General features: G+C 55.7%; 6 protein-coding genes across 13 annotated transcripts in view; 2 read left to right on the plus strand and 4 right to left on the minus strand.

The window, feature by feature from the left end:
- Positions 1-2,457, minus strand: part of GNG7 (G protein subunit gamma 7) — a 191,896-nt gene extending 189,439 nt beyond the window's left edge. Inside the window, exon 1 of the mRNA XM_024238139.3 lies at positions 2,329-2,457. The gene's annotated coding sequence lies outside the window, so the exon portion shown is untranslated. The remainder of the gene's footprint in view (positions 1-2,328) is intronic.
- Positions 2,458-14,738: 12,281 nt separating this feature from the next.
- On the minus strand, positions 14,739-21,550 carry DIRAS1 (DIRAS family GTPase 1). 2 transcript variants are annotated; one of them, XM_002834506.6, is made up of 2 exons: positions 21,465-21,550; positions 14,739-18,047 (listed from the first exon to the last, which is right to left on the minus strand). In XM_002834506.6, exon 2 carries the CDS (start codon positions 17,976-17,978, stop codon positions 17,382-17,384), a length of 597 nt encoding a protein of 198 aa, XP_002834552.1. In that variant the 5' UTR covers positions 17,979-18,047; positions 21,465-21,550; the 3' UTR covers positions 14,739-17,381. The 2 variants fall into 2 exon arrangements, with proteins under 2 accessions (XP_002834552.1, XP_054395263.1); XM_054539288.2 differs by lacking the exon at positions 21,465-21,550 and adding an exon at positions 19,318-20,098.
- Positions 21,551-32,667: 11,117 nt separating this feature from the next.
- SLC39A3 (solute carrier family 39 member 3) lies at positions 32,668-40,580 on the minus strand. The gene is made up of 3 exons (XM_009252573.4): positions 40,442-40,580; positions 37,606-37,937; positions 32,668-33,629 (listed from the first exon to the last, which is right to left on the minus strand). Exons 2-3 carry the CDS (start codon positions 37,813-37,815, stop codon positions 32,895-32,897), a joined length of 945 nt encoding a protein of 314 aa, XP_009250848.2. The 5' UTR covers positions 37,816-37,937; positions 40,442-40,580; the 3' UTR covers positions 32,668-32,894.
- A 14,946-nt stretch (positions 40,581-55,526) lies between these two features.
- SGTA (small glutamine rich tetratricopeptide repeat co-chaperone alpha) lies at positions 55,527-85,069 on the minus strand. 2 transcript variants are annotated; one of them, XM_024237341.3, is made up of 12 exons: positions 83,758-85,069; positions 70,110-70,232; positions 68,722-68,828; positions 68,287-68,371; positions 66,210-66,309; positions 64,678-64,782; positions 63,534-63,672; positions 62,376-62,438; positions 60,154-60,191; positions 58,644-58,733; positions 58,291-58,411; positions 55,527-56,743 (listed from the first exon to the last, which is right to left on the minus strand). In XM_024237341.3, exons 2-11 carry the CDS (start codon positions 70,207-70,209, stop codon positions 58,297-58,299), a joined length of 942 nt encoding a protein of 313 aa, XP_024093109.1. In that variant the 5' UTR covers positions 70,210-70,232; positions 83,758-85,069; the 3' UTR covers positions 55,527-56,743; positions 58,291-58,296. The 2 variants fall into 2 exon arrangements, with proteins under 2 accessions (XP_024093109.1, XP_054395264.1); XM_054539289.2 differs by lacking the exon at positions 83,758-85,069 and adding an exon at positions 83,098-83,409.
- A 965-nt stretch (positions 85,070-86,034) lies between these two features.
- Positions 86,035-115,083, plus strand: THOP1 (thimet oligopeptidase 1). 3 transcript variants are annotated; one of them, XM_054539292.2, is made up of 14 exons: positions 86,042-86,229; positions 86,709-86,792; positions 91,735-91,947; positions 96,074-96,222; positions 97,390-97,497; positions 101,021-101,123; positions 106,553-106,713; positions 108,433-108,568; positions 108,958-109,324; positions 109,759-109,960; positions 111,847-112,033; positions 112,185-112,313; positions 113,141-113,277; positions 114,599-115,083. In XM_054539292.2, the coding sequence occupies exons 1-14, from the start codon at positions 86,214-86,216 to the stop codon at positions 114,758-114,760; spliced, it is 2,154 nt and encodes a 717-aa protein (XP_054395267.2). In that variant the 5' UTR covers positions 86,042-86,213; the 3' UTR covers positions 114,761-115,083. The 3 variants fall into 3 exon arrangements, with proteins under 3 accessions (XP_002828470.3, XP_054395267.2, XP_054395268.2); XM_054539293.2 differs by having other exon boundaries at positions 86,712-86,792; XM_002828424.6 differs by lacking the exon at positions 86,709-86,792 and having other exon boundaries at positions 86,035-86,229.
- A 5,316-nt stretch (positions 115,084-120,399) lies between these two features.
- ZNF554 (zinc finger protein 554) lies at positions 120,400-136,134 on the plus strand. 4 transcript variants are annotated; one of them, XM_024237233.3, is made up of 5 exons: positions 120,400-120,667; positions 123,561-123,633; positions 127,999-128,125; positions 132,662-132,853; positions 134,044-136,134. In XM_024237233.3, exons 1-5 carry the CDS (start codon positions 120,615-120,617, stop codon positions 135,210-135,212), a joined length of 1,614 nt encoding a protein of 537 aa, XP_024093001.3. In that variant the 5' UTR covers positions 120,400-120,614; the 3' UTR covers positions 135,213-136,134. The 4 variants fall into 4 exon arrangements, with proteins under 4 accessions (XP_024093001.3, XP_054395275.1, XP_063575336.1 ...); XM_054539300.2 differs by lacking the exon at positions 120,400-120,667 and having other exon boundaries at positions 127,583-128,125; XM_063719266.1 differs by lacking the exons at positions 120,400-120,667; positions 123,561-123,633 and adding an exon at positions 126,623-126,738 and having other exon boundaries at positions 127,583-128,125.
- Positions 136,135-139,135: the final 3,001 nt, after the last annotated feature.

Below are 139,135 nucleotides of genomic sequence, written 5' to 3' on the forward strand. Positions count from 1 at the left end.
CCTCTGTGACAACCCAGTCATCCCACTCCTCCATCTCCAAACCCACCAAAGAAAAAAACTGGATTGAGTCCATTATTCTCCATGCTTCAGGTACCCTCACTATGTGCTAGGAAACAGTCCATGCATACATCCCGTAATTCGACCCTGAGAGGCACATGCTACTGTTTTTATTATTCCCGCTTTGCAGCGGAGTAAACAACACCTCCAAAAGATGATACAGCCAACCCTGCAGCGAGAGGCAGGGTCGGAACACACACAGGCGCACCTCCCAGAGGCCCCCGACACTCCATCAAGGCAAGATCGCAGCATCCCACGACGGGAACAAGTTTGTGAACTTGGCATTTGCCTCGCTGACACCTAGCAACCGTGTGAAGACGCTTAGCTGGGGATCCGCTGCCTCTGTTCATCAAGCCTGTCTTCCACCGCCCACCTCCCAACCCCTAGCAACCCCCGCTCCCCAGGAAAAATAAAGTGCCACCCACGTCGCTCAATAGCACCGTCCCAAAAACTCCCACTTTAGTTCCTGAAAAATTCAGTCACCGACAAGAGCCTTTCTCCTTCCTGAAGCGTTCTCCTTGGCACCCTATATCCTAGAAATAAACCTCAAAAAGTATTCCGAACTCCCGTCTCCTTCAACTCACTGTTCCCGGGGGGGTTCTGCCCCGTGCCCAGTTCTAGAGCAAACAATTAACATCTCCCCCAAAAGTAGAGGGGTGAGTCCTCTCCAAATTCCTTTTAACTGGATCCTACCTGAGACAACTCCCCACACCCCGTTTTCCTCCTGATTAGTCAATGTTTAGCAAAACACCTGCCCCCAGGTGTCTCCAGCCTGGGACCTTACCCCCACCTCCCTTCTCACTACCTCACCCTAACTTCCTTCTCCCTGAACCCCCCTCCACCCCACACACTCACAAGCTCCCCATTTCCCCTGATAGCCCCCAGACCCTTTCTGGAACAAGCCTAACCCCCACCTGTATGCTCCAGCCACTCCCTGGCTCACCCCAACTTTGTCCTTCTGCCCCTTTTCAGCTAATCCTAACCCCTGGGCCGTCAATCACACCCCCCCATCTTCACCAACCCCATTCCTCAGTCCTCTCCCCAGACAACCTCAACATCTAATTCCCTCTGCAGCCCCCTCTCCAATGAACCCCACTTCAAACTCCATCCCCAGCCCCCTCTCCAGCTCCCTGCGAACCTCAACCCCACTCCCAACTCCCTCTTCAAATAAGCTGCACCCTTGACTCAACCCCTGTTCCCCTCTCCAATTAATCTCAACCCCCAACACCATCTCCAGCGCCCTCCCCAGCTAACTCAGATTTCCAATTCCACCTCCAGCCCCTCCCCAGCTAACCTCCACCTACAATTCCAGCCCCCTCCCCAGGTAGCTTGGACCTCCAATCCCACTCCAAGCCCCCTCGGCCGCTAACCTCGACCTGCGACTCTAGCCCCCTCCCCAGCAAATTCAAGACCTCCAATTCCACCACCAGCCCCTTCCTAGCTAACCTGGACCTGCAATTCCAGATCCCTCCCCAGCTAACTCAGACCTCCAATGCCACTCCAAGCCCCCTCCCCAGCTAACCTCGACCTGCAACTCCAGCCCCCTCCCCAGATAATTCAGACCTCCAGTCCCACTCCAAGCCCCCTCCCCAGGTAACCTCGACCTGCAACTCCAGCCCCCTCCCCAGATAATTCAGACCTCCAGTCCCACTCCAAGCCCCCTCCCGAGCTTACCTCGACCTGCCACTCCAGCAGCCCCCTCCCTAGCTAACCTCGACCTACAATTCCAGCCCCCTCCCCAGGTAACCTCGACCTGCAACTCCAGCCCCCTCCCCAGATAACTCAGACCTCCAATTCCACCTACAGCCCCCCCCACCCAGCTAACCTGGACCTGCAACTACAGCCTCCTCCCCAGCTAGCCCTGATTTCTAAGTGGAGTCCCAATGCCCAGACCCAACCCTTCCCCAGCGAACCTCGATCTGCACCTCCTGCCCCGTCCCCAGCTAACCTCGATCTGCACCTCCTGCCCCGTCCCCAGCTAACCTCGACCTGCAACTCCCGCCCCCTCCCCAGCTAGCCCTGAGCCCCAAGTGCAGTCCCAATCGCCAGCCCCAGCCCCTCCCCAGCTAACTTCGACCCCCCAAGTGCAGCCCCGTCCCCAATTCCAACCCCAGCCTCCAGTTGCAGCCCGGGTCCCCAGCCCCAGCCCCCCTCCTCAGCCGACTCCGACCCCCAACTCGGTCCGCAGCCGAATCCGAGCTGTCCCAGTCCCCTCTCTGGGACGCCGGCCGCGCCCTCACTTCCCCTGGCCCGGTTCGCGGGCGCCCTTACCTGCGCTCGGGCCCCGCGGCCGCCTCAGCCCCGCCGCGCAGCCGAACCCTCCGCCCCGGCCCGCGAGCGCTCGCTCCCCTCTGCGGGGGCGGGGCCGACACTCGGGGGGCGGGCCCTGGCGTCCCGGCACGACCAATCGCGAGCCCCGGCGGCGGGAGGCCGGAGCGGGGGCGGGGCGCGGGGCAGGCAGCGGGGTAGGCTGCGCCCAGGAGAGCGGGGCGGGGCTCCGGGCGCGGGCGGGGCCGGGGGCGGAGCGAAGAGCGGCTTTCCAGGGTGACTTCGTGACGTCAGGAAGGCGCGAGTCGCTTCCCGAGTTCGAATCCCGCGCTAGGTGAGCGGGTTCGAATGCTGCATACCAGCTCCGCGGGCTCATTTGCTGGAGAAGAATGTCAGTGATCATAACTGCTGCGCCGCTTTCTTGAAGACTTTATAGGCTCCCTCTCGCGGGACCCTCTGCCTAAGGCCAGAAGGCGAGATTACTATCCTCATTTTACAGAGGTGGAAACTGGGTCTCAGAAAGGTGAAACCTAAGGTCATTTGCCCAAGCCTGTCTCATCATTTCCAAGATTTCTCAGTTTCCTAACTCATGGCCCTGGATCCACAAATTCCTGGGCCCCAACACAGATGGAATGAACCAGAATCCTATAGGGAACTGGACCCTGAAATCTGTGTTTTGTTTTGTTTTCGTTTTGTTTTTGAGACAGGGTCTCACTCAATTGCCGTGGCTGGAGTGCAGTGGTGCAATCATAGCTCACTGCAGCTTTGAAGTCCCGGGCTCAAGCAGTCCTTCCACCTCAGCCTTCCGGGTAGCTGGGGCCACAGGCACGCACCACCACCTCCGGCTAATTTTTGTATTATTAGTAGAGACGGGGTTTCACCATTTTGGCCAGGCTGGTCTCGAACTCCTGACCTCAGGTGATCCACCTGCCTTGGTCTCCCAAAGTGCTGGGATTACAGGCGTGAGCCACTGTGCCTGGCCCTGGCTAATTTTTTTTGTTAGAGATGGGGTCTTGCTATGTTGCCCAAGCTGGTCTTAAACTCCTGGGCTCAAGTGATTCTCCTGCCTCCACCTCCCAAAATGCTTGGATTACAGGCCTGGAATCTTCATTTTCCACAAGCTCCCTTGGGGATGTTGGAAAACACTTTGTATGTCTCCAAAAGCAGCACACAGCCCTGGAAGGGCTGTGACCTCAGGGACTTCATCCAGCGCTGACACTGTGTGTCCTTGCCGCCCCACCTGAGCCCTGTGATTGGAGCTGCTGGCCAAAATCCAAGATAAACTTCCCCAGGGTTCCTGTCATCCCTGCAAGAACCTCCCTGCTCATCCTCTGGGCTCCAGTGGCCTGCCCTGCAGGGCACAGAGAAACCTCCATCTCCCTGCTTGCCCTCCTCCAAGCTCTCCCCAGCCGGCATCCCCCAAGAGGAATGACTGTCTAGATAGAGCTTGGGCAGGGCACGGTGGCTCACGACTGTATTCCCAGCACTTTGGGAGACTGAAGCGCGAGGATCGCTTGAGCCCAGGAGTTCAAGACCAGCCTGGCAACATAGTGAGACCGCAACTCTACAAAAAAATTAAAATATTAGCCAGGCCTGGCGGCGCACACCAGTAGTCCCAGCTACTTCGGAGGCGAAAGCAGGAGGATCGCTTGAGCCTGGGAGGTTGAGGCTGCAGCGAGCTTTGATCACACCACTGCACTCCAGCCTGGGCGACAGAGTGAAACTCTGCCTCAAAAAAAAAAAAAAAAATTGTTAAATACACAATGCAATATGATTCGGCCATAACAAAGAATAAAACCCTGTCATTTGCAGCAAAATGGATGGGACTGGAGGTCATTATATTAAGTGAAAAAGTGAAATAAGCCAGACACAGGAAGACAAATAGGGCATGTTGTCACTGATATGTGGGAGCCAGAGAGTTGATCTCATGGAGGTAGAGAGTAGAATGATCAATACCAGAGGCTGGAAAGTTGTGTAGGTTGAGTGGGGGGGAAATGAAAAGAGGTGAGTTAATGAGTACAAGCATTCAGTTAGACAGAAGGAATACATTCTAATGTTTGATAGCAGAATAGGATGTATTCTGCTATCAAATATAGTATTAGAATAAATTCTAATGTTTGATAGCAGAATAGGGTGACTGTAGTTAGCAACGATGTATTGTATATTTCAAAATAGTTAGAATAATGGTGGCTCACGCCTCTAATCCCAACACTTTGGGAAGCCAAGGTGGGAGAATCCCTTGAGGGCAGGAGTTTGAGACCAGCTTGGGCAACATAGCGAGGCTTCATCTCTATTTAATTAAAATTTTCTTTTTTTTTTTTTTTTTTTTTTTGTGAGATAGAGTTTCGCTCTTGTTGCCCAGGCTGGAGTGCAATGGCATGACCTCAGCTCACCACAACCTCCGCCTCCTGGGTTCAAGCGATTCTGCTGCCTCAGCCTCCTGAGTAGCTGGGACTACAGGAACATCCCACCACACCAAGCTTATTTTTTAGTACAGACAGGGTTTCACCGTGTTAGCCAGAATGGTCTTGATCTCCAGACCTCGTGATCTGCCCATCTCGGCCTCCCAAAGTGCTGGGATTACAGGCACCCACCCGGACGCAGTGGCTCACGCCTGTAATCCCAGCACTTTGGGAGGCCGAGGCGGGTGGATCACCTGAGGTCAGGAGTTCGAGACCAGCCTGACCAACATGGAGAAACCCCGTCTCTACTAAAAATACAAAATTAGCCAGATGTGGTGGCACATGCCTGTAATCCCAGCTACTCGGGAGGCTAAGGCAGGAGAATGGCTTGAACCCAGGAGGCAGAGGTTGTGGTGAGCTGAGGTCATGCCATTGCACTCCAGCCTGGGCAACAAGAGCGAAATTCCGTCTCAAAACAAACAAACAAAAAAACCAGCTAGAAGAGAGTCCTTGAATTGTTCCCAACATATAGAAATGATAAATAGTCTAAGTTATGAACACCCCAAATACCCAAACATGTTCATTATATATTCTATGCATATAACAAACACCACATGTACCCCATACATAGATACAAGTATTTGTAACAATTTTGAAAAAGTGTCATGTGAAACCATGTTGGAGCCTAAGATAAATGGAAAAGGTGGCATATCCCAATAGACATATTTTCACATATATTTTCCCATCAATTTCCCTTTGGTTTTTTGTTTGTTTGTTTGTTGTTTATTTGTTTTTTGTTTGTTTGTTTTGAGATGGAGTCTCACTCTTGTCATCAAGGCTAAAGTATGGTGACGTGATCTCGGCTCACTGCAAACTCCACCTCCCAGGTTCAAGCTATTCTCCTGCCTCAGCCTCCCGAGTAGCTGGGCTTACAGGTGCCCACCACCATGTCCAGCTAACTTTTGTATTTTTAATAGAGACGGAGTTTCACCATGTTGGCCAGCCTGGTCTCAAACTCCTGACCTCAGGTGATCCACCCACCTTGGCCTCCCAAAGTGCTGGGATTACAGGCATGAACCATTATGCCCGGCCCCTTTCTTTTGTTTTTTGGGTTTTTGTTGTTGTTGTTGTTGTTGTTGTTGTTGTTTAGACACAGGGTCTTGCTCTGTCGCCCAGGCTGGAGTGCAGTGGTTCTATCACAGCTCACTGCAGCCTTGATCTCCCAGGCTCAAGCGATCCTCCCATCTCAGCCTCCTGAGAAGCTGGGACCACAGATGCATGCCACCATGCCTACCTAATTTTTACATTTTTTTTTAGAGATGGGGTCTTGCTATGTTGCCCAAGCTGGTCTCGAACTCCTGGACTCAAGCAATCCTCCCGCCTCTGCCTTATTTATTTTCTCTCTCTCTTTCTTTCCTTCCTTCCTTCCTTTCTTTCTTTCTTTCTTTCTTTCTTTCTTTCTTTCTTTCTTTCTTTCTTTCTTTCTTTCTTTCTTTCTTTCTTTCTTTCTTTCTTTCTTTCTTCTTTCTTTCTTTCTTTCTTTCTTTCCTTTTATTTGAGACAGGGTCTCACTCTCTCATCCAGGGTTGAGGGCAGTGGCTCCATCATTGCTCACTGCAGCCTCCAACTCCTGGGCTCCAGCAATCCTCCTGTCTCAGCCTCCTGAGTAGCTGGGACTACAGGCACCCATTGGGATTACAGGCTTGAGCCACCTCACGTGGCCCAATTTCCCTTTTTCAAATTTAGCAGCATCCCTGGTCAAAAAAAGAAACATTAAAAATTAAATTAAATTAAAATTGTAAATCTTGAGATCACTGTAGATTCATATGCAGTTGTAAGACATAGCGTAGAAGGAGGGCCAGTACCCTCTGCCCAGCTTCACCCAATGGCAAACTCTTGCAAAACTGCAGTGAAATGTCATGAACGGGATATTGACATTGTTAAGGTTAAGATAGAGGATGTTGGCCGGGCGTGGTGGCTCACGCCTGTAATCCCAGCACTTTGGGAGGCAGACGTGGGCAGATCACGAGGTCAGGAGATCGAGACCACCCTGACCAACATGGAGAAACCCCGTCTCTACTAAAAATACAAAATTAGCCGGGCGTGGTGGCGCATGCCTGTAATCCCAGCTACTCAGGAGGCTGAGGCAGGAGAATCACCTGAACCTGGGAGGTGGAGATTGCAGTGAGCCAAGATCGCATCATTGCACTGCAGCCTGGGCGACAAGAGCGAAACTCCGTCTCAAAAGAAAGAAACAAACAAACAAACAAAGGCAGAGGATGTTTCCATCCCTGCAAGGATCCCTCCTGGTGCCTTTTAAGAGCCACACCCACCTTCCTCACATCCCCAAACCCCATCCCTAACCTCTGGCCATCACCAATCTCTTCACCATTTCACTTATTTTTATCTTTTTTTTTTTTTTTTTTTTAAGTTGGAGTCTCACCCTATCACCCAGGCTGAAGTGCAATGGCGTGATCTAGGCTCACTGCAACCTCCGCCTCCCAGGTTCAAGCTATTCTCCAGCCTCAGCCTCCTGAGTAGCTGGGATTACAGGCACCCACCACCTGGCTAATTTTTGTATTGTTAATAGAGACGGAGTTTGATCATGTTGGCCAGCCTGATCTCAAACTCCTGACCTCAGGTGCACCACCCGCCTCAGCCTCAGCCTCCCAAAGTGCTGGGATTACAGGAGTGAGCCGCCATGCTCGGCCCTTTTTGTTTTTTTGTTTGTTTGTTTGTTTTGAGACAAGGTCTTGCTCTGTCTCCCAGGCTGGAGTGCAGTGACACATTCATAGCTCACTTGCAGCCTTAAACTCCTGGGCTCAAGCGATCCTCCTGCCTCAGCCTCCCAAGTAGCTGGGACTATAGGTGTGCACCACCATGTCTGGCTAGTTATTTTCTATTTTTATTTTATTTTAAGTTCTGGGATACATGTGCAGGACGTGCAGGTTTGTTACATAGGTAAACGTGTGCCATGGTGGTTTGCCACACCTATCTACCCATCATCTATGTTGTTTTGTTTTAATTTGATTTGTTTGAGACAGAGTCTCACTCTGTTGCCCAGGCTGGAGTACAGTGGCGTGATCTCGGCTCACTGCAGTGCCTCAAGGGTTCCAGCAATTTTCCTGCCTCAGCCTCCCAAGTAGCTGGGATTACAGGTGCCTGCCACCATGCCTGACTAATTTTTGTATTTTTAATAGAGGCAAGGTTTCGCCATGTTGGCCAGGCTGGTCTCGAACTCCTGACCTCAAGTGATTTGCCGGCCTTGGCCTCCCAAAGTGCTGGGATGACAGGCGTGAGCCACCTTACCTGGCCAACTTTTTTCACTTTTTATAATTATCTGATTCATCTAGGTGGTGGCTCGTCTTAGTATTTTGTTCCTTTTGACTGCTAAGTAATATTCCACAACGAGGATGGGGCACAATTTGTTCAACCATCCACCCACTGAAGACCAGTGTTTGGCTCTTACTAATAAAGCTGCCACTAACATTCCTGTAAGGGTTTGCGTATGAACATAAATCATTTCTCTGAAATAAATGTCCAGGACCACAATTGCTATGTCATATGGTAGCTGCATGATTTGTTCTTGAAGAAACTGCCAAATATTCTTCCAGAGAGTTATATATTTTTTAATGTTTTCTTTTGAGATGGGGTCTTACCGGGTTGCCCAGGCTGGTTTTGAACTCCTGGGCTCAAGTGATCCTCCTGCCTCAGCCTCCCAACGTGCTGGGATTACAGGCATGAGCCTGTATTTTTTAATGGTTAATTTTTTCCAGAACACTAAAGCAGTTGAAAGTATTCAAGGATTGAAAAGATGTTGTATTCAAACTCACAATGTCATGTATCTTTTTACAATGTTATTAAGTTTCTTTATGTCCAAATAGACTTTATTATAATTTTACTCTCCTAGTTTTAGTAGAAGCAAATCCTACTAAATCATCAGTCATATTTTCAAAATTGACTTCTGGAAAAAATCAACCACTAAAAATGCATAAAGATATATAAAGGTGCTGGGCCAGGCGCGGTGGCTCATGCCTGTAATCCCAGCACTTTGAAAGGCCGAGGCAGGTGGATCACGAGGTCAGGAGATTGAGACTATCCTGGCCAACATGGTGAAACCCCGTCTCTACTAAAAGTACAAAAATTAGCTGGGCGTGGTAGCACGCACCTGTAGTCCCAGCTACTCAGGAGGCCGAGGCAGGAGAATCGCTTGAACCCAGGAGGCGGAGGTTGCAGTGAGCCAAGACGTGCCACTGCACTCCAGCCTGGCAACACAGCAAGACTCCATCTCAAAAAAAAACAAAAAGAAAAGAAAAAAGAAAATTAGATGGGCACAGTGGCACACACCTGTAGTCCCAGCTACTCTGGAGGCTGAGGCAGGAGAATCGCTTGAACTGGAAAGAGGAGGTTGCAGTGAGCCAAGATTGCACCACTGCACTCCAGCCTGGGCAACAAATTGAGACAGTCTCAAAAAAATAGAAAGATATATAAAGATGCTTAAATATTTGGTATATGTACACAGGCACACATTTTTCCTTGTGCCTGAGGCTCTCAGGGGAATGTTGGATGCTGTCTTTATTTGGGATTTTAAAATTTTGTTCAATGCAGATTTTTTGTATTCATATCAATTTTTTTAAAAATATTGCATTAGGACCAGGTGCAGTGGCTCATGCCTGTAATCCCAGCACTTTGAAGGGCCAAGATGGGAGGATTGCTTGAGGCTAGGAGTTCAAGACCAGACTGGCCAACATAGTGAGACCCCCATCTCTACTAATAATACAAAAAATAAAAATTAGCTGGGCCGTGGTGGTGCATGCCTATAATCCCGTCTACTCGGGAGGCTGAGGTAGGAGAATCACTTAAACCTGGGAGGTAGAGGTTGCAGTGAGCAGAGATCATGCCACTGCACTCCAGCTTGGGCAACAGAGCAAGACTCTCAAATACATACATATTGCATTAGTGAGGGTGGCTAGTGCGGCTAGGAGGGATATCAGGAGAGAGTCTTTGGTGTCGCTTAAGCATCTTGTTTGTGCAGTGGCTCACACCTGTCACCCCAGCACTTTGGGAGGCCGAAGCAGGAAGATCCATTGAGTCCAGGAGTTCGAGCCCATTCTGGGCAACATAGCAAGACCCCCCCCATATCTACAAATATATATATAAGAAAATTAGCTGGGCGTGCTGGCTCACGCCTGCAATCCCAGCACTTTGGGAGGCCGAGGCGGGAGGATCACGAGGTCAGGAGATCGAGACCATCCTGGCTAACACGGTGAAACCCCGTCTCTACTAAAAATACAAAAAATTAGCCGGGCATGGTGGCACCTGTAGTCCCAGCTACTCGGGAGGCTGAGGCGGGAGAATGGCGTGAACCTGGGAGGCGGAGCTTGCAGTGAGCCGAGATCGCGCCACTGCACTCCAGCCTGGGTGACAGAGCCAGACTCTGTCTCAAAAAAAAAAAAAAAAAAGAAAATTAGCCACACGTGGTGACATGCATGTGTCTGTAGTCCCAGCTACTCAGTTACTTGGGGGACGCTGAGGTGGTAAGATCACTTGAGCCCAAGAGATTGAGGCTGCAGTAAGCTGTGTTCACACCACTGCACCATCCCAGCCTGGGCGACGGAGCAAGACCCTGACCAAAAAAAAAAAAAAAAAGTAGTATCTTGTGACAGTGTTTAGAGGAAGTTATGCGTGTGATAAAACTGCATAAACCACACACACACACACACACACACACACGCTCAGATGAGTGCATGCAAAACCAGTGAAGCCTGCATCCTTCCACTGTGCTGCTTTTGACGTTATTATACTGCAGTTATGCAAGATGTAAACATAGCTGGGGGGCTGGGAGAAGGGTGCATCAGACCTCTTTGTACCTTCCTGTGAATCAATAATTATTAATAAATAAAACGTTTTAAAAATTGCAATGAAGTCCGGGCACGGTGGCTCATGCCTGTAATCTCAGCGCTTTGGGAGGCCAAGGCAGGTGGATCACCTGAGGTCAGAAGTTTAAGACCAGCCTGGCCAACATGGTGAAACCCCATCTCTATTAAAACTACAAAAATTAGCCGGGCATGGTTGTGGGCGTCTGTAATCCCAGCTACTCGGGAGGCTGGGGCAGGAGAATTGTTTGAAGCCGAGATCACACCACTGCACTCCAGCCTAGGCGACAGAGCTAGACTCCGTCTCAAAAAAAATAATTTTTAAAAGAGGGTGTCTCATAACCCATGGTCACTTGGATAAATAGAGGAAGGGGTCCCAGGCAGGTGCTATGCTCCCTGCAGCTGCAGCTGGGATTCCACCAACTTCGCATCTGACCAGGAGGACATATCACTAACCACGGCCTTCTCCCGCCTCCTGGGATCCTGGCAAGCCAGACTCCAACCATACAATCACGTTACACAGATAGGGAAGCTGAGGTCCTGTGGGTTCCTCCCTTTGTAAAATAGGGCTCTTAGTGCCTGTCCAACCTCCTCAGCCAGCCGCAGTAAGTACACGGTGCAGCGGGGCCCTCAAGGTCTCTTGACAGAAGTGCTGAAATGTTCCCGTAACCCCCTGGCATCCTTCTCGTGAAAGTCCAAACTCTTCCCACAGCCCACCAGACACTGTTTGACCCCTGGCGACCTTCAACTTCACTGGCCACCCTCCCTCTCCTCCCTCCACTCCTGCCAGCCAGGCCTCACCTGTTCCTGCTTCGACGCCTTCGCTGGTCCCCCTGCCCAGTGCTCCATCCCAGGTCCCCTTGGAGCTGGCCTCTCCCCCCGCTTCCCACATCAGCAAACACGTCGGCTTCTGAGTCAGACCTCAGAAGGCCTGGGACTCCCAGCCACGTCACTTTTGTGATGCAGGTTTATCTTCTGCGTAGGGAGCATGTGTCTGCAATGATTTGATCCATTTCTTCATAGGAAATCATTGTCCCCAGTCGGTTATGATCTCTGAGCAGGCAGGGGGCTCTGGGGCTTGTGTCTGTCACTGCTGTGTCCCCAGCATCAGGGCAGGACCAGGCATAGAGTGGTGCCTCTTACATACTGGATGAATGAATGAATGAACCAACGAATACATGAATGAATGGTGTCTCAGCTCTTCCTTCCTTCCAGTCTGTTCCTGAACAAGGCCTTACCTCTTTAGCTCAGATCCCTGCCCCAGCCTGCTCTGGGTTAGGGGTGGGGGGTGGGGGCTGGGGTGGCAGATGGGACAAGCAGGGAAGGTCCCCTGACATGGTTTGGCTGTGTGTCGCCACCCAAATCTCATGTTGAATTGTAGTCCCGTGTTGGAGGTAGTGCCTGGTGGGAGACGACTGGATCGTGACGGTGGATCCTCATGAATGGTTTAGCACCACCCCCTCAGTCCTGTCTCGTAATAGAGTTCTCACAAGATCTGGTTGTTTAAAAATGTGTGGCACCTCCTCCCCTGTGCTCCTGCTCCGGCCAAGTGACCGGCCTGCTCCCCTCTACCTTCCCCCATGACTGTAAGTTTCCTGAGGCCTCCCAGAAGCAGCTGCTGCCGTGCTTCCTGTACAGGCTGTGGAACCATGAGCCATTGAAACCTCTTTTCTCTATCATTTACCTGTATCAGGTATTTCTTTTCTTTTTTGGGGGCGGCAGGGGTGTGGACAGAGTTTCATTCTTGTCACCCAGGCTGGAGTGCAGTGGCGTGATCTCAGCTCACTGCAACCTCCGCCTCCCGGGTTCAAGTGATCCTCCTGCCTCAGCCTCCCGAGTAGTTGGGATTACAGACTCCCGCCACCACGCCCAGATAATTTTTTTTTTCTTTTGAGACAGAGTCTCGCTCTGTCACGCAGGCTGGAGTGCAGTGGCGCCATCTCGTCTCACTGCAAGCTCCGCCTCCGGGGTTCACGGCATTCTCCTGCCTCAGCCTCCCGAGTAGCTGGGACTACAGGCCCCCGCCACCATGCCCAGCTAATTTTTTGTATTTTTAGTAGAGATGGGGTAATTTTTGTATTTTTTAGTAGAGACAGGGTTTTGCCATGTGAGCCAGGCTGGTCTCAAACTTCTGGCCTCAGGTAATCTGCCCTTCTCGGCCTCCCAAAATGCTGGGATTACAGGCATGAGCCACCGTGCCCGGCCTGGGTATTTCTTTATAGCGTTGCAAGAATGGACTAATGCAGTCTCCTCTGCCCCAACACCACTGGGCCTGCAAGGAAATTGCCCACGTTCACAGAAAAGGTCCAGCTGGGAGGATGTCCCCAGCTAATGTGCACAGAGTGAATCCGGAAACCAACGCCCTAGAAAAAAGCCACATAGAGACATCTCCAAGCAGAGTCCCAGACGGGTCCTGCCTTGCCTCCCCTGCTGCATATCCTCACCCTGCTCCCTCCACCTCCCCACCACCATCCCATCCTTCACTTCCTACACAGGTCCCCTCCTCCACCCTTCATCCCATCCCTCACTTTCTACACCCACCACCTCCTCCACCCTTCATCCCATCCGTCACTGTCTACACCTATCACCTCCTCCACCCTTCATCCCATCCCTCACTTCCTCCACCCACCACCTCCTCCACCCTTCATCCCATCCCTCACTTCCTACACCCATCACCTCTTCCACCCTTCATCCCATCCCTCACTTCCTACACCCTTCACCTCCTCCACATTTCATCCCATCCCTCACTTCCTCCACCCACCACCTCCTCCATCCTTCATCCCATACTTCACTTCCTCCACCCACCACCTCCTCCATCCTTCATCCCATACCTCACTTCCTACACCCACCACCTCCTCCACCCTTCATCCCATCCCTCACTTCCTACACCCACCATCTCCTCCACCCTTCATGCCATCTCTCACTTCCTACACCCTTCACCTCCTCCACACTTCATCCCATCCCTCACTTCCTCCACCCACCACCTCCTCCACCCTTCATCCCATCTCTCACTTCCTACACCCATCACCTCCTCCATCCTTCATCCCATCCCTCACTTCCTACACCCTTCACCTCCTCCTCCCTTCATCCCATCCCTCACTTCCTACACCCACCACCTTCATCCTTCATGCCATCTCTCACTTCCTACACCCACCACCTCCTCCACCCTTCATCCCATCTCTCACTTCCTACACCCACCACCTCCTCTACCCTTCATCCCATCCCTCACTTCCTACACCCACCACCTTCATCCTTCATGCCATCTCTCACTTCCTCCACCCATCACCTCCTCCATCCTTCATCCCATCCCTCGCTTCCTACACCCATCACCTCCTCTACCCTTCATCCCATCCCTCACTTCCTACACCCATCACCTCCTCCACCCTTCACCCCATCCCTCACTTCCTACACCCATCACCTCCCCTACCCTTCATCCCATCCCTCACTTCCTACACCCATCACCTCCTCCACCCTTCATCCCATCCCTCACTTCCTCCACCCATCACCTCCTCCACCCTTCATCCCATCCCTCACTACCTACACCCATCACCTCCTCCACCCTTCACCCCATCCCTCACTTCCTACACCCATCACCTTCTCCATCCTTCATCTCATCCCTCACTTCCTACACCCATCACCTCCTCCACCCTATACCCCATCCCTCACTTCCTACACCCATCACCTCCTCCATCCTTCATCCCATCCCTCACTTCCTACACCCATCACCTCCTCCACCCTTCATCCCATCCCTCACTTCCTACACCCATCACCTCCTCCACCCTTCATCCCATCCCTCACTACCTACACCCATCACCTCCTCCACCCTTCATCCCATCCCTCACTTCCTACACCCATCACCTCCTCCACCCTTCATCCCATCCCTCACTTCCTACACCCATCACCTCCTCCACCCTTCATCCCATCCCTCACTTCCTACACCCATCACCTCCCCTAACCTTCATCCCATCCCTCACTTCCTACACCCATCACCTCCTCCATCCTTCATCCCATCCCTCACTTCCTACACCCACCACCTCCTCCACCCTTCACCCCATCCTGCACCTCCCCACCCTTCTTGATCCTTTACAGGTGGTGAGCTGACACCCACGCCCACCACAGAGACAGGGCGCCATGCTGGTGGGGAATGCAGGATCCACTTTTTTATTGCAGGAAGACTATGTCTAGAGCGAAGGCTACACAGACCCCACGATGGGGGAGTGGGGGCACCCACATGCGGGGGGAGGGGGGTGGGGGTGGAGTCACGGCAAGCATGGCCTGGCACAGTCCCCAGCACCAGGGATGCCCAGGCAGGATGGGCCAGCAGCCAGGGCAGGCTCGGGCCCCCTCCTATTGCTGATCCCCTCTCTCCCCAGGGTCGGGCAGGGCCTGGGGTGGGAGAGGCCTGGAGGTGGGCAGGGCCCCAAGGAGATTGTGCTATCAGGGTGTGTCCCTGAGAAAGGGCCGCAGACCCCTGCCCAGCCTCACTCTCTCCGGCACCTTCAGAACCCAGAAGCTACTGCCAGGACAGGAGAAGAGGCAATGTCAGCTGCTGGAGGGCCCTGGGCCAGCCCAAGTTTTGGGGGGACCCAGCTCTGCTCAGACACAATGCCAGCTCTTCTGGGAGCCCGGTCCACGTGCTGGATAGCAACACACACGCACGTATGCACACTCCCTCTCTCTGAGTGTGTCCAGTAAACATTTGTTGAGTAAACACTCACATGAACACAGAGGAAAACAAACATGCTTGTACCAAATCAGACACGAACAATCTGTTATCTACATGGTCCCACCTGGCCACATGACTACAGAGACACATGCGTGCAATCTCTCTCTCTCACTGCACAAAAGTGCGCACACACACACACACACGTTGCTTCCTCACACCCAATAAGACCAACACCTCCATCTCACCTTCCCTCACTAACTTAGCTGCCATGCTCCGAGCCCCACTGTGGAGAGACCCACATGGTACAGAACAAAGGGCAGCTTCCAGCCAATAGCCAGCGAGACACTGAGGCCTTCAGTCTTGCAACAGCAAGGAACTGAATGCTGCAACAACCACATGAGCTTCTAAAAAACAAATCCTTCCCGGATCAGGCCTTCAGATGAGACCTCTGCCTGGCCAATGCTTTGATTGCAGCCTCCTGAGATCCCAAGTAGAGGACCCAGCCAACCTGCACCCAGGCTTTTGATGCACAGAATCTATGAGATAATCAACGTGTGTTGTTTCTGGTTGCTACATTTGTGGTCATTTGTTACACAGCAATAGCCGACTGACACAGATTTGGGACCAAAAGTCACATTGCTAGAGTCATGTTGCTACAGAGTGGAACACAGATCGTGTCCCTCAATCAGGACAAACATATTTACAGATAAATGCTCTCAGATAAACCATATCACCCACTCCCCAAAATATAGTCATGCTCATACAGGCACAAAGATTCACACAGACACATCACAAATATCCAGTCTTGTTGACAACCACACACAGATACCTACAACTACCCACCTCTCTGTATACCCTACACCACTATTACACACACAGACTGCCACAAAAACATATCATCCCAGACAGACACACACAGGTATACACGCAGATGCACTTAGATGCAAGTCACCCATCCGCGCACCCCAGGTTGCACAAATACACTGTTCCATAGTCACTTCCGTGTATGTTGGACACAACCCTGTGGGGTCACACAAGTGTGGTGTCACTCAGACTCTCTCACAAAAACACCCAGAACCTCATGGCTGCAGATACACTCGACTCCAGGACGCCACCATCCCCGGCAGGCCCTGCTCTCTGGGGCACAGGTGGTGGGGAGGAAGTGGGTGGGGCACACCTCTGTCCCGAGCGCCCTCGGATCCTGCGGGTGCTGGCTCCCATCGGCTGTCCCCCCACGGGGGTGTAATTGATGTATGTCTGGCCAGGGCCCTGGGCACCCCCTCCTGAGCACCCCAGGTCCCCACCCACCATGCATTGCTAACGTCTCTGTCTTGGTGGAAGAGGCAGGTCCCCAGGCGGGCGGTGTCCGGGAAGCCCCTCCATACCCATGGTGCCTCTCCGGCGGGGCAGTTGTGCTGCGGATGTGGCCGGTCCCGGGGGTGGGATTCGGGGCTGGCAGGGGCACTGCTGCAGGCCCTGTGGTTATTGCCTGGTGGCCTGAGGCCCATCCCACGGGCCCCACACCCCGCTGTGAAGACAGAGGAGAGAGGGGCATTCTGGGACCGGAGGAGGGGGCACAGATCAGAGGTCACGAGGGGCCGGGTGGGCTTGGGTGTATGTTAACACCAAATAGGAGAAAAAAAAAAAAATATCTGAGGCTGATGTGCATTTTCAACTCCCCCCTCCCCCGGAAGGTCACAGTGATCAAATGTGAGGGACAGGACACGCAGGTCTGGCTGGGGACACCCCAGGGAAAGAGATGGAGATGGGGAAACGCAGCCTCCTCTGGTCCCAGCGGGAACGAGCAGCTCCTCTTGCCAGCTCCCTGTCCTGTTTTCCCATCTGCAGGACAAGGGGGCCACCTCCGGCTCTTGGTTTTGGAGGGTACAGACACAACAAGAGGGTGGAGAGAGAGCGGGAGAGGAAGAAGAGCCCCAGCCCTGCCTCGGGGTAGGCAGGGGCAGCGGGGGGGGGTGGCCTCGGTTTCCCCAGCCGAGGTGTCGGAGGAAGGATGAGAGAAGAGGAGGAGGCCGAGGAGGGCGTCACTGTTGGGGGAGGCGGCGGGGGCTGGGGCCAGTGGGGGTGGGCAGCGGGCAGGCGGGCGTTCCGGGCTCACATGAGGGTGCATTTGCCCTTGACGCGGTCTGTCCTCTTCTGCTTCCCGGAGCGCTTGCCGTCGATGTTGAGGCTCATGTTCCGGCGCGTCTCCAGCGTCAGCAGCTCCTGGAAGAGCTCCTTGACATTGTAGTTCATCTTGGCCGAGGTCTCCATGAAGGCACACTTCCACTCCTGGGCCACCGCCTGCGCCTCGCGCGTGTCCACCTCCCGCTGCGTCTCGTCGCACTTGTTGCCCACGAGCATCACGGGGATGTCCTCCACGCTGCCCTTGATCTGCACGATGAGCTTGTAGATGGGCCCCAGCTCCTCCAGCGACTGCTTGCTGGTGACGGAGAACACCAGGATGAAGGCGTGGCCCTTGGAGATGGACAGGCGCTGCATGGCCGGGAACTGGTGGCTGCCGGTGGTGTCTGTGATCTGCAGCGTGCACACGCTCTTGTCGCAGCTGATCACCTGCCGGTAGGTGTCCTCGATGGTGGGGATGTAGGTGTCGCGGAACGTGCCCTTCACGAAGCGCAGCACCAGCGAGCTCTTGCCCACGCCGCCCGCCCCGAACACCACCACGCGGTAATCGTTACTCTGTTCCGGCATCTTCCCCGCGGCGGGTGGGCGGCCGGGGCCAGGAGGGCTGGTGCCGGCTGCAAGAACCCCAGACCGAGCCTGTGCAGAGAGGAGGGTCAGATGTCAAAGGCCACCCAGCCTTGAGGGGACAGCCCCACGCTCCGGGGAGGGAGGACAGGGCGGCTTCTCAGAGGAGGTGGCTGCTGTGCCTCCTGCCTCCTGAAAAGGCCCATCTGCTTGTGGCTGACTTTGCAGTTCTGTACCGCAGGCGGGCGCACAGCCAACACCCTTTGCTTACTTCTCCCTAACAAAATCTGGGGCCTGAGCTTCCCCGGGGGACGCTGAGCTAGGAGAGGCGTGGGAGATGCCGGGATGCCCACGAAACTCCTTCCCCGGGTGTGGGTGTCCCTTCCGGGCTGTGCTGGCTTCCCCCTCTCTTCCCAGCGTGGCAGGGGCCCCTGGAAGCTAGCAGGCCTGGCTTCCACCTCTCGCTCCACATCTGCCTGGCTCTGAGACCTTGCTGAGCCATCGTGCCACCCTGAGCCTGTTTGGTGGATCAAACGGTGCCCGTCTCCAACAACCATGGGTCCCCTGCTCTTCCCCCAACCCAGAGATGGCTAATCCTTGTGGAAGCCGCACATGGTCGGGTGTTTAAGATGCATACGTCAGGGCCGCAGCCCTAGGTATGCTGAATCGGTCGGCCAGGGCAATAGCCCTGGGAACTCGTATTTTATTTTATTACTCTTATTTATGTATTTATTTTTAGACAAAGTTTCGCTCTTGCTGCCCAGGCTGGAGTGCAATGGCATAACCTTGGCTCGCCGCAACCTCCACCTTCCAGGTTCAAGCTATTCTCCTGCCTCAGCCTCCCAAGTAGCTAGGATTACAGGCATGCATCACAAAGCCCGGCTAATTTTATATTTTTAGTAGAGATAGGGTTTCTCCATGTTGGTCAGGCAGGTCTCGAACTCCTGACCTCAGGTGATCCACCCACCTTGGCCTCCCAAAGTGCTGGGGTTATAGGTGTGAGCCACTGCACCTGGCCTTCTTATTTTTTTTAAGACCAAGCCTCGCTCTGTTGCCCAGGCTGGAGTTCAGTGGTGCAATCTCGGCTCACTGCAAACTCTGCCTCCTCGGTTCAAGCAATTCTCCTGCCTCAGCCTCCAGAGTAGCTGGGACTACAGGCATGCACCACCACACCTGGCTAATTTTTGTATTTTCAGTAGAGACGGGGTTTTGCCACGTTGGCCAGGGTCTTGAACTCCTGACCTCAGCTGATCCTCTCGCCTCGGGCTCCCAAAGTGCTGGGATTCCAGGCGTGAGACACCGCATCCAGCTGGAACTTGTATTACAAGGCTGCTCTCCTCACCTGCCGTAAATGGGATCCTGAGGCTGGGAGTCTGAGAACCACAATTTGCAAATCAGGGCACTGATTCCCAATAGCCGCCCCAGGGAGGCAGGGTCTTGCAGCCTGGGTGGGACACAAAAATACAAAATCCAAAAGCTGAATGGGAAAATCCCCGCTCCCTAAACTCTAAAATCAAACTATGGCCTGGTGTGCCCTAGGCCCTCCTGTTCAGGTCTGACGGATCCTTAGGAATAGCGCTTCCTGGGAGGGGCACCTCTTAGCCCCTCTCTTCTCTCTTGGGCTCAGAGAGGTCCAGCAGCCTGAGGAGGTCACACAGCACAGCAGATCCTGAAATGATGGAGGTGAGGGAAGAACGCTGAGGGGAGGGCAGGTGGCTTATCTCCAGAATTGATGTCCTCCCCTCCCCTTCCTCCTTCCAGTCTCTGGGGAAGCGGTGGAGTGGGGGGTGTCCCCCAGCAAGGTGGTCTACAGTGGGAGAGAAGGAGGCACCAGTTTCTACCTGCTGCACTGGGGGTGGGGGTGTGTTTATGGGGAGGGTCCAGAGGTTCCCCAGGAGTCAGTGGTTTGAACCTAAACAGGCAAATTCAAGTCCCTAAGCCTCCGTTTTCTCTTCTGTGAAATGCGAGGCACTGTTGGGACAAGTAAGGTGACAAGGTGGAGAAAGGCCCTAGGCAGTGCCCCGTACAGCGGAGACCCCGATCACAATTGTGATCACAGTCACAAGGGCTCGGGGCCGGTGGGCAGGGCACTTGGCTGTGCCTGTTGGTTGCAAAGGCACCTTCTGGATTATCAAGGGTAACAGATTTGCCAGAAAAAGAAAACAGGATGATGAAAGCGCCAGCTGACACAGTCCCCAGTTGTGATGAGCCAGGCAAACTTCTGGGCGCCTGGGCAATGCCAACTCATGTGATTGGCTGCCGGGTTTGTGGACTACATGCATAGTAATTCTCGGCATTCGGAGGTGGCTGGGGGTGCTGGTGGTTGGGGGGGAGGCGGCCTGCGCTGCAGACCCTGCCCTTTCCTGGGTGGGCGCCCTGAGAGGCGGGCACGCTGCTGTGCAGAAAGACGCCACCAAAACCGGCCTGGGGTCCTAATGGCCGTGGGTTCTGTGGACCCAGATCCAGCCTTTGCCTTGCTGTGGGCACTGAAGCTCCAGCGCCCATGAGCAGTACTGTCCTCCCCGCCGGGTCTGATATCCCTGACCAGGAAGGCGCTTGCACTCAACAGCCCCGAAGCCCACGCCACTTCCCACCTCCACCACCTGGGGGGTGCGGGTGGAGGGAGGGGGTCGTGAGCACCGAGGCAGGAGCAGGAGGGGCTGGCTCAAGGTCACAGAGCAGGGGGGTGGAGGCGCACAGCGGGGCTGGAAGCCCACCCTGCTTGGCTAGACTCCTGGGGTTTCCCGCCTGTGAGGGGCAGCCCACCCCCAGACGTCCACGCAGGGCCAATCTACCCCAGCCCTGGGTCCCTGAAGCCCGGCTCCCTGCGGGGCACGGAGTGGTTGGTGGGGGCGGGGGTGTCAAAGCAAAGCTCAGGGTCAGGAAAGCAGAGAGAGCCGCGACCCAGGGGTCTAGCAGGGGTCACACCTGACCAAGCGTGGGGCGAGGGTCTGACCCAGGGCCGCCTGGCCGGTGAGGGGTTTGATGGAGAAAGGGCCTGCTCTAGGGGGCCCGAGGGCGCAGAGGCACAGTACGGGGCCAGCCCAGGGGCGACCCTTGACTCAGGAGGACCTCAGTGGTGGAGAGGAGGAGCCCACCCGGGGGAGGGGGCGCGGAGGGAGGGGCTTGGCTGGGCAGTGGGGCGGAGGGCGAAGTAGGCAGCTGCAGGAGGGAGGAGGCCCTGCCCGAGGGGACCAATGCGGAGAGGGGCGGCGGGGTGGGCCTCGGTGGGGTGGGATCTGCAGGGGGGCGCCCTCCGGGTGGGGGAGGGAGGCGGCCGGGAGCTGTCCAAGGTGAGCCGCGGAGGGGCCGGCCGGGCCCGGCGGGAAGGGACGGGGGACGCCCGGCGAGGGGCCCTGGAGCCAGGCGGGGAAGGGCCCGGCCCCGAGGCCCGGGAGGGTGGGGCCGGGACAAAGGAGGGACGCGCGGCGGGGAGGACGGCCGGCTGGGGGCTGCGCAGGGACCCCCGCCCCGCTCCGGGCCGCCTACCTGGGCCCGCTGGTCCCTGCGGCGCCGAGGCCGCTGCTCCTGCCCGCTCCGGTGTCCGCTGGCGCCGCCGCCCCCCGCCCGCCCGAGCCGCCGCAGTCGCGCCCGCGCCGTCCCCGCCCGCCGGGCCCCGCGCTCCGCCCCGCCCCGCCCCGCCCCGGGGACCCGCGCCCACGGGGCCCGCGCGCCGCCCTGCCAAGGTCACCGCCGCCCCACGCGGGACCCCGGACCGCACCCCCCACGGGACCCCTGCCCGCGCCCGGGGTGGGAGAGGTCGCCAGGATCCGGGACCCCCGCCCTGCCACGTGGCCACCTGCGCGCTCCCTCCCTCGGGGTGGGAGCTGGGGCCGCTTCCCGGGAAACCCCGAGTGGGGACCAGGAGCCCGGCTTGGGAGGAGCAGAGTCCAGCCGGGGGTGGGGGGCTTTGGCAGAAATGCGGATAAAGGGGGTGCAGAATGGGACCCCTGAGGCCGGCTGGGGCCCGGTCACACGCAGGGTGGGGAATCAGAGGGGTGCGTTGTGAAATGAGTAAGTCGATAATCAACAATGAATGAACAGGTTTAGAAGCGGGCAGAGGCGGGAGGGTTCAGGTCAATGGGGTGCACCTGGAGGCCCACCCGTCCCAGGGGCCTGGGCAGGGGCGGGTTGGGGGCAGAAGCGGACTCTGCGCTCTGTAGGGCTGGTTTTGTGGAGGGGGAGGCAGCCCATGGCAGTCAGGCCTAAGGAGGTGGGGGGTGAGCAAAGGGGGCTGGTGCTGCTCTGCAGAGGATGGGTTTGCCGTTTTCGGTTAGGAAAATGTTTGTGTTCCCCCAACAGGAGGCGTCTTAGGGGAGCACTGGCTTTTCTGACGCGTCTGTGTGTCCATAAGAGACCATGGCTCCTCCTCCATTTTGGAGACCCAGAGGCCGAGTTTCCTTTTGGCCTCATCGGGCAGATCCCAGAGGAGACTGGACTTTGGGGTCTAGTGACCAGGCCAGAAGGTGCTCTCAGGGGTGGGTGCGGGACAGTCCCAGGCCGCAAGGCTGTTAGAGGAAGGCGCCCCTTGGTGAAGAGGCCAACTCTGAGACCCACAGGGTTCTTTCCAGAGTCAGAGCCATCAGTGGGCGAGAGGCTGGTCTGGAAGGTGGTGAGCTCCCCGTCACCAGGCCTGTGAGCAGGTGCTGCAGCCCCGGGAACCCCTTGGGCCCTCAGCTCCTGGGTTCTCCATGACCCACCATTTCCATGGCCCTGGATGAGGTGGGCCCATCTGCCTCTGCGGAGACTTGGCACTGCCCCCAAGACCACTCAGTCCCCTCTCCTGTTGCCACTGAGGTTGGGGCACTGAGGTTCATGTGGCTTTGGGGCTCAAAGAGCTCTATTTCTCCCTGATTTGACCCCACTCCCCCTCCTGGCCTCCAGACCCCTTCCTCCAGCCCTCCTTCCACTCTGCCACTCAATGCTCCAACTGGAACATGGGCCTCCCCTGCTCTAACGCCACCCATGGCTCCCTTCTCTCAGGTCAAGGTCCAGCTTCTCAGCCTGGCATCCAAGGCCTGGCCTGAGTGCTCCTAGCGTGCACCTCCCTCCTGCCCTGACCCCAGCCCCGCGGGAGCACCTCAGAGCATGGCCCGGCCCCTGACCCTCATCTGGGGGTGCCCTCAGCAGGAGATGGAGACAGCCCTGAGGGCAGACAAATCCCACCTTCTGCTCTACGTGGCTGCCTGCAGGGAAGTGCCTTCTCAAGCATCGGTTCCCCCATCTGTGAGTGACGTCACTGTTGCCCGCTGGTAGGGTTGCTGGGAACACATGGGCAGGGTGCCCACCTACACGGGGCTGCTGGGCACCCAAGCACTCAGACGGCAGCCCTGCCCCTTCCCAGTCCGCCTGCCTGCCTTCGTCTCCTGAGTGACCCACCAGCGTGGGGCAGGGCGTCGGGCCGGCTCCCTGTCTCCTCCGGGCACCAGCTCAGACCGGGGCAGGCTGACTCATGCGTAGAAGAGTGGGCAGGGCGGTAACTCCACGCTGCGGCTGCTATTTATAGCTCCCAGGCCAGGCTGTGGGCCTCATGAGCTGGCGAGGCCAGGCCCTGTTCCCCTCCTCGCTGTCCCTGAGGAACGGGGGCTCTACACATGGCCCGCAGCACCCAGGCCGCAGCTGGCAGTGAGCTCTTGCGAGCACCCAAACTAGGACAGCAGGAGCTTCTCCCCCATGGTGGGCCGGGGAGCAGAGGGCTCCGCCTGGCCTTTGTGAGTGGCGGTGGGTGGGCGCCCCAGCTCTGCCTCTCCATGGAAAGGTCCGTGATCCAAATCTCAGGGGCCAGGGCACTTGCACACTGGGGCACTGAGCAAGCCGGGGCTGGCACTGGAGTTTCCTGGGTTCCCTGCTGCCTTTCACACCCGAGTCCCTCTTTGGAGAGTCCTTCGGTGTCCTGAGAGGCACACAGGTGGGCGAGGAGGACTGAGGCCGGCTGCATCTTTGCCAAAGAGAAGAGGACCCGTCAACCTCTCCAGCTCCCGAGCTGGGCAGGATCCACAGGTGTCCACATTGAGTCCGCAGGGTGAAACCCACCGGGGCAGTCTGCATGGATCCTGCAAACACAAAGTGCCAGTGTAGTGGGTGCTGGGCCCTCAGCGGTCTGTAAAAGGCCACTGTCCCTGCTCCCATCTGGAAACTGCTGCTCAGAGAAGGGAAGCGGCTCGCCCACGGTGGCCTAGTGGGGAAGAGGTCGGTCCGGATCCATCAGGCTCTGAAGCCATAGCCCAGCCTGCTGGGGATGGACGACCAACCTGGTGTGATCCTCTTGCCCTGTCCCTGGCTATCTGGAGTCCTGTCCTGGGGACCCTCGGCCTGTCCTGCCTTACGGATCTCCTTTCAGCAGAACGGCTCTCCTGCCCTGTCCCTGGCTATCTGGAGTCCTGTCCTGGGGACACTCGGCCTGTCCTGCCTTACAGATCTCCTTTCAGCAGAATGGCTCTCCTGCCCTGTCCTTGGCTATCTGGAGTCCTGTCCCGGGGACACTCGGCCTGTCCTGCCTTACAGATCTCCTTTTAGCAGAACAGCAAGGGACGGCGTTCATCTGCAACATCCGGCTCCTTACCCGGCCCTGCAGCTGCACGGCCGCTCTCCTCACCCTGCTGCCCTGACCGGGGCCACGCGGGCCTCACTGAGCCCCGGCTAGCCTTTGGAGAGGAGGGCAGTGGGGTCCGGCCTCAGCTCTCTTCAGTGGTCTCTGGACCATGTGGGCAAAGCCAAGGTTGCACATCCTGGCCTCAGGGGGCAGTCACCACGGGGGCTCAGCCACACAGTTGCTTTTCAAGTTTAGCATCTGTCAATCAATCAATCACCTATCTATCATCTGTCAATCATCTATCTGTCATCTATCAATTAATCTATCAATCATCTGTCATCTATTAATCATCTATCATCTAGCAATAATCTATCAATCATCTATCACCTATCAATAATCTATCAATCATCTATCATCTATTAATCATTTACCTATTATCTATCAATCATCTGTCATCTATTGGTCATCTATTATCTATCAAACATCTATCAATCATCTACTTATCTATCTATCTATCTATCTATCTATCTATCGAGACAGGGGCTCACTCCGCCACCTAAGCTGGAGTGCAGTGGTGAGGTCACAGCTCACTGCAGCCTTGAACTTCTGGGCTCGAGCAATCCTTCCTCCTCAGCCTCCTGAGTAGCTGGGACTACAGGCGCACACCACCAAGCCCGGCTAATTTTTAAAAATTTTTCTGGGCCGAGCATGATGGCTCATGCCTGTAATCCCTGCACTTTGGGAGGCTGAGGTGGGCAGATCACATGAGGTCAGGAGTTCAAGACCAGCCTGGCCAACATGGCAAAACCCCGTCTCTACTAAAAATATAAAAAATTAGCCCAATGTGGTGGTGGGCACCTGTAATCCCAGCTACCTGGGAGGCTGAGGCAGGAGAATCACTTGAACCTGGGAGGCGGAGGTTGCAGTGAGCTGAGATCACACCACTGTACTCCAGCCTGGGCAACAGAGCAAGACTCTGTCTTAAAAAAAAAAAAAAAAAAAAAAATTCTGGGCTGGGTGCAGTGGCTCACGCCTGTAATCCCAGCACTTTGGGAGGCTGAGGCGGGCAGATCATGAGGTCAGGTGTTCGAGACCAGCCTGACCAATATGGTGAAACCCCGTCTCTACTAAAAATACGAAAATTAGCCGGGCCTGGTGGCATGCTCGTGTAATCCCAGCTACTCAGGAGGCCGAGACAGGAGAATCGCTTGAACCCGGGAGGCACAGGTTGCAGTGAGACGAGATCGTGCCATTGCACTCCAGCCTGGGCGACACAGCAAGACTCTGTCTCAAAAAATATATATATATATTCTGTAGAGATAAAGTCTTACTATACTGCCCAGGCTGGTGGCACCAATATTTTAAAATACAGAGACCCATTTGTCAAAAACCAGTTTTCCTTCAAAGATGAACAGGATGGCATCCCCAAGCCCGTTTTTTTTTCCCCCCCCTTCAGCATCTGCAGAGCTGTTCACCGCTGCTCTCCCAGCCCCCAGGCCACCTTGGAAGACCCACGCCTCACCCTGCCTGGCCCCTAGAGTCAGCACTGGGTTCCTCTCTAACATCAGGGTGCTATGATTTTTTGTTTTTGTTTTTAGACAGAGTCTCCCTCTGTCACCCAGACTGGAGTGCAGTGGTGTGATCTTGGCTCACTGCAACCTCAACCTCCCGGGTTCAAGCAACTCCCCTGCCTCAGCCTCGCAAGTAGCTGGGATTACAGGCGCCCACTGCCACACCCGGCTGATTTTTATACTTTCAGTGGAGATGGAGTTTCACTGTGTTGCCCAGGCTGGTCTGGAACTCCTGACCTCAGGTGATCTGTCCGCCTTGGCCTCCCAAAGAGCTGGGATGACAGGCGTGAGCCACCGTGCCTGGCCAGGGTGCTGTTTCATCACCACCTCTGAGGAGTGTGGTTACTGAGTCTTTAGCATTGGCAGGATAAACCCCGGTAACACCTGGGTCTTCTTAGAGAGAAGAAGCCACTCTGGTCATCAGAGAAAAAAGGCTGAGAACTACAGAGAGGCCCCAGGGCCTTTGCACATGCTGCTCTCTCAGCCAGACGAGCTCTCTCTCCCCCATCTCCTTCTCACTCACTTTCTCCTGTCCCCCTCACGTCATCCCAGAGACCACTCCTGAGGAGACCACAGAGCTAAAATCATCTCCTTTTGCCGTCTCTCACCGTGTCCTGATTCTTTTCAGGGCATTTATTGCTACCTGGTACTGCATAACATGCTGGCGTCGGCTCCCTCTCCAGAACGTGAGCCGCCTTAGTTCTGGGGCAGCGGTTCCCACGGGGGGGTGATTCTGTCCCAAGGGGAGGCTGGGCACTAGATGGGAACATCTGTGGTTCTCACAACTGTGGGTGCTCCTGGCATGGAGTGGGTGGAGGCCAGGGATACTGCTCAGCACCCTGCAGTGCCCAGCACAGCCCCACCCCAGAGAACTACCTGGCCCCAGTGTCCCCAGTGCCTGGGGGAGAGACCCTGGAGGGGTCCATGGGTCTCAAACTTTGCCCACCCCAGCATGGCCAGCGTTGCCTGGGAACTCGGCGGAACACAAAGTTCTCAGGCCCCACCCCAGAGCCAGGGCTGCAGCTCACCTTCCCACAAGGCACAGGATGGCCCCAGATGTCCACAAAGCCGAGGCACAGAAGCCTGTTCTGGGGGCCAGCTCGTCTAGCCTGAGTCTGGCTGGACCTCCACTAGCTGAGACGGAAGCCCAGCCAGCCCCTGGAGGAGCCCAGCCAGCCCGCTCACCTCCTCACGGAGAAGCCCGACGCAGCGCTGGCCACTCCCTCCCCTCCGTGTGCAGCTCCCTGGCTCTGAAGCACTCACCTGTCTAACCCGATTCTCACCCTACAAGATTGCAACCCGCCATCACTTCCGCCCTCCGCCAGGACACCGAGGCCAGCTGTGTCACTGCCCCGAGGGGCTGCAGGTGCGGAGCCGCAGACGCCTGAGGGATGGCAGGGACAGAGGTGGAGGCATCTTCCCACTCCAGCCCCGTCTGGCCTCAGCACCCGACAGCCAGAAGAGTTCTGGGGTCTTCCAGACAAGCCCCCACGTCCTGCAGCAGCCCGTGCTCCCTCGAAAGGGAGATGACTCCTCTACCTTCGGGAGCCTCCGCCTTCTTCCCACCTGCAGGGGGACTCTGGAAAGGCTGGGGCAGCCTCCGAGCATCGAAGTGAAAGCCAAGGATCCTTTATTGGTGACAGGCTGCTCACCGGCTCTGTCCCAAAAGCAGACACAGCTCAGGGCACAAGCTGGGTGCAGGCTGGTGGTTGGAACACATGGAATGCAGCCCCGTCTTCCCGGTGGGGCAGAGGGTCCAGAGCTGCTGGCTAGGAGAGTCTGATGGTGCCAAGGGTTGGGAGACACCGTCCCATGCACCGCCGACCTCCCCGTCCCGCCCCGAGCTAATAACTTGTGCAACAGAAATGCAAACAACAGACACGTAGGGCCGACAGGCTGTTATTACGGCTGACTCAACCCCGCAGGCCTGGGCACCGCCTCGTCATTTTCTCCCTTTTTGTCTCCGGATCCAGGTGGGGGAATCCGGCGACGCCATCCAGCTGTCTGTGCTGAGAACCCCACGAAAGGCTTCCTTCCCGCTGGAGCCCACGCCTGCGCCCAGCGGGGACCCCAAGCTCAAGTCCCGAGTTAATTCTCCAGCTTGCAGAGCTGAGAGACGCCCCCATCCCGGCCCACCGTCTCTGTCCCAATAGAAAAACCTGGACCCACCTGGGGTCTAGGCAAGGCTGCTGGGTCTGTTTCCGGTGGGGCAGCAGCTGGGCCTGACCTGGGTCCCTCCCGCCTGTCACCTGCCTGGTCATAGACAAGAGAAGCCCCTGGCCAGGCATGGGCCTAGGGGTGGCTGTGACCCAGCCAGGAGCGCTGCATTCAGACGAAGGTGGCACTGGGTACTCTGCACTTGGAGTTTTGGTTTTGTGTGTGTGTGTTTTTGAGACCAAGTCTTGCTCTGTCGCTCAGGCTGGAGTGCAGTAGTGCGATCTCGGCTCACTACAACCTCTGCCTCCCGGGTTCAAGCGATTCTCCTGCCTCAGCCTCCCAAGTTGCTGGGATTACAGGCACCTGCCACCATACCCAGCTAATTTTTGTATTTTTAGTAGAGATGGGGTTTCGCCATGTTGGTCAGGCTGGTCTCCAACTTGTGGGCTCAAGTGATCTGCCTGCCTCAGCCTCCCAAAGTGCTGGGATTATAGGCGTGAGCCACTGCTCCCGGCCGGAGTTTTGTTTTTTAAACAGGAAGCTGTCTTCTGTTATCCAGGAACGATCTGTCCAAGCTATTCCTGGTCTCTGCCAGCACACGAAACGGCTGGCAGGTGCCCCCTCGCCTCCCCGTGTCTCTCTCATGAACAGGTGGTCGACACAGCCCACCATCACCTGTCCTGGATCTTCCTATGAGTTGGGCTGGGTCTCTCCCCCTGGGCCCTGTGGACATTGGGACTGAACCGTTCTCTGGGGTGGGGCCGTCCTGGGCACTGTAGGGTGCTGAGCCGCATCCCTGGCCTCCACCCACTCCATGCCAGGAGCACCCCTAGTCAAGACAACCACAGATGTCCCCAGACATGGCCCAGTGTCCCCTGGGGGCAGAAGATCCCCGACTGGGAGTCAGAGTCAGTAAAAGAGACCCCCAAGGAGGAGGACCTTTGGCTTCTGCGGGTCATGTGACATTTCTGTGACTCAAAGTTGTGTAGAGATGGAGGCGGCCGTGTGCAGCCAGAGCTGGCCTGCTCTGCAGTGTTGTGACGTTGTTTTGAGGCAGGAGTAGTCTGTTGCTGCAGGCAGTGACAAACCCAGGCTTCCTCAAGCAGTGGCTCCTAGCACTGGATGACAGTGTGTCTGTGGGCAGAGCCAGAGGAGACAGAGTCGCTGGGCTGCCTCACAGGAGCCTGGTCTAGGCTGGACCTGGCTGCCGTCGGCCAAGGGACCTTGGGAATGAGCCCTGCGCCTCTGGACTCTATATTGGACGGGCGAGATGACCACTCCACGTCTTTACCCCAACATGGACATATGCTGGGTTCCTCCTCAAAAGCGGGTAAAGCCCCCAGGCGCGGTGGCTCACGCCTGTAATCCCAGCACTTGTGGGAGGCCGAGGTAGGTAGATCACCTGAGCTCAAGAGTTTGAGACCAGCCTGACCAACATGGTGAAACCCCGTCTCTACTAAAAATACAAAATTAGCCAAGCGTGGTGCCGGGCATCTATGGTCCCTGCTACTCAGAAGGCCGAGGCAGGAGAATCACTTGAACCCGGGAGCAGAGGTTGCAGTGAGCCGAGATCATGCCACTGCACTCCAGCCTGAGAGACAGACTGAAACTCCATCTCAAAAAAAAAAAAAAGTGGGCCAGGCACGGTGGCTCACACGTGTAATTCCAGCACTTTGGGAGGCCAAGGCCAGCGGATCACGTGGTCAGGAGTTCAAGACCAACCTGGCCACCATGGTGAAACCCCGTCTCTACTAAAAATACAAAAATTAGCTGGCCGTGGTGGCGCATGCTTGTAATCCCAGCTACTTGGGAGGCTGAGGCAGGAGAATTGTTTGAAGCCGGGAGGTGGAGGTTGCAGTGAGCCGAGATTGCGCCATTGCACTCCAGCCTAGGCGACAGGGCAAGGCTCTATCTCAAAAAAAAAAAAAAAAAAAGAGTGGTGACAGCCGACCAAAAGTGGCTCAAGAGACATCCTCCTGCCTTAGGGTCCCGCTGGCCCCAGGAAAGCTCATTTCGTGCCTCCTGAGGACTCTGGGACGGAGAGGTCTGGAGGCCACAGCCTGCTCACCCCTGCCCCCGCCTGCGTCCTGCTTTCTGGCCACCGCCTCTGGTCTGCTGTGATCAGAGGAGCAGGGCCAGCCCTGAGCTCCCACCCTTGGGAGGACAGACATGGCTGATGGCACAGCGCCGGTGGGGGACAACGTGGTGTCAGAGGCTCCTCTGGAGGGAAGGGGAAGAAGCCGCTTGGGATCCTTGGGGTGGGGTGGCTGGGCCTGCAGGGGTCGACAGCTTGGGTCCCTTGGGCCACCCTGGGGAGCTGATGGCTGGTGGAGGGCAGGGCCCCACTTTGTGCTTCCTGCTGTGATGGGCGAAGGTGGATGGGGATCCCTGGAGTAGGCGGTGCTCCGCCCCACGTGGGCTCCTGCTGGATTCAGGGGACGGGGACCCTGAACCTTCCCCTGTGGGGGGCCTGGATGTCTCTATCCCCTGGCAGTCACGAAACTCAAGCCACATCCCCCACTAGTACAGGGACCCAGTGGCTTCACAACCCACCCGCCTGGGGTAAAGGACAAACAGCCCAAGCAGGGTGAAGTCGGGGGAGGGACGGGCAGAACCACGTCAGGTTCAGGACACTGTGAAGCTCCTTCCTATACCCCTGGGGCCAGGGCCAGGCTGCACGGGATTCAGAGATGGATCCCCGGTAAGAGGTTCAGACGCAGGCTCCCAGAACAGGCCCCAAGCTTCCAACAGCAATGGGGTAGGGACCTCCTGGAGTGGAAGTTGGTAGGGGAGTCTCAGGAGCAGAGGCTGAACCCCGGGTTACTTACAGACCCCCTGAAGTGGAAGTTGGGGGGATCTCAGGAGCAGAAGCTGAACCCCAGGTTACTTACAGACCCCCTGGAGTGGAAGTTGGGGGGGGTCTCAGGAGCAGAGGCTGAACCCTGGGTTACGTACAGACCCCCTGGAGTGGAAGTTGTGGGGGGTCTCAGGAGCAGAGACGGAACCCCGGGTTACATACAGATCCCCTGGAGTGGAAGTTGGGGGGGGGGGTCTCAGGAGCAGAGGCGGAACCCCGGGTTACATACAGATCCCCTGGAGTGGAAGTTACTTACAGGGGCTGTGTGACTATTCTGGCTTCCTGGGACCCCCATGGCAATGCTCCAGGCAGCCACCGCCCTCTCGAGGTCGTCCCTTCCTGTGACTGACATCTGGGAGCTGAGTTGGCTGCAGCAGGGCCACCGGCTGGGACACCCCACAGAGCAGTCCCTGGCTGGCCCTGGAGCTCCCCATCTGACTAGAGTGATGGATTGATGGATAGGAGGCCCCGCCAGGCCCAAGCCCACAGGCCAGATGGGGACCTCTCCATGTAGCCCCCCACAGTCAGTCTTGTGGGCAGGTATAGGGAGACGTCGTGGTGAGGCAGGGCATGGGACGGGAGAAGGGTACCTGGGGCCTGGCGCTCAAAGCTGAGTGACAAGGGAGGAGATGGGGACAGCCAGAGGCCCTCACAGCCCTGATGGGGCCGGAAGACGCCAAGGTCCAGAGACGGGGGCCGGGGCTCCAGGTCAGAGCAAGGAGGTGGTGAAGCCGGTGGAAAAACCCAGCCCAGGAGGGCACGTCGGGCTCCCTTCTGCAGCGCCACAGCGGCTTCGAGCCAGGCAGACCAAAATCCCCGAGGAAAGGCGTCCCTCCCCAGCTCTCACCTCCCCAGACCCAGCAGGGTTGCCGGGACGACGGCTCAGGCCTTCCGGAGGTTGCCACGGAGCCAGGAGCCCAGGGCTGCCCCAGCCCACGCTCAGCTGCTCATCCCCCGCGTTCCTGCCCTCTCGGGAGCAGCATCCCTGTGTCCGTGGGAGGGATCGCACCGCAGGGCCCCTGCCCCACCGCTAGTGGGGTCCATCTTCCTCTGGAGACCCCGGTGTGTGTAGCAGAGCTGAGGACTGATCTTTAAGCTGCCTCCTGGCCCTGCTCGTGAGTCTCAGGAAACTGTGACACTCACCTGGCCCAGGGGTCCTGGCCCCACTCCAGGGGCCACACCAGCAAAGGGAAAAGGAGAGGGCACTCCTGAGGGTGCACGGCCCACTCACGGGGCGTACAGCCTTGTGTGGCAGGAGGGACGGAGCCCAGCTGTCCCATCGCAGTGACTCCAACCTCTAATAAGCCTCAAGACACTCAGGGCTTGGGCAGCGAGATCCTGGCAACAGAGCAGGGTAGACGATGGAGCCTCAGGGCCCCCAGCTGGCTCCTGAGGCACAGGCGGCGCAGCCCTCACTCTGGCCACAGCAGCCAAACGCTCCCGTCCTTATCCACAGGCTGGGGGTGTGTGGCAGGGAGAGGAGGGTCCTGACCGATCTCACCGGGACCCAGGCCCTGGCCCTCCCACCCGCGGGTTGCCACACCCCACGGCCCGAGGTTGACATGGCCACACGGCTTTGGTAAAGACTTTTAAGAGAAAGAAGTATTTTAAAAAGTAGCAGTGCTCTGAGGCTCAGGGTGTAGGATCGGGGGCACAGCCTGGTCCCGGGAGGCCCCTTGTGCACAGGTGGTGGCACAGGGCCACAGTGCTCACTCTCGGGGGACGCGGGGCCGGGGGACACGGCCTGTATCCGGCCCGGGGCTCCCGGCGGGCTCCGGCGGCAGGGACAATGGCGAGGCCGCTCACCACTTGAGGAAGACCATCCCGGCCAGGACGGTGTAGCCCAGCACCAGGAAGAGGACCTTGAGCAGACGGTCACTCTTCTCCTCCAGCTCCTTGGCCAGGATCTCCAGGAACGTGATGAAGAGGAAAGTGCCGCCCGCCAGGCCCTGCAGCAGCACGGAGGCCACGCTGCCCGGCACGCCCTGGGCGCTCTCGATGCCCAGGCCCAGGCCGATGCCCAGGGGGATCATGGCGCTCACGGTGACCGCCAGCTTGGCCGCGTCCCGCAGGGGCATGGCACTCCGGGCCATGCTGATGCCCAGGGCCACGGCCACCAGCGTCTCGTGGACGGCCACCCCCACGAACAGGCTCACCACTTTTTCCCCCTCCTCCTGCAGGCCCAGGGCTAGGCCCTCGAAGACCGAGTGGGCCGACAGCGCGAAGGCCAGGCTGAGCAGGCGCACGGGGCTGGCGCGCGAGAGGCCCTGCACGCTCAGGCTGGGGCCGTGGCCGTGGGGCTCCACGTACAGCGCGTGGCCCCGCGCGCCCCCCATGAAGGGGCTCTCATACTCCGAGTCGCTGCCCACGTCCGATCCGGCATTGAAGGTCTCCAGGTCGATGAAGGACGGCTTCTCCTTGCGGAAGGTCAGGATCAGCTGCTCCACGAAGACGGTCATGAAGAAGCCCAGCAGGAGGATGGTCTCGGCCAGCGGGTAGTCGGTGCTGATGTGGCCGAGGCTCAGGACCTTCTGGAGCTGCAGCCGGGAACACCCGAGAGAGAGAGACCCACGCTCAGGGGTGGCGGCGACAGGGCTGGCCAGATGTCACCGTTCAAAGCAAAGTCCAGAAATCCCTGATTCACTCAGAGGTTAAAACAAGCGGGAGAGGAAGGGCTCGCCTGTGATGAATTAACACCATCACCACCAGCCGGGCACGGTGGCTCATGCCTGTGACCCCAGCATTTTGGGAGACTGAGGCTACTGGACTGCTTGAGCCCAGGAGTTCGAGACCAGCCTGGCCAATATGGGGAAACACGTTTCTACTAAAAATACAAAAATTAGCTGGGCATGGTGGCGAGCGCCTCTAATCCCAGCTACTCAGGAGGCTGAGGCAGGAGCATGGCTTGAACCCAGGAGGCAGGGGTTGCAGTGAGTCAAGATCGTGCCACTGCACTCCAGTCTGGGCGACAGAGCAAGACTCCAGCTCAAAATAAACACATAAATAATAAAGAGCTCCACTGGCCTTGCGTGTTCTGCCGCGGGGCTTCCTCTGCTTCCCTGACCGACATGCCCGGGCCCGACTCTCCTCCTGGTCGGGGCTCTCCTAGCGAGGGGAGACTTTGGTGGGAAGAAACTAGACGCGGGTCAGACAGGAGCCGCAGGGCATCTGCAAGAGGTACACACTCCTATGGGAAGGACAGCTGCTCACGGGGCGGACACACAGGCATCAGGCTATGCGCCAGGATGAAATGTCCCGTGAAAGGCAGGCTGTAAACACCCACAACAGCTCCCTGGAGCCTTGTCACGGCAGGGCCAGAGTTCACAGCCATCCTCCAGAGAGACCTTGAGACCAAAGTGGAGGAAAATCACAACATGCCTAACACTCACAACAACGCCTGCTTCCCTGCTTCCTTCCCAGCGCAGACTTCATTACAACCTGCGCGCATGCGCGCACACACACACGTGCACACACGCACGCACACACGCACACACACATGCACACACACGTGCATGTGCACACACACACGAACACACACATGCACACACACGCATGTGCGCACACGCACGCACACGCACACACACACGCACAAACACACACATGCACACACACGTGCATGTGCACACACGCACGCACAAACACACACATGCACACACGCATGTGCACACACGCACACACACACGCACAAACACATGCACACACGCATGTGCACACACGCACACACGCACACACACATGCACAAACACACACATGCACGCACACACACGCGCATGTGCACACACACACACACGCACAAACACACATGCACACACACACGAACACACACATGCACACACACGCATGCACACACGCACGCACACACGCACGCACAAACACACACACATGCACACACACACTCAGGCGCACATGCTGGTGCACACACACGCGCACACACACGCACACACAGTGGTTCTCGACCAGGGCGATTCTGCCTGCGTGGACACCTGGCAATGTCCGGAAACATTTTTTATTTTCACAGCTTGGGTAGGGGGAAGGTGTTGACATTCGGGGCTGGATTGTTCTCTGGGATGGGGCCGTCCTGGGCACTGCAGGGTGCTGCTGAGCAGTGTCTCTGGCCTCCACCCACTCCACGCCAGGAGCACCCCCAGTCGTGACAACCACAATGTTCCCAGCCATCGCCCAGTGTTCCCCGGGGGCAGATAACGCTGGGTGAGCCTCTGCTGCAGCAGAAGGCTGTGTTTCCACGGAGAAGCCACTTAACTCCCTCACTGACCACCGGCTGGAGGCCTCGCGCGTGCCTCGCTTGAGGACAAGCTCACGAGGAACTCTAGCTACTCCCAAGAGACAGACATTGATCAGGAGAGATGAGGCAGACGCACAGGAGCTGTGAACCAGGCACCATTTTCCAGGGGTGACTGAGAGCCTGGCCCTGCAGTGGGCGAGGCTGGGGGCTCGGGAGGAGGGACCTCATCTGCCTGACCAGCCCGAGGGCAGGGGAACGGCAGGGAAAGGTTTGGGTGCCGTGAGAAGGCCACTGTGATGAGGGGGAGGGAAGAGCAAGCTCCCCGCAGTCGCCCAGGCCTGTAGTCAGAGGGTGACGGGGGTGACACCATGACTGCAGGAAAAGGGGGGCTGGCAGTGGCCTCTGGGATGCAGGAGACATCAGAGATGACCAAGATCTCCATCCTCGCAGGGCTGATGTCAGTCTTCACACACTGCGTAACAAATGAACGCAGACTCAGCCACGCAGAACAGCAGGAATGCGGTGTCTCGGCTCTGAACGGTGGAAATCCAGGTGCGGGCTAGCTGGGCCCTGTGCTCCAGGTCTCGCAGGGTGTCATCAGGGCTGAGATCTCACTGACACCCAGGGTCCTCTTCCAAGCTCACCGGAGGTTGGAAGAGCCCACCTCCTGGTGGCTGTGGACTGAGGCCCCCATGTCCTGGCTGGCTGTTGGCGGGGATGGCTCTTGGCACCGAGAGGCTGCCCTCGGGTCCTCGCTTCATGCCCTTCTCCTGGCACACCCTGGCTTTTTGCTTCTCCAAGGCCAGCAGGAGGGTGAGTGGCTCACCTGATTAGGCCAGGCCCACCCCCCTCCCTTTTGATGAACTCAGTGTTAACTGATTTGGGGCAGTCATCACAGCTGCAACATCCCCTCTGCTGGGATTCTGACATAATGGCAGGAGTGACACCCACGGCAGTTCCAGCCCCACCCACACTCGAGGGGAGGGAACAGCATGGGGCCTGCAGAGCAGGGGCTGGAAGCTCGGGGAGCCACCCTGGAACTCTACCCCGCCACACTAACAGGCTCAGATGATTTAATCCCAGACAACAGCCCTTCTCCTCCTTTCTGGACACTAGGCATGAGGAAAAACAGGGCCAGCAGTGGGGGGGTCAGCTTAGGGCTTCTGTGCTTTCGTTGGGAGAAAGAACAGGGGCTCCTCACATCTCCACCAAGTATGTAACCAACACAAACTCAACTGTCACGTCTGGCACTGGCCCAGAGAGAGGAAGCCACTCACCCAGGGTCACTCAGCAAGTATGGCCAGGGCTGGTCACACTGTGGCCCAACAGGGGACCCACGCTCTGGGCTGCTGATATGGGGGAGCTCAAGGAACAGGTCAGCAGAGGATGATGCTGTCAGGAGTTGGGGTGGACAGACTCCAAGATGGTCCCAGAAGCCCCTGCCTCCTGACAGCCATACCCTGTGAGGTCATGGCCACTTGAGTGTGGGAGGGACTTGAACTTGCTTCTAACCAGCAGGACACTGGGCAGAGGGGAAGGGATACCCTGCCACCTCTGCATGACATGGGACTGTGCCCTCTGTCTTACACGGAGTTATGGCCATCTTCTCCATTTGCTGATGAAGGAACTGACCGTGCTGGGGAGGCCCACGTGGCCAGGCTCTGAAGGCTGCCCCAGCCAACAGACACTGACAAACAGACACCTTTGGTCCGACAACCAATGAGGAACTGAACCTGGCTCACAGCCACATGAGCTTAGAGGCTGACCCATCCCCAGTTTAACGCTGAGATGAGACCACAGCCCAGGAGACGCCGTGACTGCTGCCTTGTGAGATCCTGAAGCAGCACCCAGACCCCTGACTCACAGAAACTGTGAGATGATAAACGTCTGTAGTCTTAAGGTGCTAAGTTTGCTATAATGTGTTATGCAACAGTAGCTGACTGATACAGGAACCGAAGAGAGGCCATGCTTTCCAGCTTCAGGACAGAGTGTGCCCTACCTGGGTGGGTGGTCTGGTCTGATTATCAGGTGACAACCAACAAGTCCACCTGTTGGGAATCCCATGTCTGGTCCAAACCCCTTGTTTGGCCGGTAGAGCACAGAGGCAGAAAGTAACCAGTTCACAATCACACAGCAAATTCACTTCCTACTTTCTGTCACCCTTACAGCATCAAGGCCTCCACTGAACTTGGTATCAGTGTTGAAAACGCATCAGAGTCCCTTGGCCATAAGGTGCCAAGGGCTACTGCTAGCGCCCAGGGAGCCCTTACCTTTTCCCTCACAGCGGGCAGCAGAGCGTTGAAGCACGTGGCCAGAAACACCCCTCCTCCAAAGGTGTTGCAGAGAGAGAGGATCTTTTTCGAGCGATGGGCCTTCTCAAAATCTGTCTCGATGATCTTCACGGGGAGCAGGGAGGCGAGCAGCATGAAGAAGAACACGCCCACCATGCAAAGGATTTTGGCCACTAGCAATTTCACCATGGTGGCGGCTTGGGCTGCTCCGGTCACTGCAGGGCCAAACCATCTGTGGGCGCACACTCAAGTCCCACGATGCGCTACCGAGCCCAACCACACAGTTGGAGGCTCATGTCTCAGTCCAGCAACTGTGAACAGCAGGGGCATTGCATTAGCTTTCTTTCTTTCTTTTTTTTTTTTAGACAGAGTCTCGCTCTGTTGCCAGGCTGGAGTGCAATGGCGCAATCTCCGCTCACTGCAACCTCCGCTTCCTGGGTTCAAGCGATTCTCCTGCCTAGTAGCTGGGATTGCAGACACGCACCACCACTCCCAGCTAATATTTTTGTATTTTTAGTAGAGACGAGTTTTCATCATGTTGGCCAGGCTGGTCTCGAACTCCTGACCTCGTGATCCACCTGCCTTGGCCTCCCAAAGTGCTAGGATTATAGGCGTGAGCCACTGCACCTGGCCAGTTCTTCAGTTTTGGAACTCGGACTGGCTCTCTTTGCTCCTCAATCTGCAGACAATGTATTGTGGGACCTTGTAATCGTGTGAAATTAATACTTAATAAACTCCCCTTTATATATATAACTATCCCATTAGTTCTGTCCCTCTAGAGAGCCCTGACTAATACACTGTCTCAAAAAAAAAAAGGTCATCAAAACTAAAAAAAATCCAGCCTGGGTGTGGTGGCTCACACCTGCAATCCCAGCACTTTGTGAAGCCGAGGCGGGTGAATCACCTGAGGTCAGGAATTCGAGACCAGCCTGGCCAATACGGTGAAACCCCGTCTCCACTAAAAATACAAAAATTAGCTGGCCGTGGTGGCAGGCACCTGTAATCCCAGCTACTCTGGAGGCTGAGGCAAGAGAATCGCTTGAACCCAGGAGGCAGAGGTTGCAGTGAGCCAAGATGGCACCACTGCACTCCAGCCTGGGTGACAAGAGCAAAACTCCATCTCAAAAAAAAAAAACTAAATAAAATACAAAATTCTACTCCTCAGTCTCCCTGGCCACATTTCAAGTGCTCAGTAGTCACACAAGCCTACTTGACTTCTGTGGTTACCGTATTTGACAGCAAAGGGAACACTCTCATCGCTGCAGAATGTTCTATTGGATGGTGGTGGTCCATGGATTCCCCACGCCCCGAAATAAAGTCTAAACTCTGCACCCTGAGGCTGAAGCTCTACATGACAAGCTCCTGCCTCACCTCGGCCTACACTGGTCCTTTCTGTGCCAAGCTCGCTCGTGCCTCAGGACCTCTGCATGGGTTCTCCTCTCTCTGGAACACTGGAACCTGGAACACTGCTCTCTTTCCCCTGACCTTCCAGCGATGCCTCCTTCTTCTCTCTTGCTTCTCTGCATCCAGGACCCCTCAAAAGGGCCTCCCTCAGCTGGGCGTGGTGGCTCACACCTGTAATCTCAGCACTTTGGGAGGCTGAGGTGGGCAGATCACCTGAGGTCGAGAGTTCGAGACCAGCCTGGCCAACACAGTGAAACACTGTCTCTACTAAAAATACAAAAATTAGCTGAGTGTGGTGGTGGGCACCTGTAATCCCAGCTACTCGGGAGGCTGAGGCAGGAGAATCACTTGAACCCAGGAGGCAGAGGTTGCATTGAGCCAAGATCACACCATTGCACTCCAGCATGGGTGACAGAGTAAGACTCTGTCTCAAAAAAAAAAAAAAAAAAAATTAGCTGGGCATGGTGGTACGTGCCTGTAATCCCAGTTACTCGGGAGGCTGAGGCAGGAGAATTGCTTCAACCCAGGAGGCGGAGGTTGCAGTCAGCCGAGATCGTGCCATTGCGCTCCAGCCTGGGCTGCAGAGCGAGACTCCGTCTCCCTCTCTACCCCTGGCTGACTCCCGCCCTAAACCATATCCCTGTACCCGCCGGAAGGCCTGCTGCAGAACAGATACTCAAAAACCGCTGCCTGAACACATGGACGAGCGGAAGCGTGTGGCCACTGATAAGGGCTGCATTACCTGCTGCAATGAGCCAAAGTGAAGTCGGTTTCACCCTGGACACCAAAATGTCACCGTTCTTAGGAGGAATCTCAGCTCCTCCCCTGTCCTTGAGTTTTCCCCAACTGGGTTTTCTCCCCCACCATCAGCCCCAAGTGCCTCATGGCCCCGCTACCTCACTGCATTCAGGTCTTCGGGTCACTGCTCAGATGTCTCCACTCAGAGTTCTCCCCGCCCCCTTCCCTGGTGTTATTTTCTTTTATTTTGTGCTACAGAGGGAGCTAGGAATTACATTATTTTAAGTCGTTTAAAGTCGTCCCTCCCCCCAGGCGGTGAGCTGGGCGGGGCCAGGCTGTCTGTCTTGCTCAGGGCCAGCTGCACCCAGCGCAGAGCCACCCAGGCAGACAGCAGGCGCCCAATAAAGACCTGTCCGGCATCTGGATGCCTCAGTCTGTACAGTGAAGGTGAGGGTGGCCTGCACGCTCTCAAACCGGAGGCTGCTCGGGCCGGGATGTGGAGAGCACGGGCTCATTCATTCCATCAGCACTTATTGAGCGCCTTCTGTGTGCCTCGCGCTACCGGACACCGGAGTCGGGCCTCGGCTAACGTGCGGGTAGAGTCCAACAGACCACCGGCCGCCCAGCGCCGCCCCGCCCCGGCGCCACCGGTCCTCTCTCTGCCCGCACCTACCTCCCGGGGACCCCTCGTCCGCCGACTGGCGCCGCTGCCCCCCCAACCGCCGCGCAGTCTCGACCCCACGGACGCGGCCCGGAGAGGCCCAGCTCGGCGCGGCTGGTCCACGCCCCGCCCACGCCCCTGCCCATTGGCCTCCCCGAGACCCGCTGGCAGAACTTTCCACACTATTGGCTGCGGAATCTGCCACTCATATGTGACTCCACCTCTCCTACCGGCACAGGAAAGGGGTTTGTTTCCTCCCTCTGAGCGGCGGGCGCAGCCACCAAGCGGCCCCGGCGGGAAACTCGGATTGGCGAGGAACGGTTCCGGCAGGGTTGGGTTTCCAGAGCTGTCCAGGGGCGCCTGGTGCTGAATCCCGCTTGGAAAGAGGCTTGGAGGTGGACGGGAAGCGATTTCCAACGGAGGCGGCTCCTCTCTCAGCGTCCTCGCTGCTGATCCCCTTACCGACGGCTGAAGAAGCAGATTCATCCCTTCAACAAATCTCTGTTGATAGGCAGGAGGAGTAAATCCAAGAGATCGACTGTATATCATGGCGGCTACAGCTCGTAACAATGCATTGCATACTGCAAAATTGCTAAGAAAGTAGATGTTACATGTTCAAACCATGAAAAAATAAGTATAGGAGGTAACGCGTAAGTTAAAAACCAAATCTTGGCAGGGCACAGTGGCTCACACTTGTAATCCCAGCACTTTAAGAGACCGAGGCGGGAGGATCGCTTGAGTCCAGGAGTTCAAGGCCAGCCTGGGCAGCATAGTGAGACCCCATCTCTACAAAAAAAATTTCTTTTGAGACAGAGTCTCGCTCTTGTCACTCAGTCTGCAGTGTAATGGCACGATCTTGGCTCACTGCAACTTCCGCCTCCCGTGTTCAAGCGATTCTCCTGCCTCAGCCTCCCGAGTAGCTGGGATTATAGGCGCGTGCCACCACACCGGTTAATTTTTGTGTTTTTAGTAGAGATGGGCTTTCACCATGTTGGCCAGGCTGATCTTGACCTCAGGTGATCCTCTTACCTTGGCCTCCCAAAGTGCTGGCATTACAGGCATGAAGCACTGCGCTTGGCCTGATGACTTGATTCTAACAAATAGAAAATGGCAAACGAATGGGATGTCATTCTGCGATTAGGCTATGAGAGGTGACTTCTGTTTTGCCAGAAGAGCCTGTCTCTCACCTTCTCAGCCTACATGCCTTGACAAAGCAAGCTAAGATGCTGGAGAGATCCACAGGGCAAGGAACTGAGGGTGTCCTCCAGCCAACAGTCAGCAAGGCAATGAGACCCTCAGCACAAGAGCCCATAAGGAACCAAATGCTGCCAACGGCCATGAACGTGATCATGGAAGAGGGTCCTGCCCCAGTTGAACCTTTGGATGACTGCTTCACTTCAATTGCAGCCTTTGAAAGACCCTAAAACAGGGCTGCACGCGGTGGCTCATGCCTATAATCCCAGCACTTTGGAAGGCCGAGGTAGGCAGGTCACTTAAAGTCAGGAGTTTGAGACTAGCCTGGCCAACACAGCAAAACCCCATCTTTACTAAAAATACCAAAATTAGCCAGGCATGGTGGCAGGCACCTGTAGTCCCAGCTACTAAGCAGGCTGAGGCATCAGAATCACTTGGACCCAGGAGGCAGAGGTGACAGTGAGCTGAAATCACACAATTACACTCCAGCCTGGGTGACAGAGTGAGACCCTGTCTCAAAAAAAAAAAAAAAAAAAAAAGAAGAAGAAGAAGAAAGAAAAACAAAGACCCTGAAAACAGAAGACCCATATGTGCATCTGAATTCCTCACCCACAGAAACTGAGATAACACATGCTGTTCTAGCCACTTAGTTTTCTGTTTGTTTGCTTGTATTTTGAGACAGGGTCCTGCCCCATCACCCAGGCTGGAGTGCAGTGGTGCAATCATAGCTCACTGCAGCCATGACCTCCTGGGCTCAAGCAGTCCTCCCACCTCAGCCTCCCGAGTAGCTGGGAGCATGTGCCACAATGCCCAGCTAATTTTTTACCTGATGTCACACAGGCTAGTCTCGAACTCCTGGATTCAGGAAATCCTCCCACCTCAGCCTCCCAAAGTACTGAGATTACGGGCATGAACCACAATGCCTGGTGGCACTAAGTTTGGGGGAAAATTTGTCATATGGCAATAGATAACTAATACACATACATACTAGAAAAACTATAGGTTGTACTAAGTTCTGTGAAGAAAGAAAGAGAGAAACTTCTGTGCAGGAATTAGCCAAGTCAAATGTACTGAGAAGGCCGGGTGCGGTGGCTCACACCTGTAATCCCAGCACTTTGGGAGGCTGAGGTGGGCAGATCACTTGAGGTCAGGAGTTCAAGACCAGCCTGGCCAACATGGTGAAATGCTGTCTGTACCAAAAATATAAAAATGAGCAGGGCGTGGTGGTGGGCGCCTGTAATCCCAGCTACTCAGGAGGCTGAGGTAGGAGAATCGCTTGAACCTGTGAGGTGGAGGTTGCAGTGAGCCGAGATCATGCCACTGCACTCCAGCCTGGGCGACAGAGCAAGGCTCTGTCTCAAAAAAAAAAAAAAAAAAAAAGTACTGAGAAGTGGGGAGAGGAGAGAGGATAGTTGACAAAAAGATGGAGAAGGGCTTGCTGCATTTGAGGAGTTGGAAAGCCAGCCTGGCTGAATGTTCGTGAGCAGTAGGGAGATGGGAGATTAGGGACAGTCCCATAGACCGTGCTATGGAACTTGGATTTTACCATAAGTGCACTGTGATTCATTGAAGGATTTTAAGTAGGTGAGGGTTGTCATCTAATTTTATGTCTTAAGATTATTTTGACTCGTGTGTAAAGAAAGGCTGAATTATAGAGAAGCAAGAATGGAAGCAGGGAGACTACTTCAGAGTCCTCTGGGCAAGAGTTGGGCTGGGTGCCTTGGCGCACGCCTGTAATCCTAGCACATTGGGAAGCCACGGCAGAAAGATCGCTTGAGACCAGGAGTTCGAGACCAGCCTGGGCAACATAGTGAGACCCTATCTCTATTTCTAAGAAAAGACTTGATGGTAGTTTAGGTGAGGGCATTGACAGGAGAAAGGACAGTGGGTGAATTTGCGGAATATTTTGGAGGGTGAATTGACAGGACTTAGCACTGGTTTGTCTGTGTGGGTTGCAGGAGAAGGAGGTGTTGGGGGTGACTTCTGGTTTTCTGCTTTGAGCCATCGGATGGATTCTGGTGCTCACTAAAATAGGAAAGACTGGAGGAGGCACAGAGATTGAAGGCGTCAAAAGACAAGAGTTCAGTTTCGCAGAGGCTATAAATGAGACATCTACAAGTTCTTAGCATTTAATGCCATTTTCTGCCTGCGTGGAGCTGACATCATCATGTGGAACACGCGGTTTGTGATAGCTATTTTTATTATTAGATGCAGAGTGATCTGACTGTTTCTGTTTTCCATAACTCACGACAAGAAAAAGATGGCTTGTAACACAAGCACACCAGGTAGATGCCACAGGACGACTCCTTCCTAAGGGGAATTCATAGCATGCGATATTTATTCATAATTGTTTGGAGAATCAGCCTGCTCAGGGAAAGAGCTACGTAAGCTTTGGGCTTTGATTCATTCAGTACACGTTTTTGAAAACCTCCTGTGCACCAGAAGCTATGTAGGAGCAGATGTCTTCAGAGTGCAACAGAAAAAAAATACTAATAAAATAAAATAAAAGCACCACAGTGGTGCATTCCTATAATCCCAGCACTTTGGGAGGCTGAGGTAGGAGGATCTCTTGAGCCCAGGAGTTGGAGACAAGCCTGGGCAAGATGATGAGACCCTATCTCTATAAAGAAAAAAAATACTGACAAATTGACTGCCTTCAGTATTTCAAAAATCTTCCATAGTAAAAAACACCATGAATGGGCTTAATAGACAAGTGACAGGCTGGGAGAAAAATGTTGATACTATCTGAGACAGAGCGCTTGATAGAAAATAAACATCTTAAAATAAAAATGGGAAGGGTGATGAATGAGAAATTCACAGAAGAACCAATATAAGAGGTGAATAAATATAAGAAAAGAGTCTCAATCCATGAAGATAATCATGAAAATACAAAATAAAACAAGGTGCTGGGCATGGTGGCTCACACCTATAATCCCAGCACTTTGGGAGGCCGAGGCAGGAGCATAACTTGAGCCCTGGAGTTCAAGACCAGCCTGAGCAACATAGTGAGACCCTGTCTCTACAAAAAAAAAAAAAAAAAAAATTAATTACCTAGGTGTGGTGACGCATGCCTGTCACCCCACTGTCACCGCAGCTACTGGGAGGAGGGAGGACTGCTTGAGTCCAGGAGATCAAGGTTACAGTGAGCTATGATCGTGCCACTGACCTCCAGCCTGGGCAACAGAGCAAGACCCTGTCTCAAAAACCCAAAACAAACAAACAAACAACAACATCAAAACAACAACAAAAAGGGCTGGGCAAGGTGGCTTACGCCTGTAATCCCAGCACTGTGGGAGGCCAAGGCAGGTGGATCACTTGAGGTCAGGAGTTTGAGACCAGCCTGACCAACATGGTGAAACCCTGTCTCTACTAAAAATACAAAAATTAGCTGTACCTGTAATACCAGCTAGGTGGGAGAATCACTTGAACCCCGGCGGCAGAGGTTGCAGTGAGCTGAGATTGGTCCACTGCACTCCAGTCTGGGCGACAAGAGCAAAACTCCATTTCAAAAACAAAAACAAAAACAAAACAAAGAAACAACTGAAAAAATCTGAATATAGACTGTTTATTAAATAACCATGTCAATATTCAGTAATGTTTAAGTTCCTGAATTTAACAATTTTACCGTATTTATGTAATAGAATGTCCTTGTTCTTAGGAGATACAAAATACATGATGTCTGGAACTTTCATTTGAATTGTTCAGCAAAAAAAAATAATTATTATACATATACACACACATAAGAAGAGAAAAAAGGAAATTTGGCAAAATGTTAAGAATAAGTGAATCTAGGTGAAGAGCATAAGAAAATTCATTGAAAGCCGGGCACGGTGGCTCACGCCTGTCATCCCAGCACTTTGGGAGGCCGAGGGGGGAGTGGATCACCTGAGGTCAGGGGTTCAAGACCAGCCTGGCCAACGTGGAGAAACCCCATCTCTACTAAAAGTACAAAAATTGGCCAGGTGTGGTGGCATGCACCTGTAATCCCAGCTACTTGGGAGGCTGGGGCAGGAGAATCACTGAACCTGGGAGGCGGAGGTTGCGGTGGGCTGAGATCGCGCCATTGCACTCCAGCCTGGGCAACAAGAGCAAAACTCCGTCTCCAGAAAAAAAAAGAAAGGAAGGAAGGAAGGAAGGAAGGAAGGAAGGAAGGAAGGAAGGAAGGAAGAAAATTCATTGAAATATAAATGTGATTTTTTTGTTTTGTTTTGTTTTGGTTTTTGGTTTTGGTTTTTGGTTTTGGGTTTTGGGGGGCTTTTTTTGGAGACGGAGTCTCACTCTTGTTGCCCAGGCTGGAGTGCAGTGGTGCAGTCTTGGCTCACTGCAACCTCCACCTCCCAGGTTCAAGTGATTTTCGTGCCTCAGTCTCCCAAGTATCTGGGACTACAGGTGCCTACCACCACGCCCCGCTAATTTTTTGTATTTTTAGTAGAAACGGGATTTCTCCATGTTGGCCAGGCTGGTCTCGAACTCCTGACCTCAAGTGATCCTCCCGCCTCGGCCTCCCAAAGTGCTGGGATGACAGGCATGAGCCACCACGCCCGGCCTCACATGACATTTCATCATCGGGTCTTCTTAGGCTCCTCCCAGCTGTCACAGTTTCTCAGATGTTCCTTGTTTTTCATGATCTGGACAGTTTTGAGGAGGACGGGTCAGATATTTTGTGGAATATTTCTTGATTGGGGGTTTCCTGATAGTTTTCTCATCGTTGGACTGGAGCTGTGTTTCTGTTGTTTGTTTTTGAGGAAGGCTATAGAAGTGAGAAGACATCCCCATCACATCACATCATAGCAACGTCCATGCAGTCGACATGACTTACCACTGTTGACAGTGACTGGGTCACCTGGCTGACATAGTAGTTGTCAGGTTTTTCTACTGTAAAGATCCTTATTCCTTTTTTTTTTTTTTTTTTTTTTTTTTGAGACAGAGTCTCCCTCTGTAGCCCAGGCTGGAGTTCAATGGCATGATCTCAGCTCACTGCAACCTCCACCTCCCTGGTTCAAATGATTCTCCTGCCTCAGTCTCCCAAGTAGATGGGACTATAGGCGCCCACCACCACGCCTGGCTTTCTGTATTTTTAGTAGGGATGGGGTTTCACCATGTTGGCCAGGCTGGAGTTTTACTATGTCGCTTAGGCTGGTGTTGAACTCCTGGTCTCAAGTGATCATCCCGACTCAGCCTCTGAAAGTGCTGAGATTACAGACATGAGCCACCAAGCCCAGCCAATTATTTTGTGTGTGTAGAGACAGAGTCTTCCCATGTTGCTCAGGCTGGTCTTGAACTCCTGGATTCAAGCAATCCATCCACTTCAGCCTCCCGAATAGCTGGGACTATAAGTGCATATCACCACACCTGGCTAACACTTGTTTTTCAGGTCCTTCAACTTGAGCTATCCTGGTGTAGTTGTTTGCTACTATGGTTTTGTTTGTTTGTTTGTTTGTTTTTTGAGACTGAGTCTCGCTTTGTCGCCCAGGCTGAAGTGCAGTGGCTCGATCTCAGCTCACTGCAACCTCCGCCTCCCAGGTTCACGCCATTCTCCTGCCTCAGCCTCCTGAGTAGCTGGGACTACAGGTGCCTGCCACCACGCCCGGCTAATTTTTTGTATTTTAGTAGAGACGAGGTTTCACCATGTTAACCAGGATGGTCGCAATCTCCTGACCTCGTGATCCGCCCGCCTCGGCCTCCCAAAGTGCTGGGATTACAGGCGTGAGCCACCGCACCCAGCCACTACTATGGTTTTAATTAGTGTTCTCCTGATGTCTAATGACATTGAGCTCTTTACCTCATACTCATGGGCCATTTGCCTACCCTGTTTTTTGGAATGTCTAAGTGTTTTGCCCATTAAGAGAATTGGGTCATCTCTCTTCACACTGATTTGTAGGAGTACTTGATATTTGTATAAAGTACATATTGCAAATGTCTTCACCCACTCACTGGCTCAGTTTATCCCTCTATTTTAATGGCATCATTATTTTAATGCAGTCTAATTGTTGATTTAAAAAAAAACAACTTGGCCGGGTGCAGTGGCTCACACCTGTAATCCCAGCACTTTGGGAGGCCGAGGTGGGCGGATCACCTGAGGTTGGGAGTTCGAGACCAGCCTGACCAACATGGAGAAACCCCATCTCTACTAAAAATACAAAATTAGCCGGGCGTGGTGGCAGGTGCCTGTAGTCCCAGCTACTCGGGAGGCTGAGGCAGGAGAATCGCTTGAACCCGGGAGGCAAAGGTTGTGGTGAGCCGAGATCTCGCCACTGCACTCCAGCCTGGGTAACAAGAGTGAAACTCCGTCTCAAAAAAAAAAAAAAAAAACACTTTATGGTTAGTGCTTTTTGCTTTCTCTCTAAGAAAATTTTGCCTACCCCAAAATAGACTCTATATTTTCTTCTGAAACCCTTGTGGCTTTACCTTTTGCAGACTGTATTTGTATAACTCTCAAAAACAGGCAGCACCCACCCATGGTATCAAACGCTAGGCCAGCGTCACCCTCTGGGGAGGCAGTGAGTAGCGGGAATGTGGGGACACTGCTTAGGTTTGGTTTCTTGGTGTAGGTGCCAATGATATGAGCGTGTTCCCCTCGTGAAAATTCATCATGATGTTTGCTTCTTTTGAGACGGATTCTCGCTCTTGTCGCCCAGGCTGGAGTGCAGTGGCATGATCTCAGCTCACTGCAACCTCCACCTCCTGGGTTCAAGTGATTCTCCTGCCTCAGCCTCCCGAGTAGCTGGGATTACAGGTACTTGCCACCACGCCTGGCTAATTTTGGTATTTTTAGTAGAAATGGGGTTTCGCCATGTTAGCCAGGCTGGTCTCGAACTCCTGACCTTGGGTGATCCACCTGCCCCGGTCTCCCAAAGTGCTGGGATTACAGGTGTGAGCCACCGCGCCCCGCCCATGATGTTTGCTTATAATTTGAGCACTTTGGTGTAGGTATGTTACATTTGCATTAAAAGTCTTTAAAATACCTGTAGTCCCAGCTACTCAGGAGGCTGAAGTAAGAGGATCACTTGAGCCCAGGAGTTCAAGGCTGCCGTGAGCTATGATGGCGCCACTGCACTCCAGCCTGGGGAACCCATCTCTTAAAAAAAAAAAAAAAGAAGAAGAAGAAGAAGAAGCCTGGCACAGTGGTTCACACCTGTAATCCCAACTTTGGGAGGCTAAGGTGGGAGGATTGCTTAAGGCCAAGAGTTTGAGACCAGCCTGGGCAACACAGCAAGACCCAATCTCTAAGGAAAAAAAAGAAAAATTATCCAGGCATGATGGCACATGCCTCTAGTCCTGGCTACTCGGGAGGCTGAGGCCGGAGGATTGCTTGAGCCCAGGAGGTCGAGGCTGTGATGGGCTGTGACTGCACCACTGCTCTCCAGTCTGGAAAGGAGACACACAAAAACAGAGACCTTGTCTCAAAAATAAATAAAAATTGGCTGAGCACAGTGGCTGACGCCTGTATTCCCAGCACTTTAGGAGGCCGAGATGGATGGATCACCTGAGGCCAGGAGTTTGAGACCAGCCTGGCCAACATGGAGAAACCTCGTCTCTACTATAAATACAAAAAAAAAAAAAAAAAAATAGCCAGACGTGGTGGTGTGTGACTGTAGTCCCAGCTACTCTGGAGGCTGAGACATGAGAATCACTTGAACCCAGGAGGCAGAGGTTGCAGTGAGCCGAGATCGTGGCGCTGTGCTCTAGCCTGGGCGATAGAGCAAGACTCCGTCTCAAAAAAACAAAAATTAAAATTAAAAAATAATGAATAAGCAAATAAAAATTTATAAAGGTTGAAAAAGCACAATTAACAAAAAGAGAAGGAGACAGAGGAACGGGGCTCCCCAAGTCTACCTGGGCTTGGCAAAAATTCGGGACCACCGTGAGCCAATGAGAATTTCTGGTTTCGGGTGGGCTTCGCGGGTCCTCGAGCGCCCACGCTGCCGGGCCTCATGTCTTTGACCCTGCATCCCACAGGTATCTCAGGGCCAGCCTGGCTCCCTGGTCCACTGCGTGCATCCTCTTGGCTCCATCCAAAGCACGAGCACCCGGGAGGACATCACTGCTTCGGAGGATGTTTTCTCCGTATCATTCTGAAATGAGACCCGATTCTAAGAGCAAATCTCTAGCAGTAGGGCGGTCCCTAGGCTCTGGCCCAGGTGGCTGCAGGAGGAGCCACGCCTTGTCGATCACAGCCCTGGCAGCTGCGGACGCACGTGGGTGCCCGCGGGAGAGGCCGTGGCTGCCGCGCCCCCTGGCGGCTCCGTGCGGAATCGCCCCGGCTCCCCATTTCCGAGACCACATCCCGGATGCTTGGTCTCCAATCCAATGTTAATTTTTTATTATTTAGTTATTTATTTAGAGACGGAGCCTCACTCTGTCGCCCAGGCTGGAGTGCAGTGGCACAATCTCGGCTCACTGCAACCTCCAACTCCCGAGTTCAAGCGATTCTCCTGTCTCAGCCTCCTGAGTAGCTGGGATTACAGGTGTGCTCCACCACAGCCGGCTAATTTCGTATTTTTAGAGATGGGGTTTCTCCATGTTGGTGAGGCTGGCCTCGAACTCCTGGCCTCAGGTGATCCTCCCGCCTCGGCCTTCCAAAGTGCTGGGATGACAGGCGTGAGCCACCGCACCCGGCCTTTTTATCATTTATTTTATTATGTTTAATTTTATTATTTGATTTGAGACAGTCTCACTCTGTCGCCCAGGCTGGAGTGCAATGGTGTGATCTCGGCTCACTGCAACCTCCGCCTCCCAGTTCAAGCGATTCTCCTGCCTCAGCCTCCCGAGGAGCTGGGATTACAGGCACCTGCCACCACTCCCAGCTAATTTTTGTATTTTTAGTAGAGATGGGGTTTCACCATGTTGGCCAGGTTCATCTTGATACCATAGTAAAGCAGGAGGAAGGAAGGGAGGAAGGGAGGAAGGGAGGAAGGGAAGGAGGCGGGGAGGGAGGACACACGTACCCCTGAATCTAAAATTTAAAAACAGGCCGGGTACGGCAGCTCACCCCTGTAATCCCAGAAATCTGGGAGGCCGAGGTGGGTGGATCACTTGAGGTGAGGAGTTCGAGACCAACCTGGCCAACATGGCAAAACCCCATCTCTACTAAAAATACAAAAAAATTAGCGGGGCATGGTGGCACATGCCTGTAATCCCAGCTACTGTGGAGGCTGAGGCAGGAGAATTGCTTGAATCCAGGAGGTTGAGGCTGCAGTGAGCTGAGATCGCCCCACTGCACTCCAGCCTGGGTGACAGAGCGTGACTCTGTCTCAAAAAATTAATAAAATTTAAAAATAATAACTAAAATTAGCTAGGCGTGGTGATCCATGCTTGTAGTCCCAGCTACTTGAAAGGCTGAGGTGGGAGGATCGCTTGAGCCCAGGAGGTTGAGGCTACAGTGAGCTATGCTCACGATGCTACACTCCAGCCTGGGCAACAGAGCCAGACCCTGTCTCTAAAAAGAATAATTTGAAATAAGATATTTTTGCAAGATGGAGAACAGGATGGGGAAGGTCACTTCGTTTTAGGTTTTCAAGTTACTCAGTTTGGGGTAAAATGTTTTCCTTCAAAGATACCGGGACATCAGCCGGGCACGGTGGCTCATGCCTGTAATCCCAGCACTTTGGGAGGCTGAGGTGGGCAGATCACGAGGTCAGGAGTTCGAGACCAGCCTGGCCAATATGGTGAAACCCCATCTCTACTATAAATACAAAAATTAGCTGGGCGTGGTGGCGCGTGCCTGTAGTCCCAGCTACTCAGGAGGCTGAAGCAGGAGAATCGCTTGAACCTGGGAGGCAGAGCTTGCAGTGAGCCAAGATCACGCCACTGTACTCTAGCCGGGGCAACAGAGTGAGACGCTGTCTCAAAAAAAAAAAAAAAGATACCAGGACATTCCAGAGTCAGTGACAAATTATTTTTCCTAATGGCAAAACGGTTTGGGACATGGATTTATTTGACACATTTATCTAGAGAGTACCATGTGGCTGGGCTTCTCCTCCTCTGTGCTGTGGACACTTGGGGCTGGATTCTTCTCTGGGGTGGGGCCATCTTGGGCACTGCAGGGTGCTGAGCGGCGTCCCTGGCCTCCACCTACTCCATGCCAGGTGCACCCCCCAGTCGTGACAACCACAGATGTCCCCAGACATCGCCCTGTGTCCCGGGGAGGACAACTGCCCCCGTTGAGAAGCACCAGTTCTGCAAAAGAGAAAAACTATTTGTTTCCTCCTCGTTGCTTCCTGGGACTTACACTGGAGGGGTTTGCAACATAGCCCTTGCTGGGTCAGGCTTTGTAGGAACTGCACCCCAAGTGTGCAGAGAAGCAGAGGGCAGAGCCTTCCTAATTCCATGATTACACTTGGAGGTTCAACCTACTCCTGGAGCCCCAAGTCACGACTTACATGAAACCCAAGTTTAATTACCATTTCTTTGCTCTGCACATCTCTGACAGGAATATTCAGAACTACCCTATTTCAAACTTGTGTGGGATCAAGCAGCCATTATCTATGACACGCTTCTCATCGAGTTGCGCAGAGAAGCCACTGGTTCTGGGATGAGATGACAGATATCCCTCGCCACCCCTCCTCTTCTCCACTCTGTGATGATTCCAAAACAGAAACTTTCCGGAGGTCTCTCAAAGGCTTGGGCTGGGTTAGGGGTCAACTGGGAAGAGACTGTGCAGGCTTTCCTGGTGATGGACACGAGATGGCAGGAAATGAGCCGAGATCGTCTATGAAGACTGAAGGGCGTGCCAGCTGCAGCTGGGATACGCGGCGCCTACGACAGTGTCCACAGGTGTTTCCCGGAGTGGGCTTCTCCAAACAGAAGCATCGCGATCACCTGGGCTGCTTGTCTACAATGCAGATCCGGCCAGGCGCGGTGGCTCACGCCTGTCATCCCAGCACTCTGGGAGGCCAAGGCACGTGGATCACCTGAGGTCAAGAGTTCAAGACCCGCCTGGCCAACATGGTGAAACCCCCTGTCTCTACCCAAAATACAAAAATTAGCCGGGTGTGGCGGCGGGCACCTGTAGTCCCAGCTACTCAGGAGGCTGAGGCAGGAGAATTGCTTGAACGGAGGCAGAGGTTGCAGTGAGTCAAGATGGCACCACTCCACTCCAGCCTGGGCGACAGAGTGAAACTCTATCTCAAAAGAAAAAAAAAGTGTAGGCTGGGCACGGTGGCTCACACCTGTAATCCCAGCACTTTGGGAGGCCGAGGCGGGCGGATCACGAGGGCAGGAGATCGAGACCATCCTCGCTAACACGGTGAAACCCCGTCTCTACTAAAAATACAAAAAATTAGCCAGGCATGGTGGCGGGCACCTGTAGTCCCAGCTACTCAGGAGGCTGAGGCAGGAGAAGGGCGTGAACCCAGGAGGCAGAGCTTGCTGTGAGCGGAGATCGCACCACTGCACTCCAGCCTGGGCGACAAAGCCAGACTCCGTCTCCCAAAAAAAACAAGCAAACATGTAGATACATGTGGGTGGGCCCCAGTTGTGTGTTCATCAAGCCCTCTGGGTGACTCTTGACACCCACCAAACTTTAAGACCCAGTGGTCCCTCTGTGTCCTGCTTCGGGCGTGAGCCACTGAGCCCAGCCCTGACTTATTTGTAATCTTTCGAGACAGGGTCTTGCTCTTTTGCCCAGGCTGGAGTGCAGTGCTGTGATCACGGCTCACTACAACCTGAAACTCCCAGGCTCCAGTGATCCTCCTGCCTCAGCCTCCTGAGGAGCTGCGACTACAAGTGAGCACCACCGTGTCTGGCTAATTTTTTTTTTTTTGGTACAGATGGAGGCTCACCATCTTATTTTTTGTTTTTGAGACAGAGTTTCGCTCTTGTCACTCAGGCTGGAGTGCAGTGGTGCGAGCTTGTCTCTGCAACCTCCGCCTCCCAGGTTCAAGCGATTCTCCTGCCTCAGCCTCCCGAGCAGCTGAGATTACAGGCTTGCGCCACCACGCCCGGCTAATTTTTGTATTTTTAGTAGAGACAGGGTTTCACCATGTTGGCCAGGCTAGTCTCGAACTCCTGACCTCAGGTGATCCGTCCGCCTTGGCCTTCCAAAGTGCTGGGATGACAGGCATGAGCCTGGCCTGGAGTGTTTGATTTAGGCCTGGGGTGGGGCCCAAGACTTTGCGTTTCTACTGAGCCCCCAGGCCACGCTGCTGCTGCTGAGCTGAGGATAGTCTAAAATGCATCGCTCATCCAGGGTTCCCCTTCTACTGCCCCGGGTCTGTGGACACTAGGGCCAGATCATTTTCTGAAGGGAGCTGTCCTGGGCCCTGCAGTGTGCTGAGCAGCGTCCCTGGCCTCCACCCCCACCATTGCAACAACCACTCACGTCCCCAGATGCTGCCCAGCTAAGTGTGCCCTGGGGAAAGAGCCACCCAGGTGAGCAGCTCTGCCTGAGACCTGAAGCGCCCACCTGCCTCCCACAGCCAGGCCCCTTCAGCACTAGACCCAGCAACCCTGGGGTGGCTGTTCTTTGAATTTTGTGACTTTTTGGTGTGTGATTTTTGGGAGCTGACAGAGGTAGTGGCTGAACCTGAAACTTCGCCCCTGCAGATCTCGGTTCTTCCTGCTATTGCAGGGGTGGAGAAGGTGGGTGCTTGAGCCAGGGTCCTGAGCCAGAGTCCCTGCCAGGGCTCCGCCAGGTTCAGACGCTCACGGGTGGGGTTACCTCGGGCCTGACAGCCAGGCCTCGGTTTCTCTGTCTCTAGCATGAGGGTGCCGGTGCCCAACCTTGGCTTGTGGGAAACAGGAATTCACAGTCCACGAAAGCTTAGGGGACCTTCAGGTAGTTGTTCTTTCATTTTTATGTTTTTGAGACGTAGTCTCGCTCTGTTCCCTAGGCTGGAGGGCAATGGTGCTATCTCAGCTCACTGCAACCTACGTCCCCTGGGTTCCAGCGATTCTCCTGCCTCTGCCTCCTGAGTAGCTGGGATTACAGGCACCTGCCACCATGCCCGCCAATCTTCTTTTGTATTTTTAGTAGAGATGGAGTTTCATCATGTTGGCCAGGCTGGTCTTGAACTCCTGACCTCAAGTGATCCACCCACTTCGGCCTCCCAAAGTCCTGGGATGACAAGCTGGAGCCACCACACCTGGCCAAGGGAGCAGCTTCTATGTTCATAACAAAACCTTGTGCAGCACCCTAGGGTTGGGGCTGAGATGGGCCTGGAAGCTTTCTGGGTTCCTTCCTGCCTGGGACTCCCCCATGGACCCATTCTCTCAACTGGAGCCGTTGTGAAAGGGAGGTGCCTTTGGTTACAGAATACAGAATTTATGGAGTCACAGTATGCTAGAAAAGCAACAGACAAAGCCAGGTGCAGTGGCTCACGCCTGTAATCCCTGCACTTTGGAAGGCTGAGGTGGGCAAGTCACCTGAGGTTGGGAGTTCGAGACCAGCCTGACCAACATGGAGAAACCCCTTCTCTACTAAAAATACAAAAAATTAGCTGGGTGTGGTGGTGCATGCCTGTAATCCCAGCTACTTGGAAGGCTGAGGCAGGAGAATCACTTGAACCCGGGAAGTGGAGGTTGCGGTGAGCCGAGATTGCGCCATTGCACTCCAGCCTGGGCATCTAGGGCAAAACTCGGTCTCAAAAAAAAAAAAAAAAGCAAAGCAAATCAACAGACAATACGATCACTCTCTGCTGAGGACCGAGGCATCTCACCCGACCCTGGGGTGACCCTCTGCACCGGGATGCAGCTGGGGGCGGAGGCGGAGGGAAGGGAGACAGCAGAGGGTAGAGGCTGTCCGGAACCTCCCATGACCCGTGACCCAGGAAGTGCGGCTCCAGGCGTTGCGGGGATTCAGTCACAAGCAGCCCAGATGATCTGCAAACTCCATGTTGGGGGTTTTCTCGAGGTTTGGGGTTGGGGGGTATCGGTGGCACCAAGGTCAACACGAAGACACACAGAGGTCACAACGCCTATTTATTCCCCACACGTCATGCCCTGCACCCCGGGTGGGCTCGGCACACACCTCACCGCCATGAGCGGCTGCAGGGCCGCGGCGGCCCCCATTCCTACTGTTACCTACGACACACGGTACTGCGTCTACCTCACAGACGGCCAAGAGCCAAGGAGCCCCAGGACGCTCCGACTGACAACCCTGCTGGCGGGACCACGGCGCCATGGGCTCACCTGCCACCCCCAGGCCTCACGAACCCAGACAGGGCCCCTGCTATCCAGCTCTCCAGCTGCTTTCCTGGTGGCTGTTTTAGGGACAAGGCAGGTGGCACCTGAAGTGCCCTGTGGCCTCCACCTAGCACAGGAGGGGTAAGCTTCCCGGGGGGGCCCCGGGCCCATGAAACATCCAGGACAGAAGGACAGCAGGATGGGACACAGACAGAAACGGCCCAGCTGCCTTCCCTGTGCCCGGGGCTAAGGCGGCCGGGACAGAAGGTCATGATATCGCCCCTGGCTCTCAGTCGCGAGGACCAGAAAATGAGGGTGGGAGGAGGGGAAACACGTCTGTCAACATGCCCAACTGGAGAAAAGTCACAGAAACTGGTCCTATGCACCCAGGACGGGTCCTGAGCTGCGGAGGCGTGGGGTGACGGCAGCCGTCTCTTAGGTGCCTGCCACTAGAGTTCCTCATGCAAACACACACGTCCCGCGGCGCCCAGGCCGCAGCTGGCAGTGAGCTCTTCCGAGCAGGCACGGGGCCGGGGTGGCCGGGAGGTCGACTTGGAAAGAGGCTTCTCACAGACGGGAGAGTTCCTGCAGACAGACCACGGGATGAGGGGGCGGGGGCCGTAAAAGGCTTTGGAAGCCACACGATCCGCCACACGACCGAACGTGAAACCTGCCGCTTCTCCGAGAGCGGCCCGGGAGCACCCCAGGATTCTAGAAAACACTCGGGTGACTGAGCTTTCTGGGGGCTGGAAGGGAGGTCGCTGCTGGTCTGTGTTCAGCTTGCTGGCTCTCGTTTCAAGAAGGGTCTGGGGGCTGTAAGGGAGTTACAAAAAGGGAGTGGAGGAGGGCAGAGATAAAAGGGGAAAATCCATCTTGACATGCAGGTCCGAGGTCTCTCTCTTCCCCTCTCTCAGGCAGTCCAACAGGAGGAAGTGGCAGACAACCAGAGGCTTCCTTCCAGTCGGCCAGGGAAGGATGCAGTCACACCGGGAGCGGCTGGAGGGGGACAGACGTGAAGGCAGTCAGAGCGCAGGTGGGGACCAAGGCTGCGCCACACACTCCAGGCAGCAGGAGAGGCCCAGAGTGGACAGCCAGGGGCCACAGCGGCTATTTCAATGAACGTCAGAGCCACAGCTGCACCAGAAGCGTTCCACACACTCGGGGCCACGTGTGGCTGGTGGCGTAGAGAACATCACCATGACCTAGAAGGGTCTACAGTGTGGTGGTACTTTGTGTATGAGGTTACGTTGGTAAAAAATCCACCTCAACTATTAAAAAAAAAAGAAAAATAAATAAAAGCTTTAAAAAAAAAAAGGAAAGACTGGAAGAAAAGGTGGGCAAAATATTAATGTTGATGGTTCTGGGTGAAAAGATTAAGGTTGGGCTGAATGCAAGGCTCACACTTGTAATCTCAGCACTTTGGGAGGCCGAGGTGGGAGGATCGCTTGAGCCCCCGAATTGAGGCCACCCTGGGCAACATAATGAGATCCTGTCTCTAAAGGAAATACAAAAATCAGCCAGGTACAGTGGCGTGTGCCTGTAGTTCCAGCTACTTGGGAGGCTGAGGTGGGAGGATCACTTGAGCCCAGGAGGTTGAGGCTGCAGGGAGACGTGACTGCACCACTGCCCTCCAGCCGGAGGGACAGAGCAGGATGGTCTCAAAAAAAAAAAAAAAAAAAAAGATTAAGATTGTTCTTGCTGCTTTTTAACAATTTTGTCTTTTAAATTTGTCTACAGTAATTATGGTTTAAAAATGAAAGAGAGTATATATGAGGAGGGGACGATAACAAAATGAAGAGGCCACATCGAAGCACAATGGAAACACCTCTGGGGAGGCCCGGAGCCTCCCGCCCCCAGGGAGCCGGCATCTGCTGGAGACAACAGGACTGAACTCAGGGGCCCCTGGGGAAGGAAACCAAGCCAGCCACGGGCCCCTGGAACCCATGGGGGACACTGAGTGTATTTTTAAACAACTGTAAGTGCAACACCTGCTCACAGTGAGAAAAGGACAAAAAATCCCTCACCAAATGCAGGCAGAACGCTCAGGCGCACAGTCAAAGGCAGGTGCCCGACTTGTCCTTTCCACCACCCGATGACCTTGCCCCCACCCCCGAGGTGGCAGCCCCGACACTGCAGAAACAAAGAGCTTCTGCAGGCGGCCTTAGGCAGGGGGGATCCCAGACACCAGCCCTTCCAGGGAGCTGTGGCTCTCCCCTAATCTCCACCCAGCCCTGATCCATAGATGGGAAAGGAGTGGGGAGCAGGACTTGGTGGCCACCTGGAAAGGGCCCAATGCCCAGAGATGCCCCTGCCTGCCTCGGCGGTTCTGGGTGATCTTCTGAGCTGGATGCACCCAGGACTCACTGTCCGGTGTCCAGACAGGCTCCGCAGCCCCCAGGCATCACTCCTGCTGGCTGCCCTCACTGCCAGGCACTCACGTGGTGTCACTCCTGCTGGCCACCCACCCAGCCCCCCGGCTCCAGGCACTCACGTGGCATCACTCCTGCCGGCCACCCCCCAGCCCCCTGGCCCCATGCACTCACGCAGCGTCACTCCTGCTGGTCGTCATTGCTGGCGCTGGGCGTCCGACTCCGGATCTGGCTCCTGAGCTGCTCTATCAACTCTGGGTTCTGCTGCTGCATCTGCTGGGCAAACTGCTGACCCCTGCGGGGAAGGGCACACGGGGCTCAGCTGGGGCCAGGCGCCTGCCTGCTGCCTCCGTCCATCCCCAGCTGACCCCTCGGGCCCTCCACCCTGAAGACAGGCCTGACCCCTCGCCGGAGGACGCCGGGCCCTTTGGAGCAGAGGACGCAGCATTTCCGCTCTCCTTCCCTTCCACCTGCGAGCCCCCCCGACCACCCACGTCCTCTGTCCTCCTGGAAGCAGGTCCACTCACGCCTGGATGAGGCTGGCCAGGTCGTTCTGCGAGGGGCTGGTGCCGGGAGTTCCCAAGGGGTTGTTGCTACCCGAAATCATGCCGGACATGCTGCAGGAGAGAGCGCGAGACTCGCAGCCAGGACAGCTCGACCGCCATCCCCACCACAGGCCCTCGCAGTGGCCCGGGACAGAATCCCTCTCAGCCCTTCACCTTCCCCCACAGGAGAGGATTCTCTCTCACCACCTGGTGGGCCTCCTGGGCCCAAACCCACCCTTTGAGTTTCACCCGCTTTCCCAGAACACCCCTCCTTCTTTAGCCTAAAGAGCGTAGTTCTCAGCCAGGGGGTGATCCTGCCCCCAGAGGACCCCTGCAATGGCAGCAGACATTTGCAACAGCCATGATTGGGTTATGCCAAGACAGGGGCAGGGGGTGCTCCTGGTGTGGAGTGGGTGGAGGCTAGAGATGCTGCTCAGCACCCTGCAGTGCCCAGGACGGCCCCGCTCCAGAAACTGGTCCAGCTCAAATGGCCACGGTGCTGTGGCTGGCAAACCATGCTTCAAGATTTGACCATGGGCCAGCCGCGGTGGCTCACACCTGTCATCCCTGTACCTTGGGAGGCCGAGGCGGGTGGATCACCTAAGGTCAGGAGTTCAAAACCAGCCTGGCCAACATGGTGAAACCCCATCTCTACTAAAAATGCAAAAATTAGCCGGGCATGGTGGTGGGTGCCTGTAATTCCAGCTACTTGGGAAGCTGAGACAGGAGAATCACTTGATCCTGGGAGGCAGAGGTTGCAGTGAGCCAAGATTCTGCCACTGCACTCCAGCCTGGGTGACAGAGCAAGACTCCATCTCAAAAAAAAAAGAGAAAAAGATTTCACCATGAAAACAGGCAAGCAGCTCCCCAGTAGGCAAACAGCTTACTAGGGAGTTACCATACGAGCCAGCAAGTACACTCAGAGGTTTATATCCAAGAGAAACGAAAACAGGATTCACACACATGCTTGCACACCCATGCTCAAGCAGCACCGTTCACAACAGACAAAAGGTAGAAACAGCCCAAATGTCCATGGATAGATGTGTGGATCAGCACAGCGTGGTCCCTCCACACTGGAATATTACTCAGCCATGAAAAGGAGTGAGGCCCTGACCCAGGCCCCAGCGCAGATGCACCTTGAGGACGTCACGCTCAGTGAGAGACGCCAGACAACAAAGATCACTCAGTGTGTGATCCCATTTCTATGAAATGTCCAGGACAGGCCCATCCACAGAGACGGGAAGGGGACGCATGGTTGTCAGGGGATAGGAGAGGGGTTGGGGAGTGACCGCTGATGGGGAAGGGGCTTCTTTCAGAGATGATGAAGATGTGTTGGTGCTCAATGGTGGTGACAGTTGCATGACAGTGTGAATGTACTTAATGCCATTAAGTCATACACTTTAAAGTGGTTAGTTTTATGTTAAGTGAATTTTCCCACAATAAAAGGAAATTTAACCACAACAAGACCCGAAGAAGCCCGGTTGTCACTTACAGCTGCTGAATCTGGGGATTGTTCATTAGGTTTGAAGCCTGAAGAACAGAACAAATTTGTCAGGAAGACAAAGCTCCAAGCACATCATTCTCTTTCATCAGACACTTTCCATCTTAACCAGCCTTGGCTCTGGACTCCAGCACGCCAACGAACAGTAAGAGCCGGGCATTTGGTCTTTCGTACCCTTTTCCCTACATTTTCGCCCCCCCACCCACGAGCTGTGACCTCCACATTCTGACTTAAATCCTGTTTTGGGTTCCTGCTTGAGGAGCAATCTCGCAGCACTACAGCGCTCTCTCACTGGCTGCTGCGGTTTTGCTGTGTGGATGCGTTTTGGTTCTTTATTTTAGCTGCTGTCTACTTTAGCATATTTGGTTTAGCATATTTGGTTCCTGTTTTGCTCTATCAATATATAGCACTGTGGCCGGGCACGGTGGCTAACGCCTGGAATCCCAGCAGTTCAGGAGGCCGAGGCAGGCAGATCGCTTGAGGTCAGGAGTTCGAGTCCAGCCTAACCAACATGGTGAAACCCCATCTCTACTAAAAATACGAAATTAGCCAGGTGTGGTGGTGCGTGCCTGTAATCCCAGCTACTCGGGAAGCTGAGGCAGGAGAATCGCCTGAGCCTGGGAGGCGGAGGTTGCGGTGAGCCGGGATCGCACCACTGCACTCCAGCCTGGGTGACAGAGCGAGACTCTGTCTCAAAAAAGAAGTAAAAATAAATAAATAAATAGCACTGTACTGGGCACTTTCTCATGTTAATTTTCCACTTGGGATTATTCCTTTGGACCTGTTGAAAGCAGGTGGCTCAGAGGTGTGGCAAGCTCTCTGTGTAAAGGGCCAGCGTGTAAACCCTCTCAGCCTTTCCAGACACGGGGTGCCTGAGCCAACTACTCAGCTCTGCCGCCGCATCATGAAAGCCGCCGCGGACACTAGCTGTATGAACGGGCATGGCTGTGTGCCAATAAAACTTTATCGGTCAGGTGCGGCGGCTCACACCTGTAATCCCAGCACTTTGGGGAGCCAAGGCGGGTGGATCACAAGGTCAGGAGTTCGAGACCAGCCTGGCAAACATGGTGAAACCCCATTTCTACTAAAAAAAATACCCCATTCTACTAAAAAAAATTAGCCGGGCATGGTGGCGGGCACCTGTAATCCCAGCTACTCGGGAGGCTGACACAGGAGAATCGCTTGAACCTGGGAGGCGGAAGTTGCAGTGAGCTGAGATCACGCCACTGCACTCCAACCTGGGCGACAGAGCGAGACTCCATCTCAAAAAAAAAAAAAAAAAAAAAAAAAAAAAAAAAAAAACTTTATTAACAAAACCCAGCGGTGGGCCTTATTCTGCCAACCCCAGATGTCTAAAGGGAAAAGGAGTCTGTGACATGGCCAGGCTGAGAGGCCCCTTGAAGGGCTGGGGCCTGGTCACCCTCCATCCCATGGTGAGGGAGAACGTGTTCCCCTGGCAGCCTGGCCAGTGGATGAGGGCTACAGTAAGAGGTGTAGCCTCTGCTGAATGGCACGACCCAGGCAGGGCTCCTGGCCCAGCTAGCTCATTTTTCTGACTGACAGTGAGGCTGAGGGCTTTTCTCCCCCTAACAGCCTTAGGCGAATCCCTGCACCCTGAGGCTGTGGGAGCCTGCAGAGTGGTCCCAGGGCACACAGACCTCCCAGGAAATGAACATGTGTGTGTGGGGGGTGGCTCTCCGAGGATCCCAGCCAAGGAACTCCCTGCCAAAGGCCGTCCCTTTGGAAGCACGAGTGCCCTAGCATCAGGAGGTCCACCTGCGCCCAGCGCGCCCGGCGCTCTGCTTCCTTTGCCTGAACCTTAGGAGGCAGACGCGGCTGCATTGTGATCAGTGTCTCCGCACTGCGAGGAGGAGCCCACGCCGGGGTGGGGTGGGGGTGCGACCTCCCTGGGCTCAGCCAGGAGAGCCAGCTTTCGGTGCTCACTACTGATGGGTCTTGCTTGGGACATCAACATCGGGGACACTTTTGATCGTCAAAGCAGAGGGTGGGGGTGCTCCTGACATGGGGTGGGTGAAGCCAGGGATGCTGCCAGCGCCCTGCGGTGCCCAGGACGGCCCCACAGACAAGAACCATCTGGTTCCAGAAGCCAGCAGTGCCAAGGCAAGGAAGCCCTGGCCAGTAGTGGACACAGCAGATGCGGGCCTGGGGTGTGGCGCAGACACTATGGACAGGGAGGAGGGGCGGGCCGTTACCATGCTCATGAAGCCGGGGTTGTTCAGCAGGCCGGCGATGTCGAAGCTGCCCACGCCTCCCGTCTGAGGATGAGAACAGCCCTGGTTAGTGAGGCCTGGACGAGAGGCCACGGTGAATAAGCCCCCTGGAACTCAGAAACAATGGCCCCCCACGGGGCTCAGACATTCTATCAACCCTGCGGCCAGAGGGTGCTTTGAGGCAGGCAGCACGAGGCACAGCGCGACCGCCCGGGGACGGCACAGTCTATCATCCCGTGTTTATTCCCCGCACAGCGCGACCGCCCGGGGACGGCACGGTCTATCATCCCGTGTTTATTCCCCGCACAGCGCGACCGCCCGGGGACGGCACGGTCTATCATCCCGTGTTTATTCCCCGCACAGCGCGACCGCCCGGGGACGGCACGGTCTATCATCCCGTGTTTATTCCCCGCACAGCGCGACCGCCCGGGGACGGCACGGTCTATCATCCCGTGTTTATTCCCCGCACAGCGCGACCGCCCGGGGACGGCACGGTCTATCATCCCGTGTTTATTCCCCGCACAGCGCGACCGCCCGGGGACGGCACGGTCTATCATCCCGTGTTTATTTCCTGTATTCTGCCGCTTTGACACCTTGGGGCCTTGCCGGCCTGGCAGAGCCGCCCCCTCCTGGAGTAGCCAATTCCCAGAGATAGCAAATGACTCACCCAGAAACGCACCTTTGAAATACAAACCAACTGACCCAGAACCCACACCCTCAGCACCTCCCCCATCACCCCAGGGCCACAGTCCACCTGCCCCACTCACCCCCAGGCCAAGGACCAGGCAACCAGGGGCAGCCCCCAGGCCTGGGTCTAACGAAATGGCTCCAACTGGCCAACCCGAAGCCTCCTCACCCGGCCTCGCCACAAAACCCACATCGAGGGTCCTTTCTGTGCCCCTCCCTCCGCCTCTGCTGGCAGCCCTGCGGCCGGCCTCCTGCTTCCAGGGGTCTGGGGGCATGAACCTCCTCCTCACGACACTCACTTCCACGCCTGCGCATCTCACCACCGACCGAAACAAACCCCGGACCCTCACGACACCCAGGTGAAGCCTAGAGCCGCTGGTGTGCCCGAGGACCTGTCCCCCACCCACACAGTCAGCTCGGCGTTCTGGAGCCACTCGCCCCCGCTGTACTCACGGGGCTGGGGGCCTCCCGCAGCTTCAGCTCCGCTATCTTGAGGTTGGACTTGTACGTCTCGTTGTCGGGGTCCAGCTCCAGCGCCTTCTTGTAGTAAGCCACGGCCTCCACATGCTTGTTCAGGCTGGAGAGTGCCAGGCTGGAGGAGAGCACTGGGGATGGCCCGTTCCCATCTGCCCAGCTCCAGGAGGCCCCGCCCAAGCCCTCGTCCCCAGTGGTCCCGGCAACCCCCAAACCGCCTCGGATGGCGCCACCCCCCACCCGCTGTCAGCTCGCTGGAGACAAACCTGGCTTTCCAGGGGCCCAGGGGCGGGACTCAGGGAGATAGACATGAGAACATCCCTGCCACACAAGAACTGGCGTCCCCATGGGGCCACACACGGGGCCTCAAAGCCCAGAGCGGGCTGAGAGGAGGGAGCAGGCCGGCTCAGGGTCACGGGAGATGCGTGGATGTGGTCTTGGTCCCGCTTCCTGGCACAGGGCACCAAGGACCCTCGGAACCTCTGAGCGACAGACATGTCTCCCATCGTCCACAAGCAGCCCCTGACCCCCACCTGAGTCTTCACTCCTGAGATGACTCAGGGCCCCTAGAGAGCCCAGGAGGAGGTGGGTCCTGGGGAGACTGGGCAGGTGAACAGGGCCCCTCCCCAGCCTCCGGGGAGACCCAATCCCACAAACTCTGAGCAAGGGCGTTCAGAGAAGCAGGCAAATGCACCCTCATGCTGGGAGGGCGGCACCGGCTGCACGGGGCACAGGCTCCTGCCCCGGGGACCCTCCTGGCCTCACCCTCAGACCTGTCCTGTGTCCTTCATCATAAACCAGGTGCTTCCCTGAGCTCTGTGAGCCGCCCCAGCAAACGATGGAGCCTGAGCAGGGGCCATGGGAACCCCAGTTGACAGCCAGTCAGGGAGAAGCAAGGGGCCCAGGGATCTCTGGGTGGCACCCGATGCGGGGCATCTGTGGGGGTGAGCCTGTGGCCTGTAGGGCTATGTTGGCTCCAAACAGCTAGTGTCAGAGTTGAACCGAACTGGGGCGGGAGAATTGGTTGTGGGTGGGAAAAAAGCCACACAAGAGAGGAAGCAGGAGCAGGAGAGGAGGGGTCCCGAGAGAGACTGGAAAGGCGCGGCTGTGGACAGGCACTCACCCCATCCTGCCGTAGGCCTTGCTGTAGGCCGGGTCGATGCAGATGGCCCGCTCACAGTCCTGTACCGCGCCTGCGTAGTTGCCGAGTTTGCTGTAGGCCGCGGCTCTGGGGAAGAAAAGGCAGGGCAGGTCCCTCACCGGCGGCTCTGAGCCCAGCGGGCAGCCCTGGAGGGAAGCCTGAGAGCTGCGTTCCTCTCCAGCTTCCTGGAGGAACGGCCTCAGTTTTCCCCATCTGTAAAATGGGGCTGATGGGGAAAGCTGAGAGGTGTGGCCACTGAGATGCTCTTAGACAGATGTGGGCTCAAAGCACCAAGAGCCACTTGGAACTGCGACTATGAATTTTATTTGCAAAAAATGTTCCGATCCATGGCTGTACAAGAGCAATGAGGGTAGGGAACTTATACCCAAGTTTCATTGACAAATTATTTACATATCAGTAAAAAAAGAACTCAGACCAATGTCAAAGCTCAAAGTTCTTGGCTTACAGCGTCTGAATCGTCTTCACCATTTTCGTGTTTAGTGTTTCTCTTTACAATTTTTTCAAAGTACAGAGAAGCGTGAGTGGAGACTAAACTACCCCGTGACGGGTGGCCAGGAACCCTGCACTGCCTCTGCAACTGTCCTGTAAGCCTGAAGCAGATGCAAGACCACACATTCAAAAAATACAACCCTCCACATACTGGATTATTTTCTTGGCTTGACATCCACGTGGAATGCCATGACACCTGATTTTATATGTATGTATTTACGTATTTATTTATTTTTGAAACAAGATTTTGCTCTGCTGCCCAGGCTGGAGTGCAGTGACACGATCTCAGCTCACTGCAACCTCCGCCTCCCGGGTTCAAGTGATTCTCCTGCCTCAGCCTCCCAGGTAGCTGGGACTACAGGCACCCACCACCACATCCAGCTAATTTTTGTGTTTTCTTCGGGTTTTTTTGGAGACAGAGTCTCTCTGTCACCCAGGGTGGAGTGCAGTGGCACAATCTTGGCTCACTGCAACCTCTGCCTCCTAGGTTCAAGCCGTTCTCATACCTCAGCTTCTTGAGTAGCTGGTGGTGCCCACCACCATGCCCGGCTAATTTTGTATTTTTAGTAAAGACAGGGTTTCACCATGTTAGCCAGGCTGGTCTTGAACTCCCGACCTCAAGTGATCCACCCGCCTCGGCCTCCCAAAGTGCTGGAATTACAGACGTGAGCCACCGCGCCTGGCCCCCAGACTAATTTTTACATTTTCTGTACAGACGGGGGTCTTGATATGTCGCCCAGGCAGGTCCCGAACTCCTAGCCTCAAGTGATCTTTCTCCCGTGGCCTCCCAGAGTGCTGGGCGTGCCACCTGATTTTAACATCAGCATCGACTCTCCCCGGCCCCCTTGCTGGCCGCCTGATGCTTGCTCCTGGTCTGGGACCACCGGTGAATGGAACCCTCATCTACAGCGCAGAGGCCTCTCCCATCTCAGGTCCCTGCTAAGCATCCCGGAGGACGCCCCCGCACCGGCCGCCCCTGCCCTGGGCAGGCCCCGAGCTGGTACCTGTTGCAGAAATAGACGGCGTTGGCTGGGTTGAGCTCAATGGCTTTTCCGTAGAAATGCACCGCAGCTTCAAAGTTTTCCACTTTCATCTGCTCGTTTCCTACAGGGAGAGAGGAAAACACCGGCCCGGTGTCCACACAGACCCGAGGGGGCGTCAGCGAGAGAGGAAAACACCGGCCCGGTGTCCACACAGACCCGAGGGGGCGTCAGCGAGAGAGGAAAACACCGGCCCGGTGTCCACACAGACCCGAGGGGGCGTCAGCGAGAGAGGAAAACACCGGCCTGGTGTCCACACAGACCCCGGGTGTCCGCACAGACCCGAGGGGGCGTCACACTTGGCTCTTCTGGGCAGCCAGGGCTCAACACAGATGCCGGCTCAGGAGGCGTCTGCATCTATAGGGGGTTCGCTACTCGCAAACGATCATATCTATACCCACTAAGGGGGATGGAGGTGGGGGCGGCAGGGCCTGGCCTGGCCTGTGCCTGGTGACGGTGGCTGTCACTGCCTGGATGGTGACTCCTGGGAACAGAACTGTTAATACAGCTCATCGGCCCGGGGTTGGAAACTGTCCCTTTAGCTATTTCTTTTGGAAAGAACCCAAGCGGAGGCCTGTATTTTGGAATACTCATGTGATACCTTCTCATCTCATAGGCAATGGGGCTTCTATCTGAGGCGTGGGTCCCAGCTGGTAGGACAGTAAAAACCCCGGCTGCTATCCTAGAACCAACTGAGAGCCCTGAAGACAGAAACCCACTCCCGCCCCCGACATCCCAATTCAGGAGGGTGTGGGGGGAAGATGGGTATCAGAATGTGTTTCCCTAAACTGTTTTACTGAGATATAATTTACATGCCACAAAGCTTACGCTTTAAAAATATAAGCCCGGGCGCGGTGGCTCATGCTTATAATCCCAGCACTTTGGGAGGCCGAGGCAGGCGGATCACAAGATCAGGGGACCAAGACCGTCCTGGTCAACACAGTGAAACCGTGTCTCTAGTAGAAATACAAAAATTAGCCGGGCGTGGTGGTGCGCGTCTGTAGTCCCAGCTACTCAGGAGGCTGAGGCAGAAGAATCGCTTGAACCAGGGAGTCAGAGGTTGCAGCGAGCCGAGATCACGCCACTGCACTCCAGCCTGGGCGACAGAGCGATACTCCGTCTCAAAGAAAAAAAAAAAAAGAAATGGGATCACATGCTGTGCGTCCTTTTGTGTCTGGCCTCTCTCCCTGCGCGTGATGTCCTCACGGTGCATCTGCGCTGGGGCCTGAGTCAGAGCCTCACCCATCTGCATTCCACTGCGCAGATGGGCCACGCTGCGCTGACCATTTATCGTGGACAGGCATTTAAGCTGGTTTTGCTTCTTTTTATTGTGTTGTTTTTTATTTTTTATTTTTTTTGAGACGGAGTTTCACTCTTATCGCCCAGGCTGGAGTGCAGTGGCGCGATCTGGACTCACTGCAACCTCCGCCTCCCCGGTTCAAGCAACTCTCCTGCCTCAGCCTCCTGAGTAGTTGGGATTACAGGTGCCCGCCACTGTGCCTGGCTAATTTTTTTGCATTTTTAGTAGAGACGGGGTTTCACCATGTTGGCCAGGCTAGTCTCGAACTTCTGACCTCAGGCAACACGCCCACCTCAGCCTCCCAAAGAGCTGGGATTACAGGCGTGAGCCACCGCACCTGGCCTCTTCTTGCTTTTTGAATCTTGTGAATACAGCTGCTGTGAACCTGTGTCTGGGTTTTGGTGGACATGTGTCTCTCTTGGGCACGTATCTAGTATCTAGGGGTGGAACCGCCGGGTCTCACGGAAGCTGTGTAACTTTTGGGGGCCACTAGCCAGTCTTCTGCAGGGGCCGCTCCCCTGACATCCCCACCAGCCATGCCGTGCCTGAAGGTCAAGCTTCTCTGCACCTGTGCCCTCGCCAGTCCCCCTTCCGTCCCCGTCCCCACAAGCCAGCGTGCTGGCCATCAGGGCACTTCCCTCAGCTCCCTGGGCCCCAGGGACCAGCTGGCCTCTGCGAGGGTCCCATGGCCCCGAGTCCAGGTGGGGCGAGGCATCTGTGGTGATGGAGATCCTCCCTTACCTTCGGTTTTGAGGCGCTCTGCCTCTGCCGAGTCCTCCTCGGAAGGCGGGGTTCGTGCGGGGCTCCTCAGGTCCTGCGGCATCTCCTGGAGCCGGAGGCAAAGGTGGCCCGCTGTCCTCTCCTCCCAACCCAGCACCCTCCGGCCTCAGCTTCCCTCGGGACACCAGAGAGGGCCACCAAGCTCCGAAGGACCCGGGGGCTCTGCAGGGGACTCCTGGCCTCCATCATGTGGCCCTGGGTGAGTGACCACAGCGCTATGTGTCTCAGGATGGGGAAGGAGGGCCAAGTGCTCCTGCAGCCACATCCCCAGCCCAGGAGAGGATGCGGGCAGAGTGCCTGGGGGACGATGCGAGCGGGGCTCCCGGGGTCCCCAGCGCTGCCTGCTGCTGCTGTTCTTATTTTGGGGGCGGTGGCTGGGGAAGCATCGAGGCTCACCTTGCCCGTGGCAGCCGCTTCAAATATCTCCGGTAGAGTCTGAGGGAGCGCGAGGTCACTGTCTTCTACCGTCACCCCAAACGCAGTCTCCAGGCACTGGATGGCGACTGGAAGTGGGGACAGAGGCGGTCCTACTCATTGCACGCAGCCCCGAGGTTACGTTTTTGGGTCTAGAGGGTGGGGTTGGTGCTCACACTTCCCCAGGTGTGTTCATTCCCAAGGACCCTGGAACGCAGGGGCTGCCGCCTGTGCTCTGGGCTGGGACAGCGGACCCTCTTCCTTCCCGAAAAGAAAAGCCAGACAGAGACGTCCCGTGCCCCTGAGAGCAGCAGAGGCCATGGGCAGAGTGGAGCCCAGGCGGTGACCTCAGGCCTCTGAGGGGTCCCAATGCTGGGGCTGCCCGGCTGTGGCGTGGTGGGGGCTTGGCCCCACCTGGAGGGCCACGTCGGGGGTGAGGTGCCCCGGATGCTGTTGCACCTCCAAGGGCGCCTGGCCTGAGTCAGGAGCTTGAAGCCAGCCCCCAGTAGAAGGCCTGTATGACTGGGTTTGTACCAGGGCAGGACCATTGAGAGCAGGACAGGAAACAGCCACAGGGCCCCTCTCTCCACAGGCCCACCTGACAGACTCAGCACCCGGGGGGCCCTCCCACCGAGCCAGACAACACTAGCCCTGGCCACCTCTTCGTGTGGACCCAGGGTCCTAACCCAGGTCAGAAGTGGGGGTCAGCCACTTCCCACCCAGCACTGTTGAGGACCCTGGGCACATCCCTACAGCTGTCACTGGGTGTCCATGCTACAGAGGCATGGCAGGCCCGGGACACAGGTGAGCGAGGCACAGGTGGGGAAGGAGGACCTAGAGCAGAACCTGCAGCCACGCGAGGGTGCCTCCCCGAGCCCTCCTTTCCCTCCGAGCCCCAGATCCAGGTGTCGCAGAAGCGCAAGCAAGACCAGACAGGAGACCAAGGCGCCTGGGGCCCGGACAGGCCATGCAGGACGCCAACGAGTCTGAGACTCTGGGGCGGGGCCAGCACTAGGAGAGCTTTTTCCCTGTGACCGATGGTGACACGCACACACTGGGTGGTGAGAACATTCCGGAACACACCTTGGTGGAAGATGGGGAGATGGAAAAAAGCCACTGGAAGGCAGCTCAGCCTGGAGGCATCAAGCAGTGGTGACGCCACGCAGTGGCAGGCGGGAGGGCTCAGCGCGGCCCTGGCTCCCACAGCCGGGGGCTATGTGGCCCTGGGCAGACCCCGGCCCTCTCTGGGCTTAGCTTCCTCCCCCAAGAAGCCAGGCGGGCGACCAGGCGTCTACACACCAGGTGTCTACACTAGGCGACTATGCTGGCTGCTGCCCGGGGAGAGGGGGAGGTGGCGGGCACCCACCTACCTTCCAAGCTCTCCTGAGCGTCGGATGAGAGGCCCCCGTGCCGGAGCTGGTCATGCAGGAACTGGATGATGGCGTAGGCCAGGCGCTTCTTGTTGTCCATCTTTAGCCCAGAAGAGGTGATACCTGGAGGTGCAGGAAAAACCCCCTTCAGGCCCCCTCACACTCCCCACTCCAGGCGCCCCAGGCCTGCCCCTAACTCGCTGGGCCTTACTTTAAGGGTGCTGGCTGATCTCAGCTCCAGGGCAGCCAAGGTAGAAAGGCCTTAATAGGCCCATTTCACAGACGATGACCTGAGGCCCGGAGCTCACCAATGCGGCTATGCACACAGCCGGAAAGTGTGAGACCAGCAGGCAAGCAGGGGCTGCCCTAGAGAACCCGCGCGCTCCCAGAGCCTCCTGAGTGCTCCGAGGGTGATACTGAGGTGCCACGGAGGTCCCCTCCGCCCCTGCTTCTGGCATGAGGTGGGTGGGGGCCAGGGATGCTGCCCAGCACCCTGCAGTGCCCAGGACAGCTCCACTCCAGAGAACGATCCAGCCCCAATGTCCACGGTGCTGAGAGGGAGAGACCTTGTCCTCAGCCAGAGCCACTGCCCCTTTTCTCAATTTACCTCTTTTGTGGCATGTCAGCAAGCATTTCTTAGGGACCCAACGGGGCCAGGTGTGCCTGCCCTGGTATCACTGTTTCACAGGACTTGCAGAGGACTCCCCCAAGGGACTTCTTGGGGACCCGTCTTGTTCCCCCTCGGAGGCCTACCCACCTCATTCCACCTCAGACCCCTGTCTAGTTCCCCCAGGAGACCCATCTCATTCCCCCTCGGACACCCGCCTGGTCCCCCCTCGGACACCCGCCTGGTTCCCCCCTCGGACACCCGCCTGGTTCCCCCCTCGGACACCCGCCTGGTCCCCCCTCGGACACCCGCCTGGTTCCCCCCTCGGACACCCGCCTGGTTTCCCCCTCGGACACCCGCCTGGTTCCCCCCTCGGACACCCGCCTGGATCCCCCCTCGGACACCCGCCTGGATCCCCCTCGGACACCCTGTCTTGTTCCTCACTCCCAGGACTTGACAGCTGCTTCTGCTCATGTCTGTGGTCCCTGCAGTTTCCTGCCAAAGCTCTAAAGGGTGCCGGATGGTGACATCAGGAGAGGCTGTTCTGGAATCCGGAGCTGTAGTCTACAGACAGGTCTTTTTTTAGTACAAGACCTTTCATGTAGGTTTCCTGGGTGCCTGGGCCAACTTGGAGGGGCCTCGGCCACAGTGACCTTCACGGCGCTGAGCAGGAAGCCCCGACGTGAGCTTCCCCCGGGGCAGGCTGGCCGGCTGCCTTGCGGCGCCAGCTCGGGCAGGCTCAGCCTCACTGTGCCTCCATTTCCCCCGAAGGCTGGCCATGGTGACTCTAAACATTCGGATGTAACAAGCTGCGTGGAGAAGCAGCTGCCACCGCCCCCGCCGCTGGGGCAGCTGAGTTCTGGGCTGAATGGTGTTTCCCTAGTCACGTCCACCTGGGACCTGAGCACGGGACCTTGTTTGTGTCTTTGCAGATGGAAACAAGTGGAGATGAGGTCGCTGTGGTGGCCCTAATGCAGGGATTGACCATGGCCGCACGGAGACAGCCACGTGAAGATAGAGGCAGAGGCTGAGGCGACGTGGCCACATGAAGAAAGGTGAGGCTCGCTGGCCCCTGGCAGCTGGAAGAGGCAGGACGGAGCCTCCCTTGGGGCCTTCAGAGGGAACGTGGCCCAGCCCGCACCTTCATCTCAAACTTCTGGCCTCCAGAACTGTGAGGGAAATCAATCTTGGTTGTTTTAAGCCAGCCGGGTTGTGAGGGAGAGGCCAGGCGGTTCCCGGATCGCGGCCTGCAAAGCCTGTGAGCTCGGACGGGATGTTCAGCCTGAGCCTCCGCCTCCATGTCTGTAAAATGGGGAGCCCCATTGTGGCTGCTGTCAGGGGTCGGGGGAAAAAATAACCCGGAAGCTGTCAGCCCAGCGCTTGGTGCCCTGCAGTGTCTGTTGTTAATATCATGATTCTGCCAGGTGCGGTGGCTCACGCCTGTAATCCCAGCACTTTGGGAGGCCGAGGCAGGCGAATCATGGGGTCAGGAGACAGAGACCATCCTGGCCAACACGGTGAAACCCCATCTCTACTAAAAGTACAAAAATTAGCTGGGCGTGGTGGCACGTGCCTGTAATCCCAGCTACTCGGGAGGCTGAGGCAGGAGAATCACTTGAACCAGGGAGTTGGAGGTTGCAGTGAGCCGAGATCACGCCACTGCACTCCAGCCTGGCAACAGAGTGAGACTCCATCTTAAAAAAAAAAAAAAATCATGATTCCTCATGGTGAGTCTTGTGGCATAGACCTCAGTTGGCTGTTTTTGGCAGTGTGACCTAGGGGAAGCGACTTAACTCTGCTGAGCCTCAGTTTCCTCTTCTGTCCGCCATGGATGGCGACAGCACCTCCCCATCAGGGGCACGTGTGGGGAGGGGTACGAGACCAGGCATGCACAACACTGAGTGAACACCCCCACACAGGCAGGCACGTGGATGGGTGCCGGTGCACCCGCCATGTCCAGATCAACACATGCTGAGGCTATTCCAGAAACGCTGCCCGGCTATGCAGTTTCACTGGGAGCATTTGGAGAACCTGCTCTGAGTCCGGAAGCAGGCATGGAGAGTGGTTGCTGTGGTGCTGGAGCATGGAGGGGCAGCCCTTGGGGAGGCCCTGGCCATGGGATGGGACCCCCATCCTCTGTTCTTGTGATGAGGTTCCCTTGGCTGGGCCTCCCTTCTCCACCTGCTCCTTCTGGGCTGGGCTGGGCGGCCACCTTCCCTGGAATCCACTCCCTGTCCAGGGCCTCTGGTGTCTCCGAGTGTCTGGGTCTTCCCCATCTCTGTCCCTCGCTGGCCGACACACAGGGTGGCGGGGCTGTGTGTCACCGGCCTTCCTCCTGGGGCCTGGCCCAGCCTGTGCGTAGTGGACCTTATTTTTAGCCGCGCTCTGTGTGCCAAGATGCATGAGGCAAGGGGCAGGCCTGAGGCCTCAGGAGCTGGGGAACCACCGTGAGGAGAAGCACAGGTTTGAGATCAGACACTCGGATTCAGGCTGGGTCAGACAGGGCCTGGCCAAGAGGCCGCCAGCCTCAGGATGGATGAGGAAGGGCGAGGCCTGAAGGAATCTCCCACAGTGACAGCTGCCTCTGGATAATTTCTTGTTCTTCTCTGCTCTGTGTCCAGATCTGCTCTCCAAAAAGTGACTAAAGCCACAAACACCTACAAGGAAACTCTGATCCAGCACCCAGGAGGCCGCAGCTCCTCCTTCTGAGCCAGCACAGTGCAAGAACAGCACAGCCGGGGTCTCTGCCGCCAGGTCCCGCTCCCCAGCTGGGCCCCAGGGACCCTCTGCACACAGCCACGCTGACAGGCGGCTCCAGGGGCTGAATACTGTCGTGTGCTGAACCGTGTCCCCCAAATCCATACACTGAAGTCCTGACTGCCAGGACCTTGGAATGCGACCTCATCTGGAAATAAGATCTTAGCAGACAGAATTTGGTAAGATGACGTCATACCAGAGTACGGCGGGTCCCTAGAGCAATAACCAACGTCCTTATAAAAAGGGGACGTTTGGATGCAGACGCATGCACAGGGAGAACACTGTGTGGACGTGAAGGCAGAAATGGGTGACGCGGCCACAGGGCAGGGACACCAAGGGCAGAGATGGGGTGACGCGGCCACACGGCAGGGACACCAAGGGCAGAGATGGGGTGACGCGGCCACACGGCAGGGACACCGAGGGCAGAGATGGGTGACGCGGCCACACGGCAGGGACACCGAGGGCAGAGATGGGGTGACGCGGCCACACGGCAGGGACACCGAGGGCAGAGATGGGGTGATGTGGCCACAGGGCAGGGACACCGAGGGCAGAGATGGGGTGACGCGGCCACACAGCAGGGACACCGAGGGCAGAGATGGGTGACGTGGCCACACGGCAGGGACACCAGATCACCCTCACGTCCTCACAAGGAACGAGCCCCGACGGAACCTTGATCATGGACTTCCGGCCTCCAGGACTGAGGGACGACGAACTCTGCTTCAGCTGCCTGGTCTGTGGCACTCTGTCACGGCGGCCCCAGCAAAGTGACACTAACGCCTGGCGAGCAGGCATCTCAGGACGCACCTCCGTCCTCGTGACGACTCCAACAAGCGGGTCGGCCCTGTCTCCAGGTGAACCGAGCTGGGTTGGGCAGGGGGGCGTGGTCACGTGCCCAGGATCACATAGACAGGAGGACAAACGGGCTGTTGTCACACGGAAGGGAGCAGTGAAGGGCGGTGGCCGAGGGACACGGAGGGAGGGAGCGGCTGCGCGTTGCTCACTGTGCTGCGGTCCCAGGAGCCAGCTGCCCAAGGGGCAGCTTCTTTTATAAGAAAACGACACTTCCCATCACGTCTATGCAAATGTCCATTTTAACTTTAAGTGCACAGATGTCTAATGGCCCAAGACACGTAGGTTAAGACGCGTGCGCACGTACACAGAGGGCTTCAGCTACAACCATCCCCGTGTAGACAGGATCAGAGGCAGGGCACCAAAAGCATTGAAACCACGCAGACGACCTATCTGAGCACTTCGCAGACCTAGAACGTCAACTGTGTAAAATACCCGCTCATGAACATTGGCAAAGAGGGGAGGGGCGCCTCCAGAGAATTTGATTTTTCTTTAAGAGATGAGATCTCAGCCAGGCGCGGTGGCTCACACCTGTAATCCCAGCACTTTGGGAGGCCAAGGCAGCCGGATCACCTGAGGTCAGGAGTTCGAGACCAGCCTGACCAACATGGAGAAACCCCGTCTCTACTAAAAACACAAAATTAGCTGGGTGTGGTGGTGCATGCCTGTAGTCCCATCTACTCCGGAGGCTGAGGCAGGAGAATGGCTTGAACCCGGGAGGCGGAGGTTGCTGTGAGCCGAGATTGCGCCATTGCACTCCAGCCTGGGCAACAAGAGCGAAACTCCGTCTCAGAAAAAAAAAAAGAAAGAAAAAAAAAAAGACGAGATCTCACCACGTTGCCCAGGCTAATCTCAAACGCCTGGCCTCAAGCCATCCTCCCGCCCTGGCCTCCCAAAGCGCTGGGATCACAGGTGTGAGCCACCATACCCGGCCTCCTCCAGGAGGCAAATGCTGAGGAAAGCTGTGGATTCTACTGACCCACTGGATTTTGCTGAAGCTGTGTGTGCGCGCATGTGTGTGTGTGCGTGCATCTCTCTCCAGATTCTGTCTCTCTCCCAGATCAGCGGTTCTCGATGGATGTGCTGAGACACTTGGTGTTGTCTCACATGGAGTGGGGGGAGGCCAGGGACGCTGCTCAGTGCCCTGGAGTGCCCAGGACGGCTCCGTCCCAGAGGATGATCCGGCCCCAACGTCCACAGCTCCCACTGGGAGAAATGCTGGACTAGAAGAGGAGGACCTGAAGAGCCTGTGGGTGCACCAGGCACTTTACACAACACCATCTCCTGACCTCGGCGCAGCGACCTATGCGGCAGGACTGGGGATGGAGGTGTTCACTCGAGGCCACTGGAGCCACCCCCCGGCAGGATCCACGCCCGGCAGGTGCCTGACCTGCCCCCACACTCAAGATCAGAGGTGTTCAGTGTCTTGGTTCCCCTAAAATGCCTCTACATGAGGTGAACAGCCACCACACCCTAGAAGACGAGGCGTGGGCCGCCTGACCGCATAACCCACCACGCGCCAGAGACAAGCAAGGCATTGGCCCGCCAGGCTTTAAACAGTGGCTGACGTCAGACTCGGATGACACCAGCGATGTGGACCTCCACACCACTAAACAAGCATAGTCCCAGACACACTGGGTGTGCCCACAGCTTTGTTTCCCTTTCAGGGAAAGCAACATCCATCGGCAATTGTTAAAAAACATAACAAAACAGAGAGCAAAAGAAGCCAGACCCAAAGCACACACAGGGTGTGACTCCGACTCCACTTCTATGAAATGTCCAGGACAGGCCCATCCAGAGACAGGAAGGAGACGCGTGGGTGCCGGGGCTTGGGGAGGGGAAGGGGAGTGACAGCTGGTGGGGGACCAGCTTCCTTGCTTCCTTTTGGGGCGATGAGACAGCTCTGGAACCAGAGAGTGGTGATGGTTGCACAACCCTGTGAAGGCACCAAATGCCACTGAATTTCACGGTACGGGAATCACAGCGGTGTGGGAATCATAGCTCAATGTTTTAAAGGGGGAGAAATCTTCAAGAGCTCTGTTTTGCGTCACTGGACAGGGAGTTACGGTCTTCCTGAAAGCTCCTGCGGGATGGTAATGAGTTTTCCGCCCCCATCTCAGGACACAGTGGAGAGCCCAGAACTTTGAGGTCTGGGATCAGGACTGTCTAGAGCCTGGCGGCAGCCAGTCCCAGAATCCAAAGATCTCATGTGCGACACATCAGGGCCCACGGCGGTCAACCACCACCAGTAAGTAAAATCACAAAAGCTGACGTCATCCGCCCCAGCCAACAGGGTTCAGAGAGCAAACCAGTCAGGTCTCCTGACCCCCAAGCCCAAGGAAAACAGACACATGCCACCCAAAAGGTGAAGATTTTTGGTTTACGGAGTTTTTTTTTGTTTTATTTTTACGCATGTTTTGACAGCAGCATTACAATAGCCAAAAGCAAACAGCCCAAGTGTCCACGGACAGGTGAGTGGATCAACACGATGTGGTCTAGCCACACGACGGAATACTACGCAGCCACAAAAAGGAAATCCTGACCAGGCTACAACAAGGGCGGACCTTGAGGACGTCGCACTCAGTGAAATAAGCCAGACACAAAGGTACAAAACCTATACGACTCCCCTCCTAGGCGGTCCCTAGAGTCATTGGATTCACAGAGACCAAAAGTAGAATTGGGGGTGCCAGGGGCTGGGGAGGGCATGGGGAGTGAATGTTTCACGGGGACAGAGTTTCAACTTGGGGAGGTGAGAAACTTCTGGAGATGATGGTGGCAATGGCTACATAGCTGTGTGAATGTGCTTAAAGCCACTGAACTGTGCATTTATAACTGATTAAGATGGTAATTTTTGGCCTGGCATGGTGGCTCACGCCTGTAATCCCAGAACTTTTGGAGGCTGAGGCAGGTGGATCACCTGAGGTCAGGAGTTTGAGACCAACATGGTGAAACCCCATCTCTACTAAAAATGCAAACAAAATTAGCCAATCGTGGTGCACACCTGTAGTCCCAGCTACTCAGGAGGCTGAGGTGGGAGAATAGCTTGAACCTGGTAGGTGGAGGCTGCAGTGAGCTGAGACAGAGCCACTGCACTCCAGCCTGGGTAACAGAGCAAAACTCCGTCTCAAAAAAAAAGAAAGACTGGTTGGGCACGGTGGCTCATGCCTGTAATCCCAATACTTTGGGGGGCCGAGGCGGGCGGATTACCTGAGGTCAGGAGTTCGAGACCAGCCTGGCCTACAGGTGAAACCCAGTCTACAAAAAATAGCCAGTCGTAGTGGTGCGCACCTATAATCCCAGCTACTTCGGAGGCTGAGGCAGGAGAATCGCTTGAACCCGGGAGGTGGAGGTTGCCGTGAGCCGAGACCACGCCACTGCACTCCAGCCTGGGCAATAAGAGCGAAACTCCATCTCAAAAAAAAAAAAAAAAAAAAAAAAGACCAGGCGCAGTGGCTCACACCTGTGATCCCAGCAGCACTTTGGGAGGCCAAAGCGGGGGGATCACTTGAGCATAGGAATTCAAGAGCAGCCTGGGCAACATAGGGAGACCTCATCTCTGCAAAACATTAAAAAATTAGCTGGGTGTGGTGGCGCACATCTATAGCCCTAGCTGCTTGAGAAGTTGAGGCAGGAGGATCGCTTGAGCCCGGGAGGTCCATGCTGCAGTGAGCTGTGATCACACCACTGCGCTCCAGCCTGGGAAAGAGAGCGAGACCCTGCCTCAAAAAAAGAGTTTCTTTTCAAAGTCTGGGGTCTTTGAGACGAGGGTCACACCCAACCAGGTGTCTTTAGCTGAGAATGGTGCCGACATCTCTTCAGAGGTTTCATTGGAAATGATTCTGTAACAGGCGGCATCAAGTCAGGATCCCCACGTGGACACACCTCACTTGGTGACTTCAGATTTGGAAGAGGCAACAGGCAACAGCAGAAATTAAGACCTGGGCCAGGAGCGGTGGCTCAGGCCTATAATCCCAGCACTTTGGGAGGCTGAGGTGGTCTGGAGTTCATGACCAGCCTGGCTTCTACTAAAAATACAAAAATTAGCTGGGCATGGTGGCGGGTGCCTGTAATCCCAGCTACTTGGGAGGCTGAGGCAGAAGGGTCGCTTGAACCTGGGAGGTGGGGACTGCACTGAGCTGAGATCGCACCACTGCACGTCAGCCTGGGTGACAAAGCAAAGAGTCATCTCAAAAAAAAAAAAAAAAGAAAAGAAATCAGACCTGGCTGAGTCCCCGCATAAACCTAGAAGGCGGGGGTCACAGCCCCCTCTTACAGAGGGAGTGACAGGCCCAGACAGGTGGCACACGCAAGATCATACCAGTGACAGCTGGAACTCGGCTTAGCATTCCAGGCACACAGGGCCTAGCATGATCCACACTGAGGGGTGTGGGGGGCGGGGGTGTGTGTGTGGAGGGGGATGTGCATTCCTTCGCAGGGAACTAACACAGAATAAACCAAGAAATCTCATCTTTGGTGTACCTGTTTCCTTCTCTCTTAAACTGAGGTGTGAGAACTGGACAGGGTGGCAGGTGGCTAGGGACCCATTGAGGGTTCCGAAAATGGAAAAGAGTCGCATTCACTGAGTCACACTCCTCTCTTCCGGTGCCGCCGGTGCCTCTGTACCTCAGGGCCTTTGCACATGCTGCTCTCCCTCCTGGAACACCCCCCCACCCCACATCCCAGAGAACCTCTTAGCCTCATGGTCTCCACTCCACCCCCTCCCTGTTACCCTGGGGCAGAGGTGAGCAGAAGTGCCCCAGCTTAGACCCCCTGGGCTAGGGGATGCCACTGATCCCCAAGAGACTCTGCGTCCCATGATCATTTGCTCTACTAAGGTCCCAGGAGGCTGCACACATTGAAATTCACAAACTATGGAGGATTGCTTGAGCCCAGGAGTTTGAGGCCAACCTGGGCAGCAAAGTGAGGCCCTGTCTCTAACAAAACAAAACAAAAGATAAAATAAATCCACACACTAAGTGGAAAGGGAGCGAGGAGGTGAATCCTAGGAGCTGGGGACCCCCTGATTTCCACCCTCTGCCCAATCAGAAGTTTATTCTGGTGTCCAGTGTGAGCAGGGAGCAAGCTCAATTTTTTTCCCAAATAATTAACGCAGGTCTGTCCCCTGTGGCACTGTGGGCATCTTGGGTGGATGATTCTATCCTGGGCATGGCAGGGGGCTGAGCAGCACCCCTGGCTCCCCCCACTGCACGCCAGAAACACCCTCCAGTTGAGACAACCACACACATCCCCAGACACTGCCAAACTGCCCCCAGCTGTAAATCACTGACGGCCACTAAGGGGGAAGAAGAAAGGCTGGAAATCAGTACAGGTCAGCTTTTTCTGTCCAAATGACTTTGCTGTGAGCTTTCTGAAAACCTTCTGCTTGTAGGCTATTCTGGGTTTCAGAACTGCGGGTCCATGGCGGAGGACCACTCACCTAAGGGAAACACAGGCCCAGCCCAGCGCGTGACGCAGGCCGGTGGTGCCAGGACCTGTGGCTTCTCTGCCGTCTCCAAGGTGGGGGACATCATCAAACGGTTCCCAAATCTGCTTCAACAGCCAGGCTTTCCCGTAAGAAAGTTCTCTGCTCTTCAGAGGGGGGTCCAGCAAGCATGAGAACGGCATTTTCCTCAACTGCCATTTGGCACTCGGTGTCTTTGGAACAATCACAACTTGTAGGGTTTGGCTGTGGGACAGCATTCTCAAAGAAGGCCTGCTGTGTCTCCCAACAGCGAGGGCTTTATGGATGCTCAGGAGCCCCGGCCGAGGCCCGGTCTCAAGGCAGAGGACACAGAAGTGAGAGTGGGAGGGTGCTGCCCCGTGGGGGTGGCGCCAGCTCCAATGTTGGGGGCTTCAGTGTCCCTTTCGGCTCTGAGCCGATGACTCCACATCCCACCTTTTCATTTTATCATTAAAATAAAAACAATATCAAAACACAGCCACCTCGGTCGGGGCGGTGGCTCACGCCTGTAATCCCAGCACTTTGGGGAGGCCGAGGTGGGAGAATCACTTGAGTCCAGGTGTTTAAGACCAGCTTGGGCAATATAGTGTATAGTGAGACCCTACAAAAGAGACTCTTAAAAAAAAAAAAGAATTAGCCTGATTTGGCGGCACACACTAGTAGTCCCAGCTACTTGGGAGGCTGAGGCGAGAGGATCGTTTAAGCCCAGGAGTTGGAGGCTGCAGTGAGCTGTGATTGGGCCCTGCACTCCAGCCTGGGTGACAAAGTGAGACCCTGTCTCTAAAAACAAACAAAAAACTCACAACCACCTCTCTTCCTTATTTCCCTGCCCAGAAGGGATCATTCAATGGAAAAAAATAGAACATCCTCGTAAACTGAGGTCGTCTTACCTCCTTACACCCCAGTAGGAAGCGCCCGCTCTTACTCACTACCTTCTGTGAACACTCTGCCCAACTCCGTCCCAAATCCACGGCACTTCTCACCAACAGCAGGGCAGGAAAGCTGGGTGCCCTGCTCCTCCCTCCCTCTTAGGATCCCCGAGTGCTAGCTCAGTCTCCTGCCCACTCCCCACATCGAAGCCCACTTTATTCTAAACTGCCACCAGGAGATCACTGCACACATAAAAGCTCTCAACTGCTCCCTGGAACCCCAGGAGTGTGCATAGGAGGCCCCCTCACCAGCTGGGGGTCATCTGTGGGGCCTACACCAAACCCTGTATATGCCACTCAAACTCAAGTGCTCACCTCCCCTGCCCAACTCCGCCAGGAGAGAATCTAGTATTCCTGCAGACTCCTATCTCTGGCCCAGCATCTCTTACAAGGCTTTCTATCTCTTGACAGACCCATCTTCCCTTTGCACACCAGCATCTGGCAGCGTCTAAACCCTATGGACTCAGGAAAGCCTTCAATTGTTGAAAAATTCACAGCCACATGGTCATGTTCCTTGGAGAGGCCATTTCTCTCTGGCTCTCTGTTTCCACCTCAGTAAAAGAGAAAACGGGCCAGGCGCAGTGGGGACGCCTGTAATCACAGAACTCTGGAGGGCAAACGGGCCAGGCGCAGTGGGGACGCCTGTAATCACAGAACCCTGGAGGGCAAGGTGAAGGAGCACTTGAACCTAGGAGTTTGAGACCAGCCTGGGCAACACAGTGAAACCCCATCTCTAAAACAAAATATAAAAATTAGCTGGGTGTAGTAGTGCATACCTGTAGTCCCAGCTACTCAGGAGGCTGAGGTGGGAGGGCCTGGGCCTGGGAGGTCAAGGCTGCAGTGAGCAGAGATTGCGCCACTGCACTCCAGCCTGGGCGACACAGCAAGACCCTATCTCAAACCACCCCTTTGTTCCTTCGGCCTGTACTGAGCACTTCCTACCAGAGCCACTGTTGGGTCTTGGCATAAAAAAAAAAAAAATGTAGAATTGAGTAAGACTACAGCTCTCAAGGATCCTCCAATCTGGGGCAGAGCTCACCCGCATTTGGAATCATTCACCCTTCTAGGAAGATTTAATTATAAACCTCAGCTCAAATCCTTGGCGTGCTTACAGCTTTCCAGGCACCCAGCTAAGTGCTGTACATGCGATAGCTTATTTTAGGGGTCAGCAAAGGTTTTTCTGAAAAGGGCCAGATTGTCTTCAGCTATGCAGGCGTTAAGTTCCCTATGCAACTGTTCAACTGTGCCTTCTTAGTTCAAAATCAACTCTACAGGTAACGCGTAAACCAAGGAGTGTGGCTGTGTTCCCACAAACCTTCATTCACAAAAATAGGCCAGAGGTGGATTTGGCCTTCTGGTCTGTTTGCTGATACCTTGCCTGGTTTAATCCTCACACACCTGAGGTGGTTACTGTTATAATCCCCATTCCACAGAAGAAAAACTGAGGCTCGGAAAAATGGGGACCACCCAAGACCACCCAGCTACGAGGATGAAAATGAGGCGTTCTGAACCCAGGCAGTCTGACTTGAGAGGCTAAACTCCAAAGTACCCGTTTCTCTCCGCACAAAATTGGGTTCACACACAAGACTTTGTACACGATTTCCCGGGCCCACACAGTCCCAGCTGCCCATGCTGGTGAAGAATCACTGATCTAGGGTAGGTTTTTTTTTTTTTTTTGACAGGGTCTCGCTCTGTCACCCAGGCTGGAGGGCAGTGGCGTGATCTTGGGTCACTGCAACCTCTGCCTCCTGGGTTCAAGGGATTCTCCTGCCTCAGCCTCCTGAGTAGCTGGAATTACAGGTGCACACCACCATGCCCAGCTAATTTTCATATTTTCAGTAGAGACGGGGGTTTCACCACGTTGGCTAGGCTGGTCTTGAACTCCTGACCTCAGGTGATCCACCCATATGGTAGGGTTTTTAAAGCATTATTAACATTCAAAGCTGGATCATTTTCTGGGGTGGGGCCGTCCTGGGTACTGCAGGGTGCCGAGCAGCAACCCTGGCCTCCACCGACTCCAAACCAGAGGGTCCCCCAAATCATGACAAGCACAAATGTCACCAAGAATCCCTGGGAAACAGAATTGTTCCTGGTTGAGAACCACTGGTCAAGGGAGGGAAAAGGCAGACAAAACGAATAATCAGAGACAGAAACAAAAAAAATGGGACAATCATTCAACCTCTGAGAGACACACTACACTGCAATTTTCTGGCACCTAACAACAAAAACAGCCATTCTCAAGCCAGCTCTCTCTTATCAAGTTCCAGGCACCTGATCAAATAATTGAATGTGGGTTTATCCTCATAATGACCCTCTGAGGCATCTGCTTTTACAACTCGTTTACGAAAGAAGAAACGGTTTGCTCAGAGAGGGAAGGCGACTCACCCAGGTTTACACAGCGGGTGGGAGGTGGTGGTGGGCTGGTCCTGAATCCCAGATTTCCCCCACCTCTAGCACGATACGCAGAAGAAGACTCTAAACATGATATAAGACGAACGGCTGCTAATTCTTTGGAGTTCTCAGATTCCGCTGGACCCTGCGGCTCTCCTCCTAGGTAGGGACTTTTGACAACGCCCGTTTTACAGAGGGGAAAACTGAGGCTCCGAGAAGCCAAGAGACTGGGCAAGGTCACCCAGGTAAGGACTGGCGGCGCTGGAACCAGAGCCCCGACTTCAGTCCCCACAAACAGGGGTCCCCGAGTCACAGGGACGACGTTTCCCGGCGGTTAATAAGAGCGGAACGGCAGCGAACACCCAGCGAGCGCTCACTACATGTGGGGCGCCTTCCCCTCCCGCCGTCCTCACCACCAGGCCGCGGACCAGCATTTCCAGGACCTGGGGCCCGGGGAAAGGAGATCAGGGCTCGAAGGGCCTGCCCGATGGCGCCCGGCCTCAGTTTCCCCTGCGCGCCGCCTACTCACAGGACCCCGCGGGTCGCGGTGACCCTGGCCTCACGATCCCCAACCTCTTACGGGCTCTGGGGCCCCGTGAGCCCCGAGCCGCAGACCCCAGACCCGCCAGGCTCAGCGCAGTGCCCCTCACTCACCTCTCAGGCGACCGATCCCCGACCCACCGACGGTTGCGCTTGCGCACCGCGGTGCCGCCCGGCCCCGGCCCCTGGGCGCGACGCCTGCGCAGAAGAAGGGCGCCCCGGGTTGCTTCCCTTCTGCACAGGCGCGTTAATGATCGAGGTGGGCGTGGAAGGAAGTGACGCAACGTAGAGGCGGGAACCAGCTGGTCGTTAGGGCAACTGACCTCTGCGACCTAATGGAGGCCGGAAATCGGGGCTGGTTTGCCCTCTAGAGCGGGAATGAAGCGGTGCACTGTGGAACAGTGGCTGACTCCAGCGGGTCGCTGAGCTGAGCACGTGGTGCTGGGCCGTCCACGTGGTGCAGCCGCGTTTGGACACCTGGACTCCAGAGCGTCACAGCTGCGCAATGAATGGGAGTCAGTGTTACCCGCTTACTATCTTTGTTCATTTATTCACCCACCCATCTACTCACCCACAAATGCATTCTTTCATGCGGTGTGAGACGTTTGTGAGTATAGAGACATTTGTAGACAGCAGGTGCCTAACATTCATTCAATATTTATTGCAAAGCAGCCGTAAAAACCAGCCAAGTGTCTACTCTCATTATTTTGCATTGGGGTAGACAGACAATAAACTAATAAACTAGTACATAAATAGAGAAACAAGAAATTTCACAGCAAACACTAAGAAAAAAAAATGAAGGTAGTGTGATTGTCATCGGGAGCTAAGTTGCATGGGATGGGCAGGAAAGATCACCCTTTAGATTTGGATTTCAAGGATAGGAAAGTCCAAACGGACCCCAGGCACAGGGAACAGCGAAAATGAAGGCCGACGTAAAATTGAGCTTGGTGTGCTCAAGACATGTGAAAAAAAAGAGACCAAATGATGAGAAATTTCCAAGGACGACAGAAAACTGATCACCATCTGAGTTACAGTTGCCAGAAATGTTCTCTCCCAATTCATTTTCGTCCTACTCGAAATACATGCACGATTAATGGCGTGGATTATTTTAATTTCTTTTGCAGAAATAAAGGAGGTGAGGCCGGGCGTGGTGGCTCACGCCTGTAATCCCAGCACTTTGGGAGGCCAGGGGGCAGATCGCTTGAGGTCAGGAGTTCGAGACCAGCCTGGCCAACATAGTGAAACCCTGTACCTACTAAAAATACAAAAATTAGCCGGGTGTGGTGTGGGCATTTGTAGTCCCAGCTACTCGGGAGGCTGAGACAGGAGAATCGCTTGAACCCGAGAGGCGGAGGTTGCAGCGAGCCGAGATCGCGCCATTGCACTCCAGCCTGGGCGACTGAGTGAGACTCTCTCAAGCCCGTCCAAAGGAAAACAAAACAAAACAAACAACAACAACAAAAAAAACAAAAAAGGGAAGAAAGAAGGTCGGTTGTTTTGGTTTTTGCCAGTTTAATTGTAGTACATTGTTTTTTCTGGGTGCCCTAACAGCTCAAGACAGACGGTTCAAGATGTTTTTTGTTTTAACTCACAACACTGCATGTAGGTCAGGCTACTGCACTGTTCCAAAACACCTGTTATTTGACATGAATCCGTTTACTTGCTTTTGTTTCTGACAAAAAAAAAAAAAAACTTGGCCCGGCGCGGTGGCTCACGCCTGTAATCCCAGCACTCTGGGAGACGGAGGCGGGCGGATCATGAGGTCAAGAGATCAAGACGATCCTGGCCAACATGGTGAAACCCCCTCTTTACTAAAAATACAAAAATTAGCTGGGGTGGGGGCTGGCGCCTGTAGTCCCAGCTACTGGAAAGGCTGAGGCAGGAGAATTACTTGAACCAGGGAGGCGGAGGTTGTAGTGAGCCGAGATTGCTGCCACTGCACTCCAGCCTGGGCGACAGAGCGAGACTCCGTCTCAAAAACAACCAGACAAAACACCAAAACTTCTGATTAATTTAATTGATTCGTCGGATTCAGATGCTGGAAAGTGGGCCTGGGATACAGTAAGCGATCAATAATAACACTGGCCCAACACACAGCTATAAGAAGCGAGGCAAGTACACATTAACACGGTAGCCTGAAGCCCAGGCGAAGTCTCAGTGGAATGAGCCGCGCAGAGGCTCAGAGGCATCAGTGGCGTGCGGTTTCCAAGGAAACCGTCCTTCCTAGCCACCCCAGCGGCTCTGGAGGGGTAGAGCAAGAGGCTCCGCCCACGCACCTCCGAGACCAATGACGGACCGGGAGGGTTACGGCGAGTGCGCAGAGGGCTCCAGCGTCCCGGCCCTCCTCCTTTAGCTGTGGGCGGGGCTCGGGGGCGCGTGCGTCCTGCCCTCCCTGTGCGCGCGCCGCCCCAGCATGCCACGGGAGCGCGGGCGGTGGGCCCCTTGGTGCCCAGGCGGCCGTGGCGGCGGTGGCGGCGGTTGGGCCGAGGGAGACGGCCTCAGTGGCCGAGGTGGCTGGACGCGTAGCAGGTGGAAGGAGGGAGGGAGCCGCAGGCGCAGACCCACCCGCCATGAAGCCCCCCGCAGGTACCGACTACCCCGCTCGCCGGACCCGGGCGTCCCCTGCACCCTCGCTCCTCCCGGGGTCGCGACTTGGGCCTAAGGCTGGAGCGAAGCGACCCCCGAGCTACCCTCGGCCGGGCTGGAGGGGCAGCGGGGGAGGTGGGCGACCCTGCTCCCTCGTTTGCCGAATGAATGAACCAGCTTTTCCAGCGCTTCATTCATTCTGCAAAGTTGGTGGCGCTTCCCTTCCGGATGGTTCGGGCCCCGTGGCGAACCCTGGGGATGCCGTGATTTAACGACTCCAGTCCCCGTTTTCCCGGAATTCTAGAGCCAGAGACAGACATTCAAAAATTAAATAAGAGAGGATCGAAGATAGGGAGGGAACGGTGCTCTGGTGCAGATAAACACGAACGGGGCAGTCCCAGGGACACGTCTTTAGAGAGAGGGTGGTCCTGGGGGGCTTTTCTGAAGAGGTGAGCGTCGACTTGCTTGATTGGGAGAAGCAGGTGTCCTGCCAAGACCGGGGAAGGAGGCGTCCCGGGAGGAGAGAACGTGTTTGGAGAGCAGAAAGTCAGTTTGGCTGGAAGGTAACGAGGGGACCTTTTAATTTTGTTATTTATTTACTTTGTTGCCCAAGCGGGAGTGCAGTGGTGCGACCACGACTCCCTGCAGCCTCGATCTCTTGGGCTCAATCAATCCTCCCGCCTCAGCCTCCTGAGTAACTGGGACTACAGGCCTGCACCACCACACTTGGCTAATTTTTGTAGAAACGAGGTTTCGCCATGTTGCCCAGGCTGGTCTTGAAGTCCTGGGTTCAAGCAATCCACCTGCCTCGGCCTCCCAAAGTGCTGGGATTACAGACATGAGCCACTGTACCCAGCCAAGACCCTTTTAATTTAAAGGCAAAGGGGCGATGTGACCTGTGTACTGTTTATTTATTTATTTTTTGAGACAGTGTCTGTCTCCCAGGCTGGGGTGTAGTGGTGCAATCTCTGCTCACACAGGCTCACTGCAACCTCCACCTCCCGGGTTCAAGCTATTCTCCTGCCTCAGCCTCCCAGGCAGCTGGGATTTCAGGCGCCCACCACTACACCTGGCTAATTTTTTTTTTTTTTTTTTTTGGAGATAGAGTCTTGCTCTGTCACCCAGGCTGGAGTGCAGTGGCGCGATCTCGGCTCACTGCAAGCTCCGCCTCCCGGGTTCACGCCATTCTCCTGCCTCAGCCTCCCGAGTAGCTGGGACTACAGGCGCCTGCCACCACGCCCGGCTAATTTTTTTTGTATTTTTAGCAGAGACGGTGCTAGCCAGGATGGTCTCGATCTCTTGACCTTGTGATCCGCCTGCCTCGGCCTCCCAAAGTGCTGTGATTACAGGCGTGAGTCACCACGCCCGTCACACCTGGCTAATTTTTGTATTATTAGTAGAGATGGGGTGTCACCATCTTGGCCAGGCTGGTCTCGAACTTCTGACCTCAAGTGATCCGTCTGCTTCGGCCTCCCAAAGTGCTGGGATTACAGGCATGAGCCACCGTGCCCGGCCTGGATTTTAGAAGGTCACTAAGGTTGTTGAGGCAACTCCTCGCCCCTATCCTTGGCTTTTCTCTTGCCCAGCCACACTCTCCCAGCTCTTTGTCCAGCCCATTGCGATGAGGGTGATAATTGTAATAATGATAACCAGGGATATTCAGGCCTTGGGGAGGAAGGAATGTTGTCTGCCTTGTTTGCTACTGGATCCTTGGCACGATCAGTAAATATTTACAGGATGAACTGACGTCCACAAGTTTTTCAAATCCTGACTCCTCCAGGAGAATTTTCTGACAGTTCCAGTTCCCATTGAGCTCCGTCCTTTCTGAGCCCCTGAAGCTCTTCTTTACCCCACGGTTTAATGTAGATCCACGGTCCCTTTTTTGCAGTTCTAAAATCCTAAATACTCTGTAAACTGAAAGGTTTGCCTTAAGTTCACAGCAAAGTCATTTGGCCAGAAAATGACCTCAACTGACCGACCGAGAGCCTTTCTTTTTCCCACTTAGCGAATATCATTGATTCTCAGCTGGGGTGATTGTGCTACCTCAGGGGACACTGGGCGATGTCTGGAGACATTTGTGGTTGTCACAGTTGGGGGGCGCTCCTGGTTTGGAGTGGATGGAGGCCAGGGACGCTGCTCAGCACCCTGCAGTGCCCAGGACAGCTCCACCCCAGAGAACGATCCGGCCCCAATGGCCACAGTGCAGACAGGGAGAGACCCTGGTGCGTATTCCTGCATCTCACTGCAGAAACAGTAATTTGATTTCGGAGTGCGGCCCCAGCCTCCCTAGTGATTTGGAATACATGGCACTTGGACTCTATTGCTTTTCTGCAATGGGGGGAAGTTCTGAATGTTAGAATGTCCCCGGCCCCAAGACTTTTTGGACAGGAGAGCATGGTCTGTAATAACAGCTACCTCTTGAAAACTTTCTGGTGGTATTCAGGATACAAGATGTTTTGCCTTCATTCCTCACTGAATTCTTAGATAGTTCTTGTTCTCTGCACCCTGAATTGTTCCCATTTTGCAGGTGGGAAGCCTTAGAGTTAACGTTTCTTGCCAGAATCCCAGAGCTAGCAAGTGGCAGAGGTGGGGTCCGCACCTGGGCCATCTGACTTCAGCTTCTGCGTTCTGAGCTAGCTTGTTGTGCCTGCCCCAGCCTTTGTAAAAATGCACATCTGATTGTTAGTGCCACTGTCCCATCCCCTTCCTGTCCCTTTCCAGGGCTCCACCTTGCACTCAGGATTGAAGTTCAAAGCCTTCATTGTCATCTACACCAGGAGTTGGCAAACTCTGGCCTGCTTATTTTTTTTGAGACAGAGTTTCACTCTTGTTGCCCAGGCTGCAGTGCAACGGCACGATCTCAGCTCACTGCACCCTCCGCCTCCCAGGTCCAAGTGGTTCTCCTGCCTCAGCCTCCCAAGCAGCTAGTATTACAGGTGCCCGCCACCACGCCCAGCTAATTTTTGTATTTTTAGTAGAGACAGGGTTTCTCCATGCTGGCCACGCTGGTCTTGAACTCCTAACCTCAGGTAATCCGCCCGCCTTGGCTTCCCAAAGTGTTGGGATTACAGGCACGAGCCACAGCACCCAGCCAAGACGGAGTCTTGCTCTGTCGCCTAGGCTAGAGTGCAGTGGTGCAATCTCAGTTCACTGCAACCTCTGGCTCCTGGGTTCAAGCGATTTTCCTGTCTCAGCCTCCAGAGTAGCTAGGATTACAAGCCCGCACCACCACACCCGGCTAATTTTTGTATTTTTAGTGGAAACGGGATTTCACCACGTTGTCCAGGCTGGTCTCGAACTCCTGACTTCAAGTGATCCGCCCGCCTTGGCCTCCCAAAGTGCTGGGATTATAGGCGTGGGCCACCGTACCTGGCCAGGCCTGCCTATTTTTGTACACCCCTGGAACTGAAGATGATTTTTGGATGAGACAGAAACCATATGTGGCCCACAAACCTGTTTGCTGGCCCCCTGGGTCCTCTGCAGAACTGTTTGCTGGCCCCCTGGGTCCTCTGCAGAACTGTTTGCTGGCCCCCTGGACCCTCTGCAGAACTGTTTGCTGGCCCCCTGGGTCCTCTGCAGAACTGTTTGCTGGCCCCCTGGACCCTCTGCAGAACTGTTTGCTGGCCCCCTGGACCCTCTGCAGAACTGTTTGCTGGCCCCCTGGGCCCTCTGCAGAACTGTTTGCTGGTCCCCTGGACCCTCTGCAGAACTGTTTGCTGGCCCCCTGGACCCTCTGCAGAACTGTTTGCTGGCCCCCTGGGTCCTCTGCAGAACTGTTTGCTGGCCCCCTGGACCCTCTGCAGAACTGTTTGCTGGCCCCCTGGACCCTCTGCAGAACTGTTTGCTGGCCCCCTGGGCCCTCTGCAGAACTGTTTGCTGGTCCCCTGGACCCTCTGCAGAACTGTTTGCTGGCCCCCTGGACCCTCTGCAGAACTGTTTGCTGGCCCCCTGGGTCCTCTGCAGAACTGTTTGCTGGCCCCCTGGACCCTCTGCAGAACTGTTTGCTGGCCCCCTGGACCCTCTGCAGAACTGTTTGCTGGCCCCCTGGGCCCTCTGCAGAACTGTTTGCTGGTCCCCTGGACCCTCTGCAGAACTGTTTGCTGGCCCCCTGGACCCTCTGCAGAACTGTTTGCTGGCCCCCTGGGCCCTCTGCAGAACTGTTTGCTGGCCCCCTGGACCCTCTGCAGAACTGTTTGCTGGCCCCCTGGACCCTCTGCAGAACTGTTTGCTGGCCCCCTGGGCCCTCTGCAGAACTGTTTGCTGGTCCCCTGGACCCTCTGCAGAACTGTTTGCTGGCCCCCTGGACCCTCTGCAGAACTGTTTGCTGGCCCCCTGGGTCCTCTGCAGAACTGTTTGCTGGCCCCCTGGGCCCTGCACGGTTAGGTGTTTCCAGGTGGTTTTGCCACTTTCTCTGTGCTGAGCCGCACTGACTTCGCATAGTCACCCTTCCCGCAGCTGCTCTCGCTGTCAGGAGCCCCCGCCTGCCATTCTTGTTTTCAGGCTCCATTTACCCATTTCGCAGAGAGGCCCTGGACTGAGTGGCCGGGCCACATATGACTCGCCCGCAGCACCTGTGGGTCTGGCACGGCCACACGCCAGGCTGACTTTCTTGTCGAGTTCATGAATGGAGGCCTGCTTGTTCCCCCCACTGGGTGTGGGGTGTGGAAGAAGCAGGTAGAAGAAGGGACTCCTCCCGGAAACCCCCCCATACCTTACCTTTCCCCTCTGGCATGGCAGGAGTTGAGCAGTGCGTGGGTGGTCCTGGACTTCCCCTTTTGTGAACACCCAGGGGTTTGTACAGGCTGATCTGTGCGTGGTGTCTCCACTCTAAGGCAGGGGGATTTTTTTTTCTTTGAGATGGAGTCTCGCTCTGTCACCCAGGCTGGAGTGCAGTGGTGCTATCTAGGCTCACTGCAACCTCCACCTCCCGGGTTCAAGCAATTCTCCAGCCTCAGCCTCCCGAGTAGCTGGGATTACAGGCGTGCGTGCCACCACGCCCAGCTAATTTTTGTATTTTTGGTAGAGATGGGGTTTCACCATATTGTTCAGGCTGGTCTCAAACTCCTGACCTTGTGATCTGCCCGTCTTGGCCTCCCAAAGTGCTGGGATTACAGGCGTGAGCCACCAAGCCCGACCGGGCAGGGGGATCTTTAACAGCAGCATCATCTCTATTCTGGGCTGGATCGTTCTCTGCTGGGGCCGTCTTGGTCACTGCAGGGTACTAAGCAGGATCCCTGGCCTCCACCCACTCCACGCCAGGAGCATCTGCAGCCACGACAGCCACAGGTGTCCTAGATGTCACCCAGGGTCCCCTGGATGGGATTGATGGCAGAGTAGCCTCCTGCTCTAGAGGACTGGTCAGTCTGTGCTTCCCTACAAGAGCCCTGGACCTCACTCTTCTGGATGACAAGCGGGTGATCCCTTCTTTTCCCTCTGCCCTCCTGACTTTAACCCTAACTGAACCGAAAGCAGACCCGCCCGGCACTGGGTTTTGTTTCTGCGCAGCCTGTGCAGGAGACGTGGCGGACGCAGCATCTCCGTGTTCTGTGCTAAACGACCTGCGATGGGACCTGAGCGCCCAGCAGATAGAGGAGCGCACCAGGGAGCTCATTGAGCAGACGAAACGCGTGTACGACCAGGTCGGCACCCAGGAGTTTGAGGACGTGTCCTACGAGAGCACGCTCAAGGCGCTGGCCGATGTGGAGGTCACCTACACAGGTAAGTCCCAGGCAGAGTCTGGGCGTGGGCTGCAGGTGCTGAGGGAGGTGGCACCGCAGGCAGGAGTAGCCCAGCCCATGTGAGCCGGTTCAGAACCTGGCGTGAAGTGTCACCAGCACCCTGCCCTTGCGCACAGGGCAGCAACACCTACTCCCAGTCTGGTCGTGGTGGCTAAATCAGATGGCTGGGCAGAGGCGTCTGGCAGGTGCTGGTCACTGGAGGTGTCGGAGAGAGGCACTTCTGCCCGTGCTCCGCTCTGCTTCACAGCCTTGTCCATTCAAAGGACTCCCTGGTTGTGTAATCTGAGAGCAGGAGATGAGAAAATGTGTCTAAACAGCACGCTTCTCCAGCCTCTCCCAGAGCCAGCAGCCTTGAACCCTGACCCCGTCTGGCCTCTTTCCCTGGCCCGGGAAGGCGGGTATTTGTTTCTCTCTGAATGACTGAACTTGGCCCCCTTGGCTTCTGCCTCTGCGCCCTCCGGTGGGGGTGACCTCGTGACCTCGGGCGTCCTCCTCGCCCTCAGCCCGATCCTCCTCCTCTCCTTGGGGTCCCTGTGCTCACGGTGAGGAGTGAGGTGCCTAGTGACAGGGGTTAGGGACATTGCTTCCCGAGCTCTGCCTAAGGCTGACGGTGTACCTGCCTGACCAAGAGACCCAGAGAGTCTCCGCAGGGAGCTCTGAGTGAGGCAACTCCCCACTCTTCCATCTAGCGGAAGGCCTGTTTGCTGGGAACCATCGAGAATCCTTGAGTTCAAGCCCAGGGTTCTCTCGTGTTCCCGAGGCATCCCCTGAAAGGCTTGGCCTCCGTGGCCCGTGCCATGCGGCCTCCAGAGGGTTTGCTGTCTGGGCCAGGGGCTGGAGGGAGGGCTGAAGCTCCGCAAGCACCCGAGCCTGCATCCCCCGCAGCCTCCGCTTGGAATCCTGACCCTCTTCCCACTCCCTCTGGCTTCTGACCAGTGGCTTAGAGCCCAGCATGACCTCGGTTTCCCCTCCTCGGCCACGTGGTGGCCCCTTGTCCCTCCCGCAGGAGTCTCATGAGGCTCAGGTGATACCAGTTCCCTCTTATGGCGCCCAGCGGTGCCAGGCATCATTGCCCCCGCCTTCCCCTCCTGCTGCCTTTCCTCTCCTCCTTCACCTGGTGGTGAGACCAGCGTTAAAGGAAACTGAATTCGGCCCCAGTGCTCCCCTCGGGGCCTTTCCGCTTCCCTCAGGGGGACGCCCAGCATCCTCGGTGTGGTCTTCAGCGCCCTGCACCATCTGTGCCTGGACGTGCAGTCTCCTCGTGCCTGGCACCCTCCCCCAGCCAAGGCCTCTCCAGCCGGCCCCTCGCGCCCCTTGCCCTGTGCTCTGCTGAATGCCCGGCTTCTCTCTGATCACAGATTAAGTCCACTTCACCCAGGAGCCCTTCCTCCTCCTCCTGTCCCCATGCCAGCTGCCTGGATTAGTCCCTGCACGGCACTGTCGTCCCTGCGGTCGCTTGTCTAATCAGTCGCCCGTAAATCCCAAGAGGACAGAGCGGATTTTCTTTCTCTCTTCAGCCCCAGCGTCAGGCCTGGCCCAGAGCCCCCACTACAGGCTTTTTTGTTGTTTTTTTGAGACAGGGTCTTGCTCTGTCACCCAGGCTGCTGTAGTGCAGTGGTGTGAATGGCTCACTGAAGCCTCCATCTCCCAGGCTCAAGCCATCTTTAATTTTTAGTAGAGACGAGGTCTTGCTATATTGCCCAGGCTGATCTAGAACTCCTGAGCTCAAGCTTCCTGCCTGCCTTGGCCTCCAAAAGTGTGGGGATTACAGGCATGAGCCACCGTGCCCAGCCCACCCCCACTCTAAACACACAGAGCCTTCTCCAAATGCGCGGAGCCTCCTCCAGTTACACGGAGCCTCCTCCAAACTTACCGAGGCCTGGGGACATTTCTGTTGGCCCAGAATTGAGGTCAAGTGACCAGACTGCAATTTGAATTCAGGTCTTTCTGCTGCAAAGTATACGCTTTTTTTAAAAAAATTTATTATTATTAGGGGGTTTTTTTGTTTGTTTTTTGTTTTTTTAGAATGAGTCTTGCTCTGTCACCCAGGTTGGAGTGCATGGCGCTGTCATGGCTCACTGCAGCCTCAACCTCCCAGGCTCAAGCGATCCTCCTGCCTCGGCCTTCTAAGTAGCTGAGAGCACAAGTGTGTGCCACCGTGCCTGGCTAATTTGCTTTTTTAAACTGCTCCATTGAGATATGATTTGCATAACATACAGTTCACCCATTTAAACCACACACTTCAGGCTGGGCAGCGGCTCACACCTGTCATCCCAGCACTTTGGGAGGCCGAGATGGGCGGATGACTTGAGGTCAGGAGTTCGAGACCAGCCTGACCAACATCCAGAAATCCTGTCTCTACTAAAAATACAAAATTAGCCAGGCGTGGTGGCACATGCCTGTAATTTCAACTACTCGGGAGGCTGAGGCAGCAGAATCACTTGAACCCGGGAGGTGGAGGTTGCAGTGAGCCAAGATCACACCATTGCACTCCAGCCTGGGCAACAGCATTGAAACTCTTGTCTCAAACAAACAAACAAAAAAAAAACACACACTTCAGGGGTTTTTAATAAATTTGCAGCATTGCTCAGCTGTCACCATTCTTTCATTTTAGAGCATTTTCATAACCCCAGAGAGAAACTTTATACCCTTCAGTGGTCACGCTCCATCCCCCCTGCCCCCAGCCCCGGCACCCACGCGTCCTCTCCTGTCTCTGTGGATGGGCCTATCCTGGATATTTCATAGAAATGGCACCACACGGCCGGGCGCGGTGGCTCAGGCCTGTAATCCCCGCACATTGGGAGGCCGAGGCAGATGGATCATGAGGTCAGGGGTTCAAGACCAGCCTGGCCAACATAGTGAAACCCTGTCTCTGCTAAAAATACAAAAATTAGCCGGGCATGGTGGCGTGCGCCTGTAGTCCCAGCTACCCGGGAGGCCGAGGCAGGAGAATCGCTTGAACCCAAGAGATGAAGGTTGCAGTGAGCCGAGACTGCACCACTGCACTCCAGCTTGGGCAACAGAGTGACACTTCGTCTCAAAAAAAACAAATGGCATCACACACTGTGTGACCTTTTGTGTCTGGCTTCTTTCTCTGCATGTGACATCCTCGGGCTGCATCCACACCGCAGCCTGTTCCAGAGCCTTGTTCCTTTTCATGGCTGAGTTGTGTTCCACTGGGCAGAGGCCACATCTTCTCAGTCCATTCACTCGTGGATGGACCTTTTGGCAATTGCGAATCGCGCTGCTGTGAGTGCACGTGTGCATATTCCTGTGTGGATGTGTGTTCGTGTCTCCTGGCTGGATGCCTGGCACTGGAGTCATGGGGGTCATGGGATGACTCCATTTTAAAGCTTTTTTTTTTTTCTTTTTTTGAAATGGAGCCTCACTCTGTCGCCCAGGTTGGAGTGCAGTGGTGCCATTTCAATTCGCTGCAACCTCCGCCTCCCGGGTTCAAGCTATTCTCCTACCTCAGCCTCCCAAGTAGCTGGAATTACAGGCACGTGCCACCACGCCTGGCTAATTTTTGTATTTTTAGTAAAGATCGGGTGTCACCTTGTTGGCCAGGCTGGTCTCGAACTCCTGACCTCAAGTGATCTGACTGCCTCAGCCTCCCAAAGTGCTGGGATTACAGGCTTGGCCACCACACCTGGCCTAAAGCTTATGCTTTTCTAGCCACTGACACTTCCTCTACTCAACCTAAAGCATAGATGTGCTCAAGAAATTGTAAGTAGTTTATGCATTTAAATGTGACCTTCGCCAGCTGCAGCTCTCTCTGGAATGGAATTCCGTCAGCCTCTGTTTCGTCGTACCCAGCTCTGTTGGGGTCCTCCTTAGCTTGGAGGGCTTTGAGTTGAATCCTTGTTTTTCTTTGGTCTGTAAGATCTCCAAGGACACAGGCAACAGCACCTCCTTTCTCCATCCCAGGGCCCAGCCTGGAGGGGATGGTGGCGTGTGCCTGTAGTCCCAGCTACCTGGGAGGCTGAGGCAGGAGAGAGTTCACGGGGGGATTCAGCAGACAGGCCTGGGAGAGGGGTCCGGGCAACACCTGCCAGTTGTACTGGGGCCTATTCTCACACCTGTCTCCCTGGTCCCCCCTGTTTTAGTTCAGAGGAATATCCTTGACTTCCCCCAGCACGTTTCCCCCTCCAAGGACATTCGGACGGCCAGCACGGAGGCCGACAAGAAGCTCTCTGAGTTCGACGTGGAGATGAGCATGAGGGAGGACGTGTACCAGAGGATCGTGTGGCTCCAGGTGAGGGGGCCCTGCGGGGAGTGCAAATAGCCTCCCAAGTAACTGGGAATATAGGCGCACGCCACCACACCCGGCTAATTTTTGTATTTTTAGTAGAGACGGGGTTTCAACGTGTTGGTCAGGCTGGTCTCGAACTCCTGACCTCAAGTGATCCGCCCACCTCGGCCTCCCACAGTGCTAGGATGACAGGTGTGAGCCACTGTGCCCGGCCCATTTTTTGTATTTTTAGTAGGCACAAGGTTTTGCCATGTTGGTCAGGCTGTTCTCAAACTCCTGACCTTAGGTGATCCGCCCGCCTTGGCCTCCCAAAGTGCTGAGATCACAGGCCTGAGCCACTGCGCCCGGCCACACATGTGCACTTTCATTTCCTTTCCTGGCCATCCTAGCGTGACCCAAACACCCCATCCCCACATGGCGTGAACTGGGAGGGCCTGGCGGCATGGCTGCATGGGCTCCTGCTCCCCTGGATGCTCCTCCCAGTATGCAGTGGGGCCTTTGCTGTTGATGTCACATGATCAGGAGAGACCCAGAGACCCTCCTGCTGCTGTTCTTCCTCTTAGGCGAGGACCCCCGGGAATGCGCTGATGTGTCCCACAGTCTCAGGGACATGCAGCCCTAGTGCTTTGGTAAATATAGATCAGGGTGGCCCATGATAGCCGTGGATTGTTATTTTTTTTAATTTAAATACAGACAGGGTCTCACAACGTTGCCTACGCTTGTCTCGGACTCCTGGGCCCAAGCAATCCTCCCACCTCCACCTTCCAGAGTTTCTGTTGAGACAACGAGAGGTTTCCATGCAGGTGCAGGAAGGAATCGAGAGCCCTTGTCAACTTTGCCCAGGTCCCCAGTGGTGACCTTTTGCAAAACTATGGTGTCATCTATGTCCCGATACTGACCTGGGGACCACCGGCAATCTAATTCCCATTCAGCCATCACCCTGGTGAAGGAGCTCTGGGCTGATGTTAGTGTGGGGCTCTTCCAAACAAAGCGAACGTTTGCACAGGTTTATGTAGGGACAGGTCGTCATTTCTCTGAGATAAATGCCCAGGAGTGCAGTTGCCAAGTCACATGGGGGCCGGATGATCAGGTTTTTAAGAAACTGCTAAACTGTTCTCTGGAGCAGCTGCACTGGCCCACGTCCTACATGCTTTGATGTTTTTATTCCAGGAGAAAGTTCAGAAGGACTCACTGAGGCCCGAGGCTGCGCGGTACCTGGAGCGGCTAATCAAGCTGGGCCGGAGAAACGGGCTTCATCTCCCCAGAGAGACTCAGGAAGTGAGTGCTGGGTGTAGGGGGTGCTGGGCATGGGCAATGGTCGATCCTAGTGAGTGCTGGGCACAGGGAGTGCCCAGTCCCAGGGAGTTCTGGGAGCGAGAAGTGCAGGGCAGGGGGAGTGCTGGGTGCGGGGAGTGCCGGGCTCAGGGAGTGCTGGGTCCCGGGGAGTGCTGGACTCAGGGAGTGCTTGGGCACAGGGAGTGCTGGGTGCAGGGAGTGCTGGGTGTGAGGAGTGCTCGGTCGTGGGGAGTACTGAGTTCAGGGAGTGCTTGGGCTTGGGGAGTGCTGGGTGGGGGGAGTGCTCGGTCCCAGGGAGTACTGGGCATGGGGAGTATTGGGTGTAGGGAGTGCTCGGTCCCGGGGAGTACCAGGCGTGGGAAGTACTGGGTGTGGGGAGTGCTCAGTCCCGGGGAGTACTTGGCACAGGGAGTACTGGGCACGGGGAGTGCTCAGTTGTGGGGAGTGCTGGGCTCAGGGAGTACTGGGTGTGGGGAGTGTTGGGCGTGGCCAGTGGAGCTCCCGTGGCCCCCTGCCCCTGCCTCCTCGGGAGCATCCTCCCTTCAGGGCCGTCCCCCGGCCTGATGTCCATCTTTCTGCTGCTTGAGGACCTGAACTTTGGCAAGGCAGGTCCACACAGACATGGGGCGCAGAAGCTCGGTAACGAGGGGAGCCCCTCCACCCGCTGCCCAGTGTGCCTGATGTGGGTGTCTCAGGGGTGACGTGAGTTAGTTGGTGCAGAGCTGGGAGCACATTGCTGAAGTCAAGCGTGGTGTGTTAGCAGAAGACCGGGGTTCAGTGGCACCAACAGAGCAGTGGCGACTGCCACTGGAAAGATGTGTGTCACGGTTCCCAGGAACTGCCAGCTTGCCACACAGGAAGCACGGCTGGGTCAGGAGGCGTGCTCTGGGCAGGGCCTTCGCTGGGGTCCCTTGTGAAGGCATGGGTGTAGCGGGGAGTGGGCTCAGGGTTGGCTGGCTGGACCATCTCAGCCGGCCCTGGCATGGGGGCTGCCCCTCATCGGGTGCCTGGCCCTAGGGTAATGGGGGCCAGTGGGTGGTGCCCCAGAGTGTAGGGGCTCGAGACTGGTTGATTTGCACGTGAAAGATGTTTGCAAGTGAGCTGTTGACTGTCTCTGGGAGGGGCCATTTCTCTAGGGCCAGCAAGGCCCCCAAATGTCAAAGCATCGGAATACAAGCCCCTGACTCACCATGGTTTGACCGTGATGTGTGTTCAGTAGAAACCGTGCTTGGAATGCTGATCTTTCCCAGGCCAGCCACCTGGGCACCTGCTGTTCTGTGACGCTGGGCGCCGGCCACAGCCCCCAGCCAGCCTGCGATGGCGCAGGCGAACTGAAAACCGAAGTTACATGAGATACCCAACACCTCATATCCGATAGCCTTTGCCTTCGGCGGTCTCACCAGAATGTGGGCTGCCGTGAGTTCCTGAGCACGCTTAAGACAGGCCAGGTTAAGCTGTGATGTTCGGTCCTATTAAATGCATTAAATGCATTTGTGATTTATGATATTCTCAACTCACGATGGGTTTATTGGGACATACCCCTGTCCTAAGTCAAGGAGCATCTGTACAGAAAAGAAAGCACACAGTTCAATCAGGTTCCAGGCTGCAGCCAGAGCCCCGTGGCTGTCCCTGTTCTGGTTCCATAAAGCCACCACTGTCCTGGTTAGGGGGCATCTCCACCTTATGGCTGAGGCAACCAAGACTCAGAGAGGCCAGGTGAGTTTGTCAGTGAAACCAGCACTGACGAAAGCGGAGTCAGGGTCCGTCTCAGGACTTGGGGGACTGGGGGTTCTCAGCTCAGCCGCAGCAGACAAGAACCAGTTATTTTTATTTTTATTTATGTATTTATTTATTTATTTAGAGAGGGAGTCACACTCTGTCACCCAGGCTGGAGTGCAACGGTGTGATCTCAGCTCGCTGCAACCTCTGCCTCCTGGGTTCAAGCGATTCTCCTGCCTCAGCCTCCCGAGTAGCTGGGATTACGGGCACCTGCCAACACAGCCGGCTAATTTTTTTTAATTTTTGATAGAGACGGGTTTTTACTATGTTGGCCAGGCTGGTCTCAAACTCCTAACCTCAAGTGATTCACCCACCTCGGCCTCCCAAACTGCTGGGATAACGGGTGTGAGCCACCGTACCACAGTTATGTTTAAAACCCCCTCGGCTTGTCGCATGCCCAGCATGTGTGGCCATGTGCATGGCAGAAGCTACAGACTCTCCCACAAGGACCAGCGAGCAAGGAGGAAGCGGAGGCAGCCCTGCCCGGAGGGCAGCAGCGCAGAAAAGGTGCCAGGTCCGGATGCTGGCGAGCGGAGTTCCAGCGCGTCCCCGCAGCCCTTAGGGCCAGCGCTGTTTGCTCATTGAGTCTCCAGAGCCTTCCCTGGCATGGCTGGGTTTGTTATGTGAGATGGCAAGAGGGGGAGACGTTGGGAATTGCCTAGCATGGGGCCTAGTCCCAGGAGAGGCCCAGCAAGCCCTCAGCTGGTTCTGAACCGGGGCCTGCGTGACCAGCTACAGGCTCCCTGCAAAGTCCTGGGCCCGTTTCCCCCCCGCCCCCGCCGCCCTCTGTCCTGCAGATGAGCATTTCTGCTCTGGCCCCATGGAGCTGGGCTCCAGACCCGTCCGGCGGAGCTTCCAGCAGGAGGATCTGAGTCACAGTCCAGCCCTGCTGCCAGCCCGTCATGTGTCATGTGGCCTCAAGCCAGGCCCTCATCACATAGTGGTCACCTCCCAGCCTTCAAGGCCACCAGAGGGACCATTCAAGATTCATTTCCATTGTTGGTATCCCATATCGCCAGGGTCGAGTCTTAGCTGTTTCTAAATCCAGCTTTACCAGATAAGGGGTAAAATGTTCAAAAGCTGCCAGACACGGTGACTCATGCCTGTAATCCCAGCACTTTGGGAGGCTGAGGTGGGAGGATCCCTTGAGCCCAGGAGTTCGAAACCAGCCTGAGCAACATGGTGAAACCCTGTCTGTACCAAACATACAAAAATTAGCTGGGTGTAGTGGCGTGTACCTGTAGTCCTAGCTACTCAGGAGGCTGAGGCAGGAGGATCAATTGAGTTGGGAGGTTGAGGCTGCAGTGAGTCAAGATCATGCCACTGCACTCCAGCCTGGGCAACAGAGCAAGTCCCTGTCTCAGAAAAATGTTGAAAAGCTTAGGCTGTAGGCTCTGAAGGTGATTCCTTAATGGATAGGAGGGTCTGGAGCACTCTTGGCCAGGGCCACACCTGACAGACCGGAACACATCCCTGAGGTTGCCCGAGGTCACCCAGCTTTGGAGGCCGCAGCTGGTGTTGAAATCTGCACTGCGCAGCCTCGTGGCCTCCGTGTCTGTCTGTCCTCCGCCTCCTGGCTCACTCTTTCCTCCTTGGTTTCCCCTTCTTTTGGCCCGGTTCTTGGGGAAATCCCTCAGCCCTCGGTGAGAGCGTTCCCAGGCCTTGCATCGTCCCGCGGTGCCCGCCCCAGTCTCTCCCTCCTCTCACGCCTCGCCTTTCTCTCCAGAACATCAAAAGCATCAAGAAGAAGCTGAGCCTGCTGTGCATCGACTTCAACAAGAACCTGAATGAGGACACGACCTTCCTGCCCTTCATGCTCGAGGAGCTAGGTAGGGGCCGGGCAGTGGGGCATGAGTGGCCGTCGGTCCTGGGACTCACTGCAGGCCTGTCAGGCCCTCGGGGGCCGCCGCTTCCTCCTGTGGGCTTCTGTGCTGAAGGGCGGCAGGAGGCTGAAGTACGTGGACCTGACCGCCCTGGGCCGAGGACTTTCCTCACCGGGAGCACTCCAGGGCCGTTTACAGCCAAAAGCTCTGAGCCCTCCTTGGGGAGGGCCGTGGTCTGTCCCACCAAGATTCCACCCTGATAGAAAATGTCCCTGGCGGTGGCGGAAGCCCAGACCGGACGGGGTGGCCAAGGGCGCCAGTCTCAGCCGTGGCCCTGAGGGAACCACAGTTTTCCCTGGAGACCCCACTTCCTGCCTGCCTTTATTTATTTAACTTAATTAATTTATTTATTTATTTTGAGATGGAGTCTTGCTCTGTTGCCCAGGCTGGAGTGTAGTGGTGCGATCTCCACTCACTGCAACCTCCGTCCCCCGGGTTCAAGTGATTCTCCTGTCTCAGCCTCCTGAGTAGCTGGGACTACAGACGTATGCCATCACACCTGGCAAATTTTTTTATTTTTAGTAGAGACGGTTTCGCCGTGTTGGCCAGGGTGGTCTCAAACTCCTGGGCTCAGGATCTGCCCGCCTCAACCTCCCAAAGTTCTGGGATTACAGGCGTGAGCCACCGTGCCCAGCCAGGCTGGAATATTCTGATGGGTGCTATAGAATATAACCTCCAGTTCTAGACTCTGAATGTAGTTGCCTCTGAGGTGGTGGGTGAGGACAAGGCCCTCGTGGCCCGAGGCCCCCGCAGGCATGCGTTCCCTGAGGGAACACTCGCAGGTTGGGCGCTGCCAAGCTTGGCTGCCAGCCCCTTGCTCAGCCCTCCCGTGTCTCGGGCAGCACATCCTACCCTCAGCTTCTGGCACTCAGGAGAGACGACGGGCTACAGTCTGCCATAAAGCAAGTTTCCCAGCCCCGGGGACCCAGCCTGCCCCTTAGTGGGTGCACTGATCACCCGCACTGTCCCCGCAGCCGCACCTTCCCCACAGCCACCCACACCTTCCCGCAGCCGCACCGTCCCCGCAGCCACCCGCACCGTCCCCGCAGCCACCCATACCGTGCCTGCGGCCACCCGCGCCATCCCCGTGGGGCTGCTCCTCCGGCCTGCTCGTGTTAGCAAGCAGAAGGGCCCGGTGCCTGATGTGCTAGAAGCCAATGCCATGGCACCAAGGATTTGAGGAAACAAAAGCTTCTCATTGCAAGTGACTCCCAAGGAGACAGGGCGTCCAGCTCAAATCTGCCTCCTGTGCCAGCTTTCAGGCAGTACTTTCATGAGAGAAGGTGCAGAGGTGGATTCTGGGATTAGCAGGTGTTTGGTGGAAGGAAAGGGGAGGTCTGGAAGGTCCTCAGGTACACACAGTTATCTGTCCGTGCCAGCTCGTGGGTCCTGGGTGTGAATCCTGGGGAAGTCTGTATGAAGCGTGGTGGAAGTTCAGTTGGCGTCAGCGAGCTGGTTCTGCACAGACTCTGCTGGCTCATGTGGGTTCCAGCCGGTTTCAGCCAGTTTCAGCCAGTTTTGTTCTTGTCAGCATTTCAGCTGCCTGTTTCTTTTCACGTTTGCCATCCTGCAAACTCGAGTGTTTGTGGATTTTGGTGTCTAACTCTTTGGGGCGCCGTTCCATTTGTCGGGCCTGAGGGGCCTCCCGTGCAGGTGGCTTGAGTTCCATGTGGCCAGGTGACACCATCACGTGGGTGGCCAGCGCGTTGAGTGACAGTCTCCAGGGCTCTCCGCTGCCCCGGGACCTGTTTCCCTTTGTGGTCAGTCATTTCTCAGGAGACGCCTTGCGATGGTCTTAGTTCCTTTTCTTCTGCTTACAACAGAAAATCTAAAGCCATGTAGTTTATACGAAAAGGAATTAACTTGTCACAGCTCTGGAGGCTGAGAAGTCCCAGGTCGAGGGGCCATATCTGGCCAGGGCCTTCTTCCTGGTGGGGACTCTGTAGCCCTGAGGCGGCCAGGGTGTCACATGGCAAGGGGAGGGGGCTGAGCAAGCCGGTTCCACCCAGGTCTCTCCTCCTCACAAAGCCTCAGGCCTCTGCCACATTAACCCATCAGTCCCTTCATCCCTGAATACATGAATGGATTCATCCATTCCTGAAGGCGGAGCCCACATCACCCAGTTGCCTCTTGAAGGCCCCAGTACCTAATCCTGCCGTCTCCTAATACTGCCATCTCCAACACCGCCATCTCCTGATACCCACATCTCCCGATACCCACATCTCCCAATACCGCTACCTCTCAACACCGCCACCTCCAACACCGCCATCTCCCGATACCCACATCTCCCAATACCGCTACCTCTCAATACCACCACCTCCAACACCGCCATCTCCCGATACCCACATCTCCCAATACCGCTACCTCTCAACACCGCCACCTCCAACACCACCATCTCCTGATACCCACATCTCCCGATACCCACATCTCCCAATACCGCTACCTCTCAACACCGCCACCTCCAACACCGCCATCTCCCGATACCCACATCTCCCAATACCGCTACCTCTCAATACCACCACCTCCAACACCACCATCTCCAACACCGCCACCTCCAACACCGCCATCTCCTGATACCCACATCTCCCGATACCCACATCTCCCAATACCGCTACCTCTCAATATGGCCACCTCCCAATACCACCATCTCCAACACCGCCACCTCCAACACCGCCTCCCGACACCACCACCTCCCGACACCAACACCTCCCGACACCCCCACCTCCCGACACCCCCACCTCCCGACACCAACACCTCCTGACACCCACACATCCCTACACCCCCACCTCCCAACACCAACACCTCCTGACACCCCCACCTCCTGACACCAACACCTCCCGACACCCCCACCTCCTGACAGCAACACCTCCCGACACCCCCACCTCCCGACACCAACACCTCCCGACACCCACACATCCCTACACCCCCACCTCCCAACACCAACACCTCCTGACACCCCCACCTCCCGACACCCCCACCTCCCGACACCCACACCTTCCGACACCCCCACCTCCCTACACCGCCACCTCCCTACACCGACACCTCCCAACACCCCCATCTCCCGACACCCCCATCTCCCGATACCCCCATCTCCCGATACCACCATCTCTGGCATTAAGTTCCTGGTGCATTTTGGAGGGGACTCACTCAACCAGAGCAGAGACCTGTGAGTGTCCGTCGCTCGCACATTGTCATGCACTAGTTGCCGTGTCCATGGATGACTTCTGCCGCCCTCCCCCTCTGGGCATCAACCGTCCTGCCGTGACTCCGAACCTTCCCTCCTCACCTGTCTTCTTACTGATTTGTTTCTGTCCATGTGCATGAGGCTTCTGTCTTATTCCTGGGTTATCATTCATTATCATTTATCCCAGTGCTCAAATCGTCCCATATGGACCCTTGGGAGTCCCTCCGAACAGTCCCCGTGTCCTTGTAATGCACCTGCTGTCCTCTGAACCTGCTCTTACTGTGGGGCACATGGTACCGCAGGCTGGGCCTCTGAGCCTGCTCTTACTGTTGGACATGTGGTGTCGCTGGCTTGTCCCATGCTTTCCCTGCCCCAGCCCTCAGATGCTCCATTTCTTGGAGGAGCCCTGGTGCCTTTGAGTGGAGGGTGACTTAGGCACCGGATGTGTTCACCGCTGCTGGGGAGCAGCATTCCTGGACACTGTTAACAGTTAGGAAGCAGATGCGCATCTCTGCACCACACATGGACACACACACTCTTCTGTTCCGCGTCTGTATATCAAATCCACAAGTGCAGCAGGGCATGTCGGCACACACCTGAGGTCCCAGCCACTCGGGAGGCTGAGGCAGGGGGATCACTTGAGTCTGGGAGTTCAGGGCCACAGTGAACGTGAACTATGCATTCGTGAACTATCCATTGCAGCCTGGGCAACAGAGCAAGACCCTGTTTCTAAAAAAATAAAAACTTTCATGAGTTCACTTTGCAGCTTCTCTTCCAGTCCAGCGCTGCTGGGCCCCCCAGCCGTCTCCCTTGCTGTCCTTTAACTCCCGTCTCCGACCACCAGCCGTCACTCCTGGGTGACACACTGTCGAGATGGAGAGCTGCTGTTTGAAGGCCCGTGGTCCTTAGAAAGGACGATATGCAGGTCCCGGGAGGCCTCCCCCTCATGCTGCAGTCACTCAGCAGACAATTACCAGGCCCGCGCTGGTGCTGGGGCACAAACGGGAAGGCAGGGGCTCTGCCGGCCACAGGACTCTCAGCTCCCTCGTCACCACCCACACCCACGGGCTGGCCTCCCAAAATGTCCCCCATCTGCCTCTGGCCGCCCATCTGGATCATTCTTTCCACCCCTGCCTCCCTGGGGTCGGCGTGAGCTCCAGATCATTCTTTCCACCCCTACTGCCCTGGGGTCAGCGTGAGCTCCCGATCATTCTTTCCACCCCTGCCTCCCTGGGGTCAGCGTGAGCTCCCGATCATTCTTTCCACTCTGACTCTCCTGGGGTCGGCGTGAGCTCCCGATCATTCATTTTCACCCTGACCGCCCTGGGGTTGAGGTGAACCAGTCTTTGCGTTGAAGCTGCAAGCCTGAGGCACGGTGGCCCCGGCGTCTCCCGAGCCGTAAGGTAGGAACCCCGGAGGGTTTCAGTCCGGGATGCTGCCGCCCCCACTTCTCTTGAGGCTGCCGGGCAGCGGGGTGAGCTGTGTCCTGCCAGGGGTTTTGTGGGTGGAGAAGGGACAGCAGGGCTCCAGTGAGAAGCTCTGGGAGCGGGAATTGGGTCTCTCCGGAGGGACACACTTGAAAGTGGCCAAGCCGTGGGGCTGCGTGCTGAGATCTCAGCTCTGAGCGGGAGGCTCTGCCTGGGGGTCGTCCTTCAGGAAAAGCAAAGCAGGACCTTCCTCTCCACGCAGGGCCTCCCTCTCCTCCCAGGGCCCAGCGTGCTTGGCTCTCCTGCTGTTTTTGTCTTTGATGGGAGGCACTGCCTCTAACGCTGGTTTCCTTGTGCAGTGGCCGGGCCACCCTTCCCGCCACCCTCCTCCCTTCACACATGGGGGTGGTGACAGCGCCCTGGAAGCCCACACTGTCCAGGGGTTGGGCTGGATTTAGCTTTAACCTCTCTGGGGCAGGAGATCCTGCTCTGAGGGTGCTGGGGGGTTTCCTGGTGGGGTTAGAGGCGGGACGTGAGAAGCGTGGCAGGTGGTGGCCAGGCTGTGGGGGAGCCAGGGTGTTTCTTGATGGGGTTAGACGGGAGACGTGAGAATTGCAGTGGGTGGTGGCCAGGCTGTGGCTGCTCGCTGAGGGCCCCCTTGTAGCTTTCCAGGCAGAGGGGAAGCCCACCCCTTCCCTCACATGCTGTGTGCAGGCTGTGGGCACATCAGTCCTGTCAAAGCCACCCTGGTTCTGTCCCCATAGGAGGGCTCCCCGAGGACTTTCTGAACTCCCTGGAGAAGACAGAGGACGGCAAGTTGAAGGTCACCCTCAAGTACCCCCATTACTTCCCCCTCCTGAAGAAATGCCACGTGCCTGAGACCAGGAGGAAAGTGGAGGAGGCCTTCAACTGCCGGTGCAAGGAGGTGAGAAGGCGCGGCCGGGGGGCCCCAGAACAGTGGGTCTGGAGCTTGTGGGGCCCGTCTGCTGCATGCGTGTGAGGCACCTCCAGGCTTTGCACTTGGATGGCCTCCCAATCTCCCCGGCCAGGCCCAGTGGCCAGCAGAGGCCTCCCTGTGGGGCTCTGCCGTGCCCTGGAGGTGTCTGTGCTGGGCTCCACCCAGACCCTGGGGCCACAGCTCAGGGCCCAGTTCATCCTTCCCAAGCTGAGCCTCCTGCTGCTGTTCTGAGCATCTGGCCACGCGCACGTCTCGTCCCTCCCTTATCTGGAGCCGCCCCTCAGGTGTGTCAGCCCAGATCATGCCTTTTGTCTTAAATGATGGTGCCCGGACCTGAGCCTGGGTCCACAGGTGGGTTGTGACTGGGCCTTCTCGCTGTGACTGGCGTCAGATGGCCGTTCCCACAGGGACGCGTGTAACTGTCCACGGCGCCATGGTGTGGTCGGTCAGGTGGTCTCTGCACGTCTCCCATTTGCCATCTGGAACAGGCAGGGGCTCTAGGAGTGGGCCTCTTGGTCCCCTGACGACACCATGTTGGTGCTTGTGCAGCTGGCAAAAGGGGGATACACGCCGATCACTGCAAAGGGATGGGCGGGCACTGATCACTGCAAAGGGATGGGTGGGCACTGATCACTGCAGGGGGACGGGCAGGCACCAATGGGGGGACGGGCAGGTGCCCATCACTGCAGGGGGACAGGCGGGCGCCCAGGCACCCATCACTGCAGGGCAGGGGACGGGTGGGCGCCCATCACTGTGGGGGGTGGGGGACGGGTGGGTACCAATGGGGGGACAGGTGGGTGGGCACCGATCACTGCGGGGGGGCTCCTCGCTGTTCAGGGACCAGGAACTCAGTCTGCTCAGATGGGGCGTGGCCTGCCCTCTACATGTTGGCTGTGAATCCACGTTGCTGTTAAGCCTAAGTAGGTGGACCTGTGGACTGGGCACACCTCGACTTCCCCAGCGCGCCTTGGAAGGTCAACTGGGCAATCCCGTCCTGGTCCCCAGGCTTGAGTCCTAGTGGCAGAGTGAGGGCCAGGCCAAGAGGGAGCTCACGGGCAGGCTGAGTTCCAGGTCCTGGGGGATGTGCCGCCTCAGAGACCTTGCTGCTGGCGGTCGGCCTGGCCCCTATTTGGCTGGCTGCTCTGCACGCACCTGCCTGGTTACAGTTGGGTTTCCTGTGGACCCAGCTGGTAGGCACATCTGTCCTGAACAGGCCTCTGTTTCTCCTTGTAAACCCCTCACGTGGGTTTCATGCGTCCTCCCCCCGCACCCCCAGCGGCTTGGTCGGCAGTGCCAGTCCTCAGAAGTGAGGCTGTGTGCATGTCATGTGCCGGTGGCGAGGAGCAGAGCCCCTGAGACTGGGAACCAAGGCCTGGACATGGGGGTGTCCCCACATGCATCAGTGATGCCCTCGGAGGCTCCTCGGACAGCCCCTCGTCCCCACACCACGTTCCGTGTGAGGCCTTAGAGTCATTTGCACCCCTTCTGGTTCCAAAAAGGACTCAGGATTATGATAACACTGGTGGCATGACCAGAGGAGTTGTGTAGTAACACAGGCAGAGAGGGGCAGGGACCGGAGGTCAGATGGAGCTGGATATGAGCCTTTGGCCCCGGGAAAGGGCGTGCTGGCCCTAGAGGTGGAGGGAGTGGCGCCCCTGGGTGACAGTGTGGTGGTGTCGGTTGCAGGAGAACTGCGCTATCCTCAAGGAGCTGGTGACGCTGCGGGCCCAGAAGTCCCGCCTGCTGGGGTTCCACACGCACGCCGACTATGTCCTGGAGATGAACATGGCCAAGACCAGCCAGACCGTGGCCACCTTCCTAGGTAGCCCTTCCTTCCTCCTCCACCGGGGTCCCTGTGGGGAAGGTTCTCAGGGTCACCCCAGGGGACAGTCGGTGCTACCCTTAGAGCTGTGTCCTTTCCCTCCATGAAGAGGGACTTCTGACGCCTGCCCTGGCTCCCTCACTCCCCCGGAGGGACCCTCACAGAACAGGGAAGCGCCTGGGCCCTGGAGTCAGTCCCATGCCTGCACCCAGCCCCGCCGCCCCCTCATCCTGAGAGCGAGGATGCTCGGCCCCTCGAGGGGTTGCTAGGAACTGCGGGCCCTCCCTTTCGAATGGGGAGCCTGACAAAGTCGCAGCCGCGGGCGGGCGAGCCCAGAGCCATGGAGAAGCCCGCAAGGCGAGAGGCCCACCTTTCTGCCCTCCCCGCAGATGAGCTGGCACAGAAGCTGAAGCCCCTGGGGGAGCAGGAGCGTGCGGTGATTCTGGAGCTGAAGCGTGCGGAGTGCGAGCGCCGGGGCCTGACCTTCGACGGCTGCATCCATGCCTGGGACATGCGCTACTACATGAACCAGGTGGAGGAGACGCGCTACCGCGTGGACCAGAACCTGCTCAAGGAGTACTTCCCCGTGCAGGTGGTCACACACGGGCTGCTGGGCATCTACCAGGAGCTCCTGGGGCTGGCCTTCCACCACGAGGAGGGCGTCAGTGCCTGGCATGAGGACGTGCGGCTCTACACCGCGAGGGACGCGGCCTCGGGGGAGGTGGTCGGCAAGTTCTACCTGGACCTGTACCCGCGGTGGGTGAGGGCAGCGGGGGCGGGGGGCGCACCCCGGCCCTGGGTCTCCTCGGAGCCCGGCGTTCCCGTCTGAGATGGGAAGGAAGTCGTTGCTTGCTCCATGGGGCCTCGGGGATGAACCCCGAGACGTAGCACCCGTGGGCACACCACAGGGGCTGAAAATGCAGCTGTCCCCGTTTCCACTCTCACTCAGCCACCCGGACAGGGTGCAGCTCTGCCCAGGCCAGAGTCCTTTAGGGGAGGGATGGCAGCCGGGGCCTAACCGTGGTTTTCATGCTGCCCCGTGCCAAGCCGCCTCTGCTGAGAGGGAGGTTTAGAACCTCAGAGGTGCCCGGCGGTCTGGGTTATCAGTCAGGTGGGCTGAGGGATGCGGAGTCAGGGACCCTTGTGGTGTCTCTAGTCCCTGCAGGGCCTGACGCTGCCTCCCTCCCCAGGGAAGGAAAGTACGGGCACGCAGCCTGCTTTGGCCTGCAGCCCGGCTGCCTGCGGCAGGACGGGAGCCGCCAGATCGCCATCGCGGCCATGGTGGCCAACTTCACCAAGCCCACGGCCGACGCACCCTCGCTGCTGCAGCATGACGAGGTGGAGACCTACTTCCACGAGTTTGGCCACGTGATGCACCAGCTCTGCTCCCAGGTGGGTGCAGGCCCGGGCAGGGGCAGGGGCAGGGGCAGGGGCAGGGGCTGGGGCTGCCTGTGGTCAGCCAGGCCCAAGCCTGGGGCTTCGGCTTCCAGCTCTCTCTGCACCCGCCTGGTGGCTCCTTCATCCAATGCCACCCAAAGATGGTGACTCCCTCTCATGCCCGTGTCCTGGGGCTGCCCCAGCAAAACATCACAGACCAGGGCTTACACAAGGCACGTGTATTTCCTCATGGTCCTAGAGGCTGGAGTCAGAGGTCACGGTGTCAGCAGAGTTGACTCCCTCGAGGTCCCTCCTTGGCCTGTAGACGCCGCCGCCTCCCTGCATCCTCATGTGTTCGTCCTTCTGTGTGGGTCCTCATCTCCTCTTCTCACAGGGACCCCAGTCATGCCGGATCAGGGCCCACCCAACAACCTCACTTGACCTTAGTGACGTCCTTAGACATCCTGTCTCTAAGTAGTCACGTTCTGGCCAGGCGTGGTGGCCCACGCCTGTAATCCCAGCACTTTGGGAGGCCGAGGCGGGTAGATCACCTGAGGTCAGGAGCTCAAGACCAGCCTGGCCAACATGGTGCCATCTTGTTGCGAGCATCTTTCCTGGCACACGGTCAGCCATCGCTCCTCAGAAAGGCTCTGTCCTGTGAAGTCGCTGAGAACCCTGAGAAGTGCATGCAGAGCCGTCCCTCTGAGGGGACCCAGGGCTGGGTTCCCAGGAGCCTCTGGTCACGTGTTCGCCAACTGATCATTCCAGAACCTTACTGTGTGTGTTTTGGGTTCAAGACACCTTACTGCTGTGCAGCGCTGACGGGTTCACGTTGAACACATGGCTGGTGGCTCTGTCACCCACGCCTGAGCACAGCTTGCACACACAGGGTGTCCCCGTGAGGCACATCATGGCCTCCTGGTGCTGAAGGAGACGAGACAGTGCTCTGCACGACGCTTGGGGCCTTTTAAACGCAAAATCACCAAGAGCACAAAGATGCAAACACCGTGCCCCCACTGGACTGAGAAAAGAACGCTTGCTCATAAAATGAGCTGAAGCGAGAAGACAGAGTGCGGCCCATCTGAGGACCGTCTGAGGGGCGCCGCAGCGTTGGCCTCTGGGGTTTCTGTGGATCTTAGTAGGCGAGTTCAAAAACATGGAGTCCAGGAATGAGGATCGACCGTGTGTCCACCTTTCCTGGCTTCCCTGCCACACTGTTTGCACAGCACTCGTAGCCAGCACACGCGTGTGCACATCCACACAGGTGCTTGCACAGGTGCCCACGCACGTGCCTGCAAGCCTGCTTTGCATGCTGCTTTCTGCGTGTCCCCAGCGCCTGGCACGGTGAGTCCCTTGGTGCATTCCGTCGGGACGAGGAGCGTGGCTGCGTGGTCCTTGGAACGGAAAAGCCTCGGTGTTGCAGAGAGGACGTTGAGGATCACCCAGGAGTTCCCTCGCCATTGGCTGCCAGCCATGGCTCCAGCGGGACTCAGTCAAGGGCTGTGCTTTTAGGGAAGTTTCCACACACACACAAGCAGGGAGATGCAGCATGCCTCACAACGTCCCCGCCCGGACCTGGCCGTCCCCAGGTCCCAACCCCTCTGGGGTACAGAGCTTTCAGGGAGCAGCAGCTCTGTGGATAGGGGAGAAGCGTGGGTAGCTTCCAGGGACGGGGTCATGTGGCCGGCATCTTCAGGTGTGTCCTGCTGGCACTGGCAGCCAGCAGCAGCCCAGGGGCCTCCGGGTCCCAGTCGTTTTCCAGCTTTGGGGTGGGAGGGCCAGGCCCAGCGCATCACCTGTGCACTTGCCCTGTTTGCACTGTGGCAGCTGACACGGGCCAGGCCGGCGGGAACGGATTAGGCAGGGCCTGGGCATTCTGAGGCTCTGCCCCATCCCTGCAGGCGGAGTTCGCCATGTTCAGCGGGACCCATGTGGAGCGGGACTTTGTGGAGGCGCCGTCGCAGATGCTGGAGAACTGGGTGTGGGAGAAGGAGCCGCTGCTGCGGATGTCGCAGCACTACCGCACAGGCAGCGCGGTGCCCCAGGAGCTCCTGGAGAAGCTCATTGAGTCCCGGCAGGCCAACACAGGTGCACCCACCCCGTCTGGGGAAGGGCGCTAACCTCAGGGGTGGCAGCGCACAGCTGGGGCCTGGCATGTGCCCCGGGTGGGGGTCAGAGCTCTGGGCTGAGTGGGCTGGGGCAGCTGCAGAGGCCAACTCCCTCCTTCCCTCCCGCCCAGGCCTCTTCAACCTGCGCCAGATCGTCCTCGCCAAGGTGGACCAGGCCCTGCACACGCAGACGGACGCAGACCCCGCCGAGGAGTATGCGCGGCTCTGCCAGGAGATCCTCGGGGTCCCGGCCACGCCAGGTAGCCACCCTTGAGCCGGGCACACCCTGGAATTTGGGGCCTCAGCTGCTTCCCTGGGAAGGTGAAGGGTGTTGGTCCCCATGCTTCACTTAGCAAGTGCAGGAGTCCCTGCTGGGGAGCCACAGAGCGTGTCCCAGGCTCCTCGGGGGACAGCCCCAGCTGAGATGCAGCTGCAGGCCCAGGATCGGGGACAGGTGTGTGGCCCCAGCCCCCAGGAGGAGTGCGTTCCCTGGAGCCTCTGCTTTGAATGAAGCTGGCGTTTTCCTGATTCAAATGTATGACACATGCTTTGTAAAAAGCCTGGAGAAGTACAGGAAGTCCTAGGAATTTCCGATCCTGACGATGAGAAGTGGGCCCTGTTTCCATGCACACCTGTTGTCCTGTGTGCACGTGTGTTCACACACGCTTGCGAGGATCCAGAATTTGGAGATACAGCATGATTTTAACATGGGTGGTGTTTTGCTGGCTTAACACTCCATAGACTTTAAAAAGTTTCCAAAAGCGTTTTCAGCAGCATGGCCTGTGCTGTTGCGCGGGAGTGCCTTGCTTTATTGACGCAGTCTCATAATGGGGACGTTGCTCTGTGGCAGGGACAGCCCCATTAAATGAGCTCCTGTCCTTCCAAGAGAGGGGGTGGAGACTTGTGGCCCTCGCTTTGTGGCTGGCTCTGGTTCTAGAAGTATCCAACTGGCCTCAGCCCTCACTGTGATCCTCCAGCTTCTCCCTATTCCGGGCAGGGGTCTCAGGAGTCTGGCTGGATGTCTTCTCCTAGAGGAGGAGCATGGGGTGGGGGCTACAGCGTGAACCCTGCCATGTGTCTGTCCCAGGAACCAACATGCCTGCAACCTTCGGCCACCTGGCAGGTGGCTACGACGCCCAGTACTACGGGTACCTGTGGAGCGAGGTGTATTCCATGGACATGTTCCACACGCGCTTCAAGCAGGAGGGCATCCTGAACAGCAAGGTACGTCGGGACTGGGGACAGGGAGGGCGTCCTGAACAGCAAGGTACACGGGGACCGGGGACAGGGAGGGCGTCCTGAACGGCAGGGTGAGGGGGAGGCTGGGACGGGGAGGGCATCCTGAACAGCAGGGTGGGGCCGAGAAAAGCACACCTTTGGCCTGGGCCTGGGTGTGCCGGGTGAGCCATCCCGGCCGAGGCACCTGCTGGTCTTGGTGCGGTGCTGCCCACAGCTCCTCCCTGGGCCCTGCAGGAAGCTCCACACTGGCCCCTCAGGCCTCGGGCTGTGAGTGCTGGGAGCTCCGTGTCTTCCCATACGAGTCCTTCCGGGATCTGCGTGATCGGCCTCAGAGCCATGGGCTGAGACAGACTCTCCTCTGGGGAAGGCTTGGCGTTTGCCGTTCATTTGCTCCTGCAACCTCCAGTTTCCTCACTATGAAGTGCGGCCGTTACGCCGTGTGAGCCTGTGCTTCCCACTGACTTGGTGTGACCCAGGCTCGGGACAGCCGCCAGAGTCCCTCACAAGGAACAGGTGGCTACCAGCTTTGAGGGCCGGCCCTGCCCTGTCTGGGTGCAACATTGCACTGGGCAGCCTGCAGGTACCTCGGAGCCACCAAGCCCAGGCGCTCAGCCACTCCCTTTATAGAGGTGCAGAGGCCAGGACCTGGGGGAGCAGTGGTCCAACAAGCCCCCTGTCTTCACAGCCCAGCAGGGACCTCCCCACTCCTGAGGCAGCCTCCAGCAGCTCCCCCTGCTACTGAGGTGAGGGGGTCCCACCTCTGAGGACCGGCCGGGAGCTGTAGAGGTGGAGTCCCCCGGGCTGGGAGCTGGGACTGTGGCTCCCTGGCTCTGCAGCCTGCAGTCCGCACAGGCTCCTGCGGGGCTCTGGGGCGTTGGGGTCTCCTTGGTGGCTGGCACCGGCGCCTCGTAGTCTCGTCTCTGCCTCACCTGCCCGTAGTCCTGCAGTCACAGGACTAGGCTCAAACCCAGGCCTTTAGGGCGGCCCAGAGCGCGAGCGGCTCCCACATTGTCCAGCCGGAGGCTCAGCCACTTCTGTTCATGGGCTCAGCCTGGGATTTCAGTGGGGGCTGATGGCGGGAGCCACCTCGGGAGTTTGGGGAGTTCGGGGCTCTGCTGGCCCCTCAGTGCACACCCGCGCTCTGAGATTCTGATGAAAGGCACCTGCGCTCCCCCACCCGTGCTGATGCAGGCGGCCCCCAGGCCTCCCTCCGAGTCCCCCCTGGGCGAGGGTGTGCAGACTCCTGGGGTCCTCTGCCTTCCTCCCTGGGTCCCCGCCTGGCCACGGTGCCCTGTCTCCTCGGCAGGTCGGCATGGATTACAGAAGCTGCATTCTGAGACCTGGCGGCTCCGAGGATGCCAGCGTCATGCTGAAGCGCTTCCTGGGCCGTGACCCCAAGCAGGATGCCTTCCTCCTGAGCAAGGGGCTGCGGGTCGGGGGCTGTGAGCCTGAGCCACAGGTCTGCTGAGGCCCGGCACTGCCACTGCCCAATCTGGCCCGCGCTCCCGCCGCCCTGGTGCCTTAGCCCCCGGCCCAGGATGGGGCAGGCTCTGGCACAGTGCCTGGGACTGGCAGGGTGGCTGAGCGGCTGTCTTGCCTCTTGTCATTGTCTGTCCCCACACGGTGGTGGCCCACCCGGCTAGAGACGGTGTCCTCAAGGCATCTGGAGGGCTTTCATGGCTGCCGGGGCCTGGTCTTTGTTGCACTAACACGTCTCCTCCCTGGGAAACGTCCCTTGTCAGGAGATGGCTCTTCTTTGAAATGAGGTCATTAAAAGGAAACAGAAAAAGAGAGAGGCTCCCTGGCCTGGTCACTGGCTCCTGTGCTTTTTTGTCCAAGGACGGTGGGATGTCAGGTCAGCCCTTGGGCTGTTGCCACACCAGGCCCTGGATTGGGGCTCAGGTCCTTGTGGGGGCAGGGGGGTTGGGGGGGATTGAAGGGCTGGGAACCAGTTCTGCCAGCCAGGCCGGCCTGGGGGGTCTGAGAGACTTCTGCTTCCTGCGAGCTTCTCACCTGTCGTCATTCTGGAACATTCCCTCCCCTCCCTGCTCAGCTCTGGCCATCAAGGACCAGGCTCCGCTGGTCAGAGAGTCCGGAAAGTCAGGGCACGCCCTGTGCGCACAGGCAGCCAGGGCGGGGCTGGGGGTCAGCAGCTGCTCACCCTCTCACCCACAGGGGAAGGCCGGGCTCACTCCAGCTTCCGAGGCAGAGTCTCTGGGGGTTCCTGTTGGACACAAGTGAACCAGGTGAACCAGGGCAGCTGCTGGAAGCTCGGCCATGGCCCTCATCCTCGTGGCCTTGGGGACTGCCTGTGCCTGCCCTCCCTGGCGGCCCCATTCCCCTGGCTGTGGGCAACATGGCAAAGTCTTGATCGGGGGTGCAGGGTCGGGGGGTCGCTTCCTGGACCCTCCAACAGTGCTCAGAGATGCCTCAGGGATAGCTATTGGCTATGTCCCCACCCCCCGAGCAAGACAGGTGGATGCTTCCCGCCTCTTCAGTCCCAGTGCTCTGATGTTTTCTCCTGTGACTGTGAGTTTCTCGGGAGTCCCCCTCGTGCCCTGGGAGCGTCCCTCCCCAGTCTTAGTCCTCCACAAAGGAGGCTGGTCAGCAGAACCTGTGACGCTGCTTCCCGAGGCCTATGGGTGGCCAGACATCCGCCTCGTCCTCACCTCCATTTGGACGGGACTCCGAGGGCTGTGCCATCTGCTCCAGCCCCTTCTGTCCCATTCCCACCCAGCCCAGGCCAATGTGGCTGTGGCCACTGCCACGGGGCCTGCTTTGCACCTTACGCACACCTGGCTCTGCTCCACGCACCTGCTTCTGTGTCTTTCCAACTCTGGGGGCTAAGAGGTGAGTCTTGTTTTTGCAGAGCTGGACAGCACAGCCTGCGGCCAGGAGGGTTATGCCAGCGAGGCGGGAATCGATATGGGAACACCACAGAGGTCACGTTTCAGATACTCACAGCTCAGAGCGGGTCCCATAGCTTGCACCTGAAGCCCCAACTACTCAGGAGGCTGAGGCGGAAGGATTGCTTGAGACCGGGAGGGCGAGGCCAGCCTGGGCAATGTAGCAAGACCCCATCTCTTAAAAAAATAAGTTCGGTGGGTGTGGGGCCAGTGCCTGTGGTCTGTTTTTTGGGAGGCTGAGGCAGGAGGATCGCTTGAGCCTAGAAGGTCGAAGCTGCAGTGAGCCATGATCCCACCACTGCACTGCAGCCTGGGCAACAGAGCAAGACCGTCTCTAAAATAAGAATAATAATAAAATACCTGGGGTTCAGAAAAGAAAAGCTGGAAGGCAAAGCTGACCGCACTGGGCAGAGGTGGAGACGGCAAGTCTGGGGGCTCCCTCATCTTCCCCTGCCCCAAGCCCTCAGGTGGCCTCCACCTGGTCCCCAGCCAAGTCCCAGTTGTGCAGGAGCATCCCAGCTGGGCCCTGGGATGTCACAGCCTTGTCACACACACAGCCTGGCCCGTCACAGCAGAGCTGGGGTCACAGCCTTGGGCTGCTGGGCTGTGGGCAGATGGCCCGGACCGTCCACACCCCGCTCCCCTGGAAGTCACCAACCAGGCTTAGTTGCCGGATGCCCCAAACAGCCCCCCACGGTGCTTCGCAAGCTGGGCCGTCTCCTCCAGCATGTCCCCTGCTCTGTGGACACCCAGGGACGTGGAGGTAGCAGCACAGAGTCTTGGTCCAGGACCCTGTTCACCAGGGAGCTGGGCGTCCTCAGAGCCTTCCCAAATGCCCACACCGGGGGCACCCGGGTTTCCCCAAACACTCCAGGACAGAGCGGGGGCTTTGATCACAGGGAGGGCGCTGCAGAGCTGCTGTGTCTCCTGGCTCCTCTGCCCCATGCTCCCCACTCAGGGCTCCAGCAGCGGGCTCAGAGGACAGTGTGGCATTAGCATCCCCTGCCCGTCCAGGTTGTCACTCTCGTTGGCCCCTCGCTGCTCCCCAATGGAAAAAAAGGGGGAAATAAAGAATTGTAAAAATATATATATATTGGAACCTGTATGTTTTGTGATCTTTGCAGCATTTCTCTGTAAACTCTCCTTCTTTGGGTTTTTGACAAAACCTGAATGCAGAAGTGGTCTCCTCCCCGGTCACCCGTCCAGCCCCCGTGAGCCATCCCCAGGTGTCCCTGGCTCCTCGTCCCCACAGTCCCATCCCTGCCCGTGCTGCCTCCAACACATGTGCCCGTGGTTCCATTTTGGTCCTTCACGAAGTATTTCTCCAACCAAGAAGCTGCTGGGATCTCTGTGGTTGGTGGCCCCGAGCGGCCCCACTCCTCTCAAGGATGATACCAGTAGAGCCGCTGTAGGCAGGCTCCATGCTGTGGGGTGGGCAGGTGCGGTCGTCCCCATCCTCCCCATGGGACTTGTGTTACTGTCCCCGTGTCCCAGATGGGGCGTCTCAGGAGCAGAGCCAGTGTCCTCCCTCCTCTCCCCAGTGAGCAACACCGGCTGAAGGCCACAGCCTTGAAAGGGACAGGGACCTCACTCTCCAGGGCTGTCCCTCCTTCAAGGGACAAAATGTTTTGTGAAACTCAGTTCGATTCTGAGATTAATGGCCAGCTTGCAGGTGGTTTGAGCCCTGGACTGGAAGGCAGGAGGTCTGGGTTCAAGTCTCAAGGTAGACAGGGCCCAGGGGTGAGTTCCAGCATGGGCTGGGGGCCAGGGTGCTGCCCACGCGGCTCCCTGGGGAACTGAGCTCCCTGTGGCCATGCACAGAGCTTTCGGGCTTTTCCAGGCTGCACCAGGCCGGTGTGATGCTCTCCTCTTCAGACCCCAGACCTCCCTTGTGTGTTCCCTCTTGCTCCATCCTCAGCTCAGGAGGCCAGGGAGACGGAACTCTGTCCCAAAGGACATCCTGTGCCCCCGGCCACCTCTCATCGTTGGTTTACGGATGGGCTGGTGACCTATTTTGGAGCACCTACATCAGTGCCGTCCTCTAGTCTGACTCGGTTTGAACGATTAGAGAATTTTATTTTTCCCTGAACTTGAAATTGGAAGGAGGGAATGCTGTCGGTACGCGGAGGTGCTTGGAGTGGGGCCTGCCAACCCGGAGGATGCTAGGGCTGTGATGAAGGCTACCCCACTACCTCCTCCAAGCACCTCCATCCCAGTTTAAGGTGGGGTCCGGACCTGCCCCTGAACTTGGCGGTTATGTGAGCCAATAAATTCCCAGTTATTATTTATTTTTTTATTGGCTGGGCACAGTGGCTCACACCTGTAATTCCAGCACTGTGGTAGGCCGAGGCAGGCAGATCACTTGAGGCCAGGAGTTCAAGACCAGCCTGGCCAACATGAGGAAACCCTGTCTCTACTAAAAAATACATTTAGTCAGACGTGGTGGCCCATGCCTTAGTCGGTGTGAGAACTGACTAATGCAATTACTGAGACTGTATTATGAACCTTTATAGTATTAGAAATAAATTTTCGGTGCCACAAAAGAAACAGCACTCGAACATTAATTTTCTCAGCACAGCAATTTTACTTCTATAGAAGGGGGCGTCTGGCAGATGGAGCCCAGCGCCGCGCTGCGGGGCCTGCTGGGACTTGTAGTTCGCAGGCTCGGGGTGCGCAGGCGCAATGCCGAGTTTGCCTTTGCGCCAGTCGGGGTTGGCGGCGCCTGAACGAGCACACCTGAACGAGGGAGGGGAAGGGGTTCTTATCCCTGACGCAGGTACCCCTACTGCTATGTCGTTCCCCTATTGGCTAGGGTTGGACCGCACAGTCTAAGCTAATTCCGATTGGCTGTTTTAAAGAGGGCAGGGGTACGAGCCAGAGTGGGGGCGTGAGTAGTTTGGCAGGAAGGACAGCTACAGAAAAGGTGACTCAGGATGACTAAGAACAGAGCAGGTGACCAAGGATAACTAAGGTCAGAGCAGGTCAAGGGTGACTAAGGTCAGAGCAGGTGATAGGGGCTAGGAGGGGTTGTTTACTGAAACTAGGGGCAAGGAGACGAAAAGAACGAGGAAGTTAAATGAGGAACAAAGAACAGGTGGCCGGGCACGGTGGTTCACGCCTGTAATCCAGCACTTTGGGAGGCTGAGGCAGGCGGATCACGAGGTCAGGAGATCGAGACCATCCTGGCTAACACGGTGAAACCCCGTCTCTACTAAAAATACAAAAAAATTAGCCGGTCGTGGTGTCGGGCGCCTGTCGTCCCAGCTACTTGGGAGGCTGAGGCAGGAGAATGGCGTGAATCTGGGAGGCGGAGCTTGCAGTGAGCCGAGATCTCGCCACTGCACTCCAGCCTGGGCGACAGAGCAAGACTCCATCTCAAAAAAAAAAAACAGGGCAGCTGAATATACGGATACATTGGTTCTTTGGAGAGGAGCTCAGAACTGATTGTACTTAACAATTTACAGGCTAAAACCTTTGAAGAGGAATTTGTTATATCCTACAACAGTATATTAATTATAGTAGTTTTACTGTTTTAATTTCTCATAAATAAGTCAGAATATTAAATAAATATTTAAATAATTTAATTTGGCTGGGCGCGGCGGCTCACGCCTGTAATCCCAGCACTTTGGGAGGCCAAGGCAGGCAGATCACTGGAAGTCAGGAGTTCGAGACCAGCCTGGCCAACATGGTGAAACCGCGTGCTACCAAAAATATAAAAAATTAGCCGAGTGTGGTTGTGCACGCCCGTAATCCCAGCTACTTGGGAGGCTCGCTTGAACCCGGGAGGCGGAGGTTGCAGTGACCTGAGATCACGCCATTGCACACCAGCCTGGGCGACAAGAGCGAAACTCAGTCTCAAAAACAAACAACAATTACTTAAGCAATCATTTTAATAAGCATGTAATACATTATACGTTTATATAGCTTGCTTAATAAATAATAGTAGTTATTAATATCCAATGCCAAGCCGCCGGGAAACGACGGAGCTGGGATTTGAGGATTGGCTCCGCGAACCCCACAACGCCCGGGGACTCCAGCGAACCACACTGGGTGGATCCAATAGCCGCAAGGGCATCGCGGTCCTGCGGAGACGCCGCCCGCCCGGAGGCGGCGCTGTGACCTAGGTTGGAGAGTCGGGAGCCCAGCGCCGCGCTGCGGGGCCTGCTGGGACTTGTAGTTCGCAGGTTCGGGGTGCGCAGGCGCAGTGCCGAGTTTACCTCTGCGCGCGTCGGGGTTGGCGGCGGCTGCGGCTGCGGCTGCGGCGAGTTCTTGAGGGGCGCCTGCGGGGGGCGTCCGCTCCGAGCGCCGAGGAGCCGAGCGGAGGAGGCGTCTTAGGGACACGCAGGGGAGGCCGGGCGGCCTGCACGGGGCGCTCCCGCCTCGGGGGCCCTGTCTGGCGCCTGAGCGCGCGCCCCAATGGTCACCTGCGCCCACCTGGGCCGGCGCGCGCGGCTCCCGGCAGCTCAGCCGTAAGTGCCGCCGCCTCCCGTGCCGCGACCTCCGTGCCGGGCCTGCAGGGGCTCTGGTGGGGCTGGGTCTGGCGGGGCCGGGGCGCCGGGGCATGACCCTGTCGCGTTAGGGTCCCCACGGGAGGGTCGGGGGCCGGCAGCTCGCCCAGGGCCCCAACGCCCAGGGTGGCACGGTCTGCCCTTGCCCTGTGAAAACGCCCCTGGATGAGAGACGCATAAGCTTCCTGAGGCCCAGCCTGCAAGGAGAGGCAGAAGACGCATTGACTCTACCCTAAAGGCAGAGAGGGGCTGCCACTCTCGCACTGCAGTGAGGCCACATCAGAGGGTCTCAGCGAGGGGCGGTCCTGCCCTCCAGGGGACACTGGGCGATGTCTGGAGACGTCTGTGGTTGTCATAACTAGGGGCAGTTCCTGGCATGGAGTAGGTGGAGGCCGGGGATGCAGCTCAGCACCCTGCCCCAGCCCAGAGAATGACCCAGGCCCCAGGGTCCACAGCGTCCTGAGGGAGAGACCTCACTTATATGTTAGCACCGCGGTCCTAGTGATAAGACAGCAAGGGTCCTTTTTTTTTTTTTTGAGACGGAGGCTGGAGTGCAATCTCAGCTCACTGCAACCTCCGCCTCCCGGGTTCAAGCCATTCTCCTGCCTCAGCCTCCCGAGTAGCTGGGATTACAGGCATGCGCCACCACGCCCGGCTAATTTTTGCGTTTTTAGTAGAGACGGGGTTTCACCATGTTGGCCAGGTTGGTCTGGAACTCCCGACCTCAGGTGATCCACCCGCCTCAGCCTCCCAAAGTGCTGGGATTACGGGCGTGAGCCACCGCGCCCGGCTGCAAGGGTCTGTTCTCTTTATACCCACCACCCCTGTTGAGGAATGAGGGAGGCAGCTGACCTTTCTGCTGGTCTAGCAACCCCAACCTCCCTGAACTCCCCACTACCCAAACAGGTTGGTTTCTTTTTCATCTTCTTTTTTTTCTTAAGATAATCTCGCCCTATCGCCCAGGCTGGAGTGCAGTTGCACGATCTCTGCTCACTGCATCCACCTCCTGGGTTCAAGTGATTCTCCTGCCTCAGCCTCCCAAGTAGCTGGGATTACAGGTGCATGCCCCCACGCCTGGCTAATTTTTATATTTTTAGTAGAGACAGAGTTTCTCCATGTTGGCCAGCCAGGCTGGTATCGAACTCCTGACCTCAGGTGATCCACCTACCTCGGCCTCCCAAAGTGAGCCACCACGCCCGGCGCCTTTGGTTCTTACATGAGCCTCCTGGAGCTACTGTGACAATGCTCCACAAACCAGGGGGCAGGGGGAGGCTTGAAATGTATTCTCTCACAAGTCTGGAGGCCAGAAGCCCGACATGAAGATGCGGTGGGGCCGTGGTGCTTCTGAAGGCTCTGGCGGGAGGATCTTCTCTGTCTCTTCCAGCTTCTGGGGGTGGCCTGCCATAGTTGGTGTCCCTTGGCTTGGGGCCACATCACTCCAGGCTCTGCCTGCATCATCATGTGGCCTTCTTCCCTGTGTCTCTTTCTCCTTTTTTTTTTTTGAGATGGGGTCTCAGTCTGTCACCAGGCTGGAGTGCAGTGGCACGATCTCGGCTCACTGCAGCCTTTACCCTGCAGGATCAAGCAATTCTGCCTCAGCCTCTCAAGTAGCTGGGATTACAGGCGCACGCCACCACACCCAGCTAATTTTTGTATTTTTAGTAGAGACGGGGGTTTTGCCATGTTGGCCATGCTGGTCTCGAACTCCTGACCTCGTGATCTGCCCGCCTTGGCCTTTCAAAATGCTGGGATTACAGACATGAGCCACCGCATCCAGCTGTTTCTTTCTCTTATAAGGACACCAGTCATGCCTCCAGTAGCTGGAAAAGGCAGGAAGGATTTTTCCTGAGAGCTTTTTTTTTTTTTCCTTATCTTTTCTTTTTGAGATAGAGTCTTGCTCCATTGCCCAGGCTGGAGTGCAGTGGCACAGTCTTGGCTCATTGTAACCTCTGTCTCCCAGGTTCAAATAATTATCCTGCCTCAGCCTCCTGAGTAACGGTTTACAGGGATGTGCCACCACACCTGGCTATTTTTTTTGTATTTTTAGTAGACGAGGTTTCACCATGTTGGCCAGGCTGGTCTCGAACTCCTGGGCTCAAGTGATCCTCCCACCTCAGCCTCCCAAAGTGCTGGGATCACAGGTATGAGCCAACACACCTGAGCTTTTCCCTAGAGCCTTCGGAGGGAGCACAGCCCTGCCCACACCTTGATCTCAGACTTCCAGAACTGGGAAAGGATATATTCCTGTTATTTTAAGCCCCCGGGTTAGTGGCACCTTGTGAAAACAGCCTCAGGAAATGCATGGAGCGCTTCACTTCCTAATGGAGCCTGAGTGTTTTGTAAAGTTGTTTGCTTCCAAGGCCTCAGGACCTTCATCCATAAAATGGGGCCTTTAAGACCCCTGGCCATGAATGTGTGTGGCGTCTCACACCTTTAATCCCAGAATTTAGGGAGGCTGAGGAAGGTGGATCTCTTGAGCCCAGGAGCTGTAGACCTGGGACAACATAGCAAGGCTCCGTCTCTACAGCAAATACAAAAAATTAGATGGGCATGGTGGTGCCTATAGTTCCAGCCACAGGCTGAGGTAGGAGGGAGGATAGCTTGAGCCCAGGAGGTTGAAGCTGTCATGAGATGAGCTATGATCGCACCACTGCACTGCAGCCTGGGCAATGGAGGGAGACCCTATCTCTTAAAAAACACAAACCCTGGCCTCAGTCCTGGGTCGTGGCTTCAGTTTACCTCCCTCTGTGTGTGGGGGCCCCTTCAAGCAAATGGAGGTTCTCCAGGCCAAGGGCTCTGGGATCTGGGGACTGGCCTGGATCTGGTATTCACAGTGCCTTTTTCCTCCCCACAGCTCTGCCTGCCCAGGAACCTGCTTTTCCGAAGAGGAGAGAATGGCTGCTGGGTACCTGCCCCGCTGGTCCCAGGTGAGATGTCCTCATTCTCCCAAAAGGCACCCAGTATATCCAGAGGGAACAATCCCGCCAGAAACTCAGTCCTTGATAGAGAAGGAGACCCCTTGCTATGTGAAAGTTCAGAATTCCCCAGGAGTGGTGTGTGGGATGAGGTACTCATGCTGCTCCCAAGTGTAAAGAGTGACCCTCAGTATTGGGACTGAGCACAGCCTCTCCCTAGGAGACAGTATTACGGGATCCCTGGGGTGTCAGTTTTTCTGGCTGGAAACCTCTGTGGCTGTGGTACCTTTGCCCAAGTTCTTGTTCTGCATCCAGGAAGAATGAGGTATGCAGACAAGTGAAGGGTGAAGAAGAGTTGTATTTACTGTTAGAGCAGCTCAGAGGAATGGGCAGCTCCTCCCTGTTGGCAGGTTGTCTGGTCGAGTGTTCAGCTCTCAGCAGAGAGGAGGCCCAGGAGAGGGTGGCTCCTCTCCGCAGGCAAGTCATTCGGACGTCTCTGCAGGTCTCTGAAGCTCTCAGCAAGGGATGGTAGCTCCTCTCTGAAGCTCTCATCAGGGACAGTAGCTCCTCTCTGAAGCTCTCAGCAGGGACAGTAGCTTCTCTCTGCTGGCAGATGGTCTCTGCAGCTTTCAGTGGAGAGGGTACTCCTCTCTGCAGCTGGTCGTCTGGTCCCATTCTGTCATCTCTCTGCCTTCTTTGTCCTCTGGCCATCCTCTGCCCTGCTAAGCCTGAGCCCAGGGCTTTTATGGACCTCAGAGGGGAGGAAGTGTGTGCCGACTGGTTTATGGGCGGCCGTGGGAGGGTCGAAAGAGGCATCATGAGTCCCCACTCTGGTCTGTAGGACTGGCAGCCTGGCCCCCTGTCTTCAGGCCCTCCCTGGCCTGAAGGTGGGGCCTTACTGGGGACCCACCCCCTTCTGCCCAGGAATTAATCTGCTTCCTGCTGCCATTCATGGCCCTAGGACGTGGCCCCAACCCCCACTCTTGAGAGAGGCCAGGCAGTGGGAGCAGACACCCCTGAACCTGCAGGGACTGGGGAGTCCTTCCTGAGACCCCTGAGGGTGCAGGTTGCAGAGATGCCTGGGTCCTGCGCCTGGGAGGGCAGCCACGGCTGCACCCAGGAGCTCCTGCCTCGCCAACTTGGAGGAGGCAGGGCTCTCACTTGTCTCCAGCTCCTGCCTGCTTCCTGGAGTGGGAGGCCCAGGTCTGCAGCTGCGGGTCTGGCAGCTTCAGCTGCACCCAGGAGGGCAGATCCTGCCTCCTGAGGCTCAGATCCACAGCTACAGGAGGATGGGGCTCCCACTAGCTCCAAGGAGTGTGCAGCCCTGGTGGCACCTCCCTGCTGCTGCTTGACATGATGGCATCAGCCACTGCCATCAACAGGTGGGATCCAGCACCTTCCCCTGGAGAGCAGGCAGTGCTGCCCAGGAAGGCATCCTCCTCTTTACCTGAAAGAATATTTCTGTAATTGTGATAAAACACACGTGAAATATGTATGAACTTTACCATCTCAGCCATTTTTAAGTGCACAGCTCAGTGGCATTAAGTTGGACAACCATCACCACCCTCCTCTCTAGAACTTCCTCCTCTTCCCAAACTGAAGCTCTGTCCCCATGAGACACTCATTCCCTGTCCCCCTCCCCAGCCCCTGGCACCCCCCATCCTACTTTCTGTCTCTCTGAATCTGACAACTCTAGGGACCTCCTAGGAGTAGAACCACACAGACTTTGTCCTTCTGTGTCTGGCTTCTCTCACTGAGCATAACGTGATTGCAGTTTTATTTTTTTATTTTTTTTCAGACAGGGTCTTGCTCTGTTGCCCAGGTTGGAGTGCAGTGGTGCGATCTTGGCTCATTGCAACCTCTGCCGCCCAAGCTCAAGCTATTCTTGTGTCTCAGCCTCCCGAGTAGCTGGGATTATGGGCATGTGCCACCATACCCAGCCAATTTTTGTATTGTTAGTAAAGACGGGGTTTCACCATGTTGGCCCAGGCTGGCTGTGAACTCCTGGGTTCAGGTCATCCACCCACCTTGGCCTCCCAAAGTGCTGGGATTACAGGCACAAGCCACCACGCCTGCCCTCTGCAGTTTTATTTAAGACGGAGTTTCGCTCTGTTGCCCAAGCTGAAGTGCAGTGGCACAATCTCAGCTCATGCTGAGATCCCGCCTCCGGGGTTCAAGCGATTCTCCTGCCTCAGCCTCCCAAGTAGCTGAGATTACGGCACTCACCACCATACCCGGCTAATTTTTGTATTTTTAGTAGAGACAGGGTTTCACCATGTTGGCCAGGCTGGTCTTGAACTCCTGGCCTCAAAGGCCAAAGTGCTGGGATTATAGGCATATCCTGGAGTGGGATTTTAAAAATATTTTAAAATTTTTTTGTAGAAACTGGGTGTCATTGTGTTGCCCAGTCTGGTCTTGAATTCCTGGGCTCAAGCTGTCTTCCCAGCTTGGCTTCCCAAAGTGCTGGGATTACCAGTGTGAGCAAAGTCGGAAGGGTTTGTTTTTTTTTTCCAGGATGCAACTGAAGAGGGAGAGGTGAAGGCATAAGACAGGTGTGGACTGAAGCGAGTCCATACAGGGCCCTTAAGGCTGGGAGCGAAAGCTCGGGGTGCCTCCTGTATGCATATGGTTCGGGTGCTAGAAGTGGTTCTACATCTTTTCTTTCTTTCTTTCTTTCTTTTTTTGAGATGGAGTTTCACTCTTGTTGCCCAGGCTGGAGTGCAGTGGCGCAATCTCGGTTCCCTGCAACCTCCGCCTCCCGGGTTCAAGCGATTCTCCTGCCTTAGCCTCCCGAGTAGCTGGAATTACAGGCACCCGCCACCACGCTTGACTAATTTTGTATTTTTAGTAGAGACGGGGTTTCTCCATATTGGTCAGGCTGGTCTCGAACTCCCGACCTCAGGTGATCCGCCTGCCTTGGCCTCCCAAAGTGCTGGGATTACAGGTGTGAGCCACCGAGCCCAGCCGGTAACTTTTTTTTTTTTTTTTTTTTTGAGATGGAGTCTTGCTTTGTCACTCAGGCTGGAGTGCCGTGGCACAATCTCCGCTCACTGCAACGTCTGCCTCCCGGGTCAAGCAATTCTCCTGCCTCAGCCTCCTGAGTAGCTGGGACTACAGGTGCGTGCCACCATGCCTGGCTGATTTTTGTATTCTTAGTAGAGATGGGGTTTCACTATGTTGGCCAGGCTGGGCTCGAACTCCTGACCTTGTGATTCACCTGCCTCAGCCTCCCAAAGTGCTAGGATTACAGGCATGAGTCACGGTGCCCAGCCAACTTTTACATCTTACAGCAGATACCAGCTTAGGTGCTGTTTTATACCGTGGATTACCTGGATAGCCATTCAGGCCCTAAACACTCATCAGCCCCTTCATATGTTGAAACAACAAAGCTTTTGCCATATTTCGGTGGGTCAAGGTTGTAGCAGATTCCTCTTTTTTTTTTTTTTTTTTTTTTTTGAGACAGTCTCGCTCTGTCACCCAGGCTGGAGTGCAATGGCGTGATCTCGGCTCACTGCAAGCTCCGCCTCCCAGGTTCACGCCTTTCTCCTGCCTCAGCCTCCCGAGTAGCTGGGACTACAGGCGCCCGCCACCACTCCCGGCTAATTTTTTTGTGTTTTTAGTAGAGACGGGGTTTCACCGTGTTAGCCAGGATGGTCTCGATCTCCTTACCTCGTGATCTGCCCGCCTCGGCCTCTCAACGTGCTGGGATTACAGGCGTGAGCCACCTCAACTGGCTGCAAATTCCTCTTCTTACATTGTCCATGCCTTGTAATGTGTAATTCTAAAATAACTAATCTCTAATAACTGTGAGTTTTGAGGAAGGTCCTGTTCCATCCTGTGTATTGTTGGGCATTGTTTCTCAGTCTTCTGACTATGGCAGTAGCAAATGCTGTGACTGATATCAACTAGTTAGTCCTGACGACAACACACTTTGGATAAAATTCTTCTTTCCATTGAACAGATGAGGAGGCTGTGTCCTGGATAGGTCAGCAATATACCTGCAGTCCCTTAACCTGCAAGTGGCATATCCATGACGTCCATTCATTTTCAGAATCAGCAGGAGGAGATTCTCACATGGGAATGTCAGTCTCAGAGATCCAGAGGTTAGAATCACCAGTTCAATAAGAAATGGGCAAAATGTTTCATCCAGACCTGTGTGCTGGTCGTCCTTGCTGTGTTGATGGTGGGCCTAGGGTCTGTATGTCCCTCTGATTTTAAGCCAAGGACAAGCACCCGCAAGGCAGCTAATAGAAACTGACTTCTGAACTTTGCACCTTGACCTTTCTCAACTTCCCTGGTGCCGCCAACCTCACCCCTCCTCCCATGAACGTGGGTGGTGATGGACCCATCTTTAGCAGAACCGCTGTGATATTCTAGGAATTAGTAACCTTTGAGGACGTGTCCGTGGACTTCTCCCAGGAGGAGTGGGAGTTGCTGGATCCTGCTCAGAAGAACCTGTACAGAGAGGTGATGCTGGAGAACTACAGGAACGTGGTCTCCCTGGGTAAGGCAAGCATCACTAATTCCTGTGTTCATTGATTCACAATTATCTGGTGCATTAGTCTGTTCTCACACTACTAATAAAGAAATACCCAAGACTGGGTAATTTGTAAAGGAAAGGGGGTTTAATGGGCTCAGTTCCACATGGCCGGGGAGGGCTCACAATCATGATGGAAGGTGAATGAGGAACAAAGTCACGTCTTACGTGGCAATAGGCAAGAGAGCTTGTGCAGGGAAACTCCCATTTGTAAAACCGTCAGATCTCGTGAGACTTATTCATTACCACGAGAACAGTATGGGGAAAACCACCTCCGCCATGATTCAGTTATCTCCCCCGGCTCCACCCTTGACGTCGGGATTATTACAATTCAAGGTGAGATTTGGATGGCGACACAGCCAAACCATGTCATCTAGCATCTACTATGTGTCTGGCACCATGCTGGGAATGGGGGATTCATTGGTAAATAAGACAGACGTGGGTCCTGGTTTTGTGGCTTTCGTGGTCTGGTTTCTCTGAGAACAGATGACCTTGTTCAGTACGTGATAGCTGGAGCTGCAGTGCAATTACATGTCTCAGCTCAGGCATAGATAACTTCTCTGATTCCCCTTGGGAACATAGTCAGAGTGTCTTAGTCCGTTTCACACTGCTATAAAGAATACCACCTAGGCTGGGCGTGGTGGCTCATGCCTGTAATCCAAGCACTTAGGGATCACAGGGGTGGATCACTTGAGGTCAGGAGTTCAAGACCAGCCTGGCCAACATGGTGAAACCCTGTCTCTACTAAAAATGGCGGGCACCTGTAATCCCAGCTACTCAGGAGGCTGAGGCAGGAGACTTGCGTGAACACGGGAGGCAGAGGTTGCAGTGAGCCAAGATTGCACCACTGCACTCCAGCCTGGGCGACAGAGCAAGACTCCGTCTCAAAAAAAAAAGAAAAGAGGTTTAATGGAGTCACAGTTCCACATGGCTCAGGAGGCCTCAGGACACTTACAATCATGGCAGAAGGGGAAGCAGGCACCTTCTTCAAAAGGCAGCAAGAGAGGGAAGAGAGCAGGGGAAACCTTATAAAACCATCAGATCTCATGAGAACTCACTATCACGAGAACAGCATGGGGGAACCGCCCCCATGCTCTCATCACCTCCCATCAGGTACCTCCCTTGATACGTGGGGATTACAATTCGAGATGAGATTTGGGTCGGGAGACAGCTCAACCACATCACAGAGCATTTGTACTCTTTCTGCCAAGGTAAAGAGCCATCATTTAAAAAAAAGTCTTTACTGTGATAAAAAAATGTAGGCTGGGCGTGGTGGTTCACGTCTGTAATCCCAGCACTTTAGGAGGCCGAGGTGGGTGGATCACTTGAGGCCAGGAGTTTGAGACCACCCTGACCAATGTGGCAAAACCCCATCTATACTAAAAATACAAAAATTAGCTGGGCATGGTGGCAGGCGCCTGTGATCCCAGCTACTTGGGAGGTCGAGGCATGAGAATCGCTTGAACCCGGGAGGCAGAGGTTGCAGTGAGCCAAGATCGTACTACTGGACTCCAGCCTGGGCGACAGAGCGAGACTCTGTCTCAAAAAATATATATACAGTGGTGGCTCACACCTGTAATCCCAGCACTCTGGAAGGCCAAAGTGGGGTGGATCACCTGAGAGACCAGCTTGACCAACATGGAGAAACCTTGTCTCTACTAAAAATACAAAATTAGCCAGGCGTGGTGGCTCATGCCTGTAATCCCAGCTACTCAGGAGGCTGAGGCAGGAGAATCGCTTGAACCCAGGAGGTGGAGGTTGCGGTGAGCTGAGATCGTGCCATTGCACTCCAGCCTGGGCAACGAGCAAAACTCCCTGTCAAAAAAAAAAAAAAAGTATATATACATATATGCACACATATATCTATCTATATATCTGTATATAAACATAAAATGTGCCTTTTTCACCCCTTTTAAGCATGCAGTTCAGTGACATTAAATGCATTCAGCATGTACCACAGCCACCACAACTGTCGATTTCTAGAACTTTTTTATCCTCAACCAAAACTCTGTACCCATTAAATTCTCCCTCCCCAGCCCGTCCTTCAGCACCTTGTAACCATGAGTCACTCTCCATCTATATGGATTTGCCTACCCTGGACATTTCTTTTCTTTTCTTTTCTTTTTTTTTTTTTTGAGATGGAATCTTGCTCTGTCGCCCAGGCTGGAGTGCAGTGGCGTGACCTTGGCTCACTGCAAGCTCCGCCTCCTGGGTTCACGCCATTCTCCTGCCTCAGCCTCCGGAGTAGCTGGGACTACAGGCGCCCGCCATCACATCCGGCTAATTTTTTAATAATTTTTTGTATTTTTAGTAGAGACGGGATTTCACTATGTTAGCCAGGATGGTCTCAATCTCTTGACCTCGTGATCCGCCCACCTCGGCCTCCCAGAGTGCTGGGATTACATGCAGGAGCCACCGCACCTGGCAAACATTTCATATAAATGGAATCATATAATATATGGCCTTTTGTGTCTGGCTGATTTCACTGGGTGTGATGTTTTCAGGGTTCATTTACATTGTAGCCTGTGTCAGTGCTTTATTCATAGATGAAGAAGATTCCATTGTGTGTATACAACACGCTGTGTCCATCCATTCACCAGTTGATGGACACCTGGGTTTCCACCTTTCCGCTGTTGTGAATCCTGTTGCTGTCAGCATTGGCAAACAAGTATCTGTTTCAGTCACTGTTTTCAGTGCTTTGGGTCGATACTAGGAGTAGAATTGCTGGATCATGCGGTAATTCTATGTTTAGAATTTAGCTTTTTGAGGAACTGCCATACTGGCTTTTCTTTTGTTTTTTTGTTTTGAGACAGAGTCTCACTTTGTCGCCCAGGCTGGAGTGCAGTGGTGCTCTCTCAGGTCACTGCAACCTGTGCCTCCACAGTTCAAGTGATTCTCAGGCCTCAGCCTCCCAATTAGCTGGAATTACAAGTGTGCACCACCACACCTGTTTTTGTATTTTTTTTTTCTTATGAGATGGAGTTTCGCTCTTGTTGCCCAGGCTGGAGTGCAGTGGTACAATCTAGGCTCACCACAACCTCCACCTACCAGGTTCAAGCGATTCTCCTGCCTCAGACTCCCCAGTAGCTGGGATTACAGGCATGTGCCACCACACCCGGCTACTGTTTTTGTATTTTTAATAGATATGGATTTTTGCCATGTTGGCCAGGCTGGTGTTGAACTCGTGACCTCTAGTGATCCACCTACTTCGCTTCCCAAAGTGCTGGGATTACAGACGTGAGCCACTGTGCCCAGCCCCATACTGGTTTTTGTATCAGCGTGTACATTTTCCATTCCCACCAGCAGTGCAGACTGTTGCAATTTCTCCACATCCTTGGCAACACTTATTATTTTTTATTATGGCCTTTCTCATATGTGTGCAGTGGTATCTCATTGTGGTTTTGATATGCATTTCCCTAATGACCAATGACATTGAGCATCCATTCCTGTGTTTATTGACCATTTGTATATCGATTTTTGGGGGAAATGTAAGATCTGTGATTTTTTTTTTTTTTTTTTTTTTTTTTCACTCTGTCGCCCATGCTGGAATGCAGTGCTGCAATCTCGGCTCACTGCTAGCTCTGCCTCCCGAGTTCATGCCATTCTCCCGCCTCAGCCTCCCGAGTAGCTGGGACTACAGGCGCCCGCCACTACACCTGGCTAATTTTTTGTATTTTTAATAGACACGGGGTTTCACTGTGTTAGCCAGGATGGTCTTGATCTCCTGACCTCATGATCCACCCGCCTTGGCCTCCCAAAGTGTTGGGATTACAGGTGTGAGCCACCGCACCCACCCTTTTTTTTATTTTTTGAGACAGAGTCTCACTCTCATTGCCCAGCCTGGGGTGCAGTGGTGTGCTCACAGCTCACTGCAGCCTTGACCTCCCCAGGGCTCAAGTGATCCTCCCACCTCAACCTCCCACGTAGCTGGGACTATAGGCTTAGACCACCACACCTGGCTAGTTTTGTTTGTTTGTTTGTTTGTTTTTGGTTTTTTTTGGTAGGTACGGGGTCTTGTCATGTTGCTCAGGCTGGTCTCAAACTCCTGTGTTCAAGTGATCACCTGCCTCTGGGCCTCCCAAAGTGTTGGGATTACAGGTGTAAGCCACCACGCCCAACCAGATCGGTAATTTTTTTTTTCTTTGAGACTGAGTCTTGCTTTGTTGCCCAGGCTGGAGTGCAATGCCACGATCTCGGCTCACTGCAACCTCTGCCTCCTGGGTTCAAGTGATTCTCCCACCTTAGCCTCCTGAGTAACTGGGGCTACAGGCATGCACCACCATGCCCAGCTAATTTTTGTATTTTTAGTAGCGATGGGGTTTTTCCATGTTGGCCAGGCTGGTCTCAAACTCCTGACCTCAGGTGATCCACCCACGTTGGCCTCCCAAATTGCTGGGATTACAGGAGTGAGCCACCATGCCTGGCACAGATCTGTAATTTTTTAACTAGAAAATAAAATCTTTATTTTGTGCTACCTCTCAAGTATACTCTTGTCTCTTACAGAAGACATGAAGAACCAGTGTACTGATGGGGGGATTAAGGAGGGTCCACTTTCCCCAGCACAAACCTCACAAGTCACTAGTCTTTCCTCATGGACGGGGTATTTACTTTTTCAACCAGTGGCTTCTTCCCACTTGGAGCAAAGAGAAGCCCTGTGGATGGAGGAAAAAGGAGCTCCTCAAGCCTCCTGTTCAGGTGAGAATCAGGCAGATAGAAACCATTGGGATGGCAGTGGCATCGTGGGAAACATTGGTCAGCGAGCTCTTCACAAGGCCCTGATTCTGTAAGGAGAATGCCAAGATCCCTTTCTCAGACACCTTCAGTTCTCTTTCTGGCAGCTTTCTCCTCCTCTTTACTACCTTACATGACCTCTCTCAGGGTACAGAGAAAAGAGTATCCCATTTTCTTGTTTTATTTATTTATCTTAAGACAGGGTCTCACTCTGTGGCCCAGGCTGGAGTGCAGTGGCATGATCATATCTCACTGCATCCTCACCTTCCTGGGCTCAAGTGATTCTCCTGCCTCAGCCTCCTGAGCAGCTGGGACTATAGGCACATGCCATCACTCCCAGCTATTTTGTTTTTCTCAGAGATGGAGTCTCACTGTGTTTCCCAAGCTGGTCTTGAATTCTTGGCCTCAAGCGATCCTCCTTTCTCAGGCTCCCAAAGTGTTGGGAGTACAGGCATCAGCCATGACTCCTGGCCCCATTTTCTTCTATTTTTCCCCCCATTTTCTTCTTGAAGCCATTTTGCGTATGTTTCTAGTTGTCTCTTTCCTCTTTGCTTTCTTGATAACTCTTTCTCTCTGCCAGACGTATTCTCCCAGCTTTACAGAGTAATTTCTTTCTTTCTTTTTTTTTTTTTTTTTTGAAACAGTCTCACTCTTGTCGCCCAGGCTGCAGTACAGTGGTGTGATCTTGGCTCACTGCAACCTCCACCTCCCAGGTTCAAGCGATTCTTCTGCCTCAGCCTCCTGAGTACAGGTGTGCGCCACCACACATGGCTAGTTTTTGTATTTTTATTAGAGACAGGGTTTCACCATGTTGGTCAGGCTCAAACTCCTGACCTCAGGTGATCCACCTGCCTCGGCCTCCCAAAGTGCTGGGATTACAGGCGTGAGCCACTGCACCTGGCCTACAGAGTAATTTCTTTCTGCATTGATATTTCCCTGCCTTTTCCCATCACTGTCCATCTTCTGCTGCTGCATCTCATCCTCAGTGGCCTTCCTTGCCACCCATCTCTCTTTTTCCCATCCTTCCCCCATGTTCAAAGCTGATATGTGAACATCAATCCACACAGGCCTTGTAGATGTCAGAAGAACTTTTGTCCCACTGGTTTTCAAGTAGCTGTTTCTTCTAAAATTGTTTCCACCTCAATTTATTTCAGATTGGATGACTGTACTAAGAAACCAAGACTCAACTTACAAGAAGGTGGCTTTGCAGGAGGAACCAGCCAGTGGTATAAATATGATAAAGCTTATCAGAGAAGACAGGGGATGGAAGCAATTAGAGGAGAGCCATGAAGACCCCCAGGGGCTTTTGAGCCAAAAGGCATCCCTTCACGTAGTGGCCGTTCCTCAGAAGGCTACTGCATGGCATGGATTTGGGGAAAATGGTAATCTGAGCCCAGCCCTTGTTTTATCACAGGCAAGCTCTAAAGGGAACCAGTTGTGTGGCAGTGAGTTAGATATTACGAGCTTGGCATCCGATTCAATCTTAAACCACCATCAGCTGGGATATGCAGATCGGAGACCCTGTGAAAGTAATGAATGTGGAAAGGCCATCAGCCAGAACAGTCACTTTATTCAACACAGGGGGAAAATGTTTGTGTATTTGGAAAATGGGCAGTCATTGAACCACGGTATGGCCCTGACTATTCACAACAAAATCAACACGGCAGAGAAACCCTTTGAGTGCCACCAGTGCGGGAAGGTGTTCAACCGGAGGCATTCTTTGAGCGAACATCAAAGAATTCACACAGGGGAGAAACCCTACGAGTGTCAGGAGTGTGGGCGAGCCTTTACGCACAGCTCCACCCTCACGCGCCATCTGAGAACTCATACTGGAGAGAAGCCCTACGCGTGCGGCGAGTGCGGGAAAGCCTTCAACAGGATCTCATCGCTGACTCAGCATCAGAGGATTCACACTGGGGAAAAGCCCTATAAATGCGAAGACTGTGGGAAATCCTTCTGCCAGAGTTCTTACCTGATCTTGCACAAGAGGACACACACCGGAGAGAAGCCCTACGAATGCAGTGAATGTGGAAAGGCCTTCAGCGACCGTTCCTCTCTCAACCAGCACGAGCGAACTCACACAGGTGAGAACCCCTATGAATGTAAGCAGTGTGGGAGAGCCTTCAGCCAGAGGTCTTCCCTTGTGAGGCACGAGAGAACTCACACTGGAGAGAAACCCTACAGGTGTCAGGAATGTGGGAAAGCCTTCAGCCAGAGCTCATCCCTTGTCACACATCAGAAAACTCACAGCAGCCAGAAAACCTATAAAATCATTGACTGTGGGAAAGCGTTCTACCAGAACAGACATCTTATTGGATGTTAGCAATTGCATGCTGCTTTGTAAACCACTTTTTAGTACTCTGACACATACATATGGTTATCTTTTGCCCTAGTGTGATGGATAATTTGAAAAGAAGTGGGTTTATGTCACCTTCTCACCTTCTTGTAAGAAAGCTCTGAGAATGGGCATTTTTGTGTTTTGTTATTGTTGTTGTTGAGGTGGAGTCTGCCACCCAGGCTGGAGTGCAGTGGCGTGATCATACCTCACTGCAGCTTCAACTTCCTGGGCTCAAGTAATCCTCCCACCCCAGCCTCCCAGGTAGCTAGTACTATAGGTGTGCACCACCATGCCCAGCAAATCTTTAAATTTATTATAGAGTGGGAGGCAGGGTACAGTGGCTCACGCCTATAATCCTAACACTTTAGGAGGCCGAGGCAGGTGGATCATGAGGTCAGGAGATCGAGACCATCCTGGCTAACACGGTGAAACCCTGTCTCTACTAAAAATACAAAAAAGTAGCCAGGTGTTCTGGCGGGCGCCTGTAGTCCCAACTACTCAGAAGGCTGAGGCAGGAGAATGGTGTGAACCTGGGAGGCGGAGCTTGCAGTGAGCCAGGATTGCACCACTGCACTCCAGCCTGGGTGACAGAGCGAGACTCCATCTCAAAAAAAAAAAAAAAAATTATAGAGTTGGGGTCTTGCTACATTGCCAAGACTGGTCTTGAACTCCTGGAGTCAAGCATCCTCCTGTCTTGGCCTCCCAAAGTGTTGGCATTAGAAGCATGAGCCGCTGTGCCCAGCCTGACGGGGCCTTTTAGTGGGAGGAGTTGCCATTACACCGTGTCCAGTAAGCTCCAGACTTTCGGAAAAGATTGGTGGACGGGAATGCTATCATGGATGGGATCTTGCCAAGAACCATCACATGTTAATTTAGTTGCTTAAACAAAAGGTGTTCTGTTCCTTAACTACTGTGTCTTTACTTTTTATTTCATTGTTCATTGTTTTTATTTCAATATTCTTTTCTGGGTTTATTTGAGACAAGTTTTCACTCTGTTGCTGAGGCTGAAGTGCAGTGGTGTGATCATAGCTCCCTGTAGTGAGCCTTCATCTGCTGGACTCAAGCAATCCTCCCACTTCAGCCTCTCTGGTAGCTGGGACTACACATGTGTACCGCTACCACACCCAGCTAAATTTTTTTTTTTAATTTTTGTAGTGATGGGCTTTCACCAGGTTGCCCAGGCTGGTCTCAAACTCCCGAGCCCAAGCAATCCACCCACCTTGGCCTCCCAAAGTGCTGGTATTACAGGCGTGAGCCACCTGTGCTGGGGTTACGGGCACGAGCCACTGCGCTGGGGTAACGAGCACGAGCCACTGCGCTGGAGTTACGGGCACGAGCCACCTGTGCTGGGGTTACGGGCACGAGCCAGCTGTGCTGGCGTTACGGGCACGAGCCACCTGTGCTGGGGTTACGGGCACGAGCCACCTGTGCTGGGGTTACGGGCACGAGCCAGCTGTGCTGGGGTTACGGGCACGAGCCACCTGTGCTGGGGTTACGGGCACGAGCCAGGTGTGCTGGGGTTACGGGCACGAGCCAGCTGTGCTGGGGTTACGGGCACGAGCCACCTGTGCTGGGGTTACGGGCACGAGCCACCTGTGCTGGGGTTACGGGCACGAGCCACCTGTGCTGGGGTTACGGGCACGAGCCAGGTGTGCTGGGGTTACGGGCACGAGCCAGCTGTGCTGGGGTTACGGGCACGAGCCACCTGTGCTGGGGTTACGGGCACGAGCCAGCTGTGCTGGGGTTACGGGCACGAGCCACCTGTGCTGGGGTTACGGGCACGAGCCACCTGTGCTGGGGTTACGGGCACGAGCCACCTGTGCTGGGGTTACGGGCACGAGCCAGCTGTGCTGGGGTTAAGGGCGCGAGCCACATGTGCGGGGGTTACGGGCACAAGCCACTGCGCTGGGGTTACGGGCGCGAGCCGCCCGTGCTGGGGTTACAGGTGCGAGCCGCCCGTGCTGGGGTTACAGGTGCGAGCCGCCGTGCTGGGTTTACGGGTGCAAGCCGCCGTGCTGGGGTTACAGGTGTGAACCACTGCGCCTGGCCTTTATTTCAGCATTCTGTTTCAGTGTTTCACATTGGCCACTTAGCTAGATCCGTTTGTCTTCTGCACTACTGTGCTGATCCAGAGTATATGCTAAGACAGAAAGTGCTTTGGAGGTAAAGTTTAAAAAATACAAGGGTTTCAAAATAGTACTAGTAATTTCATCCATTCACAAAAGGACAAAGGCTGGATAGAGACGTGAAGAAATGAATCATTTACGTGATGATTGGGGTGTTCCGATTATGTGTGATTTTGTCTTTTGCCATTTCATTTTATATTGCTATAATCATTTTGACAATGAATACAAATCAAATAGCACCCAAAATCGTGAAGGATACGGAACCTCATTGATGAGTCAGGATAGACTGTGGGTACCTAGATGGTAGAGACACAGTATAGTAAACTTTGGGACATAGAGGGTGGAATGACCTTTGGTGGCCTGGGAAAAGTCCCGCCTGTGAGATGTCCCTAGCAAAATCGAGACCAGGAGTGCCGATGTGCATTATCTTCATGAACATGTATTGGATGCTTACTGTATACCAAGCACTAGCCAAGTACTTCCATGTGGTTCTTCATTTAGCCCTCACGACCCCATGAGATAATCACTATTCACATTCCGTTTTACAGAAGACAAAACAGAAATAATTTGCTCAAGGTCACACAATTAGAAAGTAGTGGAATCTGGGCTGGGCGCGGTGGCTCACACCTGTGATCCCAGCACTTTGAGAGGCTGAGGTGGGTGGATCACTTGAGGTCAGGAGTTCGAGACCAGCCTGGCCCACATGGTGAAGCCCCATCTCTACCAAAAAATACAAAAATTAGGGAGGCCGAGATGGGCGGATCACCTGAGGTCAGGAGTTCGAGACCAGCCTGACCAACATGGAGAAACCCCATCTCTACCAAAAATAGAAAATTAGCCAGGCGTGGTGGCGCATGCCTGTAATCCCAGCTACTCGGGAGGCTGAGGCAGGAGAATTGCTTGAACCCGGGAGGTGGAGGTTGCTGTGAGCCGGACAGCACCATTACACTCCAGCTCTGGGCAATAAGAGTGAAACTCTGTCTGAAAAAAAAAAAAAAAATCTGGGCGTGGTGGTTCACGCCTCTAGGCCCAGCTATTCAGGAGGCTGTGGCATGAGAATAGCTTGAGGTTGCAGTGAGCCAAGATGGTGCCATTGCACTCTAGCCTGGGTGACAGTGAGACTCTGTCTCAAAAAAAAAAAAAAAAAGTAGTGGACTCTGGATTTGACCTTGAGCACCCTGTACAAAGCCAACACCTCATTTGCCAGGCCACCAAGCAGGGGAACTGTTTTCCAAATGTTCTCTTGGAAAGCTAGGTGTAGTGGCTCACAACTGTTAATCCCAGTATTTTGGGAGCCTGAGGTGGGAGGATCACTTGAGCCCAGGTGTTCAAAACCAGCCTGGGCAACATAGTCCCTGTCTCTGCAAAAAATGCAAACATTAGCCAGGCATGGTGGCTCACGCCTATAGTCCCAGCTACTCTGGGGGCTGAGGTGGAAGGACCGCTTGAGCCCAGGAGGCTGAGGCTGCAGTGAGCTATGAGCACACCACTGCACTGCAGCCTGAGTGACAGAGCAAGACCCTGTCTCAAAAAAATTTTACAAATTTTCTCTTAGGAGTCATCTAACTTTCCTGTGAATCTTCCCTTTTTCTTTGAGCTAATGAGGGAGGTTGCCCGTCAGATCTCCTTTCACCCAAATGGAACATGTTGCTTTTCCTTAGAGATCCTTGATCCATGGTCAGTCTAGACCCTATTGGGTTGATGAGTAAGTTTCTTTAGGGGCTCTGTGGACACCTTTGAACTGGATGCAAAGTGTGTGCTGGTGCATTGATGTGTTTTTTG

This window comes from Pongo abelii, chromosome 20, assembly GCF_028885655.2.
Source record: "Pongo abelii isolate AG06213 chromosome 20, NHGRI_mPonAbe1-v2.0_pri, whole genome shotgun sequence".
Taxonomy (NCBI): Eukaryota; Metazoa; Chordata; class Mammalia; order Primates; family Hominidae; genus Pongo; species Pongo abelii.

Coding starts and splice junctions, on each gene's coding strand:
- SLC39A3 (XM_009252573.4), bottom strand. CDS start 37,815: ATGGTGAAATTGCTAGTGGCCAAAATCCTTTGCATGGTGGGCGTGTTC. Junction 33,630..37,605: donor TGCCCGCTGTGAGGGAAAAG/GTAAGGGCTCCC, acceptor TCCCGGCTGCAG/CTCCAGAAGGTCCTGAGCCT.
- SGTA (XM_024237341.3), bottom strand. CDS start 70,209: ATGGACAACAAGAAGCGCCTGGCCTACGCCATCATCCAGTTCCTGCAT. Junction 68,829..70,109: donor CGCTCAGGAGAGCTTGGAAG/GTAGGTGGGTGC, acceptor CCCCACTTCCAG/TCGCCATCCAGTGCCTGGAG. Junction 66,310..68,286: donor AGAGCGCCTCAAAACCGAAG/GTAAGGGAGGAT, acceptor CTCTCCCTGTAG/GAAACGAGCAGATGAAAGTG.
- ZNF554 (XM_024237233.3), top strand. CDS start 120,615: ATGGTCACCTGCGCCCACCTGGGCCGGCGCGCGCGGCTCCCGGCAGCT. Junction 123,634..127,998: donor ACCTGCCCCGCTGGTCCCAG/GTGAGATGTCCT, acceptor GTGATATTCTAG/GAATTAGTAACCTTTGAGGA. Junction 128,126..132,661: donor CAGGAACGTGGTCTCCCTGG/GTAAGGCAAGCA, acceptor TGTCTCTTACAG/AAGACATGAAGAACCAGTGT.
- DIRAS1 (XM_002834506.6), bottom strand. CDS start 17,978: ATGCCGGAACAGAGTAACGATTACCGCGTGGTGGTGTTCGGGGCGGGC.
- THOP1 (XM_054539292.2), top strand. Junction 86,793..91,734: donor AAAGTCAGTTTGGCTGGAAG/GTAACGAGGGGA, acceptor GTTTCTGCGCAG/CCTGTGCAGGAGACGTGGCG. Junction 101,124..106,552: donor CTTCATGCTCGAGGAGCTAG/GTAGGGGCCGGG, acceptor CTGTCCCCATAG/GAGGGCTCCCCGAGGACTTT.